This window comes from Rosa rugosa, chromosome 1 (assembly GCF_958449725.1).
Source record: "Rosa rugosa chromosome 1, drRosRugo1.1, whole genome shotgun sequence".
In the NCBI taxonomy this organism is placed as follows: domain Eukaryota; kingdom Viridiplantae; phylum Streptophyta; class Magnoliopsida; order Rosales; family Rosaceae; genus Rosa; species Rosa rugosa.
The window spans coordinates 61,878,141-62,018,069 of record NC_084820.1 but is presented as its reverse complement, the minus strand read 5'-3'; the positions used below and the strand labels follow the sequence as shown (position 1 = coordinate 62,018,069).

Genomic DNA, 139,929 nt, shown 5'->3' with positions numbered 1-139,929 from the left:
TCCACCAGGAAATCCTGGTACTGCTGGACTGTGAATTGGGCTCGCCGGCGAGGAATCGTGTAGTAGTTCTCAAGGAAGTCATTGGTTCCCAAGCTTATCAAGTACAAAGCCTCTGTCAAAATTTCTCTTGCCTTGTGATGGCCAACATAGGCTCTCAATTTGCTTTGGTACTCCTTGTAGTACTCCACTTCTTTCCACAGAGGTATAACATTCTGCATGAACAAGTATTACATTAGTATCTGTACGTCGCAAGGCACTCATCACCAGACAGTCTGACATATATATGATGCTTAATACATTTTTTATCGAACTGTCAATTTCGACACTGCTAAAGTAGTGTGCTGTTTAAATTATGTGCTCACGAGCAGTTGTTAAACAACATAAATATCTGACAAAAGAACGTTACCATATTTGGCATCCAAGTAACAATTCAAGGAGACTTACCAGTACATCAGAAGTAGCATTGTCATAGCCGGTTCCAGCAGAAGCAAAGCAAACACCAGTGACAAAATCCGAAATCCCAAACTTGGGATCCAAGTAAGCAGGAACAGAGGGTTTCAGCCCGAAAGCCTCAGAGATGAGATCCGGAGGAACACGACCATTGGAGAACCTTCCTGTGGGTTGACCGCCAGCAAAATCGCGCCCATATGGCTTGAAATTGCTCTTCAAGGGTGTCGAAATCTGGTTGTTGTTTCCTGAATCCACAGACGAGTCTCCAAACACAATAATGGCTGGAACCTTGGCCTCATGTTTTGCTACTTGTAGTAGAATTTGTGTCAACAAGAGCCATGGAACGTATATGCATGCCATTATACTCCTTTATCTTGTGTCAGTGGCTAGTGGCAAAGCTTCAAGATGATGAGAGATGGGCAACTGGGATATAACAACATGAGAGGAGGGATGAGATATTAATGGCACGTACAGGTACATTGACATTTGTGGAGTGGAGTGAATAGGTAGATGAGTGTAAACTGTGTAATGGTTAGTTATAGGAGACCTACTACATGTCAGGGCTTGGATATCACAACTCACAAGGGCTTTACAGTAATGTTGCAGAAAATAGTACTGCCTTGTATAATTACGATTAATGAAGGAAATTTAAAGATAGGATGAGTGGAATCTATTACACCAACAAGGCAACAAAGACATAAGTTTGCTGCAGTCCAATTCAACTAGGTCAGTTGCATGCATGGTTTGGTACTTTAGTTGAAAGTTAGACAATAACCTGCAGCTATAGAAGCACTATGTAGTATGTACTGAACTTAAGGCTTGATATACAGCACTGCTGCAATGGCTTATATAACGTGGAAATTATTCTATGCACGGCGGTGCTCTGAATAATCTCTCTATATAACGTCTCTTTGCTGAAATATTTCATCAAACACCTTTTGCCTAAATTAAAAAAGAGTTAACTTTAGAAAGTTTTATTATCAGTGGTTGATCCATCACGTATTGTTTTGCTCAAAGTACTCAACAGCTCACAAAAGCAAATACGGGCATATTAATTGACTATAAAGCTGTACGTGGTCCTAATAATGTTAGGAAGGAAGAGGTAATCATAAATCGCAACAGGTTTGGGTTTACATTATTGTCACGGTGGAGTAATTAAAATCGAAAAGATCACTTTCTGATGAATGAGATCGACAGAGAGTAGTTGTAAGAATTAAAGGGGGAGGGGGGTGTGGGTTAAAGACATAGTACATATCTGTTGGCTTTCATGTGATGCTCATTTATGGACCTTTTTCTGCTGTGAATTGGCAAATGTGCTTACAACTTACTAGTTACAAGGAGTCTTGAAGTCCTAAAATTAACCAGCTTTTTTTCTTAGAAGTTATGAGACTCTGTCAGCTTCTCCCTTGGAGAACTCTCAGACATTACTTCCTCAATAGTTTAATGATATGATCCATGATATTATCTATGCCAACTAAAAATGCAAGAGAGTTTTAGAAAAGAACAAAATACCAACTTGTTCTAGTTCCTAGAAAACACAGTAATCAACAAAGTACCAACTTCTTGTTTGTGTTCCTCATGTATGTGTCTACAACCAATATAGTAAGGAAGAATGCTCAAACAATTTCACACAAATGTGTAAATTATAGGTCTACCAATTCTTGGTTCTAACCATATGGAACATGTTTAAAGGTTTAAAGTTGATTAAATATATAGGAGGTTAGCAAAGTTGGCTGCAACACAGTAATATATACTACCCTTAAAGGGGAGTGTATTTCATGCACCGTCAGTGCATGGGTACTTGCAATATGAATGGATGTAATTTTTTTGATATTAAAATATATAAAGGAGTTGATTAGATGAGTGGCTGTTATTTTTTTAGAGATTAAAATAACTGACAGTGCAAGTGCACTGTCGGTGCACAATCCTCTCCACCCTTAAAGGGATTAGTTTTGAGATTATTTGGCCATTTATGTAATTATATATCATGTCAGCAAACAAACTAAAACTACAATATCTTTGTATAGTACTCTGCTAATTAATTTAACAGATACTAACACAGAGGCATGAGGAAGAATAAAAATAACTAAGCAAAATATTTATAGAACCTGCAAGTTGCGCTTACTCCTTCATGTTAAAATTTCTGGAGATGATGAAAAAGATACACCCTAAAAGCTAAAAACGAAGGAAAAAGAAGATGAATAGAGAAACTCTGATATTTTGCTATACGGTAATTGTACAGACTCTAACAGATTACAGACTAATTAGAGAAGAAGGTTACAGGTTGCTCTTATACTCTCCTACTAACTAATTTCCCTAACTTTCCTTTCAAAAAAAAAATCCCTAACTTCTCCACTAGATTTCTGAAGCATGTCTTTTAGCTGTAGCTTATGAAATAACCTCCTGATTATTCTTCTTCTAACGATAGCTAACTAATAATCATTGGCCAAAAAAAAAAAAATCAGCTAACTAATCACGCAAACAGCATGGTTGTTACACCTTTACATATGTATACGTATATGACTAACGAAAGTACATGCGTATGAGTGTATATGAGTTATTAAGCAAGATCACTTCACTGCTAAGCATTCTCTCATGTATGATGTATCACACTTCATCAGCTTGACCTGAGTTTTCCTGATAACTTTGACTTTGACCTTAACTTTCTTCTATTGACTTAACACACTTCCCTTTTCTAAGAGATTGATTGATCGATCATGGGAATTCTACAAAACAAACAGAAAATTATCAATGAAGCCATTTCTAAGCTGTCTGGAGGAACCTCCTTCTTTTTCACCATCACTGGTTTGGAGGGAACTCTGCTGCTTTGAATATATACTTAATTGGATTTATATTGCTCAATCAGCATGTCAAGTCCATGATCAACATTTTTATTCTTGCCTTCCCTTTTCCTTCTCTTCATATCAACCTCAATTCCTTCGTCTGCTACTACTACCTCTGTCTTCTTCTCTGGCCTTCTGCAATTTTTAGGTTGTATACTCATCTTCCTCGATGATTTTGGACACCGCCAACCTTCTTCGTCTTTTTCCTCTCCAAATTTCTGGTGGTTCAGAGTCTGAAAACAATTCACAAGCTTCATTTGTCACATATAGATTGTGCTGGTCTATTTTGGCATGGCCCTTCTCTTCAATTCCTTTTCCTTGTCCTAAGACGATTTATATCCAAAGCCTGCAACACATACTGTCCATTCTCTACCTTTTAGAACAATCCCCATCCCGAAGCCAGACCCAGATGCAGCTGAAAGACCAGAAATGGAGCCTTATTTTGTTTCAAAGACTAGAAACCAGGTTCTTTTAGCTAGGCCTCTTGGTGATGTTGACTGTTACGTGGCTCTATGTCACGGGCCGAACTTTGCAATGCGCAAAGCGGACCGTGCGGCACTTGCTAGCAAGCAAGTCAGCCAAGTGAGTACCTTGCAAGGAACAATGAAAGCCACACGATATTAAAATAGTGCTAGTGACAAGCAAGAACACAATTATATGAATGTTGGGGCAACCACGAAGAACAATGAATAATCGAAAGGAAAGATCAAAGAGCAATCTCACGGGGCACAGATGATTGAATAATTCCTCTTTTATTGATGGTAAGACGGTAAGGGAGGCAAAAGTACATGTGCTTACCTATACTAGTTCCGTAGTCCAAACTATGCCGACTAGGAACCCCTCCCTATAGAGCATATCGGCCTTACATGAACTTGGCAGGGGGAAACATGAAAAAGGTCGAGGAGACTAATTGCTAAATAAAATAAATTACATAATTTGTAAATTACCAAAACAACCCTAGCACGCAAGCAAACCAACCAAAGGCTTAACTAATGACCCTGGACAAGGTTGCTTGCGGCATTACAAGTGCGGCCCCTAACATCCTCCCCCACTTAAGCTGTCGGCGCTCTCGACGACTGCCTTGATCTTGAAGTCTTCAATCTTCTGCTGGAACTTCTTCGTCAGGACGTCAGCATTCTCCCAACTGGTTTCTTCATCTCCCAGACCCTTCCACTTGACCAGGAACTGCTGGCATGGGCGCCTGGACACTCGGATCACTCTCTCTGCTAGGATCTCCTCCACTTCTTTCGGCTTTGGTGGTCTGATGTCGACGTGCTCCCGAACAGGCTGGTTGCGTGCTTGATCTTCACAGTCTGGCTGGTGCGGCTTGAGGTTGCTGACATGGAAGACGGGGTGAACTCTCATCCAGGCGGGAATATCGACTTTGTAGGAGCACTTCCCCACTTTAGCAATGATGGGGAGCGGTCCTTCATACTTCCTGAATAGTCGTTTGTCTCTGGAGCGCAGGAACCTGAGTTGTTCCGGAAGCAGCTTGACAAGGACCATGTCCCCTGCCTGAAACTCCCTGGGCTTGCGGCCTTGATCTGCCCACTTCTTCATTCTCCCCGCCGCTTTCTCTAGATAGGCTTGAGCGATCTCGGCATTAGTCTTCCACTCTTTTGTGAAGTTGAAAGCACGCGGATTCGCCCCTTTGTAGACTTCTTGCACCGTATGCGGCAAGAGAGGCTGTTGGCCAGTGACAATTTCAAAAGCACTCTTGTTGGTGGATGAGCTCTTCTTCGAGTTGAAACAAAATTGTGCAACATCGAGCAATTGCGCCCAATTCTGTTGGTTGGCATGAACGAAATGGCGCAAGTACTCCTCCAACATCCCGTTGAACCTTTCTGTTTGCCCATCAGTCTGTGGGTGATAACTTGAAGATATGTTGAGCTCAGACCCGAGCAACTTGAATAGCTCGGTCCAGAATGTTCCCGTGAACCTAGTGTCTCGATCGCTGACTATGTTCTGAGGCACACCCCAATACTTTACAACATGCTTGAAAAAGAGGCTTGCTGTGTCTTCCGCCGAACAGTACTTTGGGGTTGGCACAAATGTGGCATACTTTGAAAACCTGTCAACCACAACCAGGATGCCTGATAAGTCTCCCACCTTCGGGAGGTTAGTAATAAAGTCAAGGGAGACACTCTCCCATGGGCGAGTAGGAATAGACAGTGGTTCCAACAGCCCTGGAGTCTTTTGGCGCTCAATCTTGTCTTGCTGGCATGTCAGGCAAGTCTTGGTGTATTCCGTGACATCGTCTCGCATCTGGGGCCAGTAGTACCCCTGCTTGAGGAGTGCATGGGTCCTCTGCCATCCAGGGTGACCTGCCCACAGGGTGTCGTGACACTCCTTCATAAGCATTCTTCGCAGTCCGTCCGCTCGCGGAACAAACACTCGTCCTCCTTTGGCCATCAATATGCCATCCTCCATCCAAAACCGACGGCTCTTCCCTTCCTTCACCATTTTCATGAGGGATTGCGCCACGGAATCCTTCTCCAGACTCTCCTTGATACGTTGCTTGATGTCTGTGGCAATGATGCTGCTCGACAAAGTGGCCAACACCTTGAGGGTGGCAAGGTCAGCCTTGCGACTTAGAGCATCAGCAACTTGGTTTGTGTGCCCAGCCTTGTGTTCGAAATGGAAGTCGAACTCAGCGAGAAACTCTTGCCATCGAGCTTGCTTTGGAGTTAACTTCGGCTGGGTCAGGAAGTGGCTGACGGCTGAATTGTCTGTCTTCACAAGGAACTTTGACCCCAACAAATAGTGTCGCCACGTCCTCAAACAGTGAATTACGGCTAGCAACTCCTTCTCCTGAGCCGCGTACCTCCTCTCAGCTTCCGAGAGTTTATGACTTTCATAAGCAACAGGGTGCCCTTGTTGCAACAGGACTCCTCCTAAGGCGAAGTCAGAAGCATCTGTCTGGACTTCAAATGGCAGGTTCAGGTCGGGTAAGGCAAGGACCGGATCTTCCATCACGGCCTTCTTCAAATCTTGAAAGGCCTTCTCACAATTACTACTCCAGTCCCATGTCACTCCTTTTTTCAAGAGTTCAGTTAAGGGGGTCGTCTTCTTTGAGTAATTCTCAATGAAACGTCTGTAGTAATTGGCCAGCCCAAGAAAAGAACGTAGCTCTTTCACATTCTTGGGGTTTCTCCACTCCTTTATGGCTTCTACTTTCTCCATATCCATCCTGATTTGACCCCTTTCAATAATGTGACCTAAAAACTTGATGGTCACTTGCGCGAAGGAGCACTTTTCGCGCTTGACATACAACTGGTTGTCCCGCAACCGTTGGAACACCAACTTCAAGTGCTCTACGTGTTCTTCTAGGGTAGAGCTGTACACCACTATGTCATCCAGGTACACTACCACGAACTTATCTAAGTACTCGTGGAAGACTTGGTTCATCAAAGTGCAGAATGTGGCTGGCGCATTGGTCAACCCGAACGGCATCACCAGGAACTCAAAGGCGCCATAACGGGTGACGCACGTTGTCTTGGGTTCATCTCCTTCTGCAATGCGAACTTGATAGTACCCCGAGCGGAGGTCTAGCTTTGTGAAATATTTGGCACCACTGAGTTGGTCAAACAGATCTGCAATCAGAGGGATCGGGTACTTGTTGCGCACCGTGACTTTGTTGAGAGCCCGATAATCCACACACAGTCTCCAACTTCCATCGTGTTTCCTTTGAAACAGCACAGGTGCACCAAAGGGGCCTTTAGATGGCCTAATGAATCCCGCCTTGAGCAGGTCTTCGAGCTGCTTTCGAAGTTCCGCCAGTTCTGGGGGTGCCATTCTGTAAGGTGCCTTTGCAGGTGGTTTGGCCCCCGGAAGCAGTTCGATCTCATGGTCCACACTCCTCCTTGGAGGCAATTCTTTGGGAAGTTCAGGAGGCATCACATCTACAAAGCTCTCCAATACCCCTTCAATCTCCTTCGGAATCACTTCTCCTTTAGTCTCATCCTTTATCAAGGGAACTGCTACATAGGTAGGCTCATGACGCTTCACGCCTTTCTTGAACTGGAGGGCGGACAAGAGACGGGGTTCACTTGGTTGCTCGATTCTTGCCGGAACCACACACGGCCTTTCTCCCATAATAAGTAAGTGTTGGGCACTAGGAATGGGAATAGCTTTGTTCGCCAACAAGAACTCCATCCCCAATATGACATCAAAGTCGTCCATCTGGACAACCACGAGGTCAGCCTTCCCTTGCCAGTGACCTAACTTGAGTGATACCCCTCGAGATAGTCCAGTTGTAGGTGAGGCCTTAGAGTTCACAGCTTTCATGCGGCCAACATCCTTCTCCAACTTCAGCCCCAACCTCCGTGCTTCAGGTTCTGACACAAAGTTGTGAGTGGCCCCTGTGTCAACCATCACGCTCTTGGCTACCTTTCCATTAATACTACCATCTATGAACATCAAGCCCTTAGCCTGAGACTTCTTGGGTGATTGTGGTCGCTTCTCCACCGCACCCAAGAACCTTAGAGCTCCCATGTGACCAGGTTCCTCCTCTGGCTCTTGCTGATCTTCCATTTCTTTCGAGTGAATATGAGCCTGTAGGGCAGAGAGGGCGGTCTTGTGAGGGCACTCATTCACTCTATGCGGTCCCCTGCATAAGAAGCATGCTAGTGGCCTTGGAGCATAGCCTGAGGGATTAAAGGGTCGAGGGGTGAAGACCCCTGTCGAGGCAACAGGCTTGGACGTTGCCGTGTCCCTCGTATTCACTACTCTCCTGTCCCCTCCTCCTGAGTTGGAAAACTTGGACTCCGCTCCCCCACTTCTACTCGGTCCAGGCCTTACATTTCTGTTGACATTCACATTCGAAAACGGCTGAGTCTTCTTAGTAGAGTTCTCTTCGAATGTGTAGTCCGTCAACCTTTCAGCAGCAGCCTGTGCGGAGGCCAAATCTTGGACTCTCTGCCGCTGAAGTTCGGTCCTCGCCCAGGGCTTTAAGCCTTCCAGGAAATAAAACAGCCGATCCTTCTCTGACATGTCCGGGATGTCAAGCATGAGCACCGAGAACTTGTTTACAAAGTCTCGGATGTTGTTGGTGTGCTTGAGCTCCCTTAGCTGCCTTCTAGCAATATACTCTACATTCTCGGGGAAGAATTGAGCTTTGAGCTCCTTCTTAAGATCCTCCCAGGTGTCAATGGTGCATACCCCTCTTTGTATGTCATTATACTTGGTCCTCCACCATAGTTTAGCATCTCCTGACAAATACATTGTCGCCATGTTCACCTTCACCTCTTCCGAGTCTGGCTTCACTGCTCGGAAGTATTGCTCCATATCAAATAAGTAATTCTCAAGCTCCTTGGCATCTCGCGCCCCTCCAAAAGCTTGAGGTTCTGGTATCTTTACCTTCCTGTAGTCCGTCACAGGTTGGTTTCCCATCGCACGGATGGTTAGATTGAGCTTGGTATTCATCTCCACCAGCTCGTTTCTAAAAGCATCAATGGTGCATCGGACATCTTCTGCCATATTGTCCACAGCCACCTGGAGTGTGTCAAGGGCATCACTCATCGCCCCCATTTGCTCGTTCGGAACAGGAGCTTCTTCCTCATTTCTCTCCCTTCCGCTACCTCGAGCTTTCCAATTTTCAAGGGCCACAACTCGGTCCTTCAGGCTCTCCACCTCTATCACCCGCGCCGCCAACTCATCTAGGTCGACGCGGTCCAACACATTTGTGATATCAATCAACCTATCCGGCACTCCCGCAAGTTCTCCGAGTTGTTGGTCATACCAATCGAATCTTTGTTGGTTTGTCATCTTCCCCGACATCGTAGCGAGCTTCTTGAGCCGAGTTGGCTCTGATACCAACTGTCACGGGCCGAACTTTGCAATGCGCAAAGCGGACCGTGCGGCACTTGCTAGCAAGCAAGTCAGCCAAGTGAGTACCTTGCAAGGAACAATGAAAGCCACACGATATTAAAATAGTGCTAGTGACAAGCAAGAACACAATTATATGAATGTTGGGGCAACCACGAAGAACAATGAATAATCGAAAGGAAAGATCAAAGAGCAATCTCACGGGGCACAGATGATTGAATAATTCCTCTTTTATTGATGGTAAGACGGTAAGGGAGGCAAAAGTACATGTGCTTACCTATACTAGTTCCGTAGTCCAAACTATGCCGACTAGGAACCCCTCCCTATAGAGCATATCGGCCTTACATGAACTTGGCAGGGGGAAACATGAAAAAGGTCGAGGAGACTAATTGCTAAATAAAATAAATTACATAATTTGTAAATTACCAAAACAACCCTAGCACGCAAGCAAACCAACCAAAGGCTTAACTAATGACCCTGGACAAGGTTGCTTGCGGCATTACAAGTGCGGCCCCTAACACTCTAGCATGGAATGGTCAGCTTGACCAATGGAGTGACATCCAGCTGTCGAGCATGTACTAGTCATATGCTGACGCAGAGAGTTTTTTAGATATTTTTCATATTTTCCAGTCTGTAATAAGTGAAACGGTTATGTTACTATAAATAGGGGTTTTGTTGTAAGAATTGGGGACACTTTGCATTAATCAGAAATACTCTAAAGGATTTTGCTCCAGATTGTTCTTGCTTTTCGTCTCTCTCTAGTCTCACTGTGCTTGTAAGGTTGGCCATGGATTTCATGTTATCAGGTGATTGGATAAAGTAGTTGGGCAAAAGATTGCACTTCCCCGAATGTCGAAAACCTTTGTTTCACCTCTTCGTTTTCGATTTTGGAAGGAAGGTTTCTTATGAAAATTGTCCTCTGCAAATCGACACCAAGACTGATCGACGTTACGTTGCCTTTGCTGCTGACATCATCAACATTTGTCCTTGTTCCTCTTTGGCAGTGTCGTAGCCAAGTTTTTAAGCACTTTCCTTGCGATGCAGGCTTCCTCTTCAAAGTTAGTCTCAAAAGGGTTTGAGCGAGACGAGAGCTACGGTACTCGCTCTCACTTCTCGTATCACTATCATCTTTGCTTTTCTTCTTCCCCATTTGTCGCCACACAGGAGAAATCCTAAGCTCTTCTGTTCGTTATTGAACACTAAAGGCTTCTATTCTATCGTAAATTGGGCCTATATACTGGGCCACTTAATTACTTTGTTTTGGGCTGAAATTGAAGATAGCATCCCTCCTCAGGAGATCCCTGACAAGTTTTCTCCCTCCCCATGTTTCTCTCACATGATTTTCATGGAGATAATGTCTATTTTTCTAGACAGCTTTGTTCTGCCTTATTAGGCAATGTTTGTTTTTGACAGTGTTGTGAACTTGTGATGTTGAAGGTTATGTACGTGTTTTTTGATTTGCATGGAAAATCAAGTACAGTGACTATGAATGTTTGTAGTGACCAAGCTGTTTACCAGAGGCTATGTTTCTCTCCCATCTTAATCGATGAGTTGGAGTTTGTCTCTTTTGTCTTGACAGTTTTCTTCATAGTTCGAATTGGTACGGTCATTAACGCAAAATATATTGTTTTTAGGTTTTACGTTGATATCAATTCCGCGGTCGGTTCTAGGGCTGGGCGCAGTCCGGTCCGGTCCTGGAATTGTGTGGGACCAAGACCGAATCCGACTTATCGGTCTCGGTTCGGTGTTGAGTATTTTTCATTCAAAAACCGACTGGAACCCGAACCGGTTATATTCGGTCCGGACTTTCGGTCTATCGGTCCTGTGACACATGAATACACCAGATTGAAAGCATGCCCAGATTTCCAGCATCTGCCTTCTGGGAAATGGCATTTTCCTGTTTTCCAACAACTTCTTATGGCAATGCAACACAATCACAATGAAATACAATAATACATAACAAAACTCATGATTACATTATTAGTTTATTACACAAGACATTTCATGATTATCCATACAATGCAACATTGCAACTGAACTCAGACTCATGAATACCAATATAGCAGATGTCCAGAACCAAAACAGCTATAGTGCAGAATAACTGAACAGCCACAAGCCCACAAGTTGACTCACATTGGCAAATTACTACAAGTTATAACTGGAAAAAAAAAATGAACAAACTAAAATTGTCCAATTTAATTAAATCAATTAATGACCATGAAGAATTGCAGTTCAATGACTTCAATCAAACAAAGGATTCAAGAATTGCACAAGCCATGCTCCAAGCCTTGCTCCAAGACCACTTTCCAATAGCAGCGATTCACATTGGTCCAAGCCTCCAATAGAAATTCTGCACATTGGATTTCAACACTCGATTGAGGGAAGAAAATCAAGAAATTGGGCACGAGTTGGTCAATTGGGGAAGAAATTGGGGAAGACCAGTTTGGGGCTTTAGGAGCTAGGGTTTCGGGGAAGAAATGAGGTGAGGTCGAAGTGAGGTCGTATTTTCTGTTTTGACTTAGGTTTGGGACTAATTAATGACCAATGAAAGACTGACATGTATACAGTCTCAAATAGTCGGGCCGGTTCGGGTTACCCGAATTTGGAAATATTAGAAACCGAGACCGGCCCGTATTCTTGGCTTTCGGTTCTGTCTTAGCCCAGACCGTAAAAAATCAGTGCAAAACCCGACCCGACCCATCGGTTTCTCGGGTTTGGGATCGGTGTCTCGGGTTTTCAGCCTCAAACGCCCACCCCTAGTCGGTACTATTGGTTAAGTTTCTTTGTCTGCTACTTATTGCCTTCTTTCTAATTAGCTACTCTAATTATACCCATTTCTTTATGTTCTCATGTAACAATGGCGTGTGGGAATGTGACATTGTTGGATCTTCAATCATTTACTTCAGAGGAGCAATGGAGCAAATGAATGGTGATCGGCAGTTGTTTGGCTTTCGATGAGATAGTTGGAGTACAAGGATAATGGCTCCACCAACACAGCAGTTATGGATTGGATTCATAGTTCTCCTATCCGCACATTGTCAAGAACTTGAGGAATAATGTACAATAACGTCTTTTTGCCATCAGAACAAGCAAGCAAGGGATTTTCTATTGTTGGGTTGATTAGAGCATCTTTAGCAATGCTACTCATTTTTTAGTTAAATTTTAACCAAAGTAGCTAAAAAGTCAATTTAGCTAGTCACTTTATAAATTCGTCTGTATCAGTGCTCTCTATTTTAGCTAATTTTGAATTTATGTTATTTGTTAAATTAAAATTAAATGGTTTAATGTATTTATAAATTACATATAAATTCGTTTGTATCAGTGCTCTCTATTTTAGCTAATTTTGAATTTATGTTATTTGTTAAATTAAAATTAAATGGTTTAATGTATTTATAAATTACATAAAATAACTCAAAAGGAATGTTTTAAATTATAGAGAGCCTCATCTGAGTCATCTCGCTCTCTATATTTAGGAGTGTGATAGCTAAAAATTATAATAGAGAGCCACTTAGGAGTCTGGTGCAGCCGCTAAAATAGATAAAAAGCTAAATATGCTCTCTAAAATAGCTAAGGAGTCAAAATAGAGAGTCTGCTAAAGATGCTCTTAGATTCTAGAAATTCTGAATAGGCCTTGATGCCTCTGAGTTGGACCTTGATGCTTTCCGAAGTCTGGTGAACAACCGGCGTTAAATTGTTGAAACGGTTGTCGTTGCAACTGCTGCGATTGGTTCTTCTGAGCGGTTACGGACAGTTGTGATATGGCCGGTTGTTTGTGATTTGAAACTTGGAATATCAATTACATGACTATTGAATCTTGGGCCACATATCCACTGCACTCACGTGACTATTTTGAGCCTCTTACCTCTCACATGTTTACTCCCAGAAAGACGGTGAATGATTCACTATCCAAAATGCTTGAAACCTTACTAGTGGCTGTTTTAAAAAGAATTAAGGGCTCTTTCTTCGCAAAGGCAAGAGAGTTATACATGATGATCTTGGGATTGCAGGTGGCAAGACAACGTGGTATTACTCAAGTTATTTTGGAATTTGATGCAAAAGAAATTGTTTCTGATTTCTAATGTTTGGAGGAAAATTAGTCTACGTGGAATGTGTTCCTATTGGAGAAGTTTAGTTTGCTTTGTTTCTTTTGTTTCAGTTTTTGTAATTTTCTTCCCACGTGATTGTAATCAGGCGGCGCACTTTCTAGCAAGGAATGCGCTTATGGTTCCCGACTTTCATGTTTGGGTCAATAATAGTCCTCATTGACTATCTCGTATTGTACTCTCTGATGTACGTTAATTGTTTGTTTCAATGGTAATTCCACATTCTAAAAAAAAAAGAAAAAAAAAAGGGTTGTAAGTAGAGTAACTAATTAGCTATAATAGAATTAAAATTATACAAGAAAAGTACTCGCGTTATCATAATGACAAAAAATTTGTTGTCACATTTATAAATGCCTATATGATATACATGTATGTACTGTAAAATTGTTCCCTAAAATAATATACGAGCAATAACAAGATTTCCTAATGAGATTGTGGGGTTCCATAATTAATTTAACTAATTGATTACCGACTTTATTATACCGAAAATCACATATGATTATGACGTTAGCTAGGTCCAAAACGTCATCGATGCCTATCATTTTTCTATTGTGCCAAATATTAATTTAGTGGAAATTTACTAAATGTGAGTTACATTGTACCACTGTCCATAAAGGGAACAGTAAGGGTGTAATACCCCGAAAAATCTAAATTAAATTCCGTGGATTTTTAGAATTGATTTCACGATAGTGGGAGCGAGTACGAGGCTTGGAGAAGTTGTGGAATTAGTTCGAATGATTAATTTTCGAAAACGAACGTTATTTAGGGGCTCGCGAAAGTTGACTTTTTATACGTTCAAAATTTGGGAAAACTTCCTTCATGAAAGTTGTAGAGCTCGTCGATATGATCGCGGGCATATGCGGAACGCAAAAATCGGAGTTCGTATGAATTAGTTATGATTTTTTGAAAAAGTTTCCAATTTAGTATAAAGCTTCCATTTTCGGAAATTTCCGAAAATAGTTTCAGAATTTACAAAAATAGAAAAAAGCTGCTGCAGCCCTCGTCCCCGCCGGAAATCGCCTCCGATTTTCGTTTGGCCATATCTTCCTCCTCCGGCCACCGATCCTCACCAAACTTCTTCCATTGGCTTCGTATGGTCCTTGCGCACCTGTCTGTGGCAGCCTTGCACGGCGGCACGGCCCCTAGCGGCGGCGGCGGCCCGGTTTCGATTTAAGCTCGATTTTGGTCAACGCCGGTTTTCTCCTAGCTCCGGCCACCAAAACTTCCGATCCTTGGCTCCATGAACTCCCCTCAACCTGCTGATCATCATACTAGGAGGATTGCACCTAGAGTGACCGGTTTCACGTTCGTCGGAGCTCGGTAAGTTTTCAATCCGAAACGAAAATCTTTCGATCGGTATATCTCGAGCTGTAGTGCATCGTTTTGATTGATTCTTGAACCAGTGAGTTCTCCTTGATGTTCTTAACAACTCTCTAGAAGGGATCGAAGCCTGAAATTGAAGTTTTGACGTCGAAATCAAGCCTTGCCGGATTCTGCAAATTTCGCCGGATTCTGGAAATTTTCCGGCCACCTCGACTGTTTTAGGTAATTTCAACCACTTCCAGTCATTTTCAGCTTACATGATAGTTATGAAAGTTGTTAAGCATGATGAGAGGAAGAGGAGCAGCCCGGCCCCGACACCATTGGCGGTGGTCGGCGGCGGCTCTGCCCTAACTCCGGCGTCCCTTTTCCGGCCACCTCCGGGGGTCAAAAATATAGTTTCTGTGTATTTTTAGATTCTATATTTCAATACGATCATTTCGATATATTATACGCAATTTTTGGATATCGTATGATTAAGTTATGAATTTTTAAGTTTCGATCGATTTCGATCGTTAGATTTGTGATCTGTGAAGTTAGGACCGTCAGATGGACTTGTAGTTTTGATAAGATGATCTTATGACTGTTCCAGTGGCTTTGTGTGGTCATGGGCGAAGATCCGACCGTTGGATCTTCGTATAAATGCAAAACAATGATTAGGGAGGCGATTCGTGAGAATCCGTCCGTCGGATTTTCGTATAAATTCGTGAAGATGTTAGTAAGGACGATTCAGGAAGATCCGACCGTTGGATCTTCGTGATGATTTTTGGAGGGTGATCCTAAAGGCGATCCGTGAGGATCCGACCGTTGGATCATCATTTAATTTCGATCCGACCGTTGGATTGTTGTTTGAGTATGTTTTTGAGTTGTTGGCTAAGTTAAGGTCATGTTTGATTAGGTGATTGACGGTCTTCCTTGGGTGAGCGGTTTTGGTGTGTATTGTGTTGAATTGAAGACGCAGCGGGAATATCGAGGTGAGTAAAATCGCACATGGTTCATTCATGAACCGAAATTTAGTGATTTATATTGAATTATAAAGGTGTGGAAAATTGTTTTAAGAAAATAAAGATTTGTTTTGAAATAATATGAACTTGATCGACTACGGTTCATAAGGCTACTACTCACAGGTAAGGAAAATGAATTTAAGTATAAAAATGAATTTCTTGTTTTTATTGCATGTGAACTATAGATGGTATTAGTAGTCACTCTTGTGTAGGTGATTACGTATATATATATATATATATATATATATATATATATATATATATATATATATATTTATTTACGTGAAATATATATTGAAAGTTATGACATTGTGTGATGTATTGAGTTGTTCGTGATAAAGAGTAGTTGAGTAAAGTGCGATAGTTGAAATGTGTAGACAAATTATATGTTAGTGTCAAGTGTTCTCATCGTGTGTCGATGATTGTGGCAAGTGTTCTCATCGTGTGTCGATGAAAGTGCCCAGTATTTTCATCGTGTGTCGATGATTGTGGCAAGTGTTCTCATCGTGTGTCGATGAAAGTGCCAAGTATTTTCATCGTGTGTCGATGATTGTGGCAAGTGTTTTCATCGTGCGTCGATGATAGTGGCAGGTGTCTTCATCGTGTGTCGATGATTATGACACGTATTATCGTAAGATTGAACCTTGGCCAAGGTGACAGGTTACGATTCAGTTAGAGCTCTAGTCTGTCTGCCATCATACTGTTTGAGGGATAACCTCAAGTTTTTATGTGTCTTTGAGTATGACATGCTGCGTGGAGGGGTTTTTATAACTATCATATACCCTTGAGTATATATTGGAAAGGGAAAGTTTAGTTGTTTGGATGGTCATGGTGAGATGTGAGTTGATTGATGTTTGAAGTGACGTTGTGCACTTCAATTTTTATACTAAGAATCACTTAAATTGATTTGTTCTTTAAAGTCGTGCAATTCCTTGTTTACTCATACGGGCTGTCAAAAGCTTACCGGGTTTGTGTTGTTGCAATCCCGGTACACTATTCAAATTGTGTAGCGGGTAATCCTACAGGTCAAGAGAATCAGGACGGAGATCGAGCTGCGTAGAGTAGCTGCAATTGTGTCAATCTGAATTGCTTTGTGAGCCGGTGAGGTGTGTTATGCTCATTTAGAGCTTTACAATATTTCTTGTGAGAGTGAATTGTAATAATGAACTCGAGGTTTCGAAATTTGAAGTTTGTGTATCGTGTGGTGAGGTTGTTTTGAGAAAAAAATTCAGAACGTTTATTTGATTAAGTGGTTTAATTCATGTTTCGGATTTGAACTTATTATTCAAAATTCGGGGCGTGACAAAGGGAATAGTGCATGGGGTTGGAATAGTAGAAACCTCTAAGACCATCTCCAACGGTGGTGTCAAAATCCACCGTGGAGCTCTAACGGAAACATAAGGCCTGTGAAACCAACTCCAACAAATCTGTCAAATCCTACGTGTATTTGACATATGAACCCAATCTGTCAAATTTGACAGATCTCTCAAAACTGTCAAATGCCACAATAGCTCATCTTCATCGTCTTCAAAGATTGCTTTTTTGCCAGAATCACAAAGAAATTGGTCTGTTCCCAAAAACCCAAACCGGAAAACTTCTTCACGATCTCGATTTGAAATCCCAGATGGCCAGATTCGTTATTATCATGACAAGATCCAGAGCTTTCTCTCGATTTCGATATGAAATTCTCTCTCTCGATGTCGATCTAAAATCCCACATGTTGATATGTATTTGAAATTCCCTCTCTTCTCGACATCGATGTTGTATGTCGATCTCAAAGAAACATTAAACTGCAGATAATTGAGATAGATGAGGAAGAGAAGATGGAAAAGAATTGTTGGAAAATCAATGAACAAGAACTCACCAACCATGCCGATCTGTCTAATCTCAATCTATTTCCCAAAAACTCAAACTAAAAAACTTGTTCATGATCTGAATATGAAACAGGGAAAGTGAAGATGGAAAAGATGAAGAGGAGTTGTTGGAAGATAAATGAAGAAGAGCTTGATTTTAGTTGCGGCAGGTTGCTGAAGTGAGAAGGAGAGATTGACTCAATTATTGGGTTTTGTTTGCAAACAAAACGATGAAAAAAGCTACAGCAAGTAGGGGAAATTAAAAAAACAAGAAGAGGTTGGGTTGGGTTGGATTTGGCAGATGGGTTGGAGAAGAAGTCCACAAACTGTTTTTTGCCAAGTCAGCTGTCAAATTTAAATTTGACAAAATTTTTTGACATCTCTTATTGGAGATGCTCTAATGTGAAAAAATATGCTAGACGTGCTCAATTGGGTGAAATTTTTGAATTAGACCGTGCTACTTTGAAATCCGATGGTGTTTTTCGTAGCAGTCCGAGGGGTTGGTTTACCTTTGGGCTCTCCATCTTTCACACTACCGTCATTCAAAACGTCATCGATGCCTATCATTTTTCAATTTATACAGTTCGGATTTCGGAACTTCGGATCAGCCAAATTCTTTGACATTTTGTCGTCTTATCCCCACATAATTAAGGCCACAAATGCCATATATATCGGCGGTACCGAGTACCGACCCCACTGTGGCTTAGCTAGTTAGCTTCCAGGAAACAGCAACTTAACTCGAACAATGACACTGGGTACTGTGTCCTAAACTCTACGTCTTAATAACGACCATACTGTTCTTCTTCTTCTCATCGCCGGCCACCTCTTCATTAATATAATATTTCTTCCTCCTTCATGTCTTTGCTCGATCTATAAAAGCAAAGTAGACTAGGATTCCTTTACCTAGTCCAGGCGATATGACCTTTACTTCTGCTATCACAACTCCGGCTACTTCAGAAACTTGGTCCATTTGATGCTCCTCCCGACCCAGAAGCAGTGCTGCCTGATCAAGCACCAAAGCACCAAAACTTGGACTGGGCAAAGATACTTGTGGTGTTCAGCTTAGCATCAGCAATTGACATTGCTCTCCTATCCGTCCAGATTCACTCCCAGAAGCTCCCTATAACCTTTTACTTTCTCGAGCTCGCTCTCTTGCTTGCATTTTCTTGTTTCTTCACCAGCAGGTCAGTTCATTCCAGCTCTCCACTAGTCGCTCGAGTGCTCGAGCGATTTGGCATATTTTTTGGAGTTACTGCATTCTTCAAATCCATCACTATTCCATTTCCAGCTATGTGGTTCAAATGTATTGCGTGCTTCGTCTACGCAGTTTCTTGGCTTGCAATCTTGTTTTGCAACTCCTCACCATCCTCTGTTCAATAAGATTCGATGAGCTTGGAATTAATGACTTGGCATGCATAGATCCACAGAAGAGCTGGTCGATCATAATATCATTAAACATATTATATATAATATATCTGAAACTTTCCATGCATTATAAAGAATTCCATATCTTTTGTAAGCAAGATTTTTTTTTTTTTTTTTTTTTAACGTAGTACAACGGAGATGTTTTCGGTGAAATTTACTTCAGGGTTTCATTCAAGTGGATTGAAAATCTTGATGGTTTGATCTTATTTTTTTGATGGTTTGATCATTACAACTTAAAACTAGTACATAAATATTTCAAATATGCTTGATTGCCGCAAGACTCAAAAAGTAAAACCAACGTTTGACTTGCAGTTCGAAGTCAAGCTGCAGTGTTTTAGTCTGTGGGCCTTTGGGATTTTGTTCCTGTCGATCGGAAGAATTGATTAAGCTAAGTCATGATCTTGTGTATGAATGACCTGAGAAGTGAGAAGAAATACTATTGCATATATGTGCAAAATTTTAGGATAATACAAGTGAAAACCTTGATTATCTATCAGACGTAAAACTACCTATTATCAATCAATTGAAGCTCATTCTCAGAAGAAGAAAAAAAAAATTCAATTGAAGCTCGTTTTGTTGCAAGAACAAAAAATGAGCCGACTACATTGAACTTAAAACCATATCCCACCTAGAATCCAAACACTATATAGTACGCAACAAACTTCTCACCGGTAAATTTCTATTTCCTTGCTTTAGTGTTTCCTCTGTAATAGACTCGACAAGGTAGAGGCGTAGAGCTTTCATGAACTTAACCGTTTTGGAAAATGCATAATTGTTAAATTGCTACCCTAACTTTTACTTTGTTTGCTATCCTTTATTTTAGCCAATTTGCCACGCTTCCATCCTTTGATACTCTAAACTTTCAAGATTGACCAATTTACTTCCCTAAACTTTTAAAATTAGCCATTTGCTACCGTAGATTTTTTAAATTAATCCATGTTTGGACGAAGAAGTAGACAAATTAATATGACAAAAATGTAGCAAATTGGCAGAAATAATATTTTTTTTATAAAGGGATTTGGAACCCAGCCTAGCTGGAAGGCTTAACCTCACGCCCGATTCTATTTATTATATTAATATTAAAATTTTGCAACCCCGGAAGGGACATAAAACCTGAACCCCATGCTACAATAGAACAATTACAATAATCCTCGTAGAGTACATCCTGAATAATAGCAGGAGTCTCCTCTAACCAAACATCATCTAATCCAGCAACGCTAGCAAGGTGTGCAAACCTATATATGTGCAACACCATTTGCTTCGTGGTAGATAAGTTGAATTCTAACTGATTGAAAAACAGTTAAATAATATTTACAATCATCTAAAACTCGACTTACCTCCGAATAATTCACCTCAAAACTCTTGAGCACAGCAATTAAAAGGGCAGAGACGTCACTACCAATATTAACTTCTGTCTAAGAAGAAGACGAGTTCCACACGCCTAAGCTTCCATATTAGTCGCTGAGTTTGCATGCAGAAAATGCCTCGCAATAGCTGCAACTCCCATGCCCAATTCATCTTTGACCATTACCCCAATGTTAAACAGCGACAAGCGTGGCCCGTGGCCCACCATTGTATTGATACTGTCCCAACTTAACCACCTGATAGGTGTTGGGTTTTAATCACAAAATGTCTCGATACAATTGGGTAAGAGTCACCCACTTATAAGTTATATTATATTTTGTCACTTTTCCAATGTTGAATCTTTCCTCTCCAACACGCCCCCTCACGTGCAACATAGCTCTAGGTATATATGCACGTGGAATTAATTGACAAACTCAATTCCACATTGGAAATTGGGTCACAAGTCCCACATTTAGAGACTTGACCAATCACATAACAATCCAAGACCCACATCGGACACTTGGCAATAATCTAATCGAAAATTTCCGATGGCTAATTTAATGAACCCAAACTAGGTCCATGATTGGAGAGGAGATTGGTGAATCAATTAATGAATGAACCCATATCCGGGTCCATGAATGCGACGTATTGAAGAGCGACCCTCTCTGATACCATGTTAAACAGCGACAAGCGTGGCCCGTGGCCCACCATTGTACCGATACTGTTTCAACTTAACCACCCGATATGTGTTGAGTTTTAATCACAAAAGGTCTCGGTACAATTGGGTAAGAGTCACCCACTTATAAGTTATATTATATTTTGTCACTTTTCCGATGTGAGATATTTTCTCTCAAACACGCCCCCTCACGTGTGCAATCAATTGGCCATCACTGAAACCAAACCCTTATAAAATATAAACTCATAGGCAAGATCCCATTTTTCCCATATGAAATGTATATATTCTCAACACCCAATACCTCTAACTCCACAATCTCTTTTATATGCACCATCAATATTAATTTTCAGCCGGCCGATGGGAGGACATTCCCACTTAGTCAGGACCCTCTTCTTTTTTCTCGTTGCCTTTGGGTGATATCGTTGGTAATCTTCAGGACAAACACTAATGCAGCTTTGGCTTGGCTGTTTAGTAGAATATGGTTTCTGTCTACACCATTCAATCATATGCATGGGTTGGAAACTGCCACCTTTCCAGACCAAATTATTTCTATCACTCCATAATAGCGAAAGAGCCCTGAAAAAATAATCACACAAGTCAGCCCCTACCAAGTCCATGACGTCAAACACCCATATGCCCAAACCATGTGCAGCATGCTCTTTTGGCTTTATCTAAAAGTTCCGGAAGCATTGAATTGCTAAACAATCTTTAAACACATGTTTTGTTGTCTACACAAAATTGCAGCAAAACACACAACAAAAATACTCATATAAACAAAGAATTGAATAAAAACGTGATGATATTAATTAGTTAGGGGGCTTGGTCTATAAAATCTTCTAAAGTCGTACCTTTTTCAATTGAGAATGCAAAGAAATTGAGAATAAAAATTTAGTTCCACACCTATCATAGTTCCACACTGGCAGCTTTCCAGATTGTACCCCGATAATGCCATAAATGACCACCTGCGTTTGTAGAGGATGACGGAGTCAGGAGTCTTCTCCTCTATTCTCTGTGAATTGAAGTACATATGGTAGCCACTTTTAACATTGTACACCGCTTTGGTATCATAGTGTAATATTACTGTCAACAGCCTGCCTCATACTAAGTGGGATGGCAGTAATTTTTTGTATCTGCACCTCCGTAAAAAGCTCCTCTAGCAGAAAGTCTTTTCAGTGATTAAGTTTTTAGTGAGAAATTTATTTTCCTCAATAAATATCATCTTCTACTAGGAATATTTCGGTTCTTCACTAAATGCTATTAGGTTTTCTATGAGGAATATATTTTCCTCACTAATATATCATTTTCTACGACGAATATTTTAGTTCATCACTAAAAGTGACCATCAATTGGTCTTCAAAGTGTCATGTTATTAGCGAGGAAATATGAGACTTGGTTGATGAATTTTTTCATTGCAAAAATGATATTCAGCGAGGAAATAACGATTTCGTCGTTATTTTTTTAGCCCAAAATTGTGTAAGACCCACCAAATTCACTAGCGACAAAACTATGATTTCCTCACTAAAAGTCAGTTTTCTACGATTAATTATTTCCTCGTCAAAAGAAGCAATTAGCGAGGAACTAACACTATCCTCGTTATAAGTTTGGCGGAGAATTCTGTAAGACTCGCCAAATTCAACAGCGACAAAATTATGGTTCCTCGCTAAAAGTTTACGTTCTACAAGAAACCATTTCCTTGCTTCGTCGACAAAAGAAGTGATTAGCGAGGAAATAACAGTTTCCTCATTATTAGTTTGGCAATTGGGTGGGGGGGGGGGGGGTGTCCATGTATTAAATGAAGTGATTTTCTTCTTCTTTTTAGTACTGCACCATAGTAGCGATGTCAATTACTTTTTTTTTTTGTCTTTTCTAGGGATAGGACATTAGACCAACTTTTCGATCATATTTTGACATCTTAACAACTCAATTTTTAGATCTTAATGTGTAGATCACTTCTGCAAATTTTCAACCAAATTTATTATCGTTAAGGCATTCAAAACGGCGACTAAAGATTATAAGTATGAATGGTTCAAGTTTGACAGATTTAGTTTGTTCATTAATTTAATCAAGTTTGATACATTTTTTTTTTTTGAGGGGAAAGACGACCGAATTGTATTACTCATTTAAAGAGTACAATGAGAAGCCACAAAGCTTCTAATAACAGGAGGGACAAGCCCACTCCATGAAAGATTAAAAGAAGAATGTAAAGCTAGTTTAGCTAGATTATGGGCAGCCATATTAGCTTCACGATACACATGTCTCAAGGAAGAACCCACCAACATCCCAAGAGAAAAGTTGATGTCCTCAATAATACGACCCAAGGATGAAGTCTCCTCCCCCTCAGACTCAATAGCATAAACTAAACTTTGACAATCTGTCTCAACCATAATAGGAGAAAGATGATACTGTACTGCCAGGGAACAAGCAGCCCTACAAGCCATGACCTCAACAATATCTGGAGAGGCAACAGAGTTGACCTTTAAACAAATTCCACCAACAATATCCCCCATAGCATCACGAAGAACCACTCCTACTCCACCAGATTTGGAGGAGGAATCAAAGGCTCCATCACAGTTGGCCTTAAGCCAGCCGGAAGGAGGCGGTGACCAAACTGCCCTACCCCTCAATACAGTACTACGAGGTGTAGCCAAAGTAGATTGAAACAACATGTCATATGATCTAATCTGAAACTGTAAGTGAGTCAACGAGACAAACTGATTTGACCACACTCTCAGATTGCGCTCTTTCCAAACAAACCATCCAACTATAAGCAATAGAGCCACATTCTTTTTAGATAGGATATCAAAACAAGAGGCCAACCAAGTAGTAATTGACGTACCTTCATTACAATCAAGTTTGATACCTTAATGATCACTGATTTGGTTGAAAATTTGCAGAAATGATCTACGAGATGCCAAAATGTGATCGAAAAGTTGGTCTAATGCCTTATCCCTAGAAAAGACAAAAAAAAAAAGATCCCTTAGTGGAAGGGCCCTCTATATTTGTGTGTGTGTCTATATCTGCACATGTTAATGAATGGCGTATAAAACCAATATGATTGAAGGATCCAAACTGTTACAGTATACCAACGAATTCATTGTTACGGACTAGACCTTTAAGCATGATAAAATATGCATCGATTCAATTGTTGCAGTATTGCCTACGACATCTACCAAACATGGCTTCCCTCGATGTCACCAAATCTTGCCTTACTCAATCAGTTACTTTCCTTTCTGGATGAGCTTTCAATTAAATTCAATGATGTTTGTGTTCTGTATTTTAATGCCAAATAATCCTGGTTCTCTTTTCTTTTCTGCGTATTGATATATCATCAATCGATGTACGACGCTACAAGTTATTAATATTTGCCTGTTTACTTCACTAGATTAGGGTCGGAGCATGACATTTACAGTTTGCCATTAAGATGCTCCGATTGCACCATCGTCGTCTGTTCATCATTCTTCAGGTATCAGCTATATATTACACGAATTTATTTTCAATTAAAGTTTCTGGGGTCAATTTCTCAAATTTATCAAAAAGGTTTTGGCTTTTTTCAGAGTTGATGTTGATTTAAGAGAAACCTGTGTGAAATTGGTGTAATGGGTACTTTTGGGGACAATGGTCTTGGATGATTAAAGGGTTGGGTTAGGTCTTTGATGCCTTGTGACTGATCAGTTGAGTTTTGATAATGGGTGTTCTATCAATGTTTTAGGCCAGTCACACAAACAGAATAGGGTGTTTCTTGGACTTGATTATGTTAGATATGGGAATTAGGTTTTTGTGATTTCTTGCATGTGTGTCTTTGATTGTTACAACTCAAGCTAGAATATAACAGGAAAGACTGCATGTTGAGCTTGTTATAGGCAATTGACTGGTTCTGGGTGTTTATCTGGCCGGAAAAGTGTAAGGATACAATTCAGATTAAGCAACTTGCATGTGTTAGATTTAGAGGCTTTGCTCTATAGAAGCAAGAGTTAGATTGTATATTAATTCAGTAGTTACTTATAAGAAATCCTAGAATTATCAAAGAGAGGAGTTGATGGATCCTTTTCTTGTTATCTGCATCATGCGCTCTCTCACGCAAAACCTCTAATGGCAGGGGACATATAACAGTTATTTTTGCATTGCTGGGAAGTTGTGAAGTGAAGATGGTGAAGTTGACAATGATTGCTCGTGTTACTGATGGTCTTCCACTAGCAGAGCGATTAGATGGTGGCCGTGATATTCCAGTATCCTTTTGTCTTCTTAGCTATTCTTTTGAATTGCATTCGAACTGTATTCATTACATTTTTTTTTTTGGAATAGATACAAATACAATATACTAGTTATGATTTTGGGGGGATTACCGCAACCTAGCCGTCTACTAGGGTTTGAGAACGGAAGCATCTGCCTCCTGAGTCTCACGTAGGATTAGGGTTTCCCTCATCTCTTTTGTACCTCTACCAACTATGGCGGAAGAGATGGCGGCACGTTTGTCAGCAGCGCTAGCTTTAACGGAGGCAGCAGTGGTGTATTTTGGATCGCTGGGTTCGGCAGCGGTGGCAGAAGATGGATACTATCTGGTGGGTCGAATGTTATCCAAGAAACCTAATGATGAGAAGAGCCTGCCGGGTTTGATGGCGACCTTCTGGGGGATGCAGAACAGGTTGGTAATCATGGCTCACGAAGGAGACAGGTTTGTTCTCCGCTTCAAGATCCGTGAGGAATGCAATCGTATTATTCATGGTGGGCCGTGGCATTTTGGGGGCAGGATGCTTGTGCTTGGGGAGTATAATGGTCTGAGTGTTGTGGAGGCGGTGCCATTGCATATGGTGGAGACTTGGGTGGGAATCAAAGGGCTACATCCACGTCTGAGAACGGAGGAAACCCTAATTCTCATAAGATCTTCAATGGGCAGTTTTCTGAAGGCGGACACACTACCGCTGCAGCGTGGGGCGGCGGAACAGAAGTTCTGGGGCCAGATTGATGTCAGGCGGCGTCTATGGACTACTCGAGGATTCACTTTTAGGGCTGGGATCTCGGCGGAGGTGCAGATCCGTTATGAGAAGTTTAAAGGCTTATGTAGGGACTGCGGGCAGTTTTCTCATGAAGCGGAAGGCTGTGATAAGTTTCTGATGATCCAGCGAGAGAAGCAGGTTCCGAAGGTGGCCCTGGAAATGGCGGCACCGTGCTTGGGGGCGTCGTCCTCTGGTTTGCTTGGCAAGGGGTCGCCGACGTCTCGGGGAAAGGAGAAACAGGTGTTGGAAGTGGCTGCAACAAAGGTTGCGACCCCTGGTGGAGACAAGGTGAAAGGGCAGAGTAGCCCCGTGGTGGGTGGCCTAGATTTGAGTCGTTTGTTTAAGACTGTTGATTTGGAAGCTATTCCAAGTTGGAATTCTGTTGTTACCTCCAGGGGAACAGTGGAACCTCCATCGGGGGTGGAATTGGTGACTTGATACACAATTTACGCAAGCGTACGTATCATTGTCAAGATAGGGAAATATTAAGCCCAAAGTTTATCGTACCACGGGGATTAGTGGCTAACCCACAATCCTTGGGTAGTCGGAACTAAAGTCACTAAGCAAACAAAAGAAAAATAAAGAAAATAAAATAAAAATGCTATTCTAAGGCACCAAGCCCTAGCAATGCTCGGCTTTAATTTTCACCAAAGCCTAATCAAAACTAAGAGCCTAATGATGGCTATTTACAATGAGGTAGAAATTGTCATTTGAAATTGTGATTTTAATTTTCTAATAATTAAATTGCAAGAATTTAAACGAAAGGTTTAGCTAACAACTAAATTAAATAAAGAAAAGAAAAGTAAGAAATGAAAATTAGGTCACTAGGGTATCCTCCTAGCCAAATTTAATGCATAAATATATTCCGACAATGGTCAAACAATACATATTGGCATCAAGAACCGTACCCAAGGCTTTTCAAGGCTCATGGGTCATTACATTCCTTAAAGGGTATTCCTACTCCGGATCAAGGGCCGTAGAAACTCAATTGGGACAATCTAGAGCCTTGTTAATTAGGGCCTCTAGTTGCACCAAAAGACGAAGAGTCCTAGAATCAAGGTTCTCAAGCTAGCCAATACGGCAATCGAAATTGGTATTGTAACTAACCATGTTCTAAACAAGTGTCCTAGCCATAAATTAGAGAAGTGATTAGGTCCCCTAATTTGTTCTAGACATGCTCATCTATATATTCAAGAGTTAATCAAGCTCCTAATCATATATATAAGCCAAATATTATAGAATAGAACATATGCCAAATACAAAATTGAAAACCCATTAAATCAAAACATATTTATTACATTAAATCCATGCTAGGGCTCAAACCCTAGCTTCCTAGATAGTCACTCACAACCCATCAACAACAAGATACATCAATTACAATAAATTAAAGACAGTAAGGTAAAGAGAATGGAGAAGTTACAAGGACAAGCCACAATTGCTATGGAGCAAATATGACAAGCCTTGATTTATGGCTTCTCACTTTTACCCAAGTTTAAATCTTGATGCTCCTTGATAAATTGATGAAGATTTGTTTGTGAGGATGTGAGAAAAGAAAAAGAAAATGAAAGAGGAAGAGATTGGGAGAGAACAGCCCTAAGGGCTGCCTCTTTGGTTGTGCGGCGCTGCTGTTCGTCTCCTCTCTAGTGAATAGGGTTGGTCCTCTATATATATGGGGTTGTGGTGATGTGATCTAAAGGCTGAGAAAAGAGGATTAGAATGGATCGGTGGCTATAAATGCAAGAGAAACAAAATGAAATAGGCTAGCTGCACGTGTCGAGAGAGTAAGGACATAAATGAATAATTGGTCAAAGAAAACAAAACTGCATGCTACACGTGGGTGCTAGTGCAATGTTAGCTTGATTAATTAAGTTATTAATCATTTGATTAATTAACTTAATTAACTAAGCAACATTTCTTTTCCTCTTTTCTTCATTTTTTTGTTTGTTTTCTTATTCACGTCCCACAATCTCAAGACACCTCAGTTGACTGCAGTTGACCGGTGTCACCAATTTCGTCATTTTGTCGAAAGTTCCAATTTGCACAATTTTGCACCATTTCCACTTGATTTCTGCAACTCCGATTATTTTCTACAAAATAAATAAAAATTGATTAATTACATAATAATTTACTTGAGAATTAACTTATTTCGAGTGTTTTAGATACAATTACATGCATAGAAATGCGTGTAATCAATTGGTTTCACCGGTTTCACCTCCTAATTTTTCTGGGAGTCGCCGTGAAGCCCAGTCTGAATTTGTTAGGGTTGGCAAGAAGGCTAAGCTGGGGGAGGGAGTTGTCTCAGAGCCATTGACCTTTGAACTAGGCTTCGATCTCCCAAACACTAATGGGGTGATCTACCTCTCCCCAAAAAAGCGGGGACGGCCAAAGCCTAAAAAGAAGAGGTTTCCCAAGACTGGGGGATCAAAGGAGCTGGAGGTGGGGGTGAGCTTATCTTCCTCAAAGCCAATGTATGAGAAAGCCATTGGGTCTGAGGTCGATGAAACAGTGGTTGGGGCCAATCTTCTGGCATTGGCTTCAGGAGCAAATAAGGTTTGAGAAAAGTCGCCAGTTACCCTTGTAGTATCTTTGCTTTTGATATTCTCTTAGATAGTGCAGGGTGTGGTCTGGATATGTGTTAAGCTTCTTAGCCAAAAAAGGTCGAATTACTTAGGTAATGACTCTATCTGACAGCTCTACTGAGCGGGTCATTATGTGTAATTTTGTTGAACTTCAATATTAGTTGACTATTTCTCTCAAAAAAAAAAAAACAATATACTAGTTATAGATTCATGTAATCTCTTTATAGTTTCTGTCTAGTAATCAGGATCTCAGCGCGCACAAAGTGATAGAACTCTCATTATAGTTATAGCTACAACTTTTGGAGTTTCTTCACCTTGTTCATGACTGTTCTTTTCTAATGCTTTGGTGAATGCCATTTAACTTAACTCTATAGTAATAGTAGATACGACTTCAGTGTCATGTAGCTGTAGTTGTGACTGAAATAATCTGCTTATTATCTTTGGTTCTCTGAACTTAGATATATGTGCCTTCATAAAAAAAAACTTAGATATATGTGCCTGAACTGTACTATTCCCGTTACAAAATCATTTTGTGGTTTCTGGTCATTTAGTATATCAGACCTATCAGTCAGACCTACGTTCTAATAACATAGATGCATGGCATACAATATGGCCCGCAAGGACGGAGCCACTACAAGGGCTGTCTGGGCTATAGCCCAAGGGAAAAATTGGGCCAAAAACTGCCAAGTAGGGGTATAACCCAAATAAATAAATAAAATACTAATGCTTTGCAATTGCTGGGCTGCTGTTGTCGATCCCGAGCCGAGTCCCGACTCCATACTCTCACTCTCTCCCTATTCAGAGTTTTAGTCCGCCTGAGCTACCTCCTTGCTCCTTGAACTCTTGAAGGCTTCAAATCTTCAATCCGAGAATCTCAGGTAAACACCGTATACCCAATACCCATGCTGAATTGCTGATGATGTTTGAGTCGTGAATTCGTGATGTTTGGTGTTTAGGGTGAGGTCGTAATTGGGAATTGGGGAATGGCCGAATGGGTTGATGAATGATGACTTGATGTCGATAATTGGGAATGGGTTGAATCGGTTGATGAATGGTGATGTGGTGTTTAATGTTTGGTGTCCAGATTCCACATAATTGGGATTTAGTTAGAATAATTTGACATAGATAACCACGATTTATGATTTTGCAGATCAAGGACAAGCTGGCGGAGTTGGCCGAGGAGGTATGTAGAACAGTAGAAGAGATAAGGATGCTCATATTCCTCTCGGAAATATAGACATGAAGGAGTTTGATAAAAAAAAAACCCGCAAATATTGGTGATATGTTGGCTCTCTCTCTCTTCTCCTCCATGCACTGAGAATGTCATCTGGAACATCCTTGAAAAAGAGTTCTGCGCAAAATATTTGTTAGGTTAAAATTAGCCCAACCCTCCGAGGAATCCTGGCTACGTCCCTGATGGCCCGTATATGTTCTTTTAGTTAATTAGCTTAAGGTCACTAGATCTATTTTTTTCAAGCTTTTATTTTGTAAGTCAGGTAAATGTGAGCTATACATGCAACCTTTATGGTAATATCTTTTGCACTATGCAAGTATTGGATTTTATGCATATTTTGATCCTCTGATGTGGTTTTCAATAACATTTTGTTTGTTAGTTCTTGCTTTATTAATGTTGTATTATGATTTTTGTTGTATGTGGAAGAGCATATATACATCTATTGGTCTTGCCTTGACCTTTGTTCTTAGTTATATAATTGAAGGACGTGCTGTTACTTGACAATGTGTGACCAAGCCTATCCAAAGAAACTTGCCTTTCAGTATTTTGAAGATTGAGTTTTTTACTTCAACAGTGTCTGGACTCTTCGAGGACTTTTAAAATGATACCTGAACTTTCAAAGTTATCAATGTGATACCTGGACTCATTTTTTCTTATCAATGTCATACCTCCGCCCATATTTCGTCACGGTGCCGTTAATCCGAGCACGTGTGACGCATGTGAGACATTAAATGATGATAAAAAGACTGATTTGCCCTAAACGTAGGGGTATATTTGACATTTTACCTATTTATATTCTTCTTTTTCTTTTTTAATCATTTTTTTTCTACCATCTCCACCTCTCGTCTTCTTCCTCTACCTTCTCTACCTCTCGTCTTCTTCAACTGCAATCTCTTTCACTCTATACTCTACCCACTACCTCCATTAACCATGCCTGACCATTTCTCTCATACACCACCTCTCTCTTCTTTGCACCAACACAGCAAACAAAGAGAAGATTACAATCACGTATGGTGACTCTAGATTCTCTCGGGTATAAGTGGAAGCTCCATTACAAATCGCCGTACGGATCCAAGTGGGAGATCTGGTGATGGTGCTGCAACATATACTGACATTTCGCGGCGGCGAGGCGGGAGGTCCATAACTCGGAATCCATCTTGAACGATTCCAATCAAATTTGAAATCAAAACCAAACAGGTTTGTTTAAAAAAGAAAAAATTAACAAGATTTAATCTGGGTGTCCAAATCACTTCTCGGTGCTGGTATGCCGGCGAGTGAATTAGCTTTCAGGCATTGCCGGACAACGTGGAGGCCGGGCTCAACTCGACGGAGGCCGTGAGCCCGATGGTGGTGGAGGTATTGGATCCCTATTCATGCACCGATCTCGGCAATGTCGGAATTCGAAAAGCCCGAATCTTCAAAAGATTTGATTTTGGGTTTGATGGAATCGTCGAGATTGACACATAGAATTCTGGGGATTTTTGAATCACTCCCTCGAGATGGGTTTCTGAGATTTTGGATGGGGAGGAAGAGTAAAACAATAGTGAGATTGAGGTGTTGAAACATGGCCTGGGAAGAAGCAACGAGCTTCTCAGAACACTAGTGTATTTTTCAATTTTCATGCTTTGTTGCTTTGGATTGGTTTGACTAGTCTTGCTGGTTTTGGGTTGTGGGTATTTTTCAATTTCCATGCTTTGTTGCTTTGATCTCAGAACACCTGTGTTTATGGCTTTGATCTCAGAACACTTTGGGTATTTTTCAATTTCCATGCTTTGCTGCTTTGATCTCAATTTCCATGGAGTCTCCGACGGTGTCCGTTCGTCAGAGAATTGGATTCGGGTTTTGCTTATGGTTTTGCATTGATTGAAATAAGTTCTCGTCTGGTTGATTGTCTTTGCTAGGAAATGCCATCATCCCATCCGATTGCAATTTGCAGATGAAAAAGAAAATAGAAATGGAGAAGAAGAACTGAAAGCACAAAGGGACATGTGAAGAACCAAAAGAAATGGAATAAGTCATTTTTAGCCTTATTTTGTGCCTCACGTGCGGCACACGTGACCATAGTTAACGACACCGTGACGGAAATTAACCGTAGGTACGACGTTGATATGAAAAAATGAGTCTAGGTATCACATTGATAACTTTGAAAGTTCAGGTATCATTTTAAAAGTCCTCGAAGAGTTCAGACACTGTTGAAGTAAAAAACCCTTGAAGATCTCAAGAATGAATTTGAGCATATTAATGGAGCCCATATCGATTGAAATGGCTGCAAGACCATATGCTATCATTAAATTCGCTAGGTTTACTGTCACAAGTCCATAACTTAAAATCTTTCATATGTCATGTACAATTCTGTACTTTGCCTTATGTTTTGGTGCATCTTTTTCCGAGTTTGATTTCCTTTTACTTTTTATGTTTAAAATATACATTCATACAGAATACCAAGAAATTGTACTAGGACACTCGTACTCGGGGGAATATTTCCAAGTGCAAGAGTAGAAGAGATTCCAAGATTTCGGAAAGTGATCAGGAGGATGTCCAAAAAAAAAATTGAGGAGTTCACCAATAACCAAATGATTTAGTTACTTCTCTATTGACTCTTTCGAATGATCGAATCAGTATATTATATTAATATAACTATTTTGAATTAGCACTTATTGTAAGGGAATACTATGAGTTATTACTTTAATTTTAATATATATTTTTTTGTCTACTCATCTTTATTATCTACATTATTATTCCTCGGAATCCTCGCCATAACTAAACAACTGCAACAAAAATGAATTTTCTCGTTCTAGACAAGAGAATTTAAAACGACAAAAGTAAAATTTCTCAAATTGACTACATTTAGGGAGGAATGGTTTTCCCGTTGAATGGATACAGAGTACGAGGAAAATAAAATTTCCTCGTTAAAGATAGCTTACAGCGAGAAAAAACTTCCTCACCCAAAAGCTATCTACAACGACAAAATTATTTTCATCTCAAAAAGTGTATTTAATTTTTTTTTATTATTTATAATTTCTAAATTATTACTAATCATTAGCGAGGAAATAATAGTTTAGCGATGAAATTTATTTCATTGGGAAATATATTTAACGACTATTTTCTAGCCTTCAAAATTTTTCAGTGAGGAAAAAGTATGAGTTTTTGCTAGGAAAAAAGTTGTAGCTAAAGAATAACGGTGAGAAAAAAAAATATTTTCATTGGGAAACAATCCTACTGCGAGGAATTGACGACCAAAATGTTTTCTTCGCGAAAACATTATAGCGAGGAAATTTCGATTTTCAATGACAAATTTTTTTCCTCACAAATTAGCTTTTCTGTTATAGCATCAGCAACAACCTGTCCTCTGTATCCTCCATCATAGGAGAGAAAGACTTGAAGGAAACCGAGGTAGGAAAGTACTTGGCCTTTAACACACGTGCAATTAAAGAGTCCAACTGTTGTATCAACCTCCATCCCTCCATCTTTGGACGACACATCTTCTCCCATGAAACCCAATGTATCTTTCTATCACATTGGCTATAAAGCCTTTGGAAAAAGAACAGATACGCATAGGCCTGGCATTTAAACCCGTAACCCGCAAACCCGCACGGTATCCGCAAGCTAAAAGCCCGCACGAACCCGCCCGTTTATTAAACCGTGCTAAAAAAAGCCCGCACGCAAAAAACCCGCAAATTAACGGGCTTTGCGTGTTAAACCCGCTGGAATCTGTTAACTCAAACCCTTTCCTAAAAACCCATTTTGACTGTTTTCGTCTTTCGACAACCACAAAAAACCCAACCACAGGCTGAACAGTAGCCTCCACGGTTCTTTTCCGTCACCGAAAACCCAGTTCTCTCTCTCTCTCTCTTCTTTATGTGAGGATCAAGCCGTCCGATCGACTTGTAGATTTGATATATTGATCGTAGAAGTGTTCCGATGAGTTAAAATTCTGAATATTGAATATTAGAAGTGTTCCGATGAGTTAAAATTCTGAATATTGAATATTGGGCCGCTTTTTTTTTAATCAAATTGGCCCAATGTGTGTGCTAAGCCCAGAAAATATAACGATTTAAGCAGGCTGGCGAGACCTTCTGCTCTCCTTCTTCCAGTCCCTCCCCTACTCAACTGTAAGTGTCTCCTCTGTAATTTTGCCCATTCCTTGTCTGCCTTTTAATCTAAGAAATCTCAGCTTACATGACGAACAATTTTACCGGGTCATTTTGCTTTTGGGCGTTGGGTGTTAGATTCGATATGTAAATCTTACTGCTTGATGAAAAGCATGTCTCTTTGTTGGGTTCTAATGATTATACTTCCGTCTAAATAAGTTCTTATAGAAGCTGAATGCCTCGTGCATATACTGAACTTTTAATTTCCACACCCATAAGCTCAGTTACATTCATTTTGTACTTAGTTTTCTGATTCTGCTTTACCAAGTTCGGTAATTTGCACTCTGAAAAGTTGCTTGTGGAAAACGGTTAGGATTGGGATTGTTAGTGTAGTGCTTTCACTGCATTTCATTTGACCCGATATCGGTATCGAATGATTGAAGTTGAAGATTATTTACATCAAGGACATGAATTTGATAAGAGAAAGATAAAGAAACTATATTTAAGTTGGATAGTTATGATTCGAGTAACTTTGCGTTTGTGGGCTCATAAGACTGTTGTTAACGAACTTCTTTTCTTGTGGCCATGAACCAGGATGCTTAGATATTCGGAATGTGGTTCAGAAAAATATGGAATGTGGATGGTGGGAATATTGTTGGATGCTCAAGGTTGATGAGAAGATACACATCAGCCTCAAGCAGACGTGTATTAGACATGGCTGCTAGAGATGGGGAGCTGAGGGTCTTCATAGTTTCTGGAGAGGTTTCTGGTGACACCATTGGCTCTCGTCTGATGGCCTCTCTAAAGAAGCTCTCTCCTGTTCCAGTCCGCTTTTCTGGTGTTGGAGGGTAAGCTTTCACTTTCCCTGCAGTCTTATCAAAAGTTAAAAGTGATGCTCTTTGGAGATCCTTTTTATGTGGTTATTTTAGTAGCTTCTTCAATTTAGTTGGTTGAAGATTGGCTTTGTGTTTAATTAACTGTGTCAGTTTCTTTTCTTAATTCAAGAAATCTTCATAGAGATGATACTTGTGCACTTTGGTAAAAACTGTGGTTTTTCCTAAATTTTGTTGTTCCACCTCTCTGACTATATTGGAGGTATTTTTTTGTCTCACCCTCTCCATATTGTTCAGGACTATGATGTCCAATCAAGGATTAAAATCTGTATTTCCTATGGAGGATATTGCAGTGATGGGATTGTTGGAGTTATTGCCTCATCTAAATAAACTCAGAGTGAGTATGATATAGATATTATCCGAGTGTATTATAATTTGCGTCTTTTAATCTTTTTATTTTTCATAGAATCTATTGTTACAAGGATGGGTGCATCCTGGCATCTTACTTGGCCAAGGTTTTAATTCTGGAACATCTTTGTCAGCTGAAGTTGCAGGAGACATTAGAAGCTGCTCTTCTGTTTCAACCTCATGTTGTTGTAACAGTGGATTCCAAGGGATTCTCTTTCCGTCTTCTAAAGCAGTTACGGGGTAATATAAACCACCTTCTTGGAGTTCTAGTCATCCTTTAGTGATATGCATGGTTTGGAAAGTGGGAACATGCTTTTTGCAGCTAGATACAATCAAAAAAGCTTCGAGATTCCAGTACACTTCCATTATGTAGCACCATCATTCTGGGCTTGGAAAGGGGGTGAAGCAAGACTCAGAGGCTTAGCTGGATTTGTGGATCATATTCTGTGTATACTTCCAAATGAAGAAGAAGTTTGCAGATCAAATGGATTGGTTGCAACCTTTGTGGGCCACCCTATTCTAGAGGATGTGTGGGAGTTGAATTTGGTATGCCTTTGTCTTCTTTCTTCTTATGATAAATGTACTGAATAGTTGTATTTCATACTGGATGTAGCAGATCCCTTTTTCGATCTTCTCATTGCAAAAGGCTGAGAGGAAAACATAAACAATTAGTATACAACTACAAATGCTGTTCAAGTTAACTTCATTTGTAGATTAGTACTAATACATGATATTGTGTCGGCAAGGATACTTTACCACATGAATGGAAAATAGAAGGAAACTCAGAAAATTTCAGAAGAAATCATGCAATACCTGCAGGTAAGATTTAATGAAGTTAATTTTATAAAGTTTTAATATTGTATGTGATACCTGAGAGTAGTTGAATATGCACAATGCACCCTTGGAAATCTTCTTGAATGTACACTGTCACTGTTGAATTGTTTTTCCTTCTTTTATTCTTCATCTATCCTCTTACATTATTGGCAAACTTGAACATAAGAACAACCCCAACGCCTCCTTCTCCTTTATCACTTGAGGACATGCCCAGGGGCCTTCAAGGTTGACATCTGTTGATAGTTTTTTTTTTTTTTTTAATTATAAGTGTGGAATGAGAAGTTCCATATCATTTTTCAGGAATATAGTATCAAGAATTCAAGTTTTTCAAAAAAAAAAAAAAAAAGGAAGATTGACTCTATTTACACACACTTGTATACAGTGTGTGTGGGAGGGGGCTGTATTTCTCTGTCAATATTAAAACCCTAATATTTGTGAATTTTATTTTGCAAAGGAGCCCCAATCATTTCCTTGCTTCCTGGAAGCAGATTACAGGAGGTCACCAGAATGCTTTCTCTCTTTGCAAATACCATCGAACTATTAAAAGTCTCCTTTCCTGAGTTGGTACCAGTGATCCATGTTGCTACTAATCAGCATGTGAAGGACTATGTCACTAGATTTACCAACAAGTGGCCTGTGCCTGCTATATTGATTCCAGGAGGATCTCTGCACCAGAAATATGATGCATTCAGCGTAAGGAAAAACAAATCCTGTGGATGATATAATACTCATTTGTTACGATATGCATTAAAAGTTTGACCTGTTGGTTTCAGTGGATGCAAATCAAAGAATAGCCTTTCCTGTCACATTTTGGTGTAATTTAATAGGTCTAATCTTGGCTTTAGCCAAAACATATGGAAGGATGGTCCTTATAAGAAAATTTGTTTGATGTTTAGAGTGTATAACTGTATAAGTAATCAAGTAGGCAGCAATGTTTGCTGCACCAAATAAATAATTTATTATTAAGGGATTTAAATTAGAAATTATTGATCATCTATACTGGTAATCTGGTACTATCCTTTATAGCAATCAGCTTATGTGTTGGATAAAGTGGTGAGGGGTTTATAACTTTACATATATTGATCATTAGAAATTTAGATATGCTCGTATCTATCTGTGTTTGGGTGGTGGGTGTATTCTCTTACTTCTCCCAGTCTATTGGCGAATGTGAAGTTAGTACTTCTTTTTGGTAACTAGTTATATGCTTAACATGAGCATCCAACAAGGCATGGATCTTGTCTGAAACCAAGTTTTTAGACTCTGTAGTTTGAATTTCTCTATCTTGTTTAAATATGTCTATTCTACATTATCTGTTCTTACCCATTGATTTGAGGTGCAATTTTTGCAGGCAAGTAGTGTTGCATTATGTGCTTCTGGAACAGTTGCTTTGGAGTTGCAGCTTGCACGGCTACCGTGTGTAGTTGCTTATCGAGCTCATTTCCTAACTGAGTGGATTATTCGCTATAAAGCCAAGATATCTTACATCTCCCTCCCAAATATCTTGTTGGATTCAGCTATCATACCTGAAGCACTGTTTCAAGCATGCACTCCAGCAAAGCTAGCCTCATTAACATTGTAAGTTTTATTGACATTTCATTCAGAACATATGCATGACCTCTTTTCTTTGGTTTAAGGTTTGTATTGAAATACTGGGAATCTATAATCTCAGAGGTTCTTATTTTCCATAATACACATATGAACCAAGTTTAGGATCCACCACAGGAAATTGATACATGACGATGGCCTCCGAGAAAAACAAATTGTTGCTGCTGAAAAGGTTACCCGACTTCTGTGTGCTTCACCTGGAAACTTAGATAACTTGGAAGAGCCGCATCAAAGATGGAGGTTTCCCCATTACACACCAAGTATGATAGCAGCATCCGCAATACTGTGCCATCTGAAGCCATATTGAATTGCCATTTTTGAGTAAAAACATGTTTTTGAAATGTATCGCCAGTGAACTTGGGTGTTGGGTCTTCACTCTAATTCTCCTTTGCAAATATCCTGGGTCATTTCCTTCATTGTTAGGTGTGCAGGGTTGACATGGTATGTACTAAACCTGGTTATACAGCATCCAATTGCAAATTTAAAGTTGACCATCTGACTGTAAAATGAAATAGAAGGCAAATCATAGTGTAATACAATGTATTTATTTATTTTGGTCAAATAATACAAATTTTGATATTTGATTAGTCTGGACTAGCATTTGATTTGTTTATATAACAAAAATACCATATAAGAAATGAAAGTTGTATGTATATATGTATATGTATGAACACAGCTGACTACCATCATTTTGTAAGATTAGCTTTGGCCTTCTTGGTTTTCTTTTAGTATATGTATGAACACAACTACCTACCAAATCAATGAAACAGAACTTAGCTAGACAATCTGTGTACTGATTCTTCTCATTAAGTAACCGAATTTTATGGACTGTATCTACTTTTTGCTTAAATTTGGTACCAAATCTGAGACAAGTCATGCAAGCATTACATGTCGGCTTTTTGCAAATCCATGATGCACATCACGAGGCTGACATATAGGGCAGTCTTCCCCTTCATATGCAGGCTAAGCCGCAAGACTAGCTCAACTAAAACAAACTTCTCAAGCCGTCAAAGCAAATCACAGCTTATTATAGTAAACATCACTCTTTAAAATCCCAAACTCCATCACTCCCATTCTACACTATCAATTTAAACTCATCAAATACTCACCCCGAATCCGAAAGTTTACACACACACCTTCCAGCTCAAAAAAGCTTGACGAGCCTCCTTGTTGCACATTAAGAATGGCTGTGTCAAGAGGAGTGCTTCTGTTCTGCCTAGTTACTCTCTTCATCAGCCTGTGCTGTATCAAAGTCACCGAGGCTCACACCGAAGGCTGTGACCATAATGAGCCAAACAAAGGTGACCAATGCCGTGAAGATGCCAGTGATGAATTTGCGGACCACGATGTCGATGACACATACAAGATTGTGAACAAGGTTGCAGTGACTTTCACGCAAAGAAATGAAGCACCAGGTCAAATTGATGAGGAAAATCATGTGGTCGTACTGGGACACTGAGACAATCGGAGCTAGCTAGCTAAGCTGATGCGTGCTTGAATTTTATATATATATTCCGATCGCATTTAGTTTGTTTCATATTTTTTTTGTTTTTTTGTTAGCATTTGCTTTTGTTTATTTGCCCAATTTTATTTTTAGTTTGATTGATTCTAGCTATGTTATCAAATGTGAATGAGAGGGGTCACAGATTTAAAAAAAAAAGTTAGATGGGTCTAGTTATTATGAAACGTTGTTCCCTCTATTGTTGGTGATGTTTAGTTAGATGTCCTTCATTTTCAACTTATAATGAACTAGATAGCTTTCATGAATGATAATGTAAGAGGTTTTGTTAGAAACTAGCACATAATTAACTTCCTTTTATTACGTAAGTACTAAGTTACAATGTTTCTCTAATCCACAAAATTGAAAGCATACTTCTGTATATTCCTTGACGAGCGTGAGATTCAGTATATGATCATCCAAAGCAATGTTTATATGCAATGTGAGGCCATGCCAATAGGCAAAGTCTCTAGATCATCTTAGCCTAATATTAGACTTTTCGTAACAACAAAACCTAGCGAAGTTCAGGCCATACCAATAGGCAATATCTTAACCTAGCAAATACGTTTCAACCGTGGCGATATATTTAGGATATAGGTAGCAAGAGGTTTCAATCAAGGCCAATAGGCAATAACAAATTCTAACTCTCACTTGTAAATCTTCGATTTGTGCCTATTTTTAGACCAAAGATGTGCTTATAAATTAAATAAAAAAAATTAACATTTTTCCATCCATAACTAAAACAAATAGTAAATCATGGCAGTCGTGTTCAAGGCAATAAGTGTTTTGTGCCTAATTATGTTTGTATCAATTCTGGTTGAAGAAGTGGATGGTGAGAAGTATGTAAACTACGAGGCTATTAAAAAAAATAAAATTCCTCGAGGAAAGGCAAATGAATACCAAGTAATTGAAGGAGCTGCAAATCGATATCAAAGAGGTTGTAGCCGGATAACGCGATGCAGATCCCCGTAAGCGAAGGTGTAGGAGCAACCAGACGACACCATTATGCACGCAACGGCGGATTTAAGATCATACCTATCTAAATTAATATGAGCATAAAATGATCATAATGTATCAATTACATATATACGATAAGACAAATGGAGAAAGCATGTACTTTATTATAAAGATAATGTGTAGGCGTACGTGATCGTCAATATACAAGACGGAAGAAACATGTATTTTTCTAAACATTTCATTTAAGAACAGGCTGCTTTTTTTTTTTTTTTTTTAGTAGGAGAGGTCATCAATTATGCAGCTCAGCAAGCAGTACAGAAAAGATCCCCTCCTATGGGGGCGACAGAAAGAACTGTTCCATAAAAACTACTACAAAGCCAATCTAACTAAAAGTGCAAACCAAACTAGTAATCTCCTAGTACACCCACCTTTAATCCCAAACAGAGAAAAGTAGAGCCCCGAAGAATAAAAATAACGCCACAAATAATCAGGGCTCAACGCTCCTTACTTTGTGATATTTTCTCTCAAAAAAAAGAAAAATATAATCATATTCCCCGTAAACAAAAGAGGAATAATGACCAAATAAAAAATAAAAGGCCCAAAGTCTCGATTGGAGAAACCCTAGCTAGCAGCCTCCACCAAGGTTACCTCCCGACTGCAGGCGAAAATCATGCTGCCTCCACCGTAGCCAACGCCATCGGACGCAGCAGGATCATTAACCGAACCCAGCGCCTACATCGCTTGCCATATCCAACGGGCACTCAGCGCTATCACTACACCACCACCGCATGAGACGTCGCCGCCCCCAGACAAAAGGCAGAAAGCCATCCTTACATTCAACTAGTCCATCGGCAGACACCATAGCCACGGTCGAACCAGCAAACCATGTCAAATAGAGGCTAGCGCCATTCACACCATCACCATCAAAGGGAGCAAAGATGCAGCGCGCAAGCCAGGTACCCTCGGCAGCAATGGATGAATCAGAAGCCAAAGGAAAAGGCACCAGTCGCGATCCCAGCCGCGATCTAAAGCCATCGATGCTCAGCCCAAGTGATGTAGAGGAAGAAAACGAAGAGGAAAACACGGCAGAAGCCGGCTTTGGTTTACCCGACATCGATGAGGACGGCGGGACAGTGCTTCATGGAGGATGGAGGAAGGTGCAGAGATGCCGGCGCGCTCCCAAACCTAGCAGAGCTCTACTAGGTCTCATATTCGATAATTACTCCATTGCCTAGCTAGCCATGAATATGACTAAAAAAAACAGATGATCGAAAACTTCGTTCCTAGTATAGACTTCTTATTTTCTCGATGAATTTTACTGAAAAAGTATGCCTATATAAGACGCATATTATAAAAATATTGAAAAAGAAAACTGCAATTTATATATGTCACGTACTTTACAAGCCCCTCGCTCTGGGTTTTCTCTTTGGAAGAGAGTCGCAACGATCATCTACCCTTCATGGGGGTTCTGCTTGATTTCAGACCAGGGTCTGAGGCTCCTTACCTCTCTCTTTCTTTCATGCCTCTCACGTTTGGTTTTTTTCTTGTTGGGTCTTTATTTTTTCTGAATCACCATCAATCATCCAAAGCACTTCTTCCTATAGCCTCCCTATTCCAAATCTAAATCTTTCCTTGAGCATTGTTGATTTCAACTACTTTCATCTATGGTCTTCGGCCATTACCACCATTTTTCGCTCTGTGGAGCTCATATTAAGTGGCTACCCGCTAGTGCACAAAGACATGTACCCACAGTGCAACAAGGGCTGTTCAACCTTTAATTTGGTTGTTGTCTTTTGATCCATTTCTGATCCATATCGTTTTCCTTTTCTTTTGGTTTTTCTAGTTTATATGGTGGTTCTCTGGTGGGGTTGCGAATCAATATTTGACAAATCTCATCTATGTGTATGGACTCTGGAAGTAAGCTCTTTAGGTGCCCTTTGTATAAGATTGTGGTCGTTGTCTCCCAAGCTTCATGGATTTGGTCGTCTCGCTGTACTTTGCTGGTGCAATGGTGTTCACAGCGGTGATGTCACGATGGTTATGTTTTCTTGGCTAGATTTTTGTTGTTTGAGTTTGTTTGGTTTTTTCTTTTTCCTTTCGTCTTTAATCTGTGGCTTTCTTTTTGGGCTACTACTGTTGTTGTTCTTCGATTAATGAATTAATGTTTTTTTTTTTTTTTTGAATTGAATGAGGTCAGCCAATTTTATAATTCAGCAAGCAATACCAGAAACGACACACCCCTGAGGGGCCGACAGAAAGAGATGTCCTTTAAGACATACAAAAGACCTATTCTAATAAAACAGAACCTCGCACTCCCATGTACACCTACCTTTTAAGGAAATTTACACACTTTTATTCTAACAAAACCTAGAAGCTTAAAAGCAAGTTATATAAAGGTAACTACTAGATTTTGCGACCCAAATGAAATTAAGAAAAATTTGGGTTAGAGGAGACATTCACTCCCCTAACTAAAGAGGCCCATGACCCAAAACACTAAGTCCAACCCACCCAAGCCCAGCCCAGAGGCCAAAACAAAGCCCAGATGGCCCAAGTAGTAATTGCTAAGGGCACCCCACCCTCCTCCCGTTCACCAACAACACCAACATGCGCAACGCCGCTGCCGCAGCAGCCTCCTCCGCCTAGAGGGCCAGACCAGTTGACGACACCGCTTGCATACAAAGATCGAAGGCCACCACAACCACCAGCTAGCGTCCTCGTCTTTCAACCACAACCTAATGCCATCGTTCATAGCCAGCGTCACCGATGAAAGAGCTAACGCAGCGGAGCTGCTCCCCCTGACACCCAGCCCAGTATGAGAATCCAAGGGTGAGGCTCCAGTCCCGACACCAGCCGCACGAGACCAGAAGCCTGTCATAGTCTCCTCCACCTTTGCACGACCATCGTCACCAAAATCATCAAGCTCACCACCGGCGGGCTCACCCAAGATATCCCCACCACGTCCATCCTCGTCTTTGTACATCGGTTCGCAAAGCCAGAGGTCATAAGGCAGGTTTGGTCGAAATCCATCGATCCACTTCACCGATGCAGGCGGTGACCAAAACAGTGCCGGAGATGGTCCTACTGTCAAGTCGACAGCGTATGCCAAGAGGAAGCAAGCAGCCACAAGACCAGGAATGGCATTAGCTATTGAGTTTGGATGATTTGAAAGATTTTGTCATAGAAAGGTTTTCAACAGAGAGCGGCTAGTTCAGAATATGTTTCTTTCGTGTGATTAATATAGTTCAGAATATGTTTATTTGACAGACAAGAGAAGAAGAAATTATAGCACGGGGAAACACCCCCTTGTTTTTTTTTTTTTCCCTTATACTATGTCTACATAGGTAGAATCATAACATTGTTCCCTCTATTAATGTTGGTGATGTTTAATTAGATGTCCTTCATTTTCTAACTTATAATGAGCTAGATAGCTTTCATGAATGATAATATAAGAGGTCTTGTTAGAAACTAGCACATAATTAACTTCCTTTAATGCACACTAAAGTCAATTGGTGGACTTGAACTCTCATATTCCCAGCCGCTCCACAGAAAACTCAGAAACCCTAGAGTGAGAGAGAGAGCAGCTCAAAATGCCGGCTGGACATGGTCTCCGATCACGAACCAGAGACTTGTTCTCTAGGGCCTTCAGGAAGAAGGGTTACATCCCACTCTCGACTTATCTGAAGACCTACCGGATCGGCAATTTCGTCGACATCAAGGTCAATGGCGCCATCCACAAGGGTATGCCCCACAAGTTCTACCACGGCCGCACAGGTCGCGTCTGGAACGTCACCAAGAGGATCCATGTGCTTGTGGAGCATGTGCAGCCATCAAGGTGCACTGAAGAGTTCCGTTTGAGGAAGGTGAAGAACGATCAGCTGAAGGCAGAGGCCAAGGCTAAGGGTGAGGTCATCAGCACTAAGAGACAGCCAAAGGGTCCCAAGTCCGGTTTCATGGTTGAAGGTGCAGTTATGGAAACTGTTACTCCCATTCCTTATGATGTTGTCAATGATCTTAAGGGGGGTTACTAGGTCTACATTTGCTTGGCTTTGTTCACCATCCGGACTAATTGGATGTCTCTTTAGTCTGTCCTCTTATAAATTTTTGAGATATTTTTATTTGCTGCAGAAGTACTGCTCTAGTTTAATTAATGTGTTTTGACACGTGATGTTTTGAAGTACAATCTTGTGCGAATCTGGAAATTTTCTTTGCATTAGGTCAATGTTTTTGAAATAAAAAATAATAATAATAAAAAAATTAGAGGACTTGGATTTAAAGACTTTGTTTTATTCAATCAAGCAATGGTTGGCAAACAGGCATGGAAGTTGTTTGAAAATCATCACTCTTTGGTTAGCAGAATGCTTAAAGCGATACTTCCTTCATACAGATTTTGTTAGAATTTGTGGCTTTGATACCACTGTTGGAATTTGGTGAGGAAGCTTTTAGTAGTAGTGAGCTAGGACAATATGTTTAAGACTTTAGTTTTGGGAGCAAGAGTTTGGGAGACGAAGTTAGAGGAGATGGTCGAGTAGTTAAAAACACCTCCTCTGTTTGTACGTATTAGAACAGAGGAGTTTTTGATAATTGATGGTTCATTTTAATTGATGGTTCATTCATTAATTAACATCTCTTCATGCATATATATAGAACAAGTCCACCGACTTGTTCCACCGACCTTCCTCACCTTCCTCTTGACACTTCTAGATACAGATTTTCTTAATTACATGGTGCTTATGTGGTTAATTGTTAACCACACAATTATACACTACACTAGAACTTACTAGATAACATGATTAGTCTAGATTAATCTAGCTAGATTTGTACAAGTTCTAGATTAATCTAGCTAGATTTGTATAAGTTCTAGATTAATCTAGCTAGATTTGTATAAGTTCTAGATTAATCTAGATAACTAGATTATCAATGTGCACTGTTTTAACAGATTTCTTGTAGCGGAGTCTATTCTTTGGGGAAGAGAATTGTTATTGTTAATCTGGAGTTGCGGGTGGTAATTCGATCCATATTCATATTGATCGATGGGTGCCTCGACCAATGAATTTCAAACTATTTATTTCACAATGTTTGCCTCATGATGCTACTGTAAGTAAGTTGTTAACTTATACGGGGGAGTTGGGACGTGGCAAAGGTTCGTCAAAATTTTTTACCCATTGATGCAGATGTCATGCATGCTCTCTGTCCCGGTTTGTGGTACCAGGTATGTTGATAAACTTGTTTGGTTCGTTGAAAAAAATGGTAGATACTCAGTGCGTTCATCTTATTATTTAGCTATACAAGTTTATGAGTTGGAGTTGGGAGAGGCAAGTAGTGCAAGTTTCACTTTGTCTGATGGTATCTGGAAACAAATTTGGCATCTCCAAGTTCCAAATAAAATTTGACACTTCTTGTGGTGTGCTATTCAGTATTCAAGATGTGACTCCATGTGCGTTCAACTTATACCAGCGGAGAATTTCCCGATCTCCTATGTGTTTTCGCTGTGGAAAACAAATGGAATCTCTGGTTCATGCAATCTGGGAATGTAAACACTAAATCAGTAAAGCAGTATGGTCTATTTCTTTCATGAATCATCTACAAGGATTGCATTAGTTTTCTTTCGCTGATCTTTTTTCTCAAGCAATGCAAACGCTGCCAGTGGATGATTTGGAGCGGTTTAGCTATATTTGTCGGTATTTATAGGGTGTGAGGAATGATATGCTGCAGGAAAGAAAGGTCGGCGAATCTGTTTCACTGTTGGAGCGTTGTTTGGAATTGCCTCAGGAGTTCAAGGTGGCAAACATGACAAGAGCTAGGCATCAAAGGACACAGGGGAGTCCACCTGAAGTGGGGTTTTAGAAGTTGAATGTAGATGGGGGAGTAAGAGAAAATGAGGATAGAAGGGGTATGTATCCGCTTTGTGGTACGTAATAATTAGTTGGGAAAATTAATGGGTGCTGGTGCTAAATTAACATTTGGCCTTTTCTTACCTTTGGTTACGGAGTTGATTGCAATGAAGGAAGGATTGAAGTTTGCAATTGATGCACAGATTCTGCCAGTACGTAATATTTGAAAGTGATTGGTTGGAGGCAATTAATCTAATCTGATAAATGATAATAATGAATGTTCGGAATTGGTTGGTGGTTTTTTTGAGGAGGTGAAAACGTTGGTTTGTGTAGTGGGAGGGATTAAAGTTTTATTCCAACATGGGGCAAGCAATAATGTGGCACATAATTTAGCTCAATCAGGTCCTAAATGGTAAGGATTGTTTTCATTGTTTGGAAGAAGGCCCTCCATGGCTTATGGATTTACTTATGTATGATTCTCATTTAATTTGTTGTATCTTAGAGTGTGTGGTACTCTTCTTCTACAGAGTTTTTTCCACATGGTTTACCTAAAAAAGGTTTAATGAGATCACTACATATACACCCATAGATCTTATATGTTATATGTTTATGGAGTGTTCTCCCAATAATAATATTATGCTTTGATAAAAAAAGAAAAAATTCCTTTTATTACGCAAGTTACAATGTTTCTCTAATGCACAATATTGAAAGCATAATTCTATTCCTTGAAGCGTGAGATTCACTATGTGACCTAAATCAGTGTATTCATACTATATGATTCTTAAAGAACTACTCACTCTTTCAAAAAAAATTAAAGATTACAGAGCTCCACTTTTCGCGGAGCCTCATACCGAAACCCTAGGTTTCGTGAAGCAAGGCGGCGGCGACCCGACGGGTTCTCTAACTACTACAAGGGCCCTCCAGCGTCGGTTTTTGCAGGCGAGCCAAGTAGGAGGGCAGATCTGTGTCTCCTCGAGGTGGCGGAGGTGCTTTGACGCACGGTGGTTTGGGCTCTATGTCGGCGTTAGGTTCTTGGATTGGATTGGCGTGTTAGCGTGATCTCCATTGCATGAGTGCTGTCGCAGCGGTGGCGTCTCTGTGGTGGTGAAAGGTGCTTGGATTATTTAAGCTTTTCCTCCAAGGCGACGGGTCAGATCATCTCCGGTTGTGGTCGCTGGTTCTCAGTCACACCAGTAGGTTTGGTGGAAGGGATATGGCCGCCTCAGGGAGGCCACCAGACTAACTTGGTGGTAAGCTGGTAGCAGCGGCTCCGGTGAGCTCACTAGGGCTCCGGTGCTCGCCGGTCCGAGTTATAGAGTGATGGAAATGGGTGTTGGGCTGGGCTATTTCGTTTAAGCCCACTTTTCCTCCTCTCTCTGGTTTGGGCTGGAGTTGGGCCAGGTCTCTTGGCAGGCTTGTTGTGGGGTGAACTCAACATGACCCTAAATTGAGGTTGTTCACTGCAATGACTGGTGGAGGGGTACATCAAGATGTTCTCTAGGCCCCAAGTTAATTAAGGCAAATGCAGAGAGTTGGGGTTGTATTTAGAATAAATTTAGTTATTAGTTTTCTTTGCATTTTCCTTTTGGATTTTAGTTTGTGCAATTTCCTTTTTGGATTTTAGTTTTTTGTATCTTCCTTTTGGATGGTAGCTCGACTATTTGTGCAGTCAGTTGAGTAACAAATGTAATGAGTGATTTTCAGGTCCCCTAGATTGACCTTGTACGGTCATATGATCTTTTGATCACAAGAATATACATTCATTTTCCCTCAAAAAACTAATCACCCTTTCAAGTTCCTAGATCACCTTTACCTAGATTTGAGTAACAACAGAATCTAGAATAGTTGACGTCATGCCAAATACTCTATCTTAGCCTACCAAAAATGTTCCAAACGTAGTGATATATTTAGGGTATATAGCAAGAGGTTTCAACCAATTCCAAATGTAGTGATATATTTAGGGTATATGTAGCAAGAGGTTTCAACCAACGCCAATAGGCAATAACAAATTATAACTCGCACTTCTAAGTCTTCGATTTGTGTCTATTTTTAGACCAAAGATGTGCTTATAAATTACAAAAAGCTCATTTACATTATGTCATCCATAACTAAAACAAATAGTGAATCATGGCATCAGTTGTGTTCAAGGCAATAAGTGTTTTGTGCCTAACTATGTTTGTATCAGTTTTGCTGATTGAAGAAGTAGATGGCAATAAGTATATAGACTACGGAGCTATTAAAGGAGATGAAATTCCTGGATGCAGCGCTAAGCATGCAGAAAATTGTTACCCAAAAAGGGCAAATCGATATCAAAGAGGTTGTAACCCGGAAACGCGATGCAGACAAGTCCATACCACAACAGCACCCAAAGGCGAAAGTGTAGGAGCAACCAAATGACACTACTACGCATACAATGACAGATTTAATAACATACATATATTTAAATTAATGCGAGCATATAATAATTAATAATGTGTCAATTACACAGACATATGTCCATTTATTTAGACCTCTTTTTAACATATAGATTGAATAAATTCTTACATGAGATCAACGTACCACGTGGCGGTTGGCTATCCAAAATACCCTACTGCATATGCACTGATTGGTCAGCCCTATCTGACATGTGGTACGTCTGCCCCACGTAAGAATCTCTCAATTGGGAGAAATGATATCCCTTTTTTACGTTAGGGATATTGTCAATGACAATTTGTTTGACTCTCAACTTTGAGCTTCTGGTTGGTCATCATCCTAACTAATTCTTAATCTTTTCGTATTTGGAAACGAGAAATTGTCCATGATTGTAGCTACAACTGCCCATGCTCATCAACCAAATATATGACTCTTAATTAGCTTTACTAAAACATTTGCAGTGGGAAACCCGAAACCCTCTAGCTAGAATCGTACGTCTTCTCATATAAATATGTGAGGCTGCAGAGGTCTGCAAGTTATCTAATATTGTGCATACCAATATTAGCAAACCATCTTTAACCGATCCCTAGGCATAGTTAAGTTTTGTACAAGGATGCCTATTTCTGGACAATGAACTTGCAAATTGATCATCTTCTTATAAATTCCAGAAAGCTGAACGGGCATACAGACCATTTACAATTTACCCTAGCATTTGTCCAAAAAACTGACCCTAACAAATTAAGCAATGGCAATGATCAGGAGGAGCAGTACTTCTGCTGGTTTCTGGGTGTGCATGGCCTTTATCGTGATTATGTGTGCCGTTTGGGTTAAAGAAGTAGAGGGATATTCAGACCTTAGTCCATGTGGACTTAGTACAAAAGGTGGCGTGAATGATCCGACCTGCTTCTGGGGGAAGGGCGGCAAGGGCGGCCGAAAGATTGTGAAGAAGCTTGAAGTGTCTTCCGCTGGAAGAAATAAAGTCGAACCACACGAACCAGAAGCAAATTGACAAGGCACCGGATGCGCCAGCCAAGGCCAATGTTAAGAAGGCTCAAGACCTCTCTTGCTTCATAAGATCACATTATTTGATCGATACTAGCGCATATTTCAATTATTGTATATACTGTGAGTTGCATACAATGTTCATCTAGTAATAAGGGATGACACAATATAGAGTCGTCGAATAATATTGTTCATCAATAACTTTAGGGTTTAGCTTGCTAGTTGATTATCAAATATGCGTTAGATGATTAATTATCATTATCATGATCGATGTAATTTGTAATTCTTTCCGCTAGCAAGCTAGTTGGTTCATTCATTGGAAGTTCTTCGTTTTCAACTTTATGATGAACGTACGTACGTAATATGTCATTCCCATGGTTAATTAGAAAACCCTGTAGGAAAATGCTTCTGAATTGCAAGGCTATACATGGCATGCCATTTGATAAATGAACATATAAATATAGATTTCGTGTAGGAAAGCGAATTTCAAATATTTTCAACTCCAATTTCTGGTTAACTATACATATTAATGATGAACTAATTAATAAGAAACAAATAAAGCATCGACATCCGTGTGAGGGTCTTTTTAGAATTAAGCAATGATTAGGCCAAAATCAATCCAATGATTTGATTAATGGGAGGACTTTGTATGCGATTCAAATCATATGAAAAACAAGGGTCCGGATCAAGGGACATCTTTTTGTACACAAATTTTGACACACCTTGTGAGCCATTAGATTTTAAAATGTTCAATGGTCTGGATTCGTTGCTTGAATGATGTCAACACAACACCAAGTGATGTGGATAATGACGTGGCATTATATATTTCTAATCTAAAATTATAATTGGATTACACTTTTCTTTATTAAATAAAAAATCAAAATCAAAATTTGGAGAATACATGACATACACAGATCAAAAGAAAAAAAGAAGAACAAACGTTGGACGCCAGAAAGAAGAAGACGAGGGAGTAATCGAAGCAATCACAGATCCAAACCATTAAAACAGTTTCACATCATAGCCAACTATGCTCAATAGAATCATAGTGTAATGTTGTATGCATAAATTTGGTGTCATGAAGTATGCACGCCAGGTGTTTGATAGAATTCCTGAACTAAGTGTTTTCATTTGGAACACCATGATCAAAGGCTATAGTTTAGGATACATTGCTCCCATGGAATGTCTATGTATATAGCAATGAAGTTTATTTCCACACGATCATAAGGTCTTAAAATTTTTAGGATTGTAGTTCTATATGTCTAGTGTTTTCCTGTAAAGGGGTTTTGCATTTGGAATCCTAAAACTTCTTGAATATTGGTTGGAATGATGGAAGGGTCAGAACAAGAAAAATTACTATAGATTGAATTTGGAAGGCTATAGTTCCTAAACCAGTGGGAATATGGAGCTAAAAATTTCCAGGAACTTAGACCTACATGTCTCACATATGCTTGAGAAACAGTTTTTAATTTTGTCCCCTGTAGCTTCCACAATGGCAAACCAAGTACACCAATATCAGAATCAGCTTACAGAGAATCTGCATAATAAAACAGTGAATTTGCAGGCCTATAATTTTCTACTCATATTTAATTAGAGTGTGAAATTTTACAGGAAGAAAGGGAAATGTGACTAGCTTCTGTTCCATGTGGTTTCACCCTTTTTAATCTTCTGAATTTGGAGAAATAGCAGTTTGAGTGACTACAGGTCTGCAACAGTTTGTAGAACAGTTTAGCAAATTTAACAAGCTACCATTTTCAATTCAGTAGAAACTGGGTGGGCTACTTTATATGGATGGAAAGCTCTTTGAGTGTACTTTCCATTTTAGGTGGAATCACTCTATTCAGACTTTTTTATCTCGAATAATCAGCATTTGAGGAATAAATGGTCAATGCTGAAAATAGTATACCCTTGAAAGCTTATAACATAATGAAGCAATATGGCTCATAAATGACTACGATTGTCTGTCAAGATGATAGAGCAGATATAACAAAATCGACAAAACTAACATGTTTCAATGTAAATTGATCCTCTTTTAAAATCAAAAATAAAACAAATTACAAAGATATAGAACAATAGTTACTAAGAAAAAAGAACATTAATAGCATGATATGAAGTTGAATTCATTCTTCTTCGTTACTGTCTGAATCTTCCTCATCCGAAACTTTGTCTGACTCTTGCATATTCGCATTTCCTATAAGTGCAAATCAAGATAAAAATATTAGAAACTTTAATTTATACATCAAGTGGAAATATATGATCTGACAAATAAATAAATAAAAAAGTTAACTTACTTTGGTTCGTAGAAACAATCGTTTTTCTTTTTGCATCCGGATTTAAAGTGCAAGTAAGCTTATTATGTCCTGGCTGTTGGCACAATGTGCACTTTCTCTGCTTGCTTTGAGCCAACTCCATACCACCTTTTATCCTCTTAGAACTTTTTGTTTTTCTTCTACTATGCTCATCCTTCTTTCGACCCTTGGTTTTTGAGATATCTGGATCCAAAAGCAACGTGTCAGATGACTTACTCGTATGTTGATCTGCTTCATCTTGGAAAACATTATCTTGAGACTCCACAACATCTTCTTTTGATACCTTATTAACTTCTGAAATTTTTTTTGACAGTTCATCTAAACCATCCATGAACATTTTGTAGGCCTCATCTGAAGGTGCTGCATAACAAGCTAGCTGAGTAGCTCTCCGACACATATGACTAAATCTCAATGCTTCTGATTGTTCTTTACCTTCATTCTTTACCAAGGCTTCAGAATCCATAACTCTAAACTTATTTGCGCCTTGTCTCCACCTTGGAAGAATAAAGTGGGAGGGTATTGTATCAATGTCTTGACGAACAAATACTTTCATAATATGCCGACAAATTATTCCCACAAATTCAAAATTTTGACATTCACATTTACCTTCATGTGTTTGTAAATTCAGCTCCACAAAAAACTCTTGTGAGTTGTCAGTTTTCTTCATCACTGAGTATCTATGAAACTGATCGTCAGAACCCATTTCTTCAACTCTGAGCCGTTTGACTCTAGACCATTCACTCTTGAATTTTTCAAATATATTTCTAGTGTACACCTGTGCTGCATGTTTCAAAAGAAAGTCATCATCATTCACAATACGATATTTATGCTCTGATATAAAATCTTCGCTACTTTCCCTTGTAATAATCTTCTGTAAGGCTTGTTCATACTTGACAACAAATTCTCTCAAATTGGTCGTTGATGTAACAAAGTCATCAAAAAATGCATTAGCGCCTTCAATGCGCCCAGTTGTATTCATTCCGGCAAAAAATGTGCTGCGATTATATACAGGAATCCAAGATTCACGAATTTCATAAAGTTGTTGTAGCCATTCATTTTGTTCTAATTCATGCTCCTCAATCAACTTCTTCCATTGCTCTTCAAATTCCTCTATTCTGTATGTTGCCCATATACACTTTTTCATGCCAGTCTTGAAGTTGGACTTTTTATAATATACATGTGACAACTTTTCACCAAACTTTTTCTTTATATGCCAAATGCAAAGGCGATGACGAGTATTGGGAAAAATCTTAGCAATTGCTCCTTTCATTGCCAAATCTTGGTCAGTGATAACACATAACGGATGTCGACCTCCCATAGCTTCAAGCCACGTCTCAAATAACCATAGAAATGTCGCCTCTGTCTCATCTTGTAAAAGGGCACATCCAAATTGTATGGATTGGAAGTGATGGTTTACTCCAGTGAATGGGGCAAATGGCATGTCATACTTGTTTGTCCGATATGTTGTATCAAATGTCACTACATCCCCAAAGTACTGATAAGCCGTCCTTGATCTAGAATCCACCCAAAAAAAATTAGTAGCCCTACCATGTTCATCACACTGGATAACATAAAAGAATTGTGGATTCTCTACTTGCTTTTTCCTAAAGTAATTGAGGACTGATTGTGCATCTCCATATTCCAACTCTTTGTGCCTCACGTTCCTTAAATGATTATAGCAGTCTCTATTGTCGAAACCAATATTGTGAGCACCACCAAACATTGAAGGAACTTTACTGATTTGTAAGTTCTCTTTATGAAAAGCTTCTGTTAAATCTTTTGCTGCATTGGGCATATGTCTATTCGACTTCATCATCATTCTTCGAGCTGGTGTCACTATTTTATGGTTGTGGATGTCATTGAAAACCGAAACTTTCCATTTGTTGGTCCATTTGTCATGAAGAACTCGCATATTAGCCTCACACCCACATTTAATTGTTGAACAACTTCTATGCCTCTTTTTTCCAATCTGTTGGTCACATGTTTCTCCCTCATGTTTCTCATCTCTCTCATCTTTCTCTTGCAGATCATCCTCTTTTTGAGTTTGCATGACATGTTTACCTTGATGTGCACAAACAAATAATCTACTGGTCACTTCATTTGACTGCGATCTAGACTTTGATGAACTTCGAATACGAGTCCAAAAACCTTCTTGTCGACCGTAATCTTCATAATATTGTCCTGCCTCTTCTAATGTATCAAAAAGCATTCCCACATAAGGTGATTTAAATTTCTGAACATCTTTCTCTGGAGAATGGTGACCAGATGCTTCATCTCTTGATACTTGGTTCAATGAGGATCCAAAATTGCCATCTTCGGAAGTTAAGTCCATCGAGGCCAACTTTAATAACACTACATGATCATAAAAAATCATTAAAAGAAAAACTATGCACAAATTAGGTAATGGCTAACTGAAAAACATAAATTAAAATGTATGAGGATTTTGACAGAAAAAAAAATGAAAAAAAAACTAAAAACAAAAAATCCAATAACAGCACATTTATAGGTGATATCAGAAGCTTTAACCAAGTTGCTCTACTGAAGCAAAAACAATTGTAGTTCACCTAATAAGGCGTACCCTAGAAACAAAACAAAACTTAGACCATAAGACTTGCACTCTCTCCCCTAAATCTGTAGTATAAAATTATCTAATGGAAACAAATTTTTATTAACAAACAAAGCAAAGACAAGACAGAGGGCAATGAGTCCACTTAACTAGTTAAACAAAAGGAAGTACAAAAAAAAAAAACCATTCAAATCTATGCGAGGGATGTGTACTATAAGTCAGGCAATGAGAACTCCTATAGAATTATTGTTCAATAAGTTAAGCAATGGATGGTATATGTGGACTATCTGAAAGGAATCTCAGGGAGTTAAATCTAGCAATTAGAAATATCTCTTATGACATCGGAGATCTGAGATCTCTACAATTTAATCTAGCAGAAATTCACTAACCTTATGCTAGAAACTATCACGTATAAGACGACAAACAGTAGATAACTCGTAGTATTGGTTCCACCACATATGAGAATGATATATATGCGACATGTTTTACGTTTCTGCATTCTTATTCAGTTCAGTGGGAATATGAAGCCTGCAGCTCTAACGTCAAATAAAACGAGAAAGAACTTTTGTTTCTTGGCTAGCTTCTGTACTCTTTGTTTCAAATGCTTAGATGTTGTGACATTGAATTTTGTATTCTTAAAAAAACTGCATTCAAATCATAAAGCTACCTAAATTATATATAACTCTTAAGAGACCAACGCCAACTGACCAAAACTAGGCAATCATACAATCAAATTCAAATCATATCGATATATGAACAAGGCAATCATACGTGTTTCCCATGGTAATTCAATTTATTTTGTTTCTAGGTCATCTAAGACGCAAGTTTCCTTGTCAAAACAAGTTTATTGAACACCATAAACTTCACAACCAATTCTATGCTTAAACCCTAAAAACTTGAATACCTTAATACACATATCGACAAACAAAACCAGATAAGTATGTACCTGTATTCTTGTTGTAAGTATTGTTTAATTCCAACCAGCTAAATAGTTGGGAGGATATAGATGAAAGCCTGGAGTTGGTGAAGATGATCTTCTTTTTAGCTTTTGACGTTTCTTCTTCACTCTTCCGTTTTCTTTTTTTCTCTTTCTTTTGCCGTTTGTTCTTCTGCTGTTCTTGTTCTTCTTTTTTTCTTTTGATCGGTGTATGTCATGTATTCTCCAAATTTTGATTTTGATTTTTTATTTAATAAAGAAAAGTGTAATCCAATTATAATTTTAGATTAGAAATATATAATGCCACGTCATTATCCACATCACTTGGTGTTGTGTTGACATCATTCAAGCAACGAATCCAGACCATTGAACATTTTAAAATCTAATGGCTCACAAGGTGTGTCAAAATTTGTGTACAAAAATATGTCCCTTGATCCAGACCCGAAAAACAAATAAGACTTGACTGCATGAAGCATGGTGTGGGAGCTAGAAAAACATTGCAGTGAGAGAATTGGAGGATTTTTGGATTTGGGTGAGAAATTGGTTTGAATGAGGGTTTGGAAAATGGCTGAAAGCTATACTTATGCTTGAAGGCTTCTTTAGGTGTTTCTAAGTTTTCAGGGTTTTGCTCCATGACAATTCCAGTTCCAAGGAATGGCGTAGCTAGACACAAGATTAGACTAACTTTTTCATCATATATCAGCTTCTTGACCGTTCAACTATTAGGTCTATATCAGTAGAGCACTTATGAAAATTTTTAGCCAAATTGATAATCGTAAAGGCATTCACAACTATGATTTACAATTATAAATATAAATGGTTCTGATTGGACAGATTTAGTTCGTCTATTGATTTAATTTAATTTGATACCTTAACGGTCATCAATTTGTCTGAAAATTTGCATGAATGATCTATTCATGGAGTTCTAAGAATTGAACGGTCGAAATATAGAAATGTGATCAAAAAGTGGGTCTCACAAAAGATCTCTTAAAATGACCGGGGAAAAAAAAATCCCTTAGTGGAAGAGCCCTATATATATAAATATATATTTACTTCAACAACCAAATATAGCACTTACTAATTCTCACTTTACATGATATATTCTAAATATAAGAGATATGCCGGAACCGTGGAACCACCTTGGCCCCAGTTGCCCCTAATTAAAACTAGGTAGATTATTTCAATCACCCTAGCACCAGTTGAATTTTATTCTAAAAAATAAAATAATGAGTATGAATTGTAGGGCTGGCAAATTCTCCCGAGCCAAACCAGCCAATCGAGTCCGTCTCGAACCAAGATTTTCGATAACCGACAACTTCGGTAACCGAAGTTGTGGTACGGTATAACCGAACAGAGATCTCGTAACTGGTACGGTACTGGTATTGATTCTTACAGAAATACGGTATACCATACCGTACCAAGTATTTAATATAATATTTATTTTTATTTTTTAAATATTTATTATATTATCAATCATAGCCGTTGATTTTCTTCAGTTTTAATTCACAATCGTTAGATTAAAAGTTTCCAAACCCAAATCCCTCAGTCCCTCTCTCGGTCACTCAGTCACTCCCTCAGTCTCTCTCTCTCTCTCTCTCTCTCTCTCGAACCCGAGCAAGGCTCTGAGGCTCTGAGTCTCTCAAAGTCTCAATCTCTTTGAAGATCAATCGAATCTTTCGAACCATTGCTGTTGGTGAGTACGACCTTCGATTGTTTTCAATTTTTGTGCTTAGAAGCTTTGGATTGTTTAGTTGAGGTGTGATTAGAAGCTTTGGATTGTTGAGATTTACCAATTTATTCTGGGTTTTCATGGTTTTCCTTTTGTGCTTGGAGGAACAGGAGGATCAAGGACTAAGTTTGATCTTTGAGGGAGAAGAAGGCAAAGTTTGAATCTGGTAGGTGCAGACTGCAAAGTTTGAATCTGGTAGGTGCAGACTCCATTTCTTTTCTTCTGTTTGGCTTAAAACTAATGAAAAACATAATTAGATCAATTTACAAGGAATATCATTATATGTTTTGAACTTGTTGCTATTTATGTTGTTTGATGGAGTTGGCTGGTGTTATCGTTGTTTGTTGTTGCTTGCTTTGTCTTTCCTTGGATACTGCTCTGTACATTCTCTTTTGTTCCTTTTCTCAAATCTCTACATCCTTTCTTTGTCTTGATAAATTCTATTTCTTATCAATAAAAAATGTGTCCATTTTATCTAATATGTGTAATTACTACACACTCAAATGACAAATTATTTAGTTCATTGTTTTTCTTCACAACTGGAGTCTTGCTCTTCTTTGATTCTATGCATCTTCTCTCATGAAAACAAAGTATGAAGTGTGAATTTGCAGAAACTGAATTTGAGGGAGCACAACAACTCAGCAAGGCAGCAAGCAAATATGAAGTGATGATGAGATGAACTTTGAGTCCTTGAACACTTTGTTTTCAACTATTGCACTTAGTTATTGTATCATTTGATATTTTGATTCATTTGTGTGAAGTGTGAACTATGAACTATAAATTATTGACTTAAAATTTGTATGAACTATGGAGTGATGAAGGGGATGAACTGAAGTGATGAACTCAAGTAGTGAAGTTGATGTATGACAGTTTTTAGCTTATTTTTCATTTCAAGGTTGTTCATTTCCAGGTTGGGCCTTTAAATTGATGTGAGGATTGCAGTTTTTCATTTGCTGACAGGTTTGGGCTTTTAAAATTTTAGTTGGGCCTTAGCTGAAATCTGGCCCAATCTTAAACTCGGTACGAGGCCCAACCAACCGAGATCTCGGTATACCGAGAAGTTGGTATACCGACTTCTGTGGCCGGTAATGGTAGGCTATTTTGTGTACCAACTTAGTTTGGTATGGTATGTGGTATTGGGCTTCAAGGTCCGGTACCGTACCGAACCCACCCCTAGTGAATTGTAAATTTAAGAGTGTAAAATATCATTTTTTTTTTCAATAATATTAATTTTTATTTTCACTGTAAGTCTATATGTCAAAGCAAAAAGAAATGATAGTATGAAGTTAAATCAGGTTTCTATAAATCTACGCCACAATCTGTTGTTCGCTTGGGGCCTCAATCTCTTTTCAAATTGTTCGACTCTCATCTTATTGGGCTTCTGGTTATTCACCTTATTTAAGTTTCTCCCTCCCAATATTTGACTCTTGAATAGAATTACTAAAACATGTGCAGTGAGTACCTCTAGCTAAAAACCTTCTCTCATATAAAATGTGAGGGCATATAGGTATGCAAGTTGTCTAATTTTGAGCATGCCAATAAAAGCAAAGCATCCCTAGCCCTAGGCCTAATTAAGTGTTGGGCAAGCATGCCTATATTTGGAAATGTAACTTAAATGTTCTTATAAATTCCAGAAAGTTAAATGCAGACCATTTACATTTTACCGCAGCAAAGCAATGACAATGATCAGGAGGAGTACTGCTACTGGTTTCTGGGTAGGCATGGCCGTCGTCATTATTCTGTGTGCCGTTTGGGTTGAAGAAGTAGAGGGATGGACAGACCTTGGGCCCTGTGGACGTGGTACAAGAGGTGGCATGAATGATCCAACCTGCTTCTGGGCGAAGGCCGGCAAGGGCAGCCGAAAGATTGTGAAGAAGCTTGCGGTGTGGGGAAGAACTGAAGTCAGTGTCGATCCAGAAGTCGACGAGAAGCCGGATGGGCCTGCCGATGAATTAGATGATGAGAACATAAATAATAATGTGGTCATAGTTGGACACTGACCGAGCCAATGGGGCTAGCTAGCTGATGCTTTTATATTTTCGCACTTGATCAGTACTATTTTTTTTAGATTCTGGCACATATCTATTAATTTTTGGGATAATGACCATTTACACAATTTTAGGATAAAAATTGCCCACTTACCCAAACACTCTAAGAGATCATTTCCCCAATACCCAATTAATTATTTTTTTATTCATTTTTATTTATTTTTGGGACAATTTTGCCCTCTCCTTCTTTGTCACTTAGAGAGACAAGTCATCGTAGACCTTGCCGGACTCCGGCGACCCGTGACCGGAATCCCGAATTCGACTACCGAATATGATTTTATTGCCCCCTAATAATGCCCAGTAATCATATTATTGCCCCACAATAACAAGTTTATTAGGGATCAATAATTAATGAAAAATGAAGATGTTTATAATTTTGAAAGTTTTAGTAGGTTTATCCAAATAAATAATTTTACTATTGCCCCAATAAACATTTTATTGCCCCCCAATAATCTTTTTCTGCCGCCCAATAATCTTATTATTATCTTCCAATAATCGTTTTATTGCCCACTAATGACATTATTGCCCCTCAATAATATTATTATTACCCACCACGTCGTCACCAATTTCGCCAGGCCCACATCATCATCCATCAATTCATGGGAGGGAGAATTGGAGAAATGATCCAGACTCCAGACCCAAAAGCTTGAATTTGATGTTAATATTATGGGGGACGCTCCTCCACCTAAAGCCAATTGTGCCCATTAAATGGCTTTTGTTTATGGTGCAAGTTGTATAAGTAGGACTAGTTTAATGGGTCGTGATAACTGGGACGCATACCAAGTGCTTGGGTTTTGCCCATTCTTCTTCTTCTTCCACAATTCCTATGCCATCCGTCAAACTCTCCAAACCCAAAAGACGGGTCTTTTTCACAGAACTTGGTCGACAGAGAAGAAAAATATAACAAACTCCTTCAAAAGTCCTCATGGAAAATCATAGCGTGTAACTCCTGGTGAGTCATACCCCCCCCCTCTTGAAGAGTCCTTTCTTTTCCAAAATGCGCATCCACAGCAATCAATCCCGGGACTTCAAAACCATTCCAGACTTTCCCATTCAATCAGACCCAACAATACCAAACTGTCTTCTTCCTTTCCTAATTGTTTTCCATGGCATCCGCGGCGATATTCTCTTCGTTAAGGCGGCAGAGGTCGCCGTCTCTGGAGGCCTTGTTAGCTCCCGTGGACGGTGGACCAAAAGCTGCCGGAAAAGTTCCGTCAGCGTCATCGACTCGCCGGGGCACATGACTTCTGCAGAAAAGTCTTCACCGCCGTGAATCAGACTCCGGGAGGAGGAGGGGAGAGGGAGAGAGAGAGAGAGAGAGAGTCTGGGAGGAGAGAAATCGATGAGGATTTATTTTTAGTTTAATTGATAGGGCAAAACTGTCATTAAATGTTAAATTGGATAAATGGGAGTAAAAAACTCTTTGTGGAGTAAATGGGCAATTTTTAGACTCAAATTGTGTAAATGGTCAATATTAATTTTTAAGTTTTTAGGTACAAGTGCTTTTCGCAAATACACTTGGAAGCATTTGTGATAGAGAGAAAAAAAAATGTGTACAATGGAAAACGTATTTATAATCTAAAAAGATAAGTAAAACAATTTAGCTACTTTTTCCGAGGATTGCCGGATATATTATAGAGCAATGAGATTATTGAATTAGGAAGAGTATAATCAAATTATCTTTAAAAAAATACAACAATATTACACGCATTTATAGTACAATTACCACTCAAAAGTCAAAACTTATACGATTATCTATTTTACTCCTAATTAACCTTATTTAATTATCTTAACAAATATTTTGTATTGGTTTTTACGTAGGGTGGTCCTGGGTTTTTACGAATAAGTTAGGGCGGACTTTGGTCCATACCTCTAACATTGTCTTGGTTACTTTAGTTACTGACTTACTGGAGCTTCATCCTAAGATAGCTGCATTTAGGTTGCTCTCGTGTAGCCTTGCATGGCTCAATATTGGTGTCGCCCGTGAGGGTGGGTCACGTTTTGTAATTACCTACATTCTTGATTATGAATGGCTTGACATGCATCCCATCCTTCGAAAAAAAAAGAAAAAATTTCTTAGAAATCAATTAAATTTTTTTTTTTTATTCTGAACGATAATGTAATACCCCACCCCGCCCTTGATGTCAGTGAAATTTGAACCCGTGACTTCCACGGTGTTCGTTAGGTTAGCTAACCAATAAGGCACGGCTCACCGACAAAAAACTTATAAGTTATTCAAGTAGTAGAATATCATATATAATAAGATATATATGAAAAATATACAAAATACTTGTTTGAGATATAGTCACGATCAGCTAAAGAAAACCAAAAAGAAAAGAGAAAAAGCAAAAATAAAAGAGATTAAACAATGTTATGCATTCCTTAGAAAGACCTTTTTAAATTAAGGGTTCTTGACCCAAAGCATCAAAATTGCCCAAAATTATCTCATTTACCCCAACAATAGATTTTTATTCCCACTTACCATGTTTAAAGCAAAATGACATATTTGTCCTTGACTTAATTAATTAATTACATGTGCCCTCTCTCTGTCTCTCTCTCTTTCTCCCCCCGATCCACCACTCTCTCACCGAACACTTTGAAGCGGAAGTACTCGTCCATGGCAGAAGACGGCGGCGGCGACGACGTTTTGGGTTTCGAAGTCGGACAGACGACTCGAGTTCGGGTTTCTAAAGGTTGTGGCGTGTGCTTATGAATTGGAGAGGAACAGGAGTAATGCTGGAGCGGCAGCTGGAGTCCTGGTCGGGTTTGAGACCGAGTTTGTATCTATCGCCGGTTGGGTCATCTCCCCAGATCGTAATCTCCCGCCATCAATCCCCAAGATCCGCTTCTTGAGATTTTCGCCCACGTCAAGGTTCTTGACTCCGACCGCGCCGTCGCCAAGGGCTATGCTCATGCCCAGCAGGATTCCGGTCACCATTATCGCTCTGAAGGGAGAAGATACTGTTAATTGCTGTTCTTGTTCTGGTATCGATCTACAGTGGGTTAATTATACTGTTAAATTGTTCTTGTTATGGTATCAATCTCCAGTAGTCTGCTAGGTTTGTTGGTCTCACGGTCCAGAAGGGAGAAAGAGGTGTGGGTGCCCAAATCATTTTTTTTTTTTTCAAAGTGGGGGTAAAAGCCCAGAAGGAAAGAAAAAAAAAGCTTTATCTAGGGCAATAGAGGTCTATTGGGGAGCAATAAATGTTTTGAATTGATGTAATCTTCTCATTTTTTTTCTTAATCAAAGTTTTATTTGTCTAATTTTAGGGAGATTAGTTCTCATTCCAACTACCGAAAAGTCTATTGGGGGGGGGGGGGCAATAAACCTCTCCAGCCCCATCTTCGACAATCACTTTGGGGACTTCCGGAGAAGTTTCATAAACCTCTATTGCCCCCCAATATTAGAGGGCAACACATATCTATTTAGGGGCAATAAACATTTCCAGCGACCTATGAGATCTCCGGCAATCTCTTTAGGGACCTCCGGCGAGGTTTTCAGAGAAGTCCGGTGATCGGAATCCGGCTTCTGGTGACCGGACTCCGGCGAAGTCTCCTATGACTTCTCTCTTTCATTTTCTCTCTCTAACAAAGGGGTGAGGGTAAAATAGTCTTAAAAAAAATATTGGAGTCTTTATGGGTAAAAGAAAATTAAAAAAACTTAATGAGGTAAGTGGGAAAAAAATTCCCTAGAATTAGGATAAATAAACAAAAACCCTTAAATTAAAGGATATTCAAGTCACACATTTATAATTATTAGTAATCTTTCCGTTATGTCACCGCTTTGTCAAAGTAAATAGAGTAGCCGGTTGTGCACTCTTTGCTAGTTGGTGCTTGTTAGAATACATAGATTTAGTGGAGACTCCTAGTATTATTTCAGGTTGTTATTATGGGGTTCAGACTCTACGTCCCCCCCCATGTATTCTGCAATTTCATTAAGAGTGTGTTTGGATGAGGGAAAAAATGATGGAATTTAATTGAAAGTGAGGATTTTATAATTCCTACAAGCCAATTCCCTCGTTTGACATTATCAGATTGGAAATTTTAAATTTCTCTGTGGAAAAAAACGAAAGAATTCGTTATTTAAATTTCTCACTTCAATTTCCACCAAAATAGGTGTCATTTACGAATTCCTTTGCAGTATTCAATTTTTATTTCCAAAACAAGACTTTTTTCTATTTTATATTTTTATTTATTTTAAACTTTCTTAATTTATTACACATTTCAAATGCTAAATAGATGCAACCAAACAATAGAAATTGCAATTAATGGAATTTTAGATTGATGGAGTTAAAGATTCCATCATTTTTTTTTTTTTGAAAGGGGTTTGGAGGCCCGGTTCCATTTATTAAATTAATAGTAGAATTTTGCATCGGGGGGGGGGGGGGGACATAAAACTTGAACCCCGAGCTACAGTAGAACAGTTGCAATAATCCTCATAGAGAACATCCTGAATGATTGCAGGTGTCTCATCTAACCATACATCATCAATGAAACCACTACTAGCAAGGTGACAAACCTATCCGCTACACCATTTGCTTCACGGTAAATATGTCGAATTCTAACAGATTGAAAAGCAGTAATATACTCCCTACAATCATCTAAAACTCGACTTACCTCAGAGAAATTCTTCTCTCAACTATTGAGAGCAGAAATCAGGATGGCAGAGTCGCTTTCAACATCTATGTCAGTCCAACCTTGGTGAATACCAAGAAGTAAGCTAGCCCTACACGCCTCCGCTTCCATATTAAGAACCGAGTGTGCATGTAGGAAAGTCCTGGCCAAAGCAGCAATACCCATACCGGCATCATTCCTGACAACTACCCCAATACCTCCACTCCCTTCCTTAGCTCTAAATGCCCCATCAACATTGATTTTCAGACGACCACTTGGAGGATTTTGCCACTTAGTTAGAGGTCGTCGCTGCTTCCGAACTGCCTTCGGGTGGTACTTTTGAAGTAGCCCACTGGATCATATGCATAGGCTGGAAGTGAAAAGATTCCATCATTTATAAATTCCTATGAATTTTATAATTTTCTCATCCAAACGCACCCTAATCAAGACTTAAAGCAGCCGCACCAGCCCCCTTTCACAAACGATGGGAATCAATCTCAGATTTATTTTTTGTTTGGATATGAATGATTGACTAATAAGAATTAAATATTTTTTGTTTTTATTAGGCCTGCAAGCCTTAATCGCTTGGACTGGACTATTGTATTATGGTGGATTTTCTCGAATATCAAAAAAAAAAAAAAAGAATTAAATACACGTCATCCACGATGTCAATACCCATGTTGTGGTGTGATCAATGTCCCAACTATATTAGCTCGATCGCCACACTTATCCACTGTTCCAGTCAAAGAGAGAGCTAGGCGCTAGCTACATACCCAGAACTGATAGCAGATCGTCAGATCCTAATTCCATGGTAAATTCTAAGCTGCAAGCGCTGTGGAACCACCCCGCCGGCCCAAAAACTAGTTCGTTTTTCTCTACCTTTATAATTATTATTTCCATTATTCCAATCGTTTTCCATGATTCGATCACTGTAAATATTTTCACTATGTTTGTGTTGGGTATTTGGTTCTTTATTGCTCTATATGATGAATTCCTACATGAGCTTCAGCATGTATGAATTATTGAAATTACACAAAGATCCAGATTTTTTTTTTTCTCATAAAGGGAAGGGGTTGTCAAATCTTCTCTATTGCTCTATATGTTATGACAAAAAGCTAGTTTTTATTTTATTTTTTTATTTTTCATTTTATCAAGGTGCATATATCATATATGTATGGGGGTATGCTACTGTAAATCTGATTTCTTTTGCTCTGGACAGTTCATTTCTGGGCTCCAACTTTCAAATGGGGAATAACCATTGCAAATATTCTCGACTCCTCTAAACCACCTGAGCAAGTTTCCTATGCTCAACAAGCAGGTCAACACTCCCTTAATTATTTTCTACCATACTGAAACAGCGCTGCAGAACCTGTATATGTTTAACTGAGCTCGATCAACAGGTTTTCCTTTTTCCTTCAGGACATATAGTTGGCGATCAATCTATAGCTGAAAGGAAAAAGGGAACCTGTCGATTCAAAGTTTGAATATGGTTTCAGAAATGCATGCCAAGCTTATTTGTTTGAGGTCTTTGTCTCTCTTGTCCATTTGTTAGATTCTCAACTCTCAAGCTCGACTTTATGGTCACACTGATAGAAAATTGTTGTTAGTTACAGCGATTATGGGCAGTGGACTTATATGGACAAGATGGGGCACAGTAATTACCCCAGTAATTGATTCTAAACCTTGCAATAATTTTTTATATTAGCTAATTAATTTGTAGTATAATATTAGCAAATTGTAGTTAGTTAATTAAATTTGTCTATAATTTTGCAGAAGAACTGGAATCTAGTCAGCGTCAATTTTGGGATGGCTGTCACTTCCATGTTTCAACTTGCACGTAAAACTCAGTAAGTACTTAATAACAAAATCAACGTGTCATTTAAATATTTTGTTTCCCTTGCTTCAAAATGTAATTACAATATTGATCAAATTAATTAATCAGTAATTCTCATTTTGCAGGCATGACTACTTATCTTCCAATGACCAACAAGCTGCTTCAGAGAGCATTGAAGACCAATAATATCAATTAACCTTTACTTATTATATGCTGTAACCTGTGCCTCTAGCTATTGGGAATCGAATAGAACATGATTGGTGTTTATTTAGATTTACTAAAACATCTGAGAAAACCTTAATTAGCCTATATATTATATGTATAATGTATGTATGCAAAGTTGCCCAAAATAATTTAGCACACCAATTAAAGCAAATCATTCCAAGCCCTGATTAATTTGTGCAATGCCTGCTTGCTATTTCTGGACAAGATCAAATAGCAATTCAAGCTTATAAATTCCAGATCGAAAGCAGGTAATTCATAAGATAAAATGACTAGAGCTTCCAAAACAACGACAAAGAGAAGCAGTACTGCTACTGTTTTCTGGGTAGGCGTTGTCGTGGTGATTATGTTGTCGATTGTGGTTGAAGAAGTAGAGGCGGGGAGGCCGGACCTCCGTCTGAAGAGTGCAGATGATGACGACGACGATGATGATAACTATGAGATCAATAGCAAGCACTACATTAACAATAAGGTTAATACCTTTATTAAACGAGGACGTCTGTTACGAGAAGTAGCAAACCCATATAACAGGGGGTTATAGCAGAGCCACACCATGCAGGCAGGGACACAGAAATCACCTTTAGAAATTAATCAATTCGACCATTTAGCATAATAACCCATATCAAAATGCTGCCTAATAGGAGGTGCAGTTTGAAGATATATATATATACAGATCCTATCTAGAGTGGAGCTCCGCTTTGAAATTAACGTGTGAAGTTCAAGTTTTTGGTCACTTTTCGGTCGCATATCCACATCTCGACCGTTCATGTTTTAGGTACTAGTGTATAGATCATCTCTACAAATTTTCAGTCAAATTGATGATCGTTAAGACATTGATAACTGCTTTAAAGCTAGTACGGTTCAGGTTGACAAATTCAGTCCGTCATTGGTTTAAGCGAGTTAGATATCTTAACGATCATCAATTTGGCTGAAAATTTATAGAGATAATCTATTTATACAGTAGTACCTAAAAACTGAACGATCGAGATGTAGATATGCGACTGAAAAGTGACCGAAAACTCGAACTTTACACGTTAATTTTAAAGCGGAGCTTCGCTCTGGACTGGATCTGTATATATATATATATTTTTCCCTTTCATCTTGGATTTTGTTTTATAATCCTCGATCGGTGTTACTGCAAACATCATGTACTTGTATATCATGTTTTTGTACAAACTAAAGTAGCAAATGACGCTACTTAGACTTCATCATCATCGATATATACAATACAATTTTTTTTTTTTTTTTTTACAACTTTTCTATCGCTTTAGAGTTAAAAAAAAATGTGTGATTTTCACAATATGATATACGTTTATAGTGAATCAACAAAGTAGCACTGAAAAATTAACGTAGCAATTTCAATGCTAAGACAACAAAAAATCTTTTAATATGATTTGGTGGGCACAATCGGAGTTTTTTTTTTTTAAAAACAAAATTAATATTCATTAAAATATTTATAATGTTCACTGTTTGACATAATGCGACAGATTGTTGAGACAATTGAAATTACTGCTGCAAGGGAATGCTATAGAGGTGAGACTGAGAGGTGGTTGAGGTAAGACTGGTGACGGCGGATCTGGGGTGGAGAAAAGGGAAAAGAGAAAAGGATAATTGGTGGAGGATCGAAATGTGAATTTTAGTAAAAGAAAAAGATGATCAGAAAATAAATAACTCAAAATATCGACAAAAAGAAAAAGAACCTGACCAACATGGGCTGCATTCTACAACCTTCTACATCTACGCCAGCACAGACGTAACACACAGTTTCTGTTAATTTTAGAACGTACGCCGACTCTTATCCTGCGCTCCCATGCCTATATAAGCAATTGACCTCCAAAAGTCTTCCACTTTGGAAATCATAAACCTTGAGCTGATATCCAATTCTCTCAGAATATCCGCTATTCACAATCCGATCAAAATCTGAGTAAGTCCTCCGAATTCTCGATCTGGGTTTCTTTCAATTCCATCATCTCCGGCTTAATTAGTTTTGGAAGTATTGATTTGTTCATCCATATTTTCTTAGTTTGAGCTGATTTTCATTGAAAGTTCAGCTGGATTGTGGTCTTGTTTTGGCCCCAAGTCTGTAGGAGCTTCTGGGTGATGTTAATTTCTGTTCAAAGTTTTAAAGAATCCATCTTGGTTTCTTTATAATTTCACTTTCTGTTTTTTGGTTCTTGAATCTTTGATGGTAGGAATGGAAAGAATTGATTTTGGTTCTTTGGGTTTTTGTTTTTGACACACTTTATGTGTGTGATCGTGTTGCTTGATTCGACTCGTATGAGTAGATATAATTCGAAAGTTTAAGCATGTAATTTAGGGTTTATTGGTAGCTCTGCAAGTCTGCATAGTCCAGCACAAGTTTTCTCACGCCTTGTGTTGCAGGACAACATGAGAAGTTTACACAACGTTGAAGTAATATGGAGAGGAAACAAGATTACTGTAGAGATCGATCCTGATGCAACTGTCAAGGAGCTCGGGCACGAGCTGCAAAGATTAACTAATGTCAAAGCAGATACAATGAGGTTAATTGTGCCACAGTTGCCCAATAAAACCTCGAGATTGCTGTCTCCTTTCTCCGATGAGCACGAGCGCCTGAGTTTACAAGAAACTTCTATCCTTGAGGTAGCATATCCGCGGTTGTTATTATTCAAATATATGAGTTTGTATCTCCCTGATAAATAAAGAATTGTCTACGTATTGATACTGCTTGTATAGTTTGGTTATTTTACTTGTCTATAAGACTCGTTGGTGTGCAATCCTTGAATTAATTTCTCTTATATTGGCAATGTTTTCTGTTTTGTATGGTAAAATTAGGAACTTTGCTTATGCAAATTTCATTTCTGTTCAAAAAAGGTCTAAGACTAAGACAACATATATGCTTAAGCAACTTTCTAATATTTATGCAACTATCACTGACGAAATACGTGCGTAAATGTGATAAGGCAATAAAGAGTGGCTTTAACTTGCTATAGATTATATTCCTGTAAGTGAATTTCCAATATTGTTGCTTGATAAAATTGTTTCATTTTTTGGTTTTCAGGGCAAGTCCATTAGAATGATGGGAGCATTTGAGAATGAGGTCGACGAAGTTCTACAAAACGCAAAGGCAAACTTAAGGATAGCAGGATTTGATGAAGAGGAAAAGAGACTGAGGCAGAGAATGTCTGATAGGCCTCATACTTCCCTGAAACTTCCACAAGGACCTTATATCTTTAGTGATTTCCGCACACTTCAACTTCCAGGAATTGAGGTGTTCATCTTTTCTTACTCAAAAATTATATATACAAAGCAATTTGGGAAGATGTTGCTATTATTAATCTTAGGTGTGAGGCCACCAAGAAAGAATTTTCCATCTAATTTGTTGAATAGAAAATTCACCTAGGAAGGCACACATCCAACCAATTTACTGTTGAGAAAGTTACTGAGTAGTACGACATCCAGTAATGAGCTATATAGACACAAGGTATGGTGCATATAAACTGGACACAAGGTATGAGCTATATAGACACAAAAATATAGCTCAATCTGCTGCAGCAATGGCATCTTTGACTCATATGTTTTGCTGGTGGTGCTTTTAGTCTTGACCACTAACAGGTTGTTGTTAAGTCTGGAAGTTAGAGCACCTATTTATTAGGTGGAGAAGTATGCAAATAATTTCCAGAAGGAATGTTTGCTTTCAGATCTTGATGATCATGTTTTTGGGGTCTAGAGAGAGATTTTTCATCCACTATCAAATATACACCATGTTTGTCGGACAAAATATTGCATTTTTCTAAAGTATGCATGGATTGTATTAGCCTTTCTTTTTTTATCTGTACTAATAACTTATGATTACTTGTCTGCAGTTGAACCCTCCAGCATCCGAGGCCCTGAAAATAATGCACATGCTTGCTGCAGATCCTGGAATTGTTGCTATCATGAACAAGGTATCATTGACTACATATTCATATATTATACTTGTAATAAACAGTATATCAAGTATGCTGTGTATAGTTTTGATATATTTTGCTAGGGCCACCGCTGATATTTTATCTTCTCTTTGTTCTTTTTAAAAGCATCGCTGGCATGTGGGAATCATGACTGAGATGGCCCCGGTCGGTTATGTTGGCATAAGTCCCAAATGCCTCCTCGGCTTCAACAAGGTAATAGCACTCTAAGCATCAGAATGGAAATATCAGCACTACATTTTTTTTACTTTCCATTTCATTTTTGACTCTTGTTTGTTGTTACAGAATAAGGGAGAGGAGATATCTCTGCGTCTTCGAACTGATGACCTCAAGGGTTTCCGGAAGTATGCAAGTATCAAGAAAACTCTTCTGCATGAGCTTGTAAGCTATTTATTTATGAAATTTCCAGCTTGTCCATATATTTTGTATAGATAAAAGTTATCTTTATGGGTACAAATTTTGCACGGTTTCGTGATAATTGATATTGTGCTGTTGTCTTGGGGACCTCATACTGTTCTTATATTCATTTCAGGCTCACATGATATACTCTGAACATGATGCAACCTTTTATGCTTTTGATAAACAGGTAAGATGTTGTGCGTGCATTGTTCTTTTGACTGTGTGTTGGGTTTTCCATTATTGTTATGCATTTCAGTGGACTTTATTTTTATATCTTATTATTTCTGGATAGTTGAATCAAGAAGCTGAGAGTTTAGATTGGACGAGATCAAGAGGTCACACACTAAGCGGAGCCAGGTATACAGAGCATTATGAAAATTCCTATGTTGGAGAGAGAAGTAATTCTTCTCACAAGCTTGGAGGAAATATGCCTGATCAACTGGCCAGTGCCCGAGCATCTTCAGTTGCTGCTGCTTATCATAGACTAGCAACTGCTTCTGATGATAGCATCTCCGAGGTACATGAACAGTCACATCTTGATGGTTTTGCGTTCCATGTGCATGAAAAAGACGAGCATAAGAACTTTTCAGGTAAAAGGGACTTGGAGATTGAAAGTTCTTACAAAGTTCAAAGGCAAAATGATCTGGAGCCTGACCCTGATGACTGTTTTGGCAATGAGAACAAGTTTGAGCCCAGTCTTGATGATTCTCAAGGAACTGATGAATCTTGCTCAAAATCTACAGGAAGCAGGAAAAATGTGGAACCTGATCCTGATAATCTCGAAGCTTGTTTGAAGTGTGATATCATAGCTGAACCTGAACCCTTACACCCTCAGGAGATGGAGATTTTGGAAAGCAGGTTTCAACCAAGGAATAATGTAGACGAACCTGATCCTGATGATTGCGATGTAAAGCGGGATGATTTGGGATCTAATTCAAATGGAAATATCACAAGACCTGGCAAGGATGAGTCTTTAGTTACTGAAACTACAAAATATGAAGCGAATTTGAGGAAGGCTTATGAAGAACCCGATCCTGATGCCTCTATGTCAAATGGCATTATTCAGCCAGTATCTAGATCTAATGATAATTTGGTGTTTCCAAATGAAATATCCAGTATGCAGATCGATGAACCAGATCCAGATGATCAAGAAATTCAAATAATTCAAGACCCTGTTTCAGTTGCTTGTAAACGTATGCAGAAGACCATTGAGATGTTGCAAGCTGAGGTTAATCCCACACAAGCTACCACAGTCCTCCAAACTCTATTTAAGATAATAAGGTACAATAACTTAATTTTGAGCATTGATTCATTCCTTGTCTTCATGAACACACAAAAACTATCAGGACTGTACATAACTGTAACTATATAACAACCGGCATGGGATATAGGGCGACTCTTATTTTCAATTCTTTCTCCGAGGAAACTTAAAACTCAAAAAGCCCACAAAAGAAAATAGAAATGCATTGATAGGTCATCTGTAGTTGTACATTCTGCAATGAGTTGTTGATCACAGCTTATTTTATCTTTGGGCAGGAATGTTCTTGAACACCCAGGTGATTCAAAATACAGAAGACTGCGCAAGGTACAAACATCTGTCTCCTAAATTCTTTCATCGAGTTTAACTTTGAACATTGGAATTTCCTCGTAAATGTTTCTCCAAATTCTGATTATTGATGCATGGCAGGCTAATCCCATGATTCAAAAGAATGTCGCAAACTACAAAGGTCTGCAACTTCTTTTACATTGGAATTTCATATTTTCTAAGAATGTTTTCATTGTTGAAGCAATTGCGTTTACCTGTTTTCTTTTCCCCTTCACTTGTGATTGCAGCTGCCATGGAATTTCTGTTTCTGATTGGCTTCAATGAAAATGTTGTGGATGAAATTGGACGACCAGAAACTTATCTAGTGTTGAAGCGGGATGATCCGGCGTTATTGTGGCTTGCCAAGTCTTCCCTGGAGACATGTATTACTGTTTAGTCCAGGATATTTCAATCTTCAGTGCCTTAAGACTTGACAAAAGAAAGTCTACCATCTGTAATCTCCCTTGTATTGTGCTTCATGTACTGCTTACATATTGAACGTGTGGCTTTGTAACATGTTTGTTTATGTAGAACATTTATCTGTAATAGGGTGAATATATTGTAAACAATAGTGGTTGATATAGATTCAGGGCACGGTTACTTGGAATGGGAGGGAATGATTACATGGTAAAAACATTCATGCGTTTACTAACACATAAAAGAATCGGAATGATTTCGGGTAAAAGAATTAATGCGTATACTAACACATGAAGGAATCAGAATGGATGTAGGTCTCACCTCCTTATCAGGAATTGATTCCTGAATACTTAGGAATTTGATTACTAAGGGGGAGATGGGTTTAGGAATCAATCATCCGGAATCAATACCGATTATTTTATTCTCTTATTCCACTTGTCTCCGATTCATGATTAGGTAAATATGCCATTAGATTTTCAAACATTGATCACTGAGTGTTACAGTTTCTACTTTCTCGTTACCAGTTCTCGCCTTATACTGTAGAGGGAAGTGACTGATTCCAATGAGCAAGTTACATGATCCACAAAAAAAAAATATATATATATATATTATGGACATTATCAACGAATATTCATCTCTGCAAATGGTTTTGGGCAGCGAATTTGTTATCCCTATAAGAGGCGTCAGCATTTATTTTTGCCGATGAATTTTTCGTGGCCATATCTGAAGGTCAATTCTTCACATTATCAAACAGTGAGAATAGTCGGAGTCAGCATCCCAGACCCTGTTCAGAATCAAAAAGAGCATCTTAATTTATTCTCAGATGGATGATTTACACTGGAACACACCATAGACCACCTAAATCTTGCCATGCTTCATAAGAATACTCATTGTGATACAGTAGATTTAGGTGAACTTGTGAAGCTTGCACACTTTAAAGTTCAAACACATGACTTCCAGATACATTCACTGTTTTGCGGTCACCTTATCTTTCATTACAAAGGAAGGACGCTGGGAGAGGTAACAGAGTGAAACCAAAATGTAGTCTGATCGAGGGGAAGATGAGATTGGGCCAAGTCAGCTCGTGCATTCCCAAAAACACTCTTCAATTCGGCAGATGAAGTAGATAAAAGTATGTAATAGAACTTTGTATAGGTCATGCATCAATTGAAAAAAAAATGTTCCCACTTACAGAACTGAAACATGAGCAGAGAAAAAAACCCATCATACTATTACCGCCCTGTCAAATATTGTGAACTAAAGATTCATTGAAAGTCAAGAAAATATGAGCAGTCACTCCCACTTTACATCCAAATATAAAAAACTCATTGGAGTCAGCACTTAACTTCCTTCCATCCAACATTTGATCCGCAAAGGGTGTAGAAACAGCAATCTCAAGTACTATCCATAGAAATATCAGTAGCATTTGGATTTGGAGGATTGGCAGTAAAAGGGCTTCCTGAGATATTACTTTGAGTCTGGCCAGCTCCAAATGTAAACTCCTGTGGAGGGATATCTAAGGTGGGTCTAGCAAAAATGGAGGGAGCGGCCACATTGTTGAATGCAGGGATAGGAACTCCATCACTAGCTTTGGGGAAACCAAAGCCAAATGAAGGTGCAGCTACTGGCGGGAAGGCTGCCAATGTTTGATTGGTACTGTCAATTGACCCAAAGATCTTGTCCTCATACTCCTGTAGTTGCCGATAAACAGCTACATCCACAAACACAAATGAAAGTAAGCTGTATGATTATTCCAAACAGCAAATGGAATCTACTCTTAAGATTAAAGGCTTTCAGCATTAATCATTGATAGGTCTTTGATTTTTCAAACACTGCAAAGGTGGGAAGAGAAATAGGATAGGAATGGAAAGAGCTATTGTTTATGTCAGGATAGAACAAGGATTTTAACTCTTAAAATTTGCCAACCAAAACGACAATAAACAAAAATAGTCTTGTATAATGCAGATCCTGAGAAAGTTCACGTCCCATCTAGATGCAACATGTAGAAACGAGATGCATTCCCAATTTCCACATCCAACCAAATCAAATCACAGTCAGCAATATCAGTATTTATCTTTCTCAATACACTCAAACTAGTTTCTAAAATATGATTGGCTTTGCCTATTAATAATTCCCAACTCAAATTCTATTATAGTTCCAATAACTAAATTTATTGTTCAATTGAATGCCCCATTCAATAAATGTTGAAAGTTGAAACATATCTTCCATAAAAGCTGTGCATACCTTCAGTTAATTCAACAGCTGGTCTTCGTTCTTTGACCCACTGATAAGCCTGTGCTAGTCTCCATCCTCTCGATTTCATCAAATAAGCTATTACAATGGCTGGGGACCTGTCAGAAAGAACCATGTTAGATCTCATAAAACAAACAAATAAAATCTTCTATGACCGCAAGAGCTCTACAGGTCATGTGTGTCTGGATCAGTGCACACTGATGGAATAGTAAATAGATACATGATGTCAGTAATTCACCTATTTTTCCCTGACATGCAGTGCACTAAAACACGAGCTTTATCCCTCTCACATTTCTCTGCAAGATAAAGCACAGTTCTTTTAAGTAATGCCATGTAAAGAGGAACTACTAATTAGCCTAACATTATCCAAGCTTGAATGTAATTCTGAAGTCCAACAAAGAAGCCATTTACTAGTGAGAATTAAAATGATGTTTGGTTTTGTTGCTGTAATTAATTGCTGCAAACAGACTTCAATTGATGCTTGTGCAACCAAAACCAAAAGGTCAGTAACTGTACATCACGGACTGATTGTATGTTCTTGTATTGATTTAGTCAACTACTGCTTAATCAACATTTGAAAAGGTTTCTTTTAACAAATTATCAGAAGGGAAGGGGTTCATCAAAAAAGTTTCATTATGCCAATTCTCTTTCTGTGCAGGTTACGAGAGGGAAGGGAGATTGGGATACTGACAAGTAACCTTAAAATGCTTTGCATTGCAAAGAAGATGAACCCAGCAGATTGAAACAGAATGTGACAGTAGAATTCATATAGTTGGTCAAATAAAATAAGGTGTCAATCAGGTGTATAGTACATATCTTTTCATAGTAGCAATCATGTAAGGATTCAATCAGTGCGTAATAAATGAAAGAACCATTCGATGAAATTCACTATTTACTTAAATCAGGGAAAATGACTTAAATGCTTTGATTAATCTTATTCATGAAGCTTGTATCTGTCTATAAGCTTCCTCACTAGTGAAATCATCAACATAAAAAAAATCTAAATGTTCCAATTAATGAATTTGAATGGCTCCAGAACTTCAACCTAACTATATTAGGAAGGGGGATTCTGATACAAAACCTAAGAACGAGTAAAGTTGCAAATGCACTCGGATAGATAGATTAACGGTAATTTCAGATGCATACATGTCCGTAAAGACAGTAAAGATTGGTCCCTACTACTAATTGTAAAAAACTTCCTTAATGACACTTTTGCAAAACAGCCCTGAATCCTTCAACTGAAAGATATCAACTGTCAATTTCCCATGACTGAAATATTTTTGACATATAATTCGAATTTACGATCAGTATTATTGAAATATGCTTATGAGCAGAAATATACTAAACTAATAACCAGCATCAAAACCATCACAAGTAGTAGAATACTTTTAAGTCTTTGACCAACATATATGAATCCATCGTGCAAAAAAAAAAGGTATACGAATCCCTCGTGCAAAGAAAAAGGTCTTCTCAAACAAGAAATTGAAGTAAAGAGAATACACACCTAAAAATTGGTTTGCATCCTCAAATTGCAAAGTTTTGTCATCTTGAAGGTAATGGTAGGTGAAAGAGTTCTTGTAAAGATTTTGACAAGTAGGTACAGTCTGCAAAAGGAGAAAGACAGAATTGTCAAACCTTCAACTATTGGAGACTAAATCAAACCAATAAATTGAAATGGCAGTTCCCACATTCACAATCACATGGATAGCCCCAAATACACCTTCTATGTCTTAAGTGCTCACAGATCCTTGAAGTTGAAAATACTACTGAGTAAAGCAGACAGCTAAACATCCAGGATCACCTTTGCCCTCCTTGTCATTGATCAAAGCTACTATTTACTTGTTTAATCCGATAAATGTGCTAGCTTTCAATCTCCATGCATTCAATTTATCAGAACTTAGTTACTAATTTACTATTGAATTCCCTATTGTTTTCACATACAAAAGCACACCCTCATCCTACAAGTTCCCTGAAAAATTCCGATCAAAATCGACATAATGTGCATTAAGCAGGCAACAATCCAACAAATTCGATACAAAAAAAAAAAAAAAAAAAAAAAAACCGAAAACTCAATCTTTAAACCTAGCTAAATTCCGAGTAAAAAGGGCTTACGTTGAGAACACGAGAGATTCCCTGAGTCTTGAGAAGCTCGGAGCGAGAGGCGTTGTCGTAGCTGCCCAAGTAGAGAAACTCCGGCAGGATCTCGGACGGAAAGGCGCTAACTTGGATCGCCGTTTTCTCGGAAACAGCCGGAACACGGTGGCCGCAGATGCCACAGACCTCTCCCTCCTCGTATTTGTGATAGTGGCCACAAACCCCACATGGATTCTCCCTCTCCCTCTTCCTCATAATCCCTAAAAACACCCAGATGAGAAAAACGCCTCTAAATCACAAAACAACAAAGACCCAGATCAACAAACACAAAAACAGATGCGGGTCTCGGAGATTGTGCCCCCCACACCTCTACTCCTCGGCGTTGCAAGGAAGCTTCTTTTTGGGTTCTGGCTGTTTATCGGATTTATATAAAGGCTTCGGCTTTGGGGGACTGAGAAAACTAAAGACGGTGGCGAGAAACAGAGAGAGGTAGGAGCCACGAGAGATCAAAACGCAGCGCGTGTTTGTTTTTATATGCCCTTCTCTTTTTTTTTTTTTTTTTTGGCAAATATATGCCCTTCTCTTTGGATCTTGGGCATGTGGCTTTTGGTTTCAATCTTTACTTATGTACGGTGGTGATAATGATCATCATCCACAAAGGTGGGCCATCATAGGGGGCCTAACCCTACCCATTAGTACCCAATGATGGTGTTCCTTAGGACCACTGCTCTTTGCCCTGGTGCCTATGTTAATTTGAGCAATGGTGTGGTGCCATGTGGCTTCTAGCATGGCAACTTCTGGTTTAGTCAATTTCTTTTGGTTTGATCTTGAATTGGGATAAAACGATGGCTTGACAGATTTTCTCAATTTAGTTAACTTGATGCATAAATATTAAATAATCACAGCTTTAGCAAAAAAGAAGTGATTTATTTGATGGTTATTTGGCTATACACTTTTCTATGTCACATTTTAGTGAAAAAACTAATTTAGAAGTACAAGTAAGAACACGTTTAGCACAAAATATTTATAAAAAAAAAAAAAAAAAAAAAACCGATCACTACAATCCACAAATTTTACGTAAAATTGAAATGTCCAACACTCTTGCATGGTTTATGTAAAATTGAAATGTCTAGTAGTTTGATGTGAATGGTTGTCTCAATGCATACAAGATCATTGGTTCATCAACTTATTGACTTAACTTTGTCACACTCCACTTCCCATATTCAATGAACCACTTTCACTGTCTATACTAAAGCCCGCCACCAGGCACGGAACAAGGAATTAAATTTAAGGTGGGCTAAATTTACTTTAGAAAAATTTTATTCTAACATTGCAAAATACTGAATACACATCAATTTTTTCATACACCCGACATAAGAATTTATGAGTATATTAAATTACCAAAAGAGACATTTATATTAAAAATAAAGAAACATAGTTGGAATATATCATCCCGCTTTAAAGTTTTCTTATCACGTACATGAGGATAGTTTAGGAAGTTTGGGGTTGTGTTTCTAATAAAATGTCAAAATAAAAAGTTAATAGGTGGTGTATTAAGTAGGAGATGTGTATCTAGTATTTTACAATGTGTGAATAAAAATTTTCTTTACCTTATGCTGACAAGAAAAATTATTCTTAAAAATTTAGAAGAGTCTATTTTGTTTTGATAGAATATCTCAATTGCATAACACTTGTCAAAATATCATCCACAAAATGCATTTTGTTACCCAAATCTAACAATAGAAAGTTGAAATAATTCAAAGTTAAATATTCAATGTCAATACAAAATCAACTACTTAAGTTGTGCTCTTCGGTTACCTGAATGATAAAACTCATCGATAACCGAATTTGAATCAATAGTATCTACAATTTCTCTCTCAATATGCACTGTCATTAAATCTGCAAGAAAATCATCACTCATCTAGCTTCGAAGTCAGTTCTTAATGAGCTTCATGGCTGAAACTGCTCTCTCTGTTGTAACCGTAGAAACAGGAACAGTCATCACTAGATGGACTAGTACTCTCTCAATCAACAAGAATGGTGTCCTTGTGTTAACAAATTCTTGACATAACTCAGAAAGGGTATATAAATCTTGAAATTATGAAAGTTCAGAGAATTGATACTCAAAATGCTCCAACTAGTCTCTTAGATCATTCAAATCAGGCACATCATGAGGATAAAATTTCTCAGCCAAACAACATATTTTGTCAATGTCAAATGATTAAAAATCAAATCGAGGATCCAATGCAGAACTAAGAATCAAGAGTTCCCTTGTTTGCTCATTGAATGTACTATTTAGTTCCATCAATTAAAAATCAATTACGGCATTTAATATTTCAACATGATAATAATGCTCAATAGTGACACAATTTTGTTGTTGAGAAAGACGACCAGTACCTTGCATATGGCGAGCACTAATATCTAGAGCATCAATTGAATGTGCGTCACAAAACGATACAACACTAGCAAAGAAATCAACCGAACCATCTTCTCTCAACTTTTTAAGACGACCCTTCATACTAGAAACTAGATTCATAGCATTTGTGATCTCTTGAGACTGTTCTTGCAATGACTTATAAAGAGCATTTGTGATTCCCATAGTTTTGTCCAACAACAATAAGCAAAATACAAAGTCAAATGATCTTAGAGCTTTAAAAGCACCCAAAGCCTTTCCACGTATTTTTCCATTGAGTCCATTATCTATCATGTTTTTCAAAATTGAACTAGTTGAGTTATACAATTTCATCAAGTTCTTGATAGAATAATACCTTGAACTCCACTGAGTACCTCCAGCTCTTTGCAAATTGCATGTCTGATTAGCTCCCTTTCTAGTTTCAAGTTCCCCAACAGCAATTTGTTCCACAACTTCAACTTCTTGAATAGATTTTAACTCAGAAACACGCTTAGCAGATAAGTCAACAACATTAATGATATTAGTCAACATTTGAAAGAATAAATAGACAACATCCACATCTTTAAAGCTAGTTGTAGGCGATGAGCAAAACGATGTACATAATATGCATATGGACACTTTTGCAAAAATAGTGCTTGCAATCCATTCCACTCACCACGCATGTTGCTAGCACCATCATATTCTTCACCACGCAAATTTTCAACTTGAAGATTGTATTCAGTATGAACATTGTCTATCTTACTCTTAAGAGTCGCAGCACAAGTATCGCTAACACTTACAACATGTAATAATCGTTCACGAACAAACCTATGAGAATCAACAAATCTCAAGATAATTGCCATTTGTTCCTTCTTAGATTCATCAAGTGCTTCATCAACAAGCAGACACAACTTAACCTTCCCAACCTCTTCACGAATTTTTCTTCTAACTCTATTGGCAAGAATACTCAGAATTTCTTTTTGAATCCTTGGTGAAGTATAAGTAGCATTTCGGGGGGCATTTTTCTAAGGTGAGTTTTGCAACTTCCTCATTCATTCTCCCATAGGAATCCACCACCTCAATAACATTTCCATGATTAGATGACTCAGCAGATTCATCATCACCTCTAAAAGCAAGTGCTTGCTTTGCTAACAATCTTACAACCTCTATAGTAGCCTTGAGCCGCAACTGATTTTGTTGTATCAATTCTGGCGGTTGTGGATTCATGACTTTATCAATATGTCGATCTACACACATGTTTTAAGCCCAACATATCTTGCATAGACTTATGATGTGGGGAGCCGGTCTTTCCTACATGCTTTTTAAAGCAACATTGAATTCCACTGATCTTTCTCCAATTGTTAAACCCATAAGAAGTAAACAAAGAATGCCTCGGAGGATTGCTATCAAAAAGAAAGAATGGAAAACAAAATACCTTATCATTCTCATCAGAGTACTCAAGCCAAGGATATTTTTCAAACCACTTCCCATTAAATCTGCGATCTTGATCTCCATAAAGATGAGTTGGATACTCTTCTAATTTTGGTTGATAGGGACCATAAAGTATATATTTTCTTTAAACCTCATCACACTCGATCATTAATAAGATATGACGAGATTGCAGGGCGTTTTCCCGAATCATGTTCAATGTGATTAACATTAATTTCACGAGACTCAACTCTTACAGAAATAGAAGGTTCTTGCTCAACCGAACTTGGAATATCACCGATAACAACATCATTTTTCAGAAAATATGAATTTACTTTCTTTTTTCGTGGCTTAGGATTTTGAGGTTGATCTGTCATTAAAAACAAAACCTAGAAAAAAGAAAACATGAAAACAATCAATCTTAAGTTGCTTAGTATTTCCCTTTTATTTTTAGACAACACATTCATCTTGATAATTTACCACATTAAACCATATAAATCCAAGAATCTTTTTCATCTTCAACAACATTTTCAAAGTGGAAGAACTCCTTTCTGGGGTAATTCTAGTCCAATCGACATCCTTGTTAGAAGTACAAAATGATGGTTGCTTTCTCCACTTTATGGGATTAGGAAGAGTGTTGATGTTGCTCCATTTTGTGAATATAAAATGGAAAGTGAAATTCACACTCCCTATTTTACAATCTACACTTTATGTTTCATTTTTTAGTATCTTAAGTTTTGACTTTTTGTAGTGTAGATTGTAAAAATGTGATGTTGAGATACTAAAAAAGAAAACATGGAGTGTTGATTGTAAAATGGGGAGTGTAAATTTCTCCTTGCTTTCTCCACTTTATGGGATTAGGAAGAGTGTTGATGTTGCTCCATTTTGTGAATATAAAATGGAAAGTGAAATTCACACTCCCTATTTTACAATCTACACTTCATGTTTCCTTTTTTAGTATCTTAAGTTTTGACTTTTTGTAGTGTAGATTGTAAAAATGTGATGTTGAGATACTAAAAAAGAAAACATGGAGTGTTGATTGTAAAATGGGGAGTGTAAATTTCTCCTAAAGAAGTGAAATAAAGGGTGTCATCCAAACCTTTTCATTGCTTGAGAGCACCACTGTATTGAATCACATATATCCAACAACTTTTCCCATGTTTTTTTTTCTTGCAGTGAAAATTGTGATCATATTTATAGCTTAGTCCAGAGACCTAATAAAATCTTATTTCAAGCAAACACAAACCTTATTTTCACTCATATGAATGACCAAATTTTCAATGAAGAAATCATTCGAACTCCAACACACTTCCATCCTGGGTTATACCGTTATGATCCTGACGCCTTTGTTCTGACCACTGTGGCATCCTTACCGTTTTCTTCACATCATTTTAATTGCCTCAAAGAGAATCTTCTAAAATTGAAAGAGGTGCATAGCTTATTTCTAAGAGACATGACCTGTAGGTGGAAAATTGATGAAAAATAGAAGACAATATCCCAGAGAGTACCTTCAAAAATATCCCGTGATATATATTTAGTAATAAAAAGCGAAGAGAAATAGACAAATTCAAACTCCCTTGAAATTGGAGCACTGGTAAGCTCTCATTCAAACTGCCCAACAATGGCTCTTGTTCAAAAACTTTTTGCCCTTTTTATGTTTTTATCTATTTTCTTCCTCTTCCTGTCATCCACCGCCAACACCTCACAACTCCTCCCCTAGTCTCAATGTTGCTTCTGTTTCTCCTACTCTTGTTCCCTCCACCTCCACCTCCACCGTTGGTGGTTTATTAATCACAACAACTGTATTGTTCTTCTTTTCCTTAAGGGCAAGCTTTAAGGAACTCCATGAGTCGAAGTCGATGATTATGAGGACGAGGAAGAGAAGTCAGAAGCAAAGACTGAAGTGCAAATTAAGCTCAGTAGCAGCAATGACCATGACTGCGACTAAGGGAGTGCGGAGTGCAGCTAAGACGACTCACCACCAGTTGCGCCACAAAACAAGGAGCTGAACAAAGAGAAGAAGAAAAAGACTAGACCTCGAACCGGGCTTGACAAATGGATAACAAGGTCAGACAAATAGTTTGGCAACGCAAAGAAGGATGTGTGCTCCATAAGTGTCTACAAAGCCATGGCTTTCGTCAACACATGGATGATGAGAATCTGTGTATCATTTGCAATGCTCTACTTTTTATTCCACCTCTTCTGGTCCGCTTTGGAATATGTGGACGCAAATCTCCACTGGGGTCAGAAGATTTCATATAATGGTTAGTCGGCGGGTCCTTCCCAATCTTTCTCATCCTCAACTACATTATTTTAGTGGAAGAACTCATTGAGTAGTTTCATATCAAATCAACATCCCTAAAAGTATAAAAAATGACTGATGGAGAAAGCAACTTTATGGGATTATGATTTTGAATAGTGGATCCGCCACTGCACTTATTTTATAAAAATTAAAAATAAGAATAACCACGTATAAGGACATTTAATTTTTCGCACAAAATATTAATCGCCCAAGGTGGGTATTCAATTTTTTTGAAAACAACTTCCGATAATAAGATTGTCACCGAAGGTTGTATTCAATTTCTCTTTATAATGAACGATGAAAAATATTGCCTAAAATTGACTAGTTATGTGAACAAAGTAGTCATGGCCATTCATTTTTTTTTTAAAATAATTTTCGGCGAAAAAAGTTTAAAGTTTCACAATTAAATGCTGTATATATTCAATTAAATAAAAACAACAACTTTTAGTAAATTTTTTTTTTTTTTTTTTTGAAAGAAGAAGGCAGTAGCCAATATATTGATCGAAAGCCAGAATGACCTTTACATACCCTTTCGCTGCCATCTATAGACAGACAAGAAGATGTGTTAGTACCCACAGTGGTACATAGAACTAGGTCACTCATTTGACATTAAATACATCGATCGAAATAGCATGAATCTTCCATCGGTACTACTCCGGAAGATTCGCTAGAGGCACAAAAGTGCGTAGCTCCCTAAAAAATTAGGGACTTATTGAAAGTAAAACAATTACTATCCTAGAGTTGGGCTTAGGGCTAAAAAAAACCCCAGCCTAAATAGAAGGCCTAATAGGGCAGCCCCAAAGAGAAGAGGCCCAATCTATGGCCCAGTAAGCTAGGGTTGACCAAACCCAGACCATCCTTCCTCCACGCCTGCAGAAGGTTGTGCAGCGCCGCCCTCGAGCCCCGTCCTTAACCAGCCATGCCACGGCCAGCTGCGCCCCGAGTCCTGCCAGCCTCACCCCGAGTCCTGCCAGCCTCGCCCCGAGTCCCGCTAGCCTCGCCCCGAGCCGCGCCGTCAAGCTCCGCCACAAGCCAGCACCGCCTCGAACCCCGAGCTTCTACCGTGCAGCGCCCAGCCCCGAGCCCCACCAGCTGCACCGTCGCCAGACGCCCACGAATCACGCCGCAGCTGGATCGCTCCGTCCCTGCACCGCAACCACCACGGACGCCCAGAAAACAGCCCACGCCTGCCGTAAAAACCAACCTGCCAATCCACAAATCACAACCATCTTCTCTCCCGACCTCATCCCCGGGCATTGAAGGGCCTATCCGGCAGCAATCACAAAGACAACGCGGCCAAAGCCAGCGCTATCCATGATCGCCGCCGGACAGGGAGTTATCTGTTGGTGTTTGTGCTCTCTCGCGGCGCTAGGGCTAGAGAGATTCTAACAAGGTGCTCTCTCGCGGCGCTGAAATTTTTTGTTTTTTTTGTTAAAAAAAAAAAAAAAAAAGAGTATCAAGGGAAAATTGTTTTAATAAATATTGAGAACAATTTTCCCTGATGAAAAGAATTGTTCATTAGATGTGCCTATCATTTAAGTACATTATAATCAAAAATATTATTCCACCTCTGACCTAGCTCTGCTAGGGTTTACTCGACGACTTCCGTCCTCGAAAAATTTCTTCATCATGGCTCTTGGTGATGCATCTGCGGCTAGGAGAGCGGGGATTTTCTCCTTTATCTTTTCTGGCTGGCCTGAGGACCGCGGCGGCGGAGGTTTTCTTCATCGTGTTGTCCTGAATTTTGGGTTCTGTTTGTTACTCGGTTTCAGTGTTGATCTGATCTCTGGCTGGGGTGTTTTGCCTCAGGTGCCGTTCCAGGGGGGGTCTTCTCTGGAGGCGGGTGGGATGATAGATTGGTGTGATTTTGATTCGGGGTCGGGTCAAAAGACTTCAGCGGCAAAGTCTGTATCTTTGGCGTCGGGCTTGGGATTGGGATCGTCTCTTAAGCACAGGATCGGGATAGGCTCCGGCTTTCGGCCTCGGGCTCGGGAGTGGTTTCTGTCCTTGAAGGTTGGTATGTTGGGATTGGGATCGGGATCGGGATCGGGATCAGTCGGGATGGGTTCCGCTTGTCGAATTCGAATTCATGGCTGCGTCCTGCTCTTGAGCATAGGTGGTGGAAGTGAAGCGCCGATTTGGCCTTCCAGGAATGATGTTGTGGGCTGGTCTCGACTTTCTAAGGTGGTCGTTGTCAGTGGTGGCGACAAGGTGGAGTAGTCGAGTGCTAGGGTTTTTGCAAAATTGGACTGTTGGGCTCCATCTTGGTTATTGGGCTTGGATTGGACTGGGCTGCTTTGGGTGCAAAAGGCCCTTAGGGCTTCTTTGTTTATTGTTTAAATTTCATTTTGGTCGCAAGATCTAGTTGCTCGGCTGTTACATTTATTTACTCTGCTTCTGAGTTTCTAGGTTTTGTTAGAATAAAGGTGCTTAATTGTCCTTAAAAGGTGGGTGTACCCGGGAGTGCGAAGTTCTATTTTTCTTAGAATATGTCTTTTGTATGTCCTAAAGGACGGCTCTTTCTGTTGGCCCCTCTGGGGTGTGTCGTTTCTGGTACTGCTTGCTGAATTATAAATTTGACTAACCTCATTCGATTAAAAAAAAAAATCATTTAAGTACATTATAATCACTCGTGCTATAAGTTTCAATCAAAGCAAATATGTTAGGAAAAAATTAACTTTATACTATTTTTGTAAATAGAATGAATTTAGAACTTACTTGTTTAACATTTGCTTGTTTCACTCACATGGCTTTTATATGTTGGCACATTTAGAAGGCTCGTTGTGCGGCAATTTATTGAACATAAAGGAGACTTATTGCTAAATACAAAAAAATTGCTCTTCAAGCCTCTATTGCAATTTTCAAGTTCCTACAAGTAAAACATCTTAGTAAAGCAAGGGGCTCATGGACAAATGAAAATTCGTCAATGAGCATTGATAGAAAATGTTAACATCCACCTCAATTTATCAAACTGAACACGGATGGGTCGATAGACTCCCAACATCCGTCGTGTTTATTCTCTCAAAGGAAGACCTTCCTTGTCCAACATGAAGTGATATTGATATTCAGCCAGAGATCAAATACTGTTTGGTGTCTCTAGTTCTTGGTTATCATGTCAAAGTCGTCTCTTTTTCTCCATTTAGATTTGCTTTATTTCTATTTTAGGTTCTATCTGTGAGTTGGGCTTGGCGACCAGCTTTGTTGTAATTTCTAACTTAATACATACATAATCACTGCTATAACAAAAGAAGAAGTGATTTATGTGATGATTAAGTGGCTAGACACTTCTTTGCCTCACATTTTAGTGAAAAATTAATTCATACGTACGAGTTAGGACATGAATAACGCAAAATAGAATAAATGATCAGTACATTCACAAAGTTTATGCAAACTTTAAATGTCTAGCACTCTTGGATAGTTTATTAAAATTGAAATGACTACTAGTTTAATGTCAATGGTTCTCTTTAATATATTCAAAATCATTTGTTCATCAGCTTAACTTTGTCACGTTAACCACTGCAAGTGGCCTAGTGGTTCTTGCCTAGTTGGGTGTGCTCCCCAACCTAGGTTCGAACCCCGAAGTTGTCAAAGTGGCCAGACACTGTGCTGCAATGCACAGTTAGAGCATTTCACATGCGCCGAAGGGGTTTATATTAGGCCTAGGAAGCCTTTGGGTTCCCCTTGACAAAGTTTTTTTTAACATGGTCCTTGCGCAAGGATGACACACGTGAATTGAGAAATGCTCCATTTTTTTTTTTGCAATCTCTTCTCTTTTTGCATCTCCTCTGTTTTATTCCTGCTAGATAACCTTTGCGTTTTTGCAATCTCTTCTCTTTCTGCATCTCCCTCTGTTTTATTCCTGCTAGATAACCTTTGCGTCTGGGTCTTCACAAAAAAGAAATAAAAAAATGAATCACTTTCACTGTCTTATCTAGTAATTCAAGTACTACTATTCTAACGCAATACACTTCAGCTTCAAAGGTCCTCTAGTCAATTCAAAGAATACGCTTCTCTTTTTTGGGTAAGGCCCGAAATAGTAAACCCACTCATGGTAAGGGCTCACTGTGTGGTGTTCTCACCTGGTCAGTGATTGATAAAAAAAATTTCACCTGGTCAGTGATTGATAAAAAAAAATTATGTTCAATCACTTTCGGATGTAAATCTAGCTGTTTTTTTTAGGGAAAGAGGAATTTTATTACTAAATACGATTGAAATCGTACATGAGGGCATCCAGGATAAATTCCAGAGCATTAACAAACCGTTCAAGGTGAACATTGGATTCAAAACTATAACTAGCCAATCTATGTGCTACTATATTGGCCTGACGAGGAACAAAGCAGAGTTTTAAATCCTCGCTTACAGCTAGAAGACCCTGAATGTCAATAATCAGAGCACTCAATGGAGACAGTTCTGCAGCTGAAGAATTGATAGCCTGCACTGCAAGTAAGCAGTCACTTTTGACAATGGCCAGAGTAATATGCATTGCCTGCAACAGTTCCAATCCATTCTTCAAGGCTAGCAGTTCAACATGTAGTGGGGAACTGACAAACTACATTTTGAAGGAAAAACCAGCTAGAAATTAACTGACCATGTGAGTTTCAAATCACACCCCTCGTACCACCATACTAAATTGAAGCCAAGAAGGCCCCATCAACATTGAGCTTCAAGCAACCATCTTCCAGAGTGACCCACACCTTGCTAGGTTTCGACTGTCCTTGTTGTGCAGTAGCTGAAGAGCGATTAGCTTGCAAGTATTCCTCATGCCAAGCTATGGCATTGGCCACAAGGTTAGCACTGGTTTAAGCATGATCATACCATAACTTATTATTCCGGTTCCTCCAAACACTCCAAAGAAGCACTAGTAACTGATCAAAAGCAAGTGGAGACAGAGAGATAGCTCGTTTTAGCAACCAATCTTTCCATCACAAAGAACTGAAAGAAGAAGTAAGAATAGAGAATGAAGGAGCTCCAAAAATCTCTCTAGCAAAACTGCAATCACAGAAGAAATGCTCTAAGGTTTTTACATGTGTAGAACACATGACTCACTGTAGGGTACCTGAACCTTTCAAAGTCAAAGCAGTCCAAGTTGGGAGCAGATTATGTACTGCCTGCCAACCAAATATAGCCACTTTACTAGGAAATTTGGCTTTCCACACAGGTCCATATGGGTCTTCGGTAGAGGCAGAGGCAGAGGCAAATAGATTACCAATAGAGAAATCACAAGCTACCTTATATGCTGATTTAACAGAGAAATAGCCTTTCTTGTCAAGCTTCCAAGAAGGCCTATCTACTCCAGAACGGCTGCTTAGTGGAAGAGAAAGAACCTGAGAAACCACATGAGGTTCAAAACATGAATGAACTGCTGCAACATCCCAAGATAAAGAGTCACTGTTGATCAAATCAGAGCCTATTTCAAATACCGAGTCTGCAGGTCGAGTTAGAGAATAATGGGAGACAGTTGGGATCCAATTATCCTCCCAGATGCTGACTAATTGGCCATCTCCAATACGCCAAAGTAAACCCACTTGTAAGACTGGCCTTGCCTCCATCAAATTCCTCCGAGAATAAGAAGGGTGTTCCCCCATATCAGCTCTAAGAAAGGAACGAAATGGATAGTACACAGCTTTAAAGACTCTTGCCACAAGTGATTCCGGTTTAGAGAGTAGCCTCCAACCCTGTTTTGAAAGCATTGCTAGGTTATGTGAATGCAAATGTTTAAATCCCATACCTCCCTTATCTTTAGGGAGACACATTCTCTCCCAAGATCTCCAATGAATTCTTCGCTTATCATCTGTACTAGAAAAATCGACAACATAATTGTTGAAGCTCATCACACATACATTTAGGTAAAGCATAGCAATTCATCACATAATTAGGCATCATTTGAGCAACAACCTTAATAAGCAGTTCTTTACCTCCAGAGCTCATGGTTTTAGAACGCCAACTAATAAGTTTCTTTGACAATCTCTCCTTCAGATAGGCAAAAATAGCCTTCTTATTATGTGCTACATGGATAGGTAAACCCAAGTATAAGCCTTGTTCTTTAACACACTGCACACCAAGGATGGCTGCTAAAGTATTTCTGTTCTGTAGACTGACATTGCCTCTAAAGACAACGCTAAAGTCATTGGGATGTAAATCTAGCTGTTGAAAACAAAACAACTCAATTTAAAAGTAATTTTTTTCTACCATTAAATTTACATCTAAAAATTATTGAGTATAGTTTTCTTAGTTAGGACTGAGTAGGGGTGAACATTATTTACCACCCAAAAACCTCGGCTTTCTTGGATTTTTCACAGTAAAGACTAAAGACAGAGCCTTTTGAGAGCTCTAAAAGCTATCTATGGCTGCTTCTGGTTGGCGTAAGCTCTTCACTCGTCGCATTTCATCATCATCTTCTTCTTCTTTCGACCCCCCTCCACTTGTTCACTCTCGCAGAGTCGTCGTCACTGGTATTATTCTCTGCTCCTCTATTTCTCTCTGTGATTCTATGTGAGATTGTGTCCCTTTGGTTAATGGTGGATTCGGGCTTGCAGGTTTGGGCCTGGTGACTCCATTGGGGTGTGGGGTGGAGACTACATGGAAGACACTCATAGACGGCGGTTGTGGCGTTAGGGGATTGACCCTTGAGGATCTCAAGATGAATGGGTTTGATTCAGAGACCCAATCTCACTCTTTTGACCAGCTCACTTCCAAAGTCGCCGCTATTGTGCCCACCGGAACCAATTCAGGTGAATTCAACCAAGACTTGTGGCTCAATTCTAAGGTAAGAAATGCAACCTGGGCCATTCTGATGGCTATTTTGGAGTGTATATGGTGTAATGTTGTTACTGAAATGTCTGTGTGTGTGTGTTTAATTTGTGGCAGGAGCATCGTTCGATTGCGAGGTTTATAGGGTATGCATTGTGTGCTGCTGATGAGGCACTTAGAGATGCTAATTGGATGCCTACTGAGCCTGAGCACAAAGAAAGAACGGTAATTTTGGAAAAGATTACTACTTTGTTACTGTTTTCAAGAGGGTAATTATGTTTTAACTTGAAGAATGGCAGGGTGTCTCAGTTGGTGGGGGAACTGGAAGCATCAGTGACATATTGGATGCTGCACGGTTGATTTGTGAGAAGGTTAGTTTTTTAATAACCTGTGAATGATGTCTTCATTTTTTAGTTACAAGAATCTTGATGTACAAGTTATTGCCTGAAGATGTTTGCCTTGATATGTGCTGTTTCCGTCTTTATATCCAGCGTCTTCGTCGGCTTAGTCCCTTTTTCATCCCACGGATATTGATTAACATGGCAGCTGGTCATGTCAGCATGAAATATGGATTCCAGGTACGTAAATTACTTCAAAAACTAAAGTGCATTTTACAGTATATGATAAGCCTCAACAGATAATGAGCTTTAGATGGACAAGGGGCTAGGCATGCAACTATGGTGCCTTGACCTCTTGACCTCACATGCCATTGAACTGCAAAAATTAGCTGGCAAGGTTTAGTAGCTAGAACTCTTAAATTCTAGTGCAGTTAAAGAAAATTAAAGGTTAACAACAATTACTCTGAGATGTAGGTCATTAGTTTGGAGTTAGAAGAGTGCCAAGTACAAGAACAGAGTGCATCTCATTGTCCTTATTAAGCCGTGAATCTTATATTTCTCTAGAAGAGTGCCAAAGATGTCCCCACCTACTTAGAATGCCTTACGGACTTGTTTTCCAATAATAAAAGAAATCTTTGCAAGTAATCTGGTATTGATTCTGAACGTAGGGGCCAAACCATGCTGCAGTAACAGCGTGTGCCACTGGTGCACATTCTCTGGGTGATGCCACGAGGATGATTCAGTTTGGAGATTCGGATGTTATGGTGGCTGGAGGCACAGAGTCTAGTATTGATGCTTTATCAATTGCAGGATTCTGCAGGTATGATGTAGGATAATAATACTAGAGGCCTTTATCTGAGTGCGCCATGGGCTGCACGGTCCTTGTTTTCTTTTCAATTTCTTTCGGAAGTTGCTGGCTAGTTTCTTTAATGGGCAAGTATAAACCTACTTGATGCATCTTTCAGTGCTCCCTTCACCGTCATCCAACTCTTGTTGTAAAACAATTGTAACTGGAAAATTCGTTGCTAATGATACTGTTTCCATGACTAACATAAATGATAGAGGAAATGTGGTGAGGTTCACTAGTAAAAATACATGAGAAGAAAGACTTTCTCGAGTAATATGACAGAATGGAGTTTTTTTTCTGTATGATAGCACATAATGCAACCACGGCTCTCTCTCTCTCTCAAATGTTTAGAACTGAATTTCTAAACTACAGCATTTGGCTATTTTTGCAAAAGTTGGCTCGACTTTTTGAGGTTTAGTGCATTGTTCTTTTTGTTATATTGTCTAATTATTTTTTCTTCTCAATTTACAGGTCAAGGGCGTTGTCTACAAAGTACAATTCCTCCCCACAAGAAGCATCACGACCTTTTGACTGTGGTCGGGATGGGTTTGTGTAAGTACATATTCTTAAAAGGTTTGTTCCACAAATTGTTTACCTTTTGCTTTCTTGATGCTTCCTGTTACTTAAATCTTCATTTCAAATCCAGGATAGGTGAAGGTTCTGGCGTCTTGGTGTTGGAGGTAGTTGAGACTTTCGTTTCTTGAAAATTTCCTTCTCTCTAAGTTCTTTCTTTCCGGTTCTTAATTGGTATAATCTTCATTGTTTTGTGATTTGGTTAATATTTTCCAATGAAGGAGCTTGAGCATGCAAAGAATCGAGGTGCAAAAATTTATGCAGAAGTTCGTGGTTATGGGATGTCAGGTTGTTTATCTTAATATAATCAATCATAAGTTACAAGTATCTAGGTTGTTTATCTTAATCATAATCAATTACAAGTTACAACTATCTATTCAGTAATGCTCTGGTAATTTCATAATATATTAGTTCTGAATATAGCGACTCTGTACAGGTGATGCATATCACATTACTCAACCACATACTGATGGAAGAGGTGCCATTCTAGCCATGACTAGTGCATTGAGACAGGTAAATACTTGATGGAATGTGTACTTATTCTTCAATCATTTTTTCTCATATCAGTGGAACTTGGTTTATTTAAGGAAATGGAACAATATACCTGGGTCTTGAACGTTTATTTCAAATTTGGTATTCTTCTTAAGTGGTACCACATATATCTTGGGCAGAAAAGGCAGCCAGTTCTGTAAGAATGGATGAAGTATCATGATGTGTGTCCTTGCATGATAATTTTGACTCACGTTAGAAATTGAGTTGGGATATCATAGTGATTGCAGTGAATTATCCCTAATTTGACACCTACAGAAAGTATAGTAGTGTGATCTTAGTAGGTTTACAAACTCTTCCCTCTATAGTTAACTTTCTGAGATCATCATGCATATCAAGATAATTGGGGTTTCTAGTGTTATAGAAAATTTCCTCTAACATCTAGTAATTCAGCTGCCTTTCACATGCAGTCAGGGCTTCATCCTCACCAAGTGGATTATGTAAACGCCCACGCTACCTCAACACCTTTGGGTAAATCATTGGAACTTTACAAATTGCTACAATTTAACATTTTCAGGTGGTTGCTTTAGAATGTTAGTATGTGCCGAAACTAGTATAGCTGCGGCTTATACTGATATTTCTGTGTATTATTCAGGTGATTCAATAGAAGCCAATGCTATCAGAAACGTTTTCACTGAACATGCAACATCAGGTTCTCTAGCGCTGTCCTCCACAAAGGTAAACATGAAGTCTAGGCATGATAGCTTACAGAACATATGTTAGTTGAATATTATCGTTAATTGCATTTTGTAGTCTAGGCATGATATCAGCTCAGCTCTTTTTATCTTTTTGTGTGTGTGTGTGTGTGTGTGTGTTATCAGGATATATCCTGTATTTTCTTGTATTTTTTTCATAGGAGTTTTTGCATAATACATGTATTTTCTGATAGTTTCTAGCTTCAGAATTCACTTTAGGTTTCAAGTAGTTACTGAAAGTCTGCTGTGCAAGTATCTTTCATTCGCAAAGAAGATATAGTTACTGTTCCTAATGTAAAATTGGTAGCAGCAGAAATTCCACTATAAAGTTCTTCAGTTTTGTTATTCCTGGTGCCTTGCAAGCAGAGATTATACAATATCTAAGTGGTGCTTTGTTCATTTTTGTTTGTTATTTACTTTCAGGGAGCTGTTGGTCATCTCCTTGGTGCAGCTGGGGCTGTTGAAGCAATATTTTCTATTTTGGCCATACACCATGTAAGTTGTTAGAGAAAATCACTCTCCTACATTGATTTCCTCTCCACAATCAAATCTGATTGTGTAACCTCCACAATCAAAACTGATTGTGTAACTGTAGATTAGTTTTGAATATTTGTATTTATAGCATTGAATTATGTTGGTAACAGTAGAGCAGATCTTAGCTATATAATGGTACAATTGTAAACATACAAATCAATGAAAATCATATTTAACATAAGTTACTGTTTTGATGACTCAAACACAATCAAATATCTACGGAATAACCGACTGATATAGCTTCTTTGAAGATCCATGACATGGTCATATACTAGCATTACCTTTCAAGCTAGCATTCTGAATCAAGAGGATTTTCACTTGGATAATAATAAGGAAGCAACGAGTCGTGGACTTGTATTTTGACATATAATAGGAAACATTAGTGGATCTGCTACTAAAATTTTCTTCGCACTAATGATTTAATACTTTCTTTGTTTTATTGCAGGGAGTTGCACCACTAACACTTAATCTTTCAAAACCAGACCCACTATTTAAGGATGCTTTCATGCCTTTGACAGCTTCAAAGCAAATGAATATAAGAGCGGCTTTGTCGAACTCTTTTGGCTTTGGAGGAACAAATGCATCTCTGCTGTTTACATCTCCTCCCTGACAACTTACTTGGGTTAAATCTTCTCTTCAAGATTGTGTACCAACTACCATGGATATAAACCCTAAATGCAAGATGGAGCATGGAATGCCAGAGTCACAGTTTTTTTTTTTTTTGGTCTGACCATAGAGTCACAGTTGTAATGCATAAATATGGGCAAAAACCCTTTGTTATGAAGTTTGGATAGGATGAGCTAGGCGGGTTTGAGCCGAATCAGTGTCATGCATGGGTAGCTGAATATGGAGATAGCATTTCTTGATAGTCAAATCCTCACTAACAGTAGTTTTCAGGTTTGCAACTTAGGCTTTGGTTTAGGAGAAGGCCACCACCGGAATATTGTTGTACTGATAACGCAATTTTGTCTAATGAGCTTTTCTTTTAAGCTTTGTTATAGCTTTTGCAGCACATCTATGATCTGAAGCAAGAAATATGAAAGTTGGAAATAAATGGTTGTATTCATTTTCATAAAGTACAAAATAGAGTTTGTGTCCAACTCTGAATATCTTCCAATTTCAAAGACGTGAATTCTTAATCTTGCATTTGTTTCTGCAATGCTAAATCTAACAACAGCCTACAATTGATCCACTGCCCAATTGATCACATCTCTATTTTCATCTCTATCTTTATACACATTTAAGCCAACGTAGCACCAAATCGGCCCCCAAATATCTTATATTCTAAGTGTGCATGGATTTGAAACCTTCTGTAAGAGGGACCACTTTCGCTGACACCTTAGACTGCAACCTTGATACAGCTTGACGAATGTCCTGCAATATGGAGGGAACCATTTATTCAGTAATTATTGAAACAAAGTAATCACAATATAGCATATTGTTCATATCAACAGTCTCATTGTAAAGCATGTACATGAGAATAATTCCCCAAATTCTACTGCATCTAATGTCTTTGAAGTATACCCAAAACACGACCAAAAGATTAGGAATTCTTTTAATACAATCTGTCTTTCCACTGGTACAAAATTTTCAAGATGGAAAACTGACTATAAGGTAGCCACCTATGTTCAGCTTGATATTGTTCATGTCCAACAAGGCAGGGAACACTAAAAGCATGCATGGTGAATATCAAATATTCAATAATAAAATAATGGGCCATAAGCTACCCCAAGATCATCAAATGTTACCATCAGAATACAGAATAATTCAAAAGGACACCATTCAGACATGTGATTACCTCTAAATGGTAGCGGGAGGAGAAATGGGTCAACAAAATTGCCTTATTTCTAATCCACTGAGCATTTTCAATGATCTGCACTTGAGACGGACTAAATTTAGGGTCACAAAATATGTGATAAATGAAGTAGTATACTCATTAGTCAAATATCCGATCAACATGCACTGTATTCAGAAGGAACATGAAAACCAATAGTTCACATGCCTCATTTATATGCGTATGACCATGTTGTCGTGCATCCTCAATACTGAATCCTTCATCCAGAAAAGTTGCCTGTCAAAGATCTCCACCCATCAGAACTGATGTATGTTCTTTTTTCATCAAATCACAAAACATTATGTATGTGTGTGAAACTGTGAGTTATTACAAGGAAGAGCACTACAACATTGTGAATGTATATGTGGAGACGAAAACACCACTGCAATGTCTAGCATCATCGTCTCAGAAGGTTCAAATATCATTCATGCTTTTTTATTTATTATTTTTTTTTTTTTTGAGAATGAAATATCCTTTCATGTTTCCCGCCTTCAAATCCAACAAAAATCTGTCATAAAGGATAAAGTTTGATCATACCTCAGTTATGAGAATCTTTGCCCTCAAGGCATCAGCATTACGTGGATCCAGCATATACTCCGATGTTGTATCCCCTGTGAAGGCCACCTCTGGTGACAATATAGTGTCTGTAATCTGAAAAGGAGAGTTCAAAATCAATACAACTTCAAAGTTCAGTTCACTGATGATGAATGAACAACCGTTTGGCAGATATTACAAACCTCAGTACCAGACTTTTTCAATTTCTCAATCTGTTTCCCTTTCAGATGCATGTACTGCTTCTTCAGTTTTTTTCTAACCGAGTAAATAACATAACCCTGAAAAAAAAAAATATAGAAAAGCAACCAATATTATAAATAGATCTTGAGCTTTTCTAGGTTCCAAAATGCAAACACCACTAAAGTAGATAGAACATCATATGTTGGCAAGAAACAATAATATTGTCTCATATGTGTTAGGGACTCTGGGGAAAGGCTCCCAGGACCTGCTGCATGAGTAGGAGGGGACCAAAGGCCTTCCAAAAGAAACTTTAAATTAAAAAAAAAAAAATTATAAAAATTTACAAACCCATTATGATTTCTATGTAACCTCTGGAAACTTTAGTTAAATCTCTCTCAAATTCAGGCAGTATAGCAGTCTAGTTAATGAATAGCTTGTTTCTTATTTTTGGTTCGACCAGAGTGCTTTTGCCGATGTGTTCACTGAAAAAATCTTGAGATACTCTTATCGCTAATACTGCAATTATTTCAGTAAATTGTGAATGATAAACAATAATATAGTGAAACACACCTGGCTTGGTATGGCATGCTGAGTCCTAAATGGCCGGACAACAAGGTTATTCCGCAGCTCATATGTTTCACCTGAACTCAAAAAATTATCATTCCGACCTGAACAGATATTAAATAATCCCATTAAACCAGTGCTACATACCCACATCCAATGCAACCAATTCAAGTTCCAGCTCCACATGTCCCATGCTCCTGTGAATGTCCATCAGCTTCTCGACATCCTCTTTAATACAAGGAGGCACAAACACAGTCGGAGGCTTTAAGTTGTACAAACCACGGCTGGCTACATACATCGGCAGCCCACCCTGATACAATTCAACAAGCACTAGCATTTCAAACTTCAAACTGACCTAAATGGCTAAGAGTATTGAGCAAACTAAAATCAAGTAAACAACCCAGTGAATTGTTAAACTACACATTACACATTCAAATTCACAAGTGGTAAGATTAAAACCCGGTAAATGAAGCAAAGTAGTATATCTTTATCTTTAGCTACCCAACAGAGCAAAAAAGCAAGAGCTAACTCACAATGTGGTCAAGATGGGCATGAGTGATGAAGAGAGAATTCTGATGAATGGCTCTGGAGGGACACCTGCCGATATCCAAAGCACACTTAAACTCCGGAATAATGATGCAAGTCTCATGACCCCCAACGGAGACGCCCTCAATGGAGTAGCCCTCCAAGTCCACACCTTTTCGGAGAACCTGGTTCCGGGCTATCCGGTACTCGTCGTCCTCGATAGCCCGGCCCACTGCAGATAGATAAGGCGAGGAGGCTTTGAGGGAATTGAGAGGATTGGAGAGGGTTTGAAGGGAAGTTGTGTGGGGTTTTCCAATGGGGTGGTGGAGTGGGAAGATTAGAGGGGCTTTGGAGGGTGTAGTGGTCAGAGAGATTTGCATTTTGGGGTTGTGGGTTTGGGAGAGTAGGTCATGAGATAGGAACCCAAAACAGAGAGAGGGGTTTAGGGAGGTTTTTCACAGTCTCTAGTTTCAGAGATATTTTGGGAGCTTATCTAATTTCGGACTTCGGAGGGAGAAGAGGTTAAACGGTGCGTTTTAGCTGTTTGTGTGGCGGCTTCACTGTTTTGCAAAGGAAGATAAAACGCAGCGTCTTGGCCGATTTAAGATGAATTAAGAAAGTCACTACATTTTCAGACACAAAAAAAACAGTTCTTGAATCAAACAATGAAAAATTGCCTCCTTTTGCTTTGTCAGCTTTCAATTTTGACACGTTTAGGTCGGGTTGTGTTAGAGATTTCAAGTTGTAAGTTCTGTTTTTCTCCTCACATAAAAAAAAAAAAAAAAAAAATGAACTCTTCGTTCTAGATGAAAAAACCATAGACGCATTGCAACATTACATTTTCGGCTTTTGCCCTGAGGCTACATTGAGGATTTGAGGGGAAAAAGCCTTGACAACAAGTAGGTTTTAGCTACAACATGTACAGTGGTGGTGTTGTGATGTTCAAGAAGGTCTGAGACAGTCTGTCACATTCAAGGGTTGTTCTTGGACTAACTTTACATACTGAACATTGAGCAGTGCTATACAAAGCAGGGAAGCTGATGCATTGAGTCCTTATGAGCATTTTGAAGACAAGTTTATGTGGCATGAGTGTATTTAGACAGACTTTGTAGGAACGCATTAAGATTGTGTGAATCTGATGGTTCGTATGTCACGTCGCTGCAAACCATAATTTTTGAACCCGAGCAGAGTAGTTCGCCATTCTGAATGGTGAATCCGTGAACGATTGGTAGTGGGATTCCCTTTCCGAGGTGTGAGTTCACATATGGCACAAAAACAGTCTGAATGACCGTCCAAACCACCGGCTGCAATGAGAGATAACGAGCAAGTATAAACAATTAAGGTCCACATCACAGCCTGAGAAGGAAAATTGTGAAGCAACTAAATTCGATTCGAGCAAACTTTGTAGATGTAGAGTACCTGAATGAGATACATGCGAAGATTGCCAATATTGCTCCACTTCAATGACATAGAAAAGTCATCCACTTTCATGCTGCCGGCAAGGTTATTGCCCGAGAGTTTAACTGAACTTGATGCACGAATGACCTTATGGAGTATCAAACAGTTAATACAATTTGTTGTAAGAGGTCAAACAGGAAGATCATGAATAAATTAAACAAACAACGAAAAGTGCCATATGGAAAAACTCACATAGAAAAAGAAACAAAAATGTTGAAAGCATGGAAAAGGTTATGAATGAGATTATCATATGATATGACTATTCAATTTCCCATCAATAAACTTACCAATGAGATGCATGCAACTGGTATTACACTGTTTTCGTCCAATACATCAATGATCAGGTCAGCATAGATGATAGCACCAATATTATGCTCTGAGATCTTTATGACTGGTGGAGAAGATAAAGAAATATTCAAGTTCATATCATGGTTTGGGTATTTCTTGTATAGTTGGGGAATAATGAATCTCCATCCAGCAGTGTTCAAAAAAGACTGATCTGGTATCTTGTCCACAGTCCATTGCATAAATTCTGCCTGTCCAAAGACATGGTTACACTAGTTAGCATACAAACTCAATTCCAAAATATTCCAAGCATATTTCAAAAACTTACATCAAAGTATGTGGCTGCTACAGAGTTAAACACAGCCTCATCCAATGCTATTCCAAGCATTTTAGATGGATCCGAGCATGCAACTAATGCTTTTGAATCCTTGTTATGGTACTCAAAGACTGAAGGCTTTCTTCGTGCAGTAAATAAACCATTAATCTCAAATCCTATGGAAGAATTACTCAAAACTGGGTCATTTACAAAAGTTGCATTCAAATAAGTATCATCATCTAATGGGATTTCCTTTGGAAGAGCTTGCAGAACTGAATCGAGCTTTACAATTCCATCTTTAAGTTTTTTGGTGATAGAATTTTCCACTGCAGATCCTATTTGTTCTTCAAATGCATTAATCATCCTAAGAAATGACAAGGAAAGGATTATTCACAGAAAGAAAATCAAAATGCTGATCAGGATCTTCAAGTAAAAGGTGTATAAAGCATAATCCATGCACAATGGAAGGAAATCAGAAACTATTAGTGGAAACTTGAGATGCTGCTATCATGTGAAACAAACTAGTAACTGAAATAATAAATAGAAATAGGTGCCATCATGATATAGGAAAATTAACGAAAAAGTAGAATAATGAGAATCAAAAGCCTAGAATTTTGACAAAATTTGTAACCATGAACACAGTTAAATGGTATAAACCAGATGCACTGCTAACCCAACTAATACAAGGTTGTTGATGCAGGGACAGAAGGGGAACAACAATTAAAACAATCGTAAACAGGTCCCCACGACCAATAAGAGAAATTGCATACCCTTGATAAAACCAAGAGGCTCCTCCATCCAATTTTATGGAAATCTCCTTAACATGACAACCACAGTCCTTCAGGGAAAGCTTCAGAGTTCCTTCTTGGATCCCCAAGCCTAATGTAAGCCCAACTTCCACGCCTTCAACCTTATCCATAATCAGCAGTTATCAAACTTCATTTGTTAAAAGCACATAAAAATGAGCAGAAACACACTCAAAGAAACAGAAAAAACTCCAATTGTCTGGAAACCTCGTGTAGTTTTCAATTCATAACGAGGAACAAAATAGATCTTTGAAATGTTCAGTGAAAAGGGAGCATATTGCACGCCTAAGGCCGTTTATCATATCCATAAAAATCAGTGACTAATTTAAGTTTCTAACAAGCGTACTTAATATGAAACTAAGCCATTCCTGTACAATTTTGAATGCAGAAGATGATAACCACAATTAAATCATTCCACACACACACACACACATATTCCTTTCAAAGTCCAATAACATCTAAGAAGCAAATGAATCATAACAAGCTAATCAGTAATCACACAAATACTCAAACCCCACTAGTAATCTATAGTCTAAAGTAAACAAAGCACAGCCTTTATCTCAAACCCTGAAATGCACAACATTATACAATATCAGTAACACCAATTTCTCCTCCAACTTCAATATCACATTACCACTACTAACTTAGCTCACAAGCATAACAAACCAAAACTTGATCATACCTTTACAGAGGCACTGCCTTCATCGGAAACCTCAACCGGCGCAACCCAAGTACTATACGAATAATACCAATTCATGCTCAAATTACAAGTCGTCTCCGAAGCAATAATAGCAATCCCATCATCACCCAGCTTGATATAAGACGAACCCACATCGATTCCATAGATTGTGATATTCGAAACCACCATATAAACACTCCCCAGAAACGGGACCCTCATCGATTTCTTAATTTGGGGAACTTGGAGTGGAATTATGGAAGACACAGCTTCGGTCACCAGCAATTCCTTAAGAAAATCAAGACCCTTTTGGGATATGACTATGGAGGTAAAGGCCTGGTCTTTGGCTTCGACTTGGAATTGGGTCTGCGTTGGAATCAAGAACGAAGCTAGGAGAAGCAACAACATTATTGGCGGTGCCATTGAAATTGATTTCTGGGTAAGAAAAAAAAGATTGATTCTTTTGGCACAGGAAAAAAAAATAAAGCTCAAAGCTTTAAAAGGAAACGATTGGGTAGGCGAAATGACGAGAACGCCCCAGGAACATATTTATACTCGTCGTCGTTAAAGTAAAAATTGGATCTTTTTTTTTTTTTGAAAAAAAAATTGGATCTTTATTTGTAGGGAGAAGAAGAAAAAGGGGAGGGGGAGAAAGATGACCTTACAGGCTGGGTCTGGGGTTTCGACCTCTCAGGTTCTCGTTCTTGTTGGCGCAGGTGAGGTTTTACTAGAAACTCTAAACCCAAATACCCTATTCTCAGTTGGTTTGTTCTTTACTGTTATGATTATCATCATCAGCATGTTTGATCACTTTGTTTTCCATTTTGATTTGGATTCTGGAATTTTTTAATGATTTCAGCAACTGGGTTACTTGGGATATGAACTTGGTTCAAGCTTGATTTAAACAATTTCTAGTTGTTGCTTGTGCATAAAGCAAAATTCAGTTTTGTCATCTGAATGAAAATTTCATTATGAATGGAAGCAAAGTTCATTACATTTTGTTCTATAATTATCAGCAATTTTATAAGGAAATAATAATAAAAAAGTAGGTATTTGAGTACCTCTAATGGCAAAAAACTGTGTGGTTTAATTATGAAGCACATGTGCAGGTATTGTCCTTTAACGTAGTTTGTTCCCTTTTGTAACTTAGGCTTGACGAGTTCGATCATTTTGAGGAATGGCCGTTTGTCTGATCTTCTTGCACAGCTTCAGGAGTTATGCAAGGGTGTAAATGAAGTTGAGATCTTGCCGGAGAAATTTGATAGCTCAATTCTTAGAGCTCAGGTATTGCAACTTATTCGTGATTTGATTCAAAGTAATATTCTACGGCTCCATAAGTGTTGGCATCTACTTCAACTAAGAATATTGTATGAAAAAAAAAAAACAAGAGCTGTTTCTTGATTCCTTCATATTGAACTCTTTAGGAGGTGCTTGTAAATATGTAGTTATGTTACCAGTCCTATTATTATATTGCTCCTTTTCTGAACGGCTTAATGGCTAATTCTTGTTTCATCATGCTCGTAGGTCATAAATACATCATACATTTCATCTTTTCAGGGTGTTTATAAGTAAAACTAATGTGTTTCCACCCTCAGATTCAACAATTGTCGGAAGAAATCAGGGAGTTAACCTTATCTTCTGGCCCCGTTACCATCTACAATGGGAATTCTGACTCTGGTGGTATACACCTATAAATCCCTTGCATATTCTTTATTCAAAAATATTTGATTCTGTCGAAATCTATCTGCTTCATTGTACTTTTTGAACATTTGAGTATTTATAATATTTATTTTGACCTCTTTTGTTATTTTCTTTTATTGACATATTGGATGAGTTTATCAAACCCTTCAAGAGATTTCAGCTAGCAGTTAATTAGTGTATAAATTCAACATTTAGTATTTTGTTAGCCTAGTTATAGCCACCTTCTGTAGATGTTGTGAAACTCTCAGATTCTAGTTATTCTGCCTCAGTTAACCCAGTTATAGCCACCTTCTGTTTAAGGCTATTTATGTTACATCATGCAGGGTATAATTAATTTAGCCTACCTGGAAAGGGTATTATAATTATGATTTACTCTTAGCTATGAGCGTTTTTTTGGTACATCTCCTTTTCATGGTTCATGATTTGCTTAATTTGGAGAAAATGTTCAATAGTCTTCAGTTTATGATCAATGAAGTGCAGCTGTGTTTCCTTGCCATAACCAAGAAAATGGAAGATATCATAAGTACATAACTGAATTGTGAATTAGACATTCTGAAACCTTGGATTCTAACTTCTTCACACAGAGAAGAGGGTCTACATACTAATTTACTATCACAAGAAAAGATTTTTCTGACTATGATGTACAAGGTCAGAATGGGATGGGTTTTGAGGAAGGCCTTAGGAACCAGTTTGGTTTATTTTCTATGGAGTAGAGTATATAAGAAGTAATCTTCAAGTTATCGTCCGGGTTTATGGTATTCAGTTTAATTACTAGCATAAGTGATAAACTTCCTTTCATATGTGTCTTCTTCGTTCTCAACTGTCTCATCAGGAGTCAATCTATATTATATGGGAAGGATTTGTTGAATCTTATTTAGATATATGTGCTCACATGTTTCATTCTCTACAGGGAGTTATGCCTCGTACTTAATTCCAGCTGCTGCACTTGGTGCTATGGGATATTGCTACATGAAGTGGAAGGTTAGACCTACTTATGAATGATTTCAGATGATTTGTGGTCGCACAGAAATACATGTACTTGTAAGGATTTGTAATTTTGCTTTATGATTTACGTATGTTTGCTGTATTGTGCAGGGATGGTCATTTTCTGATGTAATGTATGTAACAAGGCATAATATGGCGAATGCTGTTGCAACTGTGTCAAAGCAATTAGAGACTGTGCATGAAACATTGGCTGTAAGTCATTTTTGTCAGCCACCTTCTGGTGGTTCCCGAGATGGTAATCTTTGGAAAGTGTCTGGAGCATACTAGTATCTTGATATTGTTTTTTGCAGATTACAAGAAGACATCTGACCAAGAAGCTGGAAGAGTTGGATTGGAAGGTGGAGGAACAGAGGGAAACAACGCAGCTTATTGCAAATGGTGTATGGAACTTTTAACTTACATACTTTAATGTAAATAAGACATAAATATGCTGTCTCATGATCAGAAATTTTATTATTGAAATGGGGATTAATTTGTTTCCTGTTCCACTTCCTCCTTCTCGGCTGAATCATTAGGGAAGATAGGAGATTCATTGGCCTTCCATTCTAATAACTACTATGTGCATCACCTTGACAAGCAAGATAAATGCCTTTACCTCTTTGATAGTAGATGTTACAAAAGGAATTTAAAATTCCTTTCGTAACAACTGCTCCATAGCGTCCATTCAGACTGGGAGGCAATAGTAAATTCAAAGTAATGATGGGGGATCTTAAAGCACATCATAACTATGCCTACATCTCTTTAACATTTTATTTGCATACAGGTGAATGAGGTGAAATCAAACCTTTCTCAAATTGGGTTTGATGTTGACGCGATTCATCAACTGGTCTCTGGGTTGGTGAGCTGCTTTTCTTTCCTTTATATATGTTTTATGCCACTCTTACTGACATAAGCTTGTAGACTTATGTTGGATTTGCTAATTGGCTTAACAGGAAGGCAAGGTCGATCTTCTCGAGAGCAAACAGGTTATATTTTTGGTTTTTCAGTTATCTCTGGTTACTTCTGTGTTTTCTAATTTCCTTTGGTTTCTTGACTGATTGATTTCCCCTTTATATTTCATAATATAGGATGTGACAAACTCAGGTCTATGGTACCTATGCCAAGTAGCTGAAGGCTCAAAAGATCGGCTGGAAACTAAAACAATTCAGGTCAGAAATTTTTTATATGAGTTCAATTGAAATCTGTCTGCATTAGTTCTACTTTTAGTGACCATAATAGTCTTATTCTTCTGCTATTGCAATTTTTATCAATGAGATTGGCTTACTGTTCATCTAAATTGTCATGGACTCTTTGTCTCTCTCCTCATTCAGTTACTAAGTCATCTTATTTTGTAATTGGTAGGATGTCTCTGCTAAGCTAACAAAGCATTTAACATTCACATCTGAGGACAAATCACTCGAGGTATTTTCTTCATTGTCTTCTCTGTTCTGTGTTCCACATAATGTTTGCTTCTATTCACCTAATGGCATTATTGCAACTTCCATGAATAATACCTCAGGGCCTCCAATTCATTGCTGACACTAAAGAACCGAGCATGGTTGAGAAATCAATGACAAGCACGGAAACTACTAATCCCAGCAACTTCACTGGCCAAAAAGTTCCAGCCCTAAAAACAAGAATACACAGGTCGTATCCTGTTGGGATTTCTTTGTACCGGAACATAACGAGCTTGGATTCATGATTTTTTTTTTTCTCATTTCTTTTTTGTTCTTTTTGCCCTTTCCAATTGATTCTTGAAAAAATGTGTGGTTTCTGGAACTCGTTTGCTTGTCTGAGTTTCCAAAATGGGTGTTTCAGTTCACACTTATTTGATGCTTAGGAGAAAATATAGTGGTTGTAATTCAGCGTTGCTATTGCTTCACTAATATACATGTATAAAATGAACTCAAATATATTCTTATAAAGATCTTTTGCCAACGACATTTTTGGATATCATACAACCTTTACTACCATGAGAAACCCTAGTCTCTCCCAAGCGGCGCTCCTCTTTGCGCTCATCCTAACGCAACTTGGTTGCGACGGCGACAAAAACAGCGGCTCCGGCTGCATTGAACCACCAAGAAATCTCTCTCTAGCCCTTCCAGAGGTGGATGGCCCTCTCTACCTCAAGGATAAACCTCCTTACTTCTCCCAATCTTTTGATCGAATCGGTGTCGGTGGAGCTCTCTCTCTCGAAACCATAAGGCTGCATCACTTCGTGGACGGCTCCACTCTCGGAGACTCTTCCATTCATGGTGGGCACTTGCGGCGACGAGGCTGGCGATTTTGGTATGGTCTGGTGATGGCGTCTTGGTCTGCTGCGCGGGGAATCGAGGTCATCTCCCCATCTGGGAATGGCCACTTTGATGGCAATGAATGGGATCCAAATCGGATTGATGATTTGGTACAGCCAGGAGGTCAGACTGGCTGGGTGGCGCCGATTTGGCTGGGGCTCACTTCTTCTGTGGCGGCGCTGGGCTGTCGATTGGGCTTGGTTTCCATGCAAAGGTCACGACGCTTGGTGGTGAAGCACAGAGAGCGACACAAGCTTTCGGAAGCCGATGATTTGGAGGCGGTATTGGAGTTTGTCGGCGTCACTGCGATGGTGCTTCGGAGCAGTGACAGCAGGAATCCGATTCGGACTTGGATGCCCAAATCATTATGGGTGGCGATGCCTTGGGGTTGTAGTTGGACCCAAGTTCAATTCTGGTTCTTGATAACGTCGAGGGCAGGATTGTTCTCGGTGTGGTGGTTGTCTGATCAGCCAAATTTGATGGCGGCGGCATTGACGCGGTGGCCAACAACGAAACTCATTTCGAGCCTTAAGCTTGTTGGGCCTCTCTCTGGGCTGGGTGCCCTATTCGGTTTTGGACTTGGTTTGTTGGGGTCCAGAATCCTTAATGAGCTTCTTGGTCTGCGGGCTGAGCTTAGAGAAGACATATTTTGGGCCTGGCTTTATTGGGTTCAAAATGACGGTTGGGTTTTATACCCACTTTCTAGTTAGTTGTTTATGTGAACTTGCCTATTACTATGCGTACTGTTTCATAGTTAATAGGCTCGCTTTGAATAAGTGAGCATGAAATGTCGAATGAATGGTCCTACCCTATGTATCAACGTGGTGTGAACTGCATCACAACTTCTTGTCTATCTGTACATGGTAGCGGAAGGATATGTAATGGTCATTCTGGCCTTACCGTATTAATGAAATCTATATGATTCTTTGTCAAAAAAAAAAAAAAATATATATATATATATATATATATATATATATATATTCTTATGAAAATACCTGTATCATTGACCAAATAAAAGAAGTACATGATATGTCATCGGATAACTCCCTAGTTTTGTTTTTCTTTCATCTTTTTTCGTTACAAGAATTCACGAGTTATTCTTCAGATAGGTTGAATTTAACATTATTACAGGAGCATTTATTCTTCGGAAAAGTTGGAGAGACTAGCTCTCCACGTACAAATCAGAATCAAAAACCATGGGAAGGCCACCAATTGCCAAGAGTTCTTTACAAATTCCATTCTTCGGATTGCCCAAAAGTATTTCCAATTGATTTCTTATGACTAATACCTTGGCATAGTGGCCTGAAATATAAACTTCTTCGATCAGATATTCGCTTTGAGCATATCTATCTTGATTAAGAACTATTGGTGCTTATAGGGGTCGTCAATGGGCAGGGCAGGGCCGGCCCTGCCCAAAATTAATGGGCTCAGGCCCGGCCGGGCAGGGCCAAAACATATTTTTTTTATTTTTCGGGCCGGGCAGGGCCGGGCTTCTCCCGGCCCTGCCCAAAATTAATGGGCTCAGGCCCGGCCGGGCAGGGCCAAAACATATTTTTTTTTATTTTTCGGGCCGGGCAGGGCCGGGCTTCTCTTAAAAATCAAGGCCCAGGGCCGCCCATGGGCCCAGGGCCTTATGGGCTTTTTAGGGCCGGGCCGGGCCGGGCTTTTTTGGGTGGGCAGGGCCGAGCCCATTATATTTATATGTCATATTATTTTGTTAAAAAAAATATAAAAAGCTATGAAAAAATTATGATATGTTAATGATTGACCAAAATAAAATACAAAATTAAAAAAACATATGACCTAATGCAATAATTAGTTCAATATAACTACATAAAAAGATATTAATACAAGAATTGAATGGGCTTTCGGGTGGGCTTATAAGGCCGGGCCGGGCGGGCTTTAATGGGCATATAACGGGCCGGGCCGCGGGCCGGGCCTGGGCTTTGAACCCTCCGCCCTAGCCCTGCCTCGTGCCCAATGGGCAGGGCCGAGATGGGCTTTGTTGCGGGCCGGGCCGGGCTTTTGCCCACTGGGCCGGGCGGGCGCCCATGGGCTTTTAGGCCCGCGGGCCAAATGATGACCCCTAGGTGCTTATAAATACATGTAATCCAGAAAAACAAAAATCCCTGCAGTTACCAACTTCTTCCAGGAACCGTAACTTTAGCAGTAAGTAATATATTTCACAACTTTAATTATCCTAAACGTGACATTTGGTGCTTATAAATAGGGTGGTGCTATTCACACACCCATTTTTTCTATTCACACATCCCCTCTATTTTTTTTTCTATTACTTTAATTCAATTTTTTTTAACAAATTACCCTAACTATCCTCCCTTGTAATTATGTTTTTTTTTTCTCTTTTCTATTTGGCAAGTCAATCATGAATAAAACATCATTATACAATAAATCAATTTTGTTTTTACATATAAATGAAGGAAAAATAATACGTTCATTAAGTGGAATGACCTGTATTATTAGACAAGGAATATGCTTCCCAAATAATTACGTTCATCCAACTAAATCTAAATTGCAAAGTTTGTCCTCATACAAGTAGGAGGGGTAAGACGCATGCTTTACTCCTTTGTTGTCTCAGGTTCCAATATTGCACCTAGCTTATTAGAGTTTCTCGTCTCTTATAGATTGGCAATAACCATTTTCAAACGCAGTCTGCAAATTTGAGAAATTTGTACGTACAAAAAAAAAAAAAAAAAAAACTGGAGTATAGTTCAAAATTAATTGTTTGAACAAGACTTACTTAATGGGCTAGACAAATGTAGACACAAGCATAATTAATGGTATGAAACTCTTACTATAATGTATTTTAGATAACTGTATTGAAAGAACACTCACCCATAAATAACAAGAATGTATTATGCAAGGACAAACTTTGCAATTTAGATTTAGTTGGATGAACGTAATTATCTGGGAAGCATTTTCCTTGTCTAATAACACAGGTCATTCCACTTAATGAATGTATTATTTTTTCTTCATTTACAAGTAAAAAAATTTGATTTATTGTATAATGATGTTTACTTCATGATTGACTTGTCAACTAGAAAAAAGAAAAATAATTAGAATTGCTATGGAGGGTAGTTAGGGTAAATTGTAAAAAAAGTTTGAATTAAAGTAACTGAAAAATAGAAGGAGTGTGCGAATAGAAAAAATGGGTGTGTGAATAGCACCACCCTATAAATATATGTAATCCAGAAAAACAAAAAACCTGCAGTTACCAACTTCTTCCAGGAACCGTAACTTTAGCAGCAAGTAATATATTTCACAACTTTAATTATAGATTTCCTAAACATGACATTTGGTGCTTATAAATACATGTCATCCAGAAAAACAAAAAACCCTGCAGTTACCAACTTCTTCTAGGAACCGTAACTTTAGCAGCAAGTAATATATTTCACAACTTTAATTATAGATTTCCTAAACGTGACATTTGGTGCTTATAAATAGGGTGGTGCTATTCACACACCCATTTTTTCTATTCACACATCCCCTCTATTTTTTTTCCTATTACTTTATCAATTCTTTTTAACAAATTACCCTAACTATCCTCCCTTGTAATTATGTTTTTTTTTTCTCTTTTCTATTTGGCAAGTCAATCATGAATAAAACATCATTATACAATAAATCAATTTTGTTTTTACATATAAATGAAGGAAAAATAATACAGGGAATGACCTGTATTATTAGACAAGGAATATGCTTCCCAAATAATTACGTTCATCCAACTGAATCTAAATTGCAAATAGGAGGGGTAAGACACATGCTTTACTCATTTGTTGTCTCGGGTTCCAATATTGCACCTAGCTTATTAGAGTCTCTCGTCTCTTATAGATTGGCAATAACCATTTTCAAACGCAGTCTGCAAATTTGAGAAATTTGTACGTACAAAAAAAAAAAAAAACTGGAGTATAGTTCAAAATTAATTGTTTGAACAAGATCGACTTACTTGAGGGGCTAGACAAATGTAGACACACTCATAATTAATGGTATGAAACTCTTAATATAATGTATTTTAGATAACTGTATTGAAAGAACACTCATCCATAAATAACAAGAATGTATTATGCAAGGACAAACTTTGCAATTTAGATTCAGTTAGATGAACGTAATTACCTAAGAAGCATTTTTCTTGTCTAATAACACATGTCATTCCACTTAATGAACGTATTATTTTTTCTTCATTTATAGGTAAAAAAATTGATTTTGTTTAAGGAAAACTAAAATTGGGAGATAATTGAGTCGTGCTTTCATTGATAATATGGGCCTATTTATATAGAGGATTACAAACAGAGAATTAGAGTTGTACAAGGAAACATAATCATACATTGATTGGATATCTACGAAGATATCTCCAAGAATATCTCTAATATTAACACTATTACAACTAGTGCAAGTAACCTAGAGTTTGGGGCAGACACATATATTCTGGATTTACTTGAACAGATTTTATTGTATAATGATGTTTGCTTCATGATTGACTTGTCAAATAGAAAAAAGAAAACAATCAGAAATGCAATGGAGGATAGTTAGAGTAAATTGTAAAAAAAGATTGAATTAAAGTAATTGAAAAATAAAAGGCGAATAGAAAAAATGGGTGTGTGAATAGCACCCTACATATATTTATAATCCAAAAAAACAAAAAACCATGCAGTTACCAACTTCTTCCAAGAGCCGTAACTTTTGCAGCAAGTAATATACTTCACAACTTTAATTATAGATTTCCTAAACATAGCATTTGGTGCTTATAAATACATGTAATCCAGAAAAACAAAAAAACCCTACAATTACCAACTTCTTCCAGAAACCGTAACTTTAGCAGCAAGTAATATATTTCACAACTTTAATTATACATTCCTAAACATGACATTTGGTGCCTATAATACAATACCTTGCCAGAAAAAAAAATACATGTAATCCATTTCGTGCTGTCCAAGTTTTACACCTTTCGTGCTGTCCAAGTTTTACTTTTACACCTTTCGCATGAACCCAACAGTGGTAAGGAAACAGAGAAGCAACAGTTCGAAGATAGTACAGCGGATCAAAGTATGTGAACTCTTCCCACAACTTTAATCGTTTTGATTGCACCACACTTTTGCCAAAAAAAGTACTTAATTGATTGGCGCATTTGGAATTTGTAATGCAGATTACTATTGGATATTGGTGATTGTTCGCTTGTTCAGTAGCTAAAAGATATTGGCAAGGCGGGGAAGAAGCGCAAATGGGCCGATTCAAATCCCTTCTTTTCATGTTGATCTTCCTAACTCTATCAAGGTCTTGTATGTCTTATTGGTGGTTCTTTTCTTCTTCTTCTTCTAGCAAGACTACTGGCCAGAAACCTCCAGAAACTCGGCAAATATCCGGTGATGTTTCGGTTGAATTCTCCATGAAAGCTTTCCATAACGAAAAGGCAATTGAACGGATAGAAGAGGCTGGTAAAAAAAAACTGAAATCTTGTTGGGATGATGCTTATAGAGCACTATTTACATCATGCTCCGAAATTTCCAGCGACAAGAATGATATGAAGAAGAGGTTTTCTTGGGAACTAAGCAACTGCTTTCAGAAGGACATCGGAAGGTCTCCTTTTCCTACGTGCCGTAAAGGCTCTCCCATGAAAGATTGCCTTGCAAAATTGGACGACAGTGCTATTCAGACTTACCGGGCATTCTTCCTCGAGACCGAGTCTATTTGCTATCAGTTACAGTTGAGTCTAAGTTAGATCTCTTTTGTTATTATTATTGTTTCAATTGGAACTTGCAGACTTTAAAGCCTATGTATCCTTAATTACTTGAATTGTGTTTTTTTTTCTTTTTCTTTTTTACTGCATGCAGGTCTCATGTATTCAGGGCTGAGACAGAAAAGTTGGTGAATGAATTGGTGAAGTCAGCTGATTATGCAGAGGGCAAATTAGACACCATAGCAGAACAATCAGAGAAATTGTTGGAGGGTTCAAAATATATACACATATCTTTGACTTCAATTGACAAGCAGACACAAGAAATGGCTCAAACTTCCAAGAAAGTTGGTGATCAAATTGGTAATATAGTGAAGCAGTCAGAGGTAATGTTTGAGCAATCTGAGAAGATTGCTGCATCTCAATTAGAATTGCAAAAAGGGCAAGACAAAATGAAGGAAAATTTGCAAGAGGGCATGGAAGTGATTCATGAGTCTTATCATGCTCTAGGTAAAGAAATACACAGTTTACAGAATGAGACTATTGAAATAGAGAAGAAGGTAACCGAAGTTGGCGACACCGTGTCTACAAAGATGAACAGCCTCCAAAGTAAGGCTGATGATATCAGCAATGTAACAGAGATTTCCTTGGAAAAGCAAAAAGAACTTCTGGAAGGTCAATCCGAAGCTCTTGACGGGCTTCAGTCACTAACTAAATTCCAGGTTCAAGCTCTAGAAGAGAGCAGGTAAAACATATATTGCACGTCCATTGAATTAAATAAAGAAATTGGAAACATCTATAGAACTGTACTTACCTTTTAGTAACGCGTTTTAAATTGCAGGGGTATTTTGCAGCAATTGGCTAAATTTGGTCGTGAACAGCAAGAAGAGCTACTTCGGCAACAAGAACAGATTAAACAAGGCCATGACAATCTGGTTAAAAATTCGAAGTCCATACTGGCAGCTCAGGTTAGCAGCATTTTTCCATGTTGCAATCTAACTAAGTCCTCCATAATGATTTTCCCTTCTCTCATAAACTGGCTTCCTTAATCTTATATATGTTTGCAGGAAGCTTTTGAACAAAAGCAAGAAACCATGTTTGTTGCTTTGGAAAAGCTATTCAAATTGCACAATGCCTTGTTGCTCGAATCGAGATCAATCAAAGCTTTCTTTCTTTATTCCATATCGATGTTTGTCATCTACTTGTCGACCAGCACAAAGCAAACTTACAAAGTGAGACCCATACTTTACATAGGTATGTGTATATAGTCATATCTCTTTATATTAGAAGAAGCTTAATACCCTTATTTGTAACTACATTAGCATATGCATGTGAGTAATATCTTTGTTCTCTTGTCACAGGTCTATGCGTTGCATTTTCGATTGAATTAGCAACGCTTAGGTTTTCAAGAAATGGAGTAGAGCAACAGACTTTGATAGTCAATGGTATTAGGCTCCTTTATGTGTTGTTTTCTTTAGTTCTGGTAGTATACGCCGCCTTCACATATAGGTAAGTATAACTCAGCAAAGACAAACTTATAGACTTGGTTTTTTATGACATGCAGTTGAAATTATATGTCATTGAAATTTTCAGGGACTATGAAATGCTGAACTACAACATGCTGAAAAATCTAACAGAGGAGTTTCTAAGGTTTCAAAAAAATGCTGCTTCGCCATTGGTTAGTGATGACTCATCAGATGATGATAATGATGACTCGGACTCGATTACATCTGTTGACACTGACGTTAATGATGGCATTGAAAACCTAATGGACCACTCCTCCTATCATATACATGAGGAGGTTGGAGATAATTCAAATCTTATTTCTTCGAGTACTAGAAGATATAATCTCCGCAGTCGTCGTTAAACTATCTATTCATCTAGAATTATGAACTGTTTATTTGCTAAGAGCTATTATACATACCCCTAGATAGAGCTAGCTAGATTTGCCTATGCTGGTTGTTTAAAGTGGATTGATTATCCTAATTAACTTTTTCTAATTAATTATATTTGTAGATTATGTGCTTGCCTTTGAGAATTTCCCACACTTGAGTGAATCAAATGCTAGCAAGATGAGCAATTACTACTTCGCATTAATCATTTGATCTTTATTTTTTCTTCTGATGCAAGATGATGGTATTTTTAATAGAACCTCAAACTTGAATATAACATGCAAATGTTAGTGGTTGAGGCATATTGCAGACCAGACCAGACCAGACCTAAATACGATATATTTGGGGAAGGAGAATCTCTTGGCATCATCCATGCCAATTAGGTTTTGGTTATATGATACGCCAAGTTTTGGTACATAGTCCAAATCCCACAACAATCAATAAAATCAACACCTCAGAGCATGTTTGAGATAGCTTTCAGAATGGTCAGAAATGCTTTTGAATTAATAAAAAAAAAAAATTATTATATATTTTATAACAATTGTTAAAAAAAAATGCGTCTTTGATGAGTTCTAACTAGTACACTAACGTGATTTTGAAAAGCAAATCAGTGATTCCTCATACAAAAGCGATTTTCTAAATTTGAAAAGCACTTTAAGCATTTCAAAAGCAATTCTAAACAGATATAGTCCGATTCATAAATTAACATCAAGCAATTAAAAATAATAGAAAAGGAGAAGTCATAAACCGGTGGTTCCGGCCACCATCAATTGCTCGCAGTAAAGGACAGTAAACATATAGGCCAGCTCCCTTAATAATTCAAATAAATAACGTGCACATTCAAAGCTAGACAAACTAGTTGTTAGCAAATTAATTCGATCATGTGATCATGTATTCTCTGACATTAACCTAATCCTTTGACTTTCCTTTCAAAAACCTATACTATGTTCATTTGAAATCGACTTCGACTTGCATTATGAAAGTAGGTGGGGGAGTCAATGTAGACAGTTGCCTCCATACCAACTCCTGTAGAAAACGATCGAAAACGATCGAATTGTCTTGAACATTTAGATCAAGGTAATACTAGGTCCAGTGACTCCAGTCTTTATTTCGGAGCCCAAGGAAGAAGAGTTTCTGGTGCCATGCGTGAAGGGTAAAAGGGGTAAATTACCCCAACTCAAGTCAATGTAGATATATAGTTGTAAACAAAAACAAACTTGTTCAAGTAAATCCAGAATATGTGTCTGGCCCAAACTCTAGGTTACTTGACCTAGTGGTAATAGGGTTTAACTAGAAGAATCTTTGAGATTCTTATTCAATGTATGATTACCTTTCATTGTATGATTCAGATTCTATGCATTGTAATCCTCTATATAAAGAGGCCCCTATTATCAATGAAAGCACACAACAATTCTCTCTCAATTACCGTTTCTCTAAAACATGTTATCAGCACGAGCTCTAACCCTAACCCTAAAACTCTTCTCACTTAATCTGCCGCAAGCCCTAGCCCTGCAGCCCCGTGCTTGCTGCCCCCGTAGCCCTACGCTCGCCCACTGCCTCCACAACCATCGCACACAGCTAGCCCACGCTAGTGTCTGCCCCCTCGCACGCCTGCGCGACCCTACGACAGCTAGCTTGCTAGTAGCTCTGCAGCACCCGCAGCAGCCCCCGCGTTGCAACTCAATGCTAACCCTACCAGGTTAGCCTCGCTGCCCCTGCAGCGCCCGCGAACGCTCGCCTGCTTTCACGTTCGCTCGACCGCGACCTCGCGACCACCGACCCCGCTACTACCACGCGACCTCGACCCCGCGATTCCGCGACCTCGCGATTCCTCTACCTCGCTACTCCGCGATTCAGCGACCCCGCGATTCAACTCCGCGACCCTCATGGAAAGTCTGCTTGCTTTCACTAGGACTGAAGCTCGTCTCCAATCCTACAACAAGGACCAAATACGTTCTGCAATCCTAAGAGGTATGTTTTACTATAGGTTCCCGTTTTTGAGTTTTTCCTCTTTTTCTCTTCTTTTTCTCGGGGACTTGCAACCTCCCTTCTTCTACCCCCCTTTCTTCTTCATAGGGGAGACCAAACAGCCGAACTGTGGGGGTTCGTGCTCACTCCAAGCTTGGAGCTTGTAGAGTCTTCCAAACTTAGAGTTTGTTGAGAAGAAAACGATCGACCACATACATCGTTGTTTCGATCTAATCCAATATCTCTTGGAATAAGATTTTCTTGGAAGCAACTACGCTCAGAAATCCCTAATTTCTTGGAAGCAACTACGCTCAGAAACTAACTCTAATTTCTTGTTCTCTTTCAGGATGAGTAACCTAAACAAATTGGACTTTGCTCCATTGGGAACAACTGGCTCTGGATATCACAAGTGGGTTTGTGATGTCCGCTAGCATCTCAAGGCTGATGGAATCCTGAATACGATTCTCGAGCCTAGCCAGGACGTGCTAACTGTTGAGCAAGCTCAAGCTTTGGAAGCAAATAGAGCAGCCTTAGAGGCAAATAAGGCGAAAGCCATCATCCTAATGACTCGTCATATGGATGATTCGCTCCAGTACGAGTGTATGAATGAAAAAGACCCCAGAAGGCTGTGGGTCTCACTCGAAGAAAGATTTGGCAACGTCCGTGACTCCCTGCTTCCTGACCTAGAAGTGAGATGGCATAGCCTCCGGTTCTGTGATTTCAAGTCAGTTTTTGACTACAACTCAGAAGCACTTCGCATTAAATCCTTAATGGAATTCTATGGTAAAGAGATCACAGATGCGATGTTGATTGAGAAGACTCTCTCTACCTTCCCCGTCTCTGCATTGATGGTTTCTAAGAACTATCGAATGGATGTTACTGCAGAACGGATCACAAGGTTTCATGACCTTATTGGAGCCATGAATGTCGCTGAAAAGCATGACCACATCCTTGTGAAGAACTATAATTCAAGATCCATGGAAACAGAGCATATTCCAGAATCCAATTATAGTCGCGCCCCTAAGAGATGGCGCCAAGAGCGAAACCCTAATCTTAGGGATACTTCTGGACGTTCTGGTCCATATAATCGCTCTACTTGGGAAGGTAACTGCCAAAATAGGCGAACACGGAACCGAAGAGGTCAACATGGAAAGTAAGAGGGAGGCAACGCCTCTGGCCATGTTGGTGGCGCCACCAACATTAAGAGCCATCTAAATGACTCTTTCAAGGCGCCTCAATCAATGGAGTTTGAGCAAAGAGATGTATGTTCTCGATGTGGAGTATTCGGTCATTGTGCACACATTTGTAGAGCTTGTGAAGAAATTGTCACCACCTACAAAACATATTGTGAAGCAAGAGAAGCTCACTATGTGGAACAAGAAGATCAAGGAGATGATCTAGAGTGAAGGGTTGAAGACTACAAATCTGGCTGGGATCAATAGATCGCCAATTCTGTTTAAGTCTTTATTTTTCCAAGAGATATAATGGGCAATTGCCATTTTACATTAGCTAGCATTTGGGTTAGATTCTCCTAATGGTTCAGAGACAATGATGTACTCCGTTGGCTTATGAATAAAATTTCGAGTTCTGTTCATTATGACTCTATTTTGATTCTGAGCATTGACTTTGTGACTGATGGACTACTATGGCTGGGCCATCAGTATTAATTCAAGGACATGGAATAGCCCAAGTTCCCCTTGCCAAATGGCACCTTGATTACTATCACAGAAACTCTCTACGCTCCTAGGGCAAATCGCACCTGTGAATAACCAACGGATTCCATGCGGAAACGCATGTAGAGAACGGAAATGAGTTCCTTTGCAATACCTCTAATGATTGCGAACAAAGGCGCATCTTAGAGAAGTTTATGTGTCTCTCTAGTGTACTCTATGTCACTATTCGAGCTATTAAATCCAATAAAGTTATGAGAGAAGATCTCTTGGATTCTGACACATACTGGCTTTGGCATGACCGATTAGGACATCCTGGTCGTGATATGATGCTCTGTATACTAAAGACTTCACACGGACATCCATTCTTCAGAGTGAGAAGAAGCAAGAATTGAAAATTGATTCCTGGACTTAGCAAGACCGCAACAATTGCAGCATCTGGCGCTGTAGCCATCTTGGGGCGCCATAAGGCCGCCCAAGTCCCATGTGACAACGCCATAAATGGCGCTACCCTTGGCCATGACGCCATGGAAGTCCCTTTCCATGGTCATGACGCCAAGGATGATTCTCCCCGTGGTCAAGATGCCATGGATGCCACTTTCCATGGTTCCAACGCCATGATGGGTGATGTAGTCACACATTTTGCTTCTAATAGCGCTACGGACGCTCAGGCCAAACCAACATCCTCATTGGTTGCTTCTAAGGCCCCTCGCTCGTTTTGCAAAGCCTGTTCCTTCGGGAAATTAGGACCGAGACCGTCCTACGCTAAGGATCCCAAAATACTCATTTCATTCTTACATAGAATCCGTAGGGATTTTGTGGACTGATTCAACCAACCTGCGGACGTTTAAATATCTCATGATATTGGTTGACACGCAAACACGCTGGTCACGTGTTGTGCCATTGTCCACTTGTAATGCTGCTTATGCTACACTCCTAGCACATATTATATGACAACGGGCTCACTCCCCGAATCATCCTATTCCGTCAATTGGACTTGACGATGCTAGAGAGTTTACATCGAAGACTTTTGATGGATATTGCAATGGGACTGGTGTTGGACATCATATTCCCATGTACACACCCAAATGGTCTCGCGAAAACGACTATGATAGTAGTCCGGACATTGGTAATGCGCACCAATCTCCTTATATCCGCTTGGGGTGATGCAATATCGCATGCAGCTATGCTAATTCATCTACGACCCACTGCCACTCAATCTACCTCTGTGTTACAGCTAGTGACTGGGTACAAGTATCGTACTTACGCATCTTTGAGTGTGCCATTTATGTGCCAATTGCGCCGCCACAGCGCCCTATGATGGGTCCATACAGACGAATGGGCAACTCAGTTGGATTTGAGACTTCAACAATCGTCCGTCACTTAATGCCCTTGTAAGGCGATCTCCTTACCGCTAGATTTGCGGATGTCACTTGGATGAGACAGTCTTCCAGTCGTTAGAGGGAGATAAGAACACGGATGTTCAGCAGGAACGACAGGATGTCGTGGCCTGTCCCCACTATGTCTCATCTCGATCCCTGTTAAAGTGACGAGATCACACAAATATGCTGCAAACATGCCTGCAAGGATGGACGTCCCTACGAGAGGACGTAGCGCCACCCTACACGGAGGTAGGCGCGCATGGCGCCAACGCCAAAGAGAGTGACACTCTGGCGTTATAGGCCATGGCCCCAGCTAGGATGCGTGGGAGGCTCGTGAGTTCGAAGGATACTTTGGCACATTCCAATCCTTTGATCATCAAGACTCAAAATCCGTCTCATGAGAATCTTCCGGGTTATGGTTATCGTTGGGGGACGCCTCAACGTCAGAACCTATTCCTGAGAATATAGAACTCTTTGAAAATTACACTAGTGTACATGAGACGTGGGATAGAAACTCCATCCTAATTGATGATGTAGTCGTGCATTTCGTTGTGCATGAGTTTGTTGAGTCCGATGATATCGAACCACGCTCCGTTGATGAATGAATGCCAACGTAGAGAAATTTGGCCTAAATGGAAAGATGTGATCCAGGTTAAGTTGGATTCTCTAACGAAGAGGAAGGTTCTCTAGCCAGTGATGCCAACACCTCCTGACATAAAACCTATTGACTAATGGGTCTTCGTTAGAAAGCGTGATGAGAAAATTATGGCAATTTCGCCTTATGGCGCAAGGCTTCTAAAAAAAACGCCCTGGAATCAACTACGATGAGACATATTCTCTCGTAATGGATGTCATTGCACTCCACTACCTTGTCAGTTTGGTAGTTTCCAAATAACTGAACATGCAGCTTACAAATGTGGTCAACACATATCTCTATGGGGATCAAGATACGGAATATACATGAAGGTTCATGGTGGACTTCATTTACCCAAGTCAAGTGACTCTAGACCACGGAGCGCGTTTACAATAAGGTTGAAACGCTCACTAAGATGACTACTTGATTGGGAAGAGATATGCCCGCGCGTTTCCGTAACAAGTTTCGGATTCTATCGCGGTTCATGTTGGACATGATCTTCATTGGAAGCCCTTAAAGAGTTAAGGGAAACCGCTGAACACTTGAAATCCGAGTTTGAGATGAAGGATCTTGGGAGAACACGATTATATCTCAGTTTGGAACTTGAGCATCGTGTTGATAGATGCTTAGGCATTTTGACAAGGTCAAGCCTTCAAGCACCCCCATGATCGTTCGTAGTCTTGATCCTGAAAATGATCTTCTTCGTCCGAAGGATGATGACGAAGATGTGCTAGAGGCAGGAGTGCCTTACTTAAGTACAATAGGCGCATTATTGTACTTAGCTCAATGCACAAGACCGGACATCTCATATGTTGTGAACTTGTTAGCTAGATATAGCTTTGCGCCAACGCGACGCCATTGGATTGGTGTAAAAAATATCTTTCGGTACTTGAGATGTATGATTGATATGGGCTTGTTCTATCCCTACAGAGAGATGATGGATTCGGACCCATCACACACCGGGAACGCCGCTAATACTGGCCTGCGTCCACTATCCCCGTCCCAAAACGAAATGTGTTTTGGAAGGTTTTGTTGATATTGGGTATCTCTCTGACCCACACAAAGGTCATTCCCAAACTGGTTAAGTGTTCACCATGGGTAAAGACCGTGATATCTTGGAGGTCTACAGAACAGACCATAGTCGCTATATCTTCGAACAATACAAAGAACATTGCTCTTCACGAAGTGGTTCGTGAATGTATATGGATTGGATCCATAATTACGCATGTTCGAACAATTGTGGTCTGAAGTCTACCACAGATGAGCCAACGAGCATTTATGAGGATAATGCTGCTTGTTTTGAACAGATAAAGCAAGGCTACATCAAAAGCGACAACACCAAGGATAATCAGCAATAACAGACTCTCCTCAAGATCAAAGTGAACTACGTTCAACCTGAGGACAGTGTGGCAGACTTGCTCACTAAGTCATTGCCTAAATTCCACTTTCGAGAAACATGTTGATAGCATCGTTTGCGGAAGTTATCCGAACTCCCATGACCATTGTCATCAGGGGGAGATGCAGACATCAGGGGGAGGTGTCTACATGTATGGTCTCGAAACGTGAAGGGTGTGTACGTTGTGCTCTTTTTCCCCTTCGACCGAGGTTATTTTTGTCCCACAGGGTTTTTTTTGTTACTCGGCAAGGTTTTTAATGAGGCAACGAGAGAAGCACCACGTTTGGGCGACACAATGGGGAGTGTTCAAGTAAATCCAGAATATGTGTATGGCCCAAACTCTAGGTTACTTGACCTAGTGGTAATATGGTTTAACTAGAAGAATCTTAGAGATTCCTATTCAATGTATGATTACATTTCCTTGTATGATTCGGATTCTATGCATTGTAATCCTCTATATAAAGAGGCCCCTATTATCAATGAAAGCATACAACAATTCTCTCTCAATTACCGTTTCTCTAAAACAAAACTGTAATTTTTAGCATTATAGTTTTGTAATACTGAAGCTTGTTTTTAGAATCAATATACGAATCTCTCTCTGTTTTTTTTTTTTTTCCTGGGTTTTCATCATCTTCTTCAAGCTTTCTTATAATTCTTACACCATGAACTGAAAGTAAATTAGGAAGATCGATAAGAGTAAATACTGACATTATCGAGTACGAGATTTGGACGAAAGAGAAAAACGAAACCAAGACAAAACAAATGGTTCACCGCATCTTATGGAGAAAGGAATGTGATTCTGACTTCTGTCTCAGCTAGCTATGCCCTAGTTAATTAAACCAAAGCATGCCCTATATGGAAGCAGAACGTACTAATAAGAAAAGGACAGTATATAGCGATTTTGCCAGAACACTACATCATTAATTTGCTACAACTTGGTACCTAAATCAACTCTGATAAATTGACAACTCAACAGAAATTTGTATACCATTTTTTTAGTTTAAGCGGTTGTTTGAAAAACAATACTGTGTAAAAGATAAAATACGCAAGTATTATTCTACTAAAATGTAACACGTATGTACTACTAATTCAGCTAGCAACAAACATTAGTGTTCAAAATTCTTGTTTCACGGTTTAATGAACACATTTTTTAAGATAAAATTACACAAGTAACAACATTTAAGTAGAATTATATATATATATATATATTATGTCAATATTGCACATCAGATGCACCAATTCGCTCACATAATAATTTAAGAAATGATGCGGCAGTTTTCATTTATTCCATCTGGATCTATGGCCTCTAGCCATCCGCTGTTATTTGTAATATTATAATTAAGTGAAAAATTGATATACACTCCATATTGTTTAGGATAGATATATGAACACAGTTGCTTATAAACCTACAATTAATTATTATAGTTGTCTAATTAAAATGAGTTCTTTTGGAGCAACGATTGCGTTTTTCACTTCATTTCTAAATTCATGCTTTTGTTAATTGGATTTTGTTGGAGCAACGTACTTCCGTTTCTCCATAACGTAATTAATCAATAAACAACGAGTACTTCCAGTCTCTTCACTCTCAGGCAATCCGATTATCTGATTACATATGTAGTGTGTACTTTTCCAAAATTACAAGACTCACAGATCTCATCGATCCCATACAAAAAATTACTAAGTAGATCAGGCTGTTCCAGTAATGCCTGATTGGAATCGTTGGTTTGTGAAACAGCGGGTGGAGTTTTTGGGGAGGCAATGGAACTTCGTGCACATGGCCATTCTGGTTGTCCTTGCCTATTTGCACTGCCTTGCTCTTTTGGCGCCATTAAATTTTGACTGTACTGTGTTTTGGTTGTCTATGCATATGGCACTCTATTTTGTCTCAGGCGTTGGTGTAATTAACCCTATCTTTCCATAGGAATCTTTCCCACAGAAGTTTTAAGGTTCCCAAATGGCTTGAGTACTTCTTTGCCTATTGTGGGGTTCTATCATTTCAGGTCTGTGATTACAAGGAGGAGATTAACTTTATGGAATTTTAGAAATGAGTCTGATATTTCTGGTTTGCAGAGAAGTCCACTAGAATAGGTGAGCATGCACAGAGCTCATCACCAATTTACAGACACAGTGAAAGCCCTCAACCCAGATAGAGGATTCTGGTATAGTCTATGTTGGTTGGACACTCAATCATAATGCTACGTTTGGAAGTGTATGAATTATACTCTCTCCCTCTGTCACTCACACCCAGCTACCAGGTTATGGATATCGGAGCCTCTACTGATCTTTTTAGTGTTGATATCTAAAATAATGTCGTTTTGGGCTGGAGTTAAGCTAGGGCTAGCAATTTAGTTTAAGGTCGTTCTCTGTAATAACCGCAAAATCAACACGAAAAAGATCAATAGCTAGCTAGAACTCCTCAAACTTAAGTACATACCAATAATGATTTAGTTGATCTTTCACTGGCAGCTTATTAAGAATTTTTGCAGGATGAAGGACCACTAAGAATATTGGAGATTGAGAAGACAACCGTACTACTTGTTTCTTCATTATACGTACCATCTTCGTAATATCGCTCTCAGAGTTCTACTGTATATTGCCGGAGGAATGCCCTTTTTGGTTTGGGGAACGGTAAAGATTCTTCTCGTTGAATATGTGTTTCAGTATAAATCTTTGTTACTGAACAAGACTGAATTAACATCAATTAATTTCTTAAATTGTCTAATTCTTTGTTTTTTTTCCTTGTTCTTCCTTGTTAGGGTGTGAGAACAGTAGCTTTTCAACATGATATTTCTGGATCGAATAAATTCGATTTACCACTCTTGGGGACCCCAAGTAGGGATACTGGTGATTTGTCTAGAAACAAATGGTATATATCTTAGCTACTATGCACTCTAGCTAGTAATATATTATGGGTGGAAAAGGTTTTCTGATTTTATTGAACATGCAATGATCTTGAACCTTATTTGTTTGATTACGTTGTTTGCATTGCTGGTACATGGAGAGGGTTGGCAAAATAACCACCATGCTTTTGAGCACTCGGCTAGGGTTGGCTTGGAATGGTGGCAAATTGATGTTACCTGGAATGTCATAATTAAGACTACTTGGAGTTGATGGTTTGCAACTGATGAAACGAAGGGCTCTAATTAACCAACAAGATGATCCGCAAGGAAAAGTAGCCAGCTTTAAATTACATAAGTTCACAAGTAAAAGCTTTAGAGAAACGAAATAATGGATCAGGATGTGATTGGATTGACTTTTGAACATAATTTAGTTATACGAATGTGAAACTACTCCACAGATCCAATTCGGATCAACTTTGAATCATATTGGATTGGAATAGGTTAATTTCAACTTATGAAATTCACTTATTATATATTGACCTAAATACAAATTCTTCATATTGTACTGACTGATCGAACAAGAGCCTACGCACACTCCTAATGCCAGATAGATCTGATGTATTATCTAGAGTAATATTTCAGAAAGATAAAGCTGTTTTTTTCTTTCCCTTTTATTGCGGTTTTTCTCGAATCACTGCATGAGAGTGGTTTAACTTGTGTTGTAATTTACGAGAAAAGAGTCTCGCCCATTAGTGTGTGTAATATCCTCATGATTTAAACCGAAAGGTTTCATTTGTTCAATTAGTTAAATTTTGGTAGATCAAAATTAATTGGGGGTTGTCTAGAGTACCTTGATGTATGTCATACCCTTATTTTTTTTATATTTTTTATTACTTTTAGTAAATTAATATAGTGGAAACTTACTTAACTGGTCAACAGGTTACCCAATTAAATATTGACATGTGTCATTTTAAAAAATAAAATTTACCATATTAACAACACACTCCTTCTTGATATGTAACATTGTTAAAAAATCATGTAACAAGTATTGTCAAAATAATAAATTACACATAGTTGAACTACAATTACGACTTATGACAACAGTTGTTGTGGTTATTGTAATTGAGTGGTCAAAGATGTAAATATCATATTTGGACAACTTTTATCAAATGGAGAACCTTGATTATCAAGTGGAGAAGCTCCTTACAATACTGAGTTGTTACATATCTTTTGGTCTAATTTTAATTTTACCATGTTCACAACACAAATATTGTCAGAATTTTAAAATGGTTGGTAATCTTGTAAATTATATAGTTTTTGAAGTAATTACTACAATCAGAATAAAAGTTACCGCTTTTAATTAACCATTAGTTGTGAGTTATGGTAAAATATGTAGTCATTGAGTAATTATTCCATTAATGATAAAAATATAAAGATTTACCACTTTGACAACAAATTTGTTGTTGCAGTTGTTAAATTGTCCATAAATGAGTACATTAGTTTAGGTTGAGTAATTACTATAAATAGGACAAAAGTTACCACTTTTACATCAATTGTTGTGGTTGTGGTAAAATGTGTAGTCATTGTAGTAATCATTTCATTAATGATAAAAACATAAAAATTTACCATTCTGACAACAAATTTATTGTCACACTTGTGAAATTATCCATAAACTAGTACATAGGTTGTAGGTGGAGTAATTACTATAATTAGAACAAAACTTCTCGTTTTTTCATCAATTATTGGAGTTTGTGGTAAATTACGTCGATTAAAAGTAATTACTAATTCGACGATGGACATTACACAATATACTACTTTAATTACGCAAGGGAGAACTTTATTACACAAATGAGGACGGGTAAAGCTATGGGCATTAACATTTCTCATACATGTTCCATTTTATATAATATTTACCACTCTAAGGACTCATGTAACCACTTTGAGGACACATGTGGTAATTAGAAAAAAAAAATCCTCATTAAAGTAAATAAGGTATTCGTTAGAGTAAAGTAGGTTCTCATTAGAGTAAAGTAGATTCTCATTTGAGTAAATAAGTCCTAAAGTAGGTTCTCATTTGACTACAGTTAAAACAAATATTATCTATTTTTACACTAATTGTTGTGGTTGTCGTAAAATGCATGTAAAAAGAATTATATTTGGTTAAGGAAACTACTAATGATATAATTAATTGGTAATAAAGACTACTTAACTGATACTAATTTTGCGAGCTTAGGTTAGAAGATTTTTGTTTTTAATAAGGAAAAAACGTAATTTTCAATTGTGTAATTGTCCATTGATAACAAGCATTAATCAAACATTAATTTGCTAATGATAAAATTAATTAGTAATATAGACTAAAGGAAAAAAAAAATTGGAAAGGCTAAGCGCTAAACAAGTTACCAATTTGTTATTATTAGTGCTTCTCTATTTTATTCGACCTAGCTCTGCTAGGGTTTGCTCGACGACTTCCGTCTTCGATAAAATTCTTCATCATGGCTTTTGGTGATGCTACTGCGGCTAGGAGAGCGGGGTTATTCTCCTTTATTTCTTCTGGTTGGCCTGCGGATTATGGCGGCGGTGTTTTCTGTCAACGTGTCTCTTTGAATTGTTGGGGCTACTGGGTTCTCTTCTTCAGTGGTGCTCTAATCTCTGGATGGGGAGCTTTTTTTCCAGTGTCGGTTCAGGCGCCGGCTACCTTGGTTACTGGGGTGGGGGCAGATCGTTGGGTTCTTGACTCGGATTTGGGTCGAAAGACTACTATAATGAAGTCCTTACTCCTGGTGCTGGGCTTGGGATTGGGATCATCTTTTGAGAACCGCATTGGGATCGGTTTTGGCTGTCGACTTCAGTTCGTGCCGGCTGGTTTACTAGGGTCGGAATCAAGATTGGGATCGCGCGGGATCGGATCTGGATGCCTGATTCGGGCTCATGCTTGTGTTCTGCTTTGGAGTACTGGTGGTAGAAGTGAAGACCTCATTAGACCTCCCGAGATCGGGGTCGGATTTGGGATCCCGATTCGCGAGGCAGGTGGGGATGCATCGCTACAGGGATTCAAAGAGGACAGTGGCTGCGGCGGCCGTGTGGTGATGGGAAAAGCCATTGCTTGGGGTGTCCTTAGCAGATGGTTGGGTCTGGGCCCTTTTTGGGCTTTGGCTTCAATCTTTGCTAGGGTTCGGGATGCTTTTTTCATTTTTATTTTTATTTTATTATGGTAGATGAGGAATTTGCGACCTCATCTACTAGCAATATTTAAATTTCCTTTGGGTCGCAAAATCTAGATGCTCGGTTGTAAAATTTTATTTAAAGTGCTTCTGAGTTTTCTAGGTTTTGTTAGAAATAAGGTGCATGAATTTCCTTAAAAGGTGGGTGTATTTGGGAGTGTGAGGTTTCTATTTTCTCTAGAATAGGTACTTTGTATGTTCTAAGGACGACTCTTTCTGTCGGCCCCTCTGGGGTGTGTCGTTTCTGGTACTGCTTGCTGAATACTATAAAACTGGCTGACCTACTTCGATTCAAAAAAGTTACCAATTTGTTAAATATTTTGAACCATTTGGATATATTACTAATCCAATGGTCCAAAATATTTAACAAAATGAGGGTATGACAAACACTAAAGTACCCAAGAATTCTCCAATTAGTTGATCTATGAAAGCAGTGATAATGTGCACCGCAGGCTGCAGGGTACGTACGTGCGTGCATGTTTAATTAGTTAATTTTTTTTTTTTGGTAATAAATTCAGTTAGTTAAACTTTAGTAGATCAAAATTAATTCATGTATGAAAGCAGTGATAATTGCACCGCAGGCTGCAGCTAGAGTACGTACGTGCATGCAGGTGTTGAATTGAAATATCACTCAATGAAACTATACATGTACGTATATATGCCAGATCATTTATGCGAATGGGGTTACAGTAAAGAAAATCAATCAATACACACACCTAATATCCAGGAAAAACTGGAAGTACTTCCTGAAGAACTATCAGTCCATCACGTGACACTATCGGAGGTAAAGAGCATGATCTCCCTGCAACTAGCTAGAAAATAATCGAGTAAATATATTATATGCATGTAATATATAACCCCACCCCATTTAATCACCCTATTTCCAGATATTTGAAGATGACCCATTTTAACTGTAATATAGCTAGAGACATGAAGATGACCCATTTTAACTGTACTATATGTTAAAATCTAACTTTCATATACAGCATCACATGATCACCTGTAGGTCGATTTACCAGAAGTCAATTACTGGATATCTGAATATCTCCATTTCATCATGGTATAGAAGTCGATACTAAAAAGAAAAAGAAAAAAAAATGGCTAGATTGAAAGAGACTTAAAACCTAAATCCCTCTGTATATCAAAATAAAATACATAAAATTCAATGGCAAAAAAAGAAATAAACAAGATTGAAAAATTTGTACATGTATTGCTAATGTTATCCTTAGATGTTGATAAATTTATAAGAAGGAAAAAGAAAAAAAAAAATCCCTTTGGCCCTCTCGAATCAATAGGGTAACCATCCAAAGAAAGAGAAACGAGTTGTTAGCAAATTGATTAGGGCGTGCATGTGATCATGTCATCTGAGGCATTTAATAATCCTCATATATATATATATATATATATATATATATATATATATACAGTCCGGCTACACTAAGGATGTCCTTAGTTTTTCTTAGGTACGAATTTCCGGTTTTCACCCACTTTCAGATCAAATTTTTACATCTTAACCGATCAGTTTTTAGGTCCTAATGTACAGATCACCTCTGCAAAATTTCAGCCAAATTGGTGATCATTAAGGCATCCAAAACTATAATTTACAACAATGTAAACGAACGGTTCCGGTTCGACAGATTCGGTTCGTTCGTGTAAATTGCAGTTTTGGACGCCTTAACGATCACCAAATTGGCTGAAATTTTGCAGAGGTGATCCATACATTAGGACCTAAAAACTGAACGGTTAAGATGTGAAAATGTGATCGGAAAGTGGGTGAAAACAGTAAATCCGTTCCATAAGAAAAACTAAGGACATCCTTACCTGAGAAAAATCCTATATATATATATATATATATATATATATATATTATTCAGAGCGAAGTTTCGCTTTGAAATTAAAGTGCGCATTTAGAGTTTATGGTCACTTTTTGGTCGCATATCCACATCTCGACCGTTCAGTTTTTAAGTATTAAGGTATACATCATCTCTGCAAATTTTCAGTCAAATTGATGATCGTTAAGACATTGATAATTGCCTAAAACCAATAGACGAACTGAATCTGTCCAACCTGAACCGTACTAGCTTCGCTCTGGATAAGATCTGTATCTAGGGATTTTTTTCTCACTTACCCCATTAAGTTTTTTTAATTCCCTCTTACTTAAAACACTCTAAGAGGTCTATTGCCCCCCCATAGACGTCTATATATTACCCCCAATACCCTATATAATATCATCACCTAACAAAAGTACAGCATTGATTATGCCTGAAATGAAACTTTGGTTGTTGAGGAAGTATTACATAACGAGTTGTAACCACCATTTCCACGACCCCTATATAAGAGTAATAAGACTAACACACACACACACACACTAATCCATGCAATATTCTCATCACGTAGTGTGTTTTTTCTTCTAATTAATCTCATACCTACAAAAAGAAAAAAAAAAAGAGAGAACCTGCAGGCAGATCAAGCTGTACTAAAAATGCTTGATTGGGATCGTTGGCTGGTGAAATGGCGAGTACAGTTTCGGGGGAGGGAATGGAACTTCGTGGACATAGCCACTTTCACTAGCCTCGTCTTCTTGCACTTCCTTTCTCTTTTTGCGCCATTTTACTTCACCTGGACTGCGTTTTGGCTGGCCATTGCGCTCTACTTTGTCTCAGGTGTCGGTGTAACCCTTTCGTTCCATAGGAATCTCTCCCACAGAAGCTTTAAGCTTCCCAGATGGCTCGAGTACTTCTTTGCCTATTGTGGGGTTTTATCACTTCAGGTATGTGTCTGAAATTAATCTAATCAATCTAAGAAAGATTAATGAGATGATGAGATTTATAACTTCTATAATTTGTTGTTCGGTAATATGTACGTTTTCGGTTTGCAGAGGAGTCCACTTGATTGGGTGAGCGTACACAGATCCCACCATCAATTTACAGACACAATGAAAGACCCTCATAGCCCAGTGAGAGGATTCTGGTTTAGTCATGTTGGTTGGGCGATCGATTACCGTGGTCGAAACGGAAGTGTAAAAACTCTCTCCCTCTCTCTCTCCTTCTGGTGGAGTCCGGATCCCAGCCTGCTTCTCTACTAATCCCTTTGGTGTTTGATAAAATACATACAATTTAGATATTTTAGATAATAAACACAAGAATGCAAGATCAATACCAAAAAAAATCGATAGTAAAAAATTTGAAATCCTTGAACCTATATATATAGATCTTGTACGTGCTTACAATTAAATTCTAATTCCTTTTTGCAGTATGACGCACGACTAAAGAATGTTGGAGATTTGAAAAGACAACCATACTATATATTTCTCCATTATACATACCCTCTTCATTATGCTGCTCTTGGAGTTCTATTGTACTTTGTTGGAGGAATGCCCTTTTTGGTTTGGGGAATGGTAAAATGTACAATTACTCCTATATATTGTCCTTCTTGTTAGTACCGAATTTGTTACCGTCACCACGTACGAGATTTTTCTTTTACTAATTGGAAACGTATAATCGAACCTCCAATTTATTTTAATTCATTTTTCAACCCTACTAGTAGCTCCGGGCACTCGCTTTGATCGATTATAGTAAATCACTATATGATTTTTTGTTAACTATCAAATTTCCTTTTTACATATCAGAAAATTCTACAGTACGTGCATGTATGTGATACACTCATTTATAGATTTGACAACAATTTTTTTGTCATTGTAGTAAATAGAGTTATTTTTTAGGTAATTTTAGTTCTATTAGAGGTTATTACTCCACCTACGATATTTTTACAAGTTTATGAACAAATTGTTGTCGATGTGGTAATTAACTTGGTTCAATTATATGTAAATGTGTAAAATAAATGTGATAACTTTGTTGTCAATGTTGTAAATTTGGTTCAACTAAATTGTAATTTTGGTTCAATTAGATGTAAATGAGTGTATGATAAACATCCAAGTACTATAGACAACCCCATACATATCGATTAACTTGCTGTTGTTTCTTTCTTTTTTAGGGAGTAAGGACGGTGCTTTTTCTCCATGCTACATTTGGAATAAACTCAATTTGCCATACATGGGGAAAACAAGTATGGGAAACTGGTGATTTATCCAGAAACAACTGGTAAAATTTTGTTGGAGAATATATGGAATCTGCCATCGAAAAATCTAAACATTGCAAACTAATATACCTCCTCTATCTATTGCAAATTAGTTTTGTGATAGATGTAATTTTTTGTCATGGTAGCCTTGCAAAATAACATATCAAATCTCAAATCCCTCTTTCTATGGCAAATTAGTTTTGCAATAGATGTATGATTTATTTTTTTTCATGGTAGCCTGGCTATATCTTGCAAAATAATATTCGATCAAGAGCTTATTTCTATTAAATTTAGCTGCTATATGCACTCTAGCTAGCTAATATACATATTTATATGAATGATATATGTGGAAATTAAATGAGATTTTTTTTTAATCTTTTCACAGGTTGATTGGATTGCTGGCACATGGAGAAGGTTGGCATAATAATCACCATGCTTTTCAGCACTCAGCTCGACACGGCTTGGAATGGTGGCAAATTGATGTTACTTGGTATGTCATAAGATTTCTTGAACTTGTGGGTTTGGCAACAGAAGTGAAGCTTCCAACTGAGACTCAGAAGAAACAAAGAGCTTTAAGCAACAAAATGATCCACGAGGAGAAGCAGCAGCAGCTTGAAACAAAAGTCCAAAATGGCAAGCTTTGAAAAACTACGATCACAATGGGATGGATCTATATATGAGTACTATTTACTGTCTTAAAAAATAAAAAAATAAAATAATAATAAATAAATAAATAAGTATGTTTGGACTTTGGATTGTTAAGATATAAATCCTGGTGATCGAGATTAATTAGGTGTTTGTCTTGTTCTTTGTGATGTATGTCAACAATAATTTTGGTGAAATTATTGTTTGTCTGGTGAGTGAGAGCACTGTCATACTTGTGGGTAAATTATTATGTGAATCATGTAAAACTGGTGAGTGAGAGCACTATCATACTTGTGGGTAAATTATTATGTGAATCATGTAAAACGTGAAGGTGTTGTAAGAATTATTTTCCATTTGATGCATGTTATATGTGCGCGCATAAAGCTCATCCCTCATGTTTTGTGTACATTTTGTGTAGCTAGCTAGTTGAGATGTCAGTGAAAATTATCACGAAAACAAAATATGCAGAATATGTAGTAGTAAAATTTTAGTTGGATAAACAAAAGTAATGCTATTTTTTTTTAGGGGAATGAAACTAATTTCATTGACTTAATGACCATTACAATCATGGTTTATAATCTCCACCACACTTGGAGGAGGTACATGAAAAAAGTTCAAAGAAAACGAAGCCAGCTTGGCTTCAAAGTCTCGGAAAATACCTCCAAACCCTGCAATCCCATTCACATTGCAAAAGGCAGCATCAAGTTTAACTTAATCATCCCACGGGGGGTTTACTCCGGCCAGCTCACATTCTGCACCTGCATTGGATCTCAGATTGAAGTATTTGCAGCTCTATATGCTTCCCACCAACCTAAAGTCATGGGAACAACTTCCGACGCCATATATAGGAGCATTGATCCAGACTTTGTCATTGCGGTTTCTCCACGTAGCCGAAATCACCATCAACAGGAAAACAAAGGTAGTAGGAGACTGAGAATAGGAAGTCTCTAACCAATCAACAACACTTGAAGTAGAGTCTGAGCTAGGGAGGTTAGCCAACTGCAAGAAAGACTTGGCATTGATACATTCACGTAGTGCATGTAGAGGGGATTCAATTTCCTCCTTGCAGAATGGGCATTGGGTATCAAGATCGATACCACGTTCACTAAGCAGACTCAGAGTAGGTACGATATTTGAAGCAGCCTTCCACGCACAAATTTTAACCTTCCAGGTACATGCAGGAGCTTTCCAAATTTGATTCTAGAGCTATGAACTAGGGTTGGAGACAAAAGTTAACTCCCCCAAAATTTGTACCAATGAATGGAATGATATATTTTCACTAATGTCAAGTCTTTTAATGATATATTTTCATGTTATGAACTAGGTGTTGAGTCATTTTAATCCATTTCCTTAAATTGATTTGTCTTCCATGCTATTTTGCCCTTTTTAATCCATTTTCCTTTTATTTGTAGGAAACCTTGCATTGAGAATAAAATGACTATTTGAGGCTTGAAATGCGGAGGTTTGAAGCTAGGGGAAGAAGATACGGAGATTGGAAGAAAATTGCAAATCGACTTTTCCGGCGATTTTTCCGGCAAACTTTTCCGGCGAGCCGCCACTCATGGAGGGTCTTTTCTCCAGCAAAGGAGGACCATGGTGGTGAGAATCTCCCATCACTTGAAATTCAAATATCTCCCTTCACCTTGTCCTTTTGTCACCTTGCCAATTTGGGACCATTTGGGGGACAATGGTGTAAGAGCATCTTTTGCACACTTTGGGACCATAGAGGACACACATAGCTGATCAAAGAGAGGCAAAAGACGAATTCTTCAGCATTCTTGACTCCATTCAATCATCTTCATCCTATCCAAGATCTATTTTCTCTCTAGGGAAGAAACCACCATTTCCACCACTAAAACCACCATCTCCACCTCTATAACCTCCATTTCCACCACTACAACCTCCATTTCCTCCACCACTCAACACCACAACTCACCTTAGAGATCCCAAATTTCACTATTCTTACCAATATCAAGAGCTTGGAGCAAGGAGAAGGAGGTGACTACCACCACATCATGTTCTTGGAGACCCATCTCCACCACATCTTCCGGCATCATCAATAGTCACCCTTTACTCTCTATCTCTTTATGTATTTGATGTTTAATAGAATGTTGAAGCTTGTGTATCTAACTATGTGTGAGTAGTGAACTAGTTAGGGCTAGGGTTGAAAGCCCTAGCCAAACTTGCTTGTATTGATGCTTTTGTTTATAAATTGATGCAAATTCATGTTGTCATTCTCACATGCTAAGTCAATAGTTGAATGCATTACTTAGACCTAATCAATTTGAGTTATGTGTTTGCCATGACATGAAGTTTTTCCTAGAGATTGATTACCTTTAGGCAAAAAGGGAGCATGAAAGCACACCATGTGTGCATGTGAGGGTAGTGAGCTAAAATCACCTAGAGATAGGATTGGTTTGCTTGCTTGGTTACCTAAACTCTAAGCTTTATGCATTTAGGGGCAAATGATTGAGACCTATCCGGTAATTGAATTTGTCTCTAGGTAGTTAGCTCTAGACTTATCCGGTTAGAGTTAATAAAATGAAAGGGGTTTAAGCCTTAGTAGTCCTATCCGGATGCTAAGAGGGTAGTTGGACAATTAGCTTTGCATCATTCATATTCAATCGCTTTAATGCTTGCAAGGGAGGCAAAAGGTGAAACCCGATGCCCTAACTCCCATCCATTTGATAACAACTTGTTTAGTTTAGCTTAGTTTATATTACTTGCTTTCATTGTCTCAATTTGAATAGAAACCAATCTCAAAATCAAAATCAAATCTCTACACACCATCTTGCACATACTCACCATGAACTTTGGTTCACTTGTGAGCCTTTGTTTGTGATTGTACATTTGCATATTCTTCTAGTTTTTCCTTAGGTTTTCCCTAACTAGGAAAGGATTTAGCAATCCTCGTGGGTTCGACATCCTTACTTAATCCCCTATTCTATAACTTGTACCTCTTGCACTTGAGGGTGGCTTCAATGCTAACAAGTTTTTGGCGCCATTGCCGGGGAACTGGTGTGAAAGCCAATCCCTAGCTTGGGTTGCCTTAGGGATTAGCTAGAAATTTTCCTTGTTTTTATTTTATCTCTGTTTACCGACCAGTCGTTGGTCTCCGCCGACCAGTCGTTTGTGTTCATTTCGTGTGATTTTTGTTTCGCCGACCAGTCGTCAAAAATTTCCGACCAGTCGGCAAGTGTCATTTTAGGGTCAGAAGCTCACCGACCAGTCGGCAAGTGTCGCCGACCGGTCGTTTCCCCTGTTTTCAGAATTTTTCAATTTAGTGTTTTTGGTTTCTTTTTGTATCTTAACTTATGTTCTTACCTTTGTTTTGAAATAATATAGGTGTTTATGTCTCACGAGTCACCTACAAGTAGCCCAAGGATCAATTCAACATATTCCACTCCATCATCTCCAAGTACACCAAGTGTAGACAACATATCTATTGATCAAATCCTTGAAGATAGTGGTGAAGAAACTCGGATACCGCAAGAAACTCTTGATCTCATAAAGAAATTAGCGGAAGAGTTGCAAGCTAAAATAGCTCGGATACCCACAATGGATGAACCACGCCCCATGAAGGAGTACACTTTGCCAACAATCTCCAATCATCCAAGTTGCATCGTGCTTCCACCATGTGCCGTTGCTTTTGACATAAAGCCGGGGACTATTGCAAACTTACCCCTCTTCTTTGGCTTGCCAAGTAATGAGCCATACTTGCACCTCCAAGAGTTCAATGAAGCATGCTCAACCGTTCAACTTTTGGGTATTGATGAAGGCAACTTGCGTCTTCGGCTTTTTCCCTTTTCATTGAAGGACAAAGCCAAGAAATGGTTGTACAAGTTACCCCCAAGTAGTATCCACACTTGGGAAGACATGCAAAGGGTATTCCTCAAATTCTATTTCCCTCCTCACAAGTCTAATTCATTGAGGAATGAGTTGATGAACTTCCGAGAGCTACCAAATGAGTCATTCTATGAGACATGGGAGAGATTCAAGGATATAGAAGGTGGTGTTCCCAATCATGGCCTCTCTAAGGTAGCGGTTCTAAGTGCCTTCTACACCGGGCTTTCACAAGATACAAGGAGGAGAGTTGACAATGCTTGTGGGGGATGTTTCATGAACAAGACCGAAGATGAAGCGGTGAAGATCCTAGATGAAATGAGTGAATCTTCTCAACTCTATGATAGTGCCTCGGATAGAAAGCCAATGATGATGAAGAGTGCACAAGTACCTATGAGAGAGCAAGAGCAAAGAAGAGGCATGTATAATGTTGACATTTCAAGTGTTCAAATGCAACAAGAGTTGAAGCGGATAGAAGGAGATATGCAAAAGAAGCTTGACATGATTCTACAAGCACAAGGAAGACCCCTCAATCAAATGGCATCACCAAGCCAAATTCGGGAGCCTAGTTTAGGAGTAAAAGCCATGGAACAAGCTTGCTTGATTTGCGAAAGTGTGCATCATAGCACAACGGAGTGTTCACAAAGCGACATGTATCCGGAATTGATAGAGCAATGCAATCTTCTTGGCTACCAAACAAAGCCAAAGAATGATCCTTATAGCAACACTTATAATCCCAGGTGGAGGAATCACCCTAATTTTGGTTGGGGTGGCATGGGAATCAAAACCGTGAACAAGGTCAAGGTTACCAAAGGCAAGGAGGTGGATATCCCTAGGCGGCTGAAAATAAATGCAAAGTTTTAAGTTGTTATAATTTCTACTTTTATATTTAATACATGTGGTTTAGATGCATTTGTCATTCCTCACAGTCCCTTAAAACTGTCATTTAGGTGAGCAAATCTGGTAGTAGTAGTACTAATAATAATAATAATAAGTAGTGGTAGTAATAATAATAATTTGTCGGTGAGTTGTGACATGTTGGTAAGTTATAATTTCAATATTATAAAAGTAATGGGTTCGATTCTTAGTGACATATATAGGATAAGGTGGGTTAAGGGCTTTTTTTTTTTAAATAATAATAATAATAATAAAAATAATAATTATTATTATTATGATAACAGCAATAATTACCTAATAATAATATTATTAATAATAACTAGCCCCTTAACATGTGTTCCGCACATGTCAATTGACTTTTGTTTTTATTTTTTTAAATTACAAAAAGTTACAGCAATTTCTCTTCTGATTTTGAGGAAGTTTCTCCATTTTTCTTGGGAGGTACCGGTATTGCAATCTTCTGAAATATGATATAGTCAATTGACTATCTTATCCTCATATATAAATAATTTATTTATTAATATCTATATTATGTGAGGGCATATATGGTAGTTCAAAAATTTAACCATTCCCTCAAGAATTGACTTAATTATATAAGATATAACCAAAAAAATTTGCTCATTTCAACCAAAACTCCAAAAGCGAGCTATATAATTAGCTTGCAAAAGAGAAGAAACATAATTAGTTGACAAAACAAATTTAGAGTATGCTATTAGCAGCAACAAGGAAAGTTAAAAATTATGACTTAAAAAGGCTTAATTGGTTGAGACTTTTTTTTTCAGGGGAAGACGTTAGAGTATATTTATGTAATCAATTATACACAAAGTGGCTACAAAATCACTAATTTCCGAGGGGACAAACCCACTCCAAGACAAATCAAAATCAGATCCTAAAGCAAACTTGGCTAACTTATGTGCTACCTTGTTTGCATTCTTATTAACATAACTAAAATGAGAGCCATGAAGGCTCCCCAAAATCGTGGAAGTATCCTCATACACTCTACCAAACAAAGAGGTATTCACACCCTGCGAGGTAATAGCAGACACAATACTCTGACAATCAAACTCATAGACAACCGGTGCAAGGCTAAACATGTCCACCAAATTGCATGCATGCAGCCCGGCAAGCCAAAGCTTCCACAGTTTTCAGGTTTAATACCCACCGCACCTTAGAGCAAACACACTACTACAATAACATGATTTAAGGACATTGATCGAAACCATGTCCTTAAATACATACAAGGACTCTTTAAAAAAGAGTCCTCTATCCGGGTGTCATCATAAGTCCCAAACAAGGACACTGGAAATGTGTCCTCTTATCTATACGAGGACACAGTTTATGTGTCCTAATAGCTTTGGACATGATGTCCTTATATCCATAAGAGGACACCTAAATTGCATCCTTATATTATCAAATAAGTGTCCTCTTTTCTATACCAGGACACATAAATTGTGTCCTAATAACTCTGGAAATAGAGTCCTTAAATCTATAAGAGGACACAAAAAAATACAATATCAAATGTGTCCTCTTTTCTATACAAGGACACAAATTGTGTCCTTAAATATCTGTAAACGTAGTCCTTAAATTCATAAGAGGACACAACTACATTCCCATATGTGTCATGTTTTATATACTAAGACACATAAATTATGTCCTCAAAGTTCTGAAAATGGAGTCATTAAATCCATAAGGGAATACAATCTCATATTATAAAAATTGAGCGCATAACATCGAGTACACATCAAACAAGTCCATATATATATATATAGAACATCCATCAATACATGTCTAAGATCCAAAAGAAGTAGTCTGTAAAAACCACAAGTCCGACACCAGATCGAATGTACTACTACGACTGACTGATTTGAAGCTAACTACATAATTCAAAGCTAGCTGCTGCTGCTGCTGCTACATATATAACTCAATTCATACCATCCAAAACAAGTAATATCTGCAAAAACAACAAGTCCAACATACACAATTAATGTACTACTACTATTGTTTGTAGGACACATAATTCAAATTATTGCTACATACATAACTCAAGTCATACCAGATATTTGCTGAATATCTTTACATGCCATAGTTCAAAATATATACTATTGAACAACTAAGTTTAACTCGTCAGTATGAGCGCTATATTTCATGGGACGATCTAGTAGAGCAGAAGTTGCAGGTGAGATCAATATTAGTAGCAACACATATATATTCTCACTTTAATCAATATTAGTAATAGATAGTCACTAATGGAGATGCTATATTTACAGTTCTTGGTCTATAAATGAAGTAAATTCACGAAATTACATATATAGGTTCTTAGATCATGTATACCTGAATGGATAAAAGGTGGAATGTAGGAGGAAAACGAGTCTTGCAATACTCATTAAATAAGCATGAACGAGTGCAATGAGAATATAGTGGTGGATGTATATATGGCCAATACTGTCCACATATGTCATAAACTATTTCATACACATCTTCAATCTGCAACATAACATATTCATGGTTGCATGTCTGTCATTTCAGATACTAGCACCATGGAAGATATGTAGAAATTTTAGAAAATACTGACTCATAAAATATTTTGAGATTGTAGCCAGAATTTAATCATACTCTATAGGAAAGAACAGATAAAAGTCCCAGAAAAATGTTTATATAGATATCAGTAATTCAGTACAGAGAATGCATGGCTGCAACAAGGGACTGTTTTAGAAGCTTGAAGAGGCGTGACAGAGACCATTGTGGAAGCCATATCAGAGGCACTGAAACGAATATTATGACATCTTGAAACTGATGAATGTAGCTTTTATGTAGATCAGACTTTAAAAATGAACTTCTCAAGACTAAAATAAACAGACAGAGAGAGTCTATTTCTTTCTTTTTGGATTTTAATATATGAAAACAGAATAGGGCATGGGGAGAGACATATCTAGAAAAGGATGTGTATGTGTAACAGTAATAGTACTGCTGCTACTACAATCTCAATCCTGATACGAATACCAACACCAACAATGATGAGAATAATAACAATAACAAACTTGGATTTTAAAAGCAAAGTTAGAATATCAACCTGATTTATATATACAACATAGCCCAGATAGAAGTAGCCAATCAGAAATGGGAGCAGAAGTGGTGTGACTACTACATATATAGCATGCCAATCAGCACAGACAGTGAGACTGAAGGAATGATTCTGTAGTAGGGTAATGAATAAAGATAATGAGTTTTCTCTTTCCCCCGCCCATATGTATAAGACTTTATAGCATCCTAACAAAGTAAACTTGGTTGAAGCATCCCAACAATTATAGAACTTGTACAATGATCTATTTCAGAACCAAAAGAACAAAAGTACACAAAGCGTCTACTTCAGATACAATACAAGCATGCATGTTTCGGTCTCTACACCCAAGTACAAACTATTTAAATAAGCATGAATTTAGATTACCTATACTCAACGCTTGAGTTAGAATGATATGAAAAAGATCTATCCGAACAAATGAAGGAATCTGAAGATTTAGAATGTCCAAGACACCTGAAATAACCTGTAGTACAAATGAATAGATAATATCACTCTGTAAAGAAAATAAACCAACTGCACCTAAACATTCTGATTTATACCGATGTAGGTCATTAACGTTTCTCCAATACATCTGATAAATACTACACTTTCTTCAGCCAAAACAAAATAATAATCACTGGTAGTAATTAAGGTACAATACCTTATCTACAAACCCATGGACCAGTAAAGTTGCTTTCTTGTCCTTTGGAGTTTTCTGAGAAATTAAACAAAGCATATAATAATGTACAGGAAATACTCCTGTGAGATTGTTTGTACTAATAATGTTGTAGACACAAGAGCCAACTTATCAGTTGGTACTTGCTTATTCAACTAGTTAATACTTAAAACAAAAACAAAAAAAGTAAAACAAACTGGGGTTGAAAAGGAGCTTACAGATTCTGCAAGTTAACCAATTTCCCAAGCTCAGGAGGAACAGTTCCAGAAAACATGTTAGTCTCAAGTTCCTGAAAACATATTCTCCTTTTCATTAAAGCAGGCTAAATCAAACAAAAATTAAACTTGATTTAACAAACACAATGAAGAATTAGATGGAGTTAGAGGCAGAGCATACAAGTATTTTAGAGTGCTGATGTGTCCCAAGAAGGCAGAGATTGGTCTAGTTAAGTTGTACACATTAAAGGACCTGCAGTTTACTCAAAGTCTTAGTTCAATCATTATAAGCCATTATTGGACAACAAAGAATATGGAGTTAAGAATTGAATTTACATATATTCCAACTTTGTAGAAGCCCATTCACTCAGTATATTACCACTAAGAAAATTCCTCATGAGATCACCGTAAACAAGGCAAACATATTAGTAATAACACTAGCATTTGAGAAAAAGTAAACATTTTCAGATAGTCTCATGGTACATTACAGATAGTATCAACAATATGTCTAATAACCTGGTTTATGTTGCTTCTGTAACCAACTGCTCAGTATTAAAGAAGAAATCTGACTAGAAATTGGAAAAACAAAAATCAACAAATAAAAGCCACAGAGAAAAACAATAGCATATCCTTATCTAAATCCAAAATGGCAAATCAGAAATTCAAAATATTTCCGGATTCGAATACTAAAGATGTATTGTTGGATCATAATTCATATACATATTTGTGCCCTAAAACATGGAAAATACTTGTTCTAAAGTCCAATTTAATGTTGACTAATCCAATTCCATTATTCCCCTAATCTTGCACTTTTGCTTAACCTTTGTGTTTATTTATATATATTTATTATGTGTTCCTTATCATGCTACGAAATGATGGAGAAGTATAGAAATGCACTAAAAAGTCAACCTTAGCACATTTTCCTTCTCCGGCTAGGAGAAAGCGAGCTAGACAAGAAAGGAGAGGCGGAAGCCTGACCAAAAGAACTCCAAATGAGTTGAAAATTTCTAAATCCATTCTAGACATCCTAAGGATAATTTATTATGAAGAGTTCAAGAGCTAGTTCGGAGTGTAATGCCTTCAAAAGATCGGTCCAAGTTTCTAACTAAAAGATGAAAAACGGCAAAACCGGATCTGTACGGATTCCGACAGAATTTTCGGCCAAACCAC

General features: G+C 38.5%; 14 protein-coding genes and 3 long non-coding RNA genes across 23 annotated transcripts in view; 10 read left to right on the top strand and 7 right to left on the bottom strand.

Annotated features, from left to right (window-relative positions):
* LOC133743978 (GDSL esterase/lipase At2g42990-like) overlaps window positions 1–1,208 on the bottom strand; it is a 3,282-nt gene extending 2,074 nt beyond the window's left edge. The window contains exons 1-2 of the mRNA XM_062172079.1: window positions 445–1,208; window positions 1–212 (exon numbers count right to left, since the gene is read on the bottom strand). The exon at window positions 1–212 is cut by the window's left edge and continues 281 nt beyond it. Of these exons, the coding sequence (XP_062028063.1) occupies window positions 1–212; window positions 445–810 (578 nt within the window). The 5' untranslated portion in view covers window positions 811–1,208. The remainder of the gene's footprint in view (window positions 213–444) is intronic.
* Window positions 1,209–14,196: 12,988 nt separating this feature from the next.
* On the top strand, window positions 14,197–16,847 carry LOC133743975 (uncharacterized). Its single transcript, XR_009863312.1, has 4 exons — window positions 14,197–14,542; window positions 14,626–14,767; window positions 15,441–15,516; window positions 16,557–16,847. It is a non-coding gene; the product is annotated as an uncharacterized LOC133743975 (long non-coding RNA).
* Window positions 16,848–33,692: 16,845 nt separating this feature from the next.
* LOC133743960 (probable lipid-A-disaccharide synthase, mitochondrial) lies at window positions 33,693–38,015 on the top strand. Of its 2 annotated transcripts, none has more exons than XM_062172050.1 (9): window positions 33,693–33,763; window positions 34,337–34,590; window positions 34,873–34,972; window positions 35,118–35,223; window positions 35,306–35,529; window positions 35,730–35,802; window positions 36,272–36,510; window positions 37,166–37,392; window positions 37,528–38,015. In XM_062172050.1, exons 2-9 carry the CDS (start codon window positions 34,355–34,357, stop codon window positions 37,727–37,729), a joined length of 1,407 nt encoding a protein of 468 aa, XP_062028034.1. In that variant the 5' UTR covers window positions 33,693–33,763; window positions 34,337–34,354; the 3' UTR covers window positions 37,730–38,015. The 2 variants fall into 2 exon arrangements, with proteins under 2 accessions (XP_062028034.1, XP_062028041.1); XM_062172057.1 differs by having other exon boundaries at window positions 37,540–38,009.
* A 5,111-nt stretch (window positions 38,016–43,126) lies between these two features.
* On the top strand, window positions 43,127–44,120 carry LOC133743949 (large ribosomal subunit protein eL21z/eL21y-like). The gene has a single exon (XM_062172038.1). It carries the CDS (start codon window positions 43,465–43,467, stop codon window positions 43,903–43,905), a length of 441 nt encoding a protein of 146 aa, XP_062028022.1. The 5' UTR covers window positions 43,127–43,464; the 3' UTR covers window positions 43,906–44,120.
* A 592-nt stretch (window positions 44,121–44,712) lies between these two features.
* On the top strand, window positions 44,713–46,204 carry LOC133743942 (uncharacterized). The gene is made up of 2 exons (XR_009863311.1): window positions 44,713–45,086; window positions 45,158–46,204. It is a non-coding gene; the product is annotated as an uncharacterized LOC133743942 (long non-coding RNA).
* A 5,035-nt stretch (window positions 46,205–51,239) lies between these two features.
* Window positions 51,240–53,760, bottom strand: LOC133732340 (protein FAR1-RELATED SEQUENCE 5-like). Its single transcript, XM_062159872.1, has 2 exons — window positions 51,411–53,760; window positions 51,240–51,310 (listed from the first exon to the last, which is right to left on the bottom strand). The coding sequence occupies exons 1-2, from the start codon at window positions 53,758–53,760 to the stop codon at window positions 51,240–51,242; spliced, it is 2,421 nt and encodes an 806-aa protein (XP_062015856.1).
* A 10,255-nt stretch (window positions 53,761–64,015) lies between these two features.
* Window positions 64,016–65,545, top strand: LOC133725945 (mitochondrial pyruvate carrier 3-like). Of its 3 annotated transcripts, none has more exons than XM_062153361.1 (5): window positions 64,016–64,185; window positions 64,542–64,640; window positions 64,930–64,988; window positions 65,096–65,169; window positions 65,282–65,545. In XM_062153361.1, exons 1-5 carry the CDS (start codon window positions 64,131–64,133, stop codon window positions 65,340–65,342), a joined length of 348 nt encoding a protein of 115 aa, XP_062009345.1. In that variant the 5' UTR covers window positions 64,016–64,130; the 3' UTR covers window positions 65,343–65,545. The 3 variants fall into 3 exon arrangements, with proteins under 3 accessions (XP_062009345.1, XP_062009346.1, XP_062009347.1); XM_062153362.1 differs by having other exon boundaries at window positions 64,022–64,185; window positions 64,936–64,988; XM_062153363.1 differs by having other exon boundaries at window positions 64,027–64,185; window positions 64,875–64,988.
* A 1,619-nt stretch (window positions 65,546–67,164) lies between these two features.
* On the top strand, window positions 67,165–71,916 carry LOC133725943 (uncharacterized). 2 transcript variants are annotated; one of them, XM_062153358.1, is made up of 12 exons: window positions 67,165–67,302; window positions 67,761–68,000; window positions 68,419–68,628; window positions 69,224–69,304; window positions 69,434–69,520; window positions 69,611–69,706; window positions 69,858–69,911; window positions 70,017–70,314; window positions 70,468–71,005; window positions 71,261–71,309; window positions 71,412–71,451; window positions 71,558–71,916. In XM_062153358.1, exons 2-12 carry the CDS (start codon window positions 67,767–67,769, stop codon window positions 71,704–71,706), a joined length of 1,836 nt encoding a protein of 611 aa, XP_062009342.1. In that variant the 5' UTR covers window positions 67,165–67,302; window positions 67,761–67,766; the 3' UTR covers window positions 71,707–71,916. The 2 variants fall into 2 exon arrangements, with proteins under 2 accessions (XP_062009342.1, XP_062009341.1); XM_062153357.1 differs by having other exon boundaries at window positions 70,017–71,005.
* Window positions 71,917–72,859: 943 nt separating this feature from the next.
* LOC133725944 (protein-tyrosine-phosphatase IBR5) lies at window positions 72,860–76,612 on the bottom strand. Of its 2 annotated transcripts, XM_062153360.1 has the most exons (6): window positions 76,441–76,612; window positions 76,092–76,333; window positions 75,484–75,583; window positions 74,218–74,275; window positions 73,971–74,077; window positions 72,860–73,437 (listed from the first exon to the last, which is right to left on the bottom strand). In XM_062153360.1, the coding sequence occupies exons 2-6, from the start codon at window positions 76,326–76,328 to the stop codon at window positions 73,121–73,123; spliced, it is 819 nt and encodes a 272-aa protein (XP_062009344.1). In that variant the 5' UTR covers window positions 76,329–76,333; window positions 76,441–76,612; the 3' UTR covers window positions 72,860–73,120. The 2 variants fall into 2 exon arrangements, with proteins under 2 accessions (XP_062009344.1, XP_062009343.1); XM_062153359.1 differs by having other exon boundaries at window positions 76,092–76,611.
* A 1,769-nt stretch (window positions 76,613–78,381) lies between these two features.
* On the bottom strand, window positions 78,382–79,722 carry LOC133732329 (uncharacterized). Its single transcript, XM_062159861.1, has 4 exons — window positions 79,433–79,722; window positions 79,086–79,293; window positions 78,861–78,975; window positions 78,382–78,773 (listed from the first exon to the last, which is right to left on the bottom strand). The coding sequence occupies exons 1-4, from the start codon at window positions 79,720–79,722 to the stop codon at window positions 78,382–78,384; spliced, it is 1,005 nt and encodes a 334-aa protein (XP_062015845.1).
* An 8,728-nt stretch (window positions 79,723–88,450) lies between these two features.
* LOC133725939 (3-oxoacyl-[acyl-carrier-protein] synthase, mitochondrial) lies at window positions 88,451–93,481 on the top strand. 2 transcript variants are annotated; one of them, XM_062153354.1, is made up of 14 exons: window positions 88,457–88,647; window positions 88,732–88,961; window positions 89,063–89,170; window positions 89,245–89,316; window positions 89,437–89,523; window positions 89,952–90,103; window positions 90,602–90,682; window positions 90,777–90,810; window positions 90,925–90,991; window positions 91,140–91,216; window positions 91,663–91,723; window positions 91,848–91,930; window positions 92,371–92,442; window positions 92,927–93,481. In XM_062153354.1, the coding sequence occupies exons 1-14, from the start codon at window positions 88,539–88,541 to the stop codon at window positions 93,089–93,091; spliced, it is 1,398 nt and encodes a 465-aa protein (XP_062009338.1). In that variant the 5' UTR covers window positions 88,457–88,538; the 3' UTR covers window positions 93,092–93,481. The 2 variants fall into 2 exon arrangements, 1 of the variants encoding a protein (XP_062009338.1); XR_009854603.1 differs by lacking the exon at window positions 92,927–93,481 and having other exon boundaries at window positions 88,451–88,647; window positions 91,663–91,769; window positions 92,371–92,411.
* A 37-nt stretch (window positions 93,482–93,518) lies between these two features.
* On the bottom strand, window positions 93,519–96,652 carry LOC133725940 (tRNase Z TRZ2, chloroplastic). The gene is made up of 8 exons (XM_062153355.1): window positions 96,148–96,652; window positions 95,762–95,924; window positions 95,621–95,691; window positions 95,053–95,148; window positions 94,853–94,966; window positions 94,484–94,552; window positions 94,280–94,354; window positions 93,519–93,855 (listed from the first exon to the last, which is right to left on the bottom strand). Exons 1-8 carry the CDS (start codon window positions 96,517–96,519, stop codon window positions 93,766–93,768), a joined length of 1,050 nt encoding a protein of 349 aa, XP_062009339.1. The 5' UTR covers window positions 96,520–96,652; the 3' UTR covers window positions 93,519–93,765.
* Window positions 96,653–96,939: 287 nt separating this feature from the next.
* Window positions 96,940–100,166, bottom strand: LOC133725938 (putative BPI/LBP family protein At1g04970). The gene is made up of 6 exons (XM_062153353.1): window positions 99,687–100,166; window positions 98,969–99,108; window positions 98,211–98,562; window positions 97,885–98,133; window positions 97,559–97,684; window positions 96,940–97,443 (listed from the first exon to the last, which is right to left on the bottom strand). Exons 1-6 carry the CDS (start codon window positions 100,101–100,103, stop codon window positions 97,216–97,218), a joined length of 1,512 nt encoding a protein of 503 aa, XP_062009337.1. The 5' UTR covers window positions 100,104–100,166; the 3' UTR covers window positions 96,940–97,215.
* Window positions 100,167–100,250: 84 nt separating this feature from the next.
* On the top strand, window positions 100,251–104,306 carry LOC133725942 (uncharacterized). The gene is made up of 11 exons (XM_062153356.1): window positions 100,251–100,396; window positions 100,831–100,964; window positions 101,276–101,360; window positions 102,292–102,362; window positions 102,477–102,578; window positions 102,677–102,766; window positions 103,150–103,224; window positions 103,319–103,351; window positions 103,454–103,534; window positions 103,728–103,787; window positions 103,885–104,306. Exons 1-11 carry the CDS (start codon window positions 100,336–100,338, stop codon window positions 104,065–104,067), a joined length of 975 nt encoding a protein of 324 aa, XP_062009340.1. The 5' UTR covers window positions 100,251–100,335; the 3' UTR covers window positions 104,068–104,306.
* A 5,517-nt stretch (window positions 104,307–109,823) lies between these two features.
* LOC133743934 (protein GAMETE EXPRESSED 1-like) lies at window positions 109,824–112,359 on the top strand. Its single transcript, XM_062172020.1, has 6 exons — window positions 109,824–110,374; window positions 110,503–111,090; window positions 111,187–111,313; window positions 111,413–111,599; window positions 111,707–111,854; window positions 111,939–112,359. Exons 1-6 carry the CDS (start codon window positions 109,893–109,895, stop codon window positions 112,210–112,212), a joined length of 1,806 nt encoding a protein of 601 aa, XP_062028004.1. The 5' UTR covers window positions 109,824–109,892; the 3' UTR covers window positions 112,213–112,359.
* A 15,372-nt stretch (window positions 112,360–127,731) lies between these two features.
* Window positions 127,732–130,419, top strand: LOC133743927 (palmitoyl-monogalactosyldiacylglycerol delta-7 desaturase, chloroplastic-like). Its single transcript, XM_062172007.1, has 5 exons — window positions 127,732–128,118; window positions 128,227–128,367; window positions 128,602–128,745; window positions 129,342–129,448; window positions 129,811–130,419. Exons 1-5 carry the CDS (start codon window positions 127,831–127,833, stop codon window positions 130,067–130,069), a joined length of 939 nt encoding a protein of 312 aa, XP_062027991.1. The 5' UTR covers window positions 127,732–127,830; the 3' UTR covers window positions 130,070–130,419.
* A 6,128-nt stretch (window positions 130,420–136,547) lies between these two features.
* Window positions 136,548–139,418, bottom strand: LOC133743922 (uncharacterized). Its single transcript, XR_009863307.1, has 4 exons — window positions 139,096–139,418; window positions 138,941–139,012; window positions 138,763–138,833; window positions 136,548–138,583 (listed from the first exon to the last, which is right to left on the bottom strand). It is a non-coding gene; the product is annotated as an uncharacterized LOC133743922 (long non-coding RNA).
* Window positions 139,419–139,929: the final 511 nt, after the last annotated feature.

Coding starts and splice junctions, on each gene's coding strand:
- LOC133743960 (XM_062172050.1), top strand. CDS start 34,355: ATGTGGTTCAGAAAAATATGGAATGTGGATGGTGGGAATATTGTTGGA. Junction 34,591..34,872: donor CGCTTTTCTGGTGTTGGAGG/GTAAGCTTTCAC, acceptor CATATTGTTCAG/GACTATGATGTCCAATCAAG. Junction 37,393..37,527: donor AAGCTAGCCTCATTAACATT/GTAAGTTTTATT, acceptor AACCAAGTTTAG/GATCCACCACAGGAAATTGA.
- LOC133743949 (XM_062172038.1), top strand. CDS start 43,465: ATGCCGGCTGGACATGGTCTCCGATCACGAACCAGAGACTTGTTCTCT.
- LOC133732340 (XM_062159872.1), bottom strand. CDS start 53,760: ATGGACTTAACTTCCGAAGATGGCAATTTTGGATCCTCATTGAACCAA. Junction 51,311..51,410: donor GATTGTTTCTACGAACCAAA/GTAAGTTAACTT, acceptor TTGCACTTATAG/GAAATGCGAATATGCAAGAG.
- LOC133725945 (XM_062153361.1), top strand. CDS start 64,131: ATGGTAAATTCTAAGCTGCAAGCGCTGTGGAACCACCCCGCCGGCCCA. Junction 64,186..64,541: donor CCCCGCCGGCCCAAAAACTA/GTTCGTTTTTCT, acceptor TGCTCTGGACAG/TTCATTTCTGGGCTCCAACT. Junction 65,170..65,281: donor CAACTTGCACGTAAAACTCA/GTAAGTACTTAA, acceptor CTCATTTTGCAG/GCATGACTACTTATCTTCCA.
- LOC133725943 (XM_062153357.1), top strand. CDS start 67,767: ATGAGAAGTTTACACAACGTTGAAGTAATATGGAGAGGAAACAAGATT. Junction 69,912..70,016: donor TTTATGCTTTTGATAAACAG/GTAAGATGTTGT, acceptor ATTTCTGGATAG/TTGAATCAAGAAGCTGAGAG. Junction 71,452..71,557: donor GAATGTCGCAAACTACAAAG/GTCTGCAACTTC, acceptor TTGTGATTGCAG/CTGCCATGGAATTTCTGTTT.
- LOC133725944 (XM_062153360.1), bottom strand. CDS start 76,328: ATGAGGAAGAGGGAGAGGGAGAATCCATGTGGGGTTTGTGGCCACTAT. Junction 75,584..76,091: donor GAATCTCTCGTGTTCTCAAC/GTAAGCCCTTTT, acceptor CTCCTTTTGCAG/ACTGTACCTACTTGTCAAAA. Junction 74,078..74,217: donor TGCATGTCAGGGAAAAATAG/GTGAATTACTGA, acceptor TCTTTCTGACAG/GTCCCCAGCCATTGTAATAG.
- LOC133732329 (XM_062159861.1), bottom strand. CDS start 79,722: ATGTGTGTAGATCGACATATTGATAAAGTCATGAATCCACAACCGCCA. Junction 79,294..79,432: donor GATTCAAAAAGAAATTCTGA/GTATTCTTGCCA, acceptor TGATTCTCATAG/GTTTGTTCGTGAACGATTAT. Junction 78,774..78,860: donor CAATTTGCAAAGAGCTGGAG/GTACTCAGTGGA, acceptor AAAACATGATAG/ATAATGGACTCAATGGAAAA.
- LOC133725939 (XM_062153354.1), top strand. CDS start 88,539: ATGGCTGCTTCTGGTTGGCGTAAGCTCTTCACTCGTCGCATTTCATCA. Junction 88,648..88,731: donor TCGCAGAGTCGTCGTCACTG/GTATTATTCTCT, acceptor TCGGGCTTGCAG/GTTTGGGCCTGGTGACTCCA. Junction 89,317..89,436: donor CACGGTTGATTTGTGAGAAG/GTTAGTTTTTTA, acceptor CTTTATATCCAG/CGTCTTCGTCGGCTTAGTCC.
- LOC133725940 (XM_062153355.1), bottom strand. CDS start 96,519: ATGCAAATCTCTCTGACCACTACACCCTCCAAAGCCCCTCTAATCTTC. Junction 95,692..95,761: donor ATTGGTTGCATTGGATGTGG/GTATGTAGCACT, acceptor TTTTGAGTTCAG/GTGAAACATATGAGCTGCGG. Junction 95,149..95,620: donor AGCATGCCATACCAAGCCAG/GTGTGTTTCACT, acceptor TTTTTTTTTCAG/GGTTATGTTATTTACTCGGT.
- LOC133725938 (XM_062153353.1), bottom strand. CDS start 100,103: ATGGCACCGCCAATAATGTTGTTGCTTCTCCTAGCTTCGTTCTTGATT. Junction 99,109..99,686: donor AAGGCAGTGCCTCTGTAAAG/GTATGATCAAGT, acceptor ATTATGGATAAG/GTTGAAGGCGTGGAAGTTGG. Junction 97,444..97,558: donor TTCGCATGTATCTCATTCAG/GTACTCTACATC, acceptor CTCTCATTGCAG/CCGGTGGTTTGGACGGTCAT.
- LOC133725942 (XM_062153356.1), top strand. CDS start 100,336: ATGACCTTACAGGCTGGGTCTGGGGTTTCGACCTCTCAGGTTCTCGTT. Junction 100,397..100,830: donor TCTCGTTCTTGTTGGCGCAG/GTGAGGTTTTAC, acceptor TTTGTAACTTAG/GCTTGACGAGTTCGATCATT. Junction 100,965..101,275: donor GCTCAATTCTTAGAGCTCAG/GTATTGCAACTT, acceptor TTCCACCCTCAG/ATTCAACAATTGTCGGAAGA.
- LOC133743934 (XM_062172020.1), top strand. CDS start 109,893: ATGGGCCGATTCAAATCCCTTCTTTTCATGTTGATCTTCCTAACTCTA. Junction 111,314..111,412: donor AGTCCATACTGGCAGCTCAG/GTTAGCAGCATT, acceptor ATATGTTTGCAG/GAAGCTTTTGAACAAAAGCA. Junction 111,600..111,706: donor GAGACCCATACTTTACATAG/GTATGTGTATAT, acceptor CTCTTGTCACAG/GTCTATGCGTTGCATTTTCG.
- LOC133743927 (XM_062172007.1), top strand. CDS start 127,831: ATGCTTGATTGGGATCGTTGGCTGGTGAAATGGCGAGTACAGTTTCGG. Junction 128,119..128,226: donor GTGGGGTTTTATCACTTCAG/GTATGTGTCTGA, acceptor TTCGGTTTGCAG/AGGAGTCCACTTGATTGGGT. Junction 128,746..129,341: donor CCTTTTTGGTTTGGGGAATG/GTAAAATGTACA, acceptor TTTCTTTTTTAG/GGAGTAAGGACGGTGCTTTT.